At 42.3% G+C, this 144179-nt stretch overlaps 1 protein-coding gene across 1 annotated transcript; it reads left to right on the forward strand.

Annotated features, from left to right (window-relative positions):
* Positions 1–22676: 22676 nt before the first annotated feature.
* On the forward strand, positions 22677–95585 carry FER1L6 (fer-1 like family member 6; the record flags this gene model as incomplete). Its single annotated transcript, XM_084281695.1, has 41 exons — positions 22677–22711; positions 32008–32090; positions 35905–36031; positions 36749–36803; positions 36899–37030; positions 37695–37757; positions 41328–41406; positions 42543–42699; positions 43648–43834; positions 45425–45617; positions 46711–47060; positions 50172–50280; positions 52054–52234; positions 55735–55855; positions 56434–56534; positions 57212–57302; positions 58552–58668; positions 59772–59924; positions 61276–61462; positions 61971–62095; positions 63492–63626; positions 64095–64244; positions 68098–68208; positions 68723–68884; positions 70046–70229; positions 70449–70633; positions 72144–72266; positions 72408–72447; positions 74267–74382; positions 75754–75885; positions 77047–77172; positions 78599–78726; positions 80556–80726; positions 81751–81911; positions 84832–84974; positions 85545–85633; positions 87633–87731; positions 89449–89690; positions 90030–90193; positions 91344–91444; positions 95405–95585. The coding sequence occupies 41 exons, from the start codon at positions 22677–22679 to the stop codon at positions 95583–95585; spliced, it is 5589 nt and encodes a 1862-aa protein (XP_084137821.1).
* Between the last annotated feature and the right edge of the window lie 48594 nt (positions 95586–144179).

Genomic DNA, 144179 nt, shown 5'->3' on the forward strand with positions numbered 1-144179 from the left:
TTGGTTAGTAAGGGCTATAATTCATGCATCTTGTGTTTGGTGTGGAATGACAAGTTAATGGAAGTGAATTTCCTCCGATTTACAAATCAAACCCTCCGAATAAACAATGAGTCAAATCACAGGAGGCTTGAAATGCTTCCTCTCTCCTGTGCTCTCTCCTTTCCTAGATGATGGGTGCTTTGTGGCAGCAGCTACATCTCCCCATCTCTCTCTGATAATCCAGACAGCGCTCAGTAGGCTGCTGGCTTTGACATCTAGAAGAGTATTATAAAAGGAGCATAGAAATAGCTTTTATATAAAAAAGAATCACCTCCTTTTCCCCCTGCCCTACATGGTTACATGCATGGTTACTGCATTTTTCAGTGGGGACAAGATGCTGCTGCAGAGAGTGCAGGGACCTGTGTCAGGTCACAGCCACAGACCCAAGCCCAGGGACCCAGGGACTCTGTTTTTTTTTTTTTTTACAGTTCTTTCTATTAAGGGTGAGAGTATTGGGGTCAGACTCCTTTGGGTTTGGTAATCCTTTGGTTTAGGGTACTTTGGTTTGGTTTAGGGCAAAGCAGAGGGCACTCTGTCCCACACACCTGTGGTCCACGGAGCACAGCCCAGGCTGACTGTCCCCTTGTTGGCATCTCTGAGGGCTTTAGCTGTGACCAGGTGTGGGGACATACTGGTGGTTTTGGTGTTTCTGCTTCATATTGTTCTGTTTCATGATTCAGCATGCACTTATGGGCTGCCCTGTATAGACCACTTACTGAAATGTACCTTAAATTTGCTTAGGTTTTTAAGCTTTTTGGGACAGGAGCTCTCTCCTCTGCACAGGGCTGAACGAGTACTGAGATTGTGGGACCCACATTTTGTGTGTGCTCCTTAAATAGCAAGCATTTTTGCTAAAACAGTTGCTCACAAGCACCCAGCAGTTGATCAGGCTATTCAGGGAAATATATAATGTTTGTGTTTGGGCAACAGCACCATCACCTTTCTTAGGAAGAGCCTGGAGTGGCCAGGGAAAGGTGTGATGTGCAGACACGGTGCCAGGAGGTACACACCAGGGCAGAAGGCTGATGGCACCCACAGAGATGACCCAGCCAGGTGTGTGCACCAGCTCTGCCATCTCCTCCCTGCCCTGATGGGGGAAACGAACTCAGAGAGCCAGAGGAACCACAGCCCTGGCCTTGTGTGCTCTGCAGCTGCACCTGAAACCATGACCGTGCAAATAAACCTTTGCCAGAGGCACGAGGAACATTCTCATGGCTTTGGCACTGAAATAATGAGAGACTTCCTCAAATTTAGCTGCGTGTTTGTTGTTGACTTAAGCTGGTCTGAAGACACGATGAACAGGGGTGTTGACACACCAGCCTGCTTGGCAGAAGCTCTGTCTCATAGTTTGATTTTAGGCTTGTACCCGGCCTGCCATTTGACACTTGCTGTTAAATCTCCACCACATAGTGATCTCAGTGGGCTGCCAATCAAAAGGAAGTCAGGAACTGAAAAATAGGCATTGCAAGGGAAAAAACCTGCAGAATAAAGGTGGGAGCTCGCATTATATCTCCTTCCCCTTTTCCATACTATGCCTGAATCAAACTGATCTCTTAGGAATGATTTGGACAATATGTGGGAACATTAAAAACAGCAAAACACCCGGAGGTAGAGTGCAGATAAACCCCTGTGGTTATTTCCTGATTTCTCAGCCTGTAGGTGCTTTTATTCCACAAGTAGATCGGTTTCTCTTCAGCCAAAGCATGCCAGAGAGCATCTCATGGAGCAGAGAGGTGCTCACGGGGTGCCTTTGCCTCACAAGAAAGTCAAACGAGGGGCAGGGAAGAGGGACCTGGCAAGGCTTTATTACCTCCACAGGGAATTATTTTACAGGCTCTGAATTACAGTGTTTAGGGGACTAGGCATTTTAGGGAATGCAATACCTACATTTGAAGCTGAAGACAGACCGTCTGGATCTGGCCATCACTGTATTTTGGTTTCTGGAGCTGGTCTGTAGTGATATTAGGGCAGCAAGAAGAAAGATTGCTACCTATTACTCCTGAAGCCCCTTGCTTATGAGCTGCATGCAGCTTTGAAGCAGAGCCGTATGAAGACATCACCATTCTGGTCTCATTCTGGTTGGAGACATCAAAGAAGAAAATTAAATAAGGAGATGATACAAAAACCGCTTTGCAAATTATCCCACAGGTATTATGAAGGAGAAGCCCTGCAGATAAAACACACTGAGTAATTTCAAATCCATTAGCAGTGGATGTGCATAGAAGTCCCTTGTCTGTTATGGAAATTTGTGGGCATCTGTCCTTAGATTGATAAAATACTGAGAGAAATGCTAATGAAGCTGAGACTGGAACAGCAATGGGGAGGCTGTGCAAGGCTCTGATGCTAAACACTCTCTGCAACTACACAGAAGCAAAGATGAGTCTGGGAGAATCAGAATTAATGGCAATCCAACTTAAGAAGTGGTTGTTTCACAGGTGCTTGTGGAAGGAATTAATCTGTTAGATGCAGAACTCAGGAGAAAAAAGGAAAATCATGATGTATTACTGGGGCCTCGGCCTGACTCACACCAAAATCAGAAGCATTTAAAGGTGTAACTGTCTTTCCTCTATCAAGCCCATACTGTGGGATAGGGGCTGAACACATGAAGAAGCATGTCTTGTTACAGATGTAATAACCACTTGGTTGGGCAAAAGATGAGAAGGTAGAAAAATAATTCTATATGCAATGTTAACTTCCAAGTTAAATAACTTATTTCTGGAAAAGTGTGTCCAGGAGCATCAGAGGAGGGCAATAAGATGAATTTTGGAAAGGAGAATGAGAAAAATTACTGCGGGTAATGCTGTTTGAGGTTTGAAAGCACAAAGCACTCCCTCATTCATATGACCAGGCAGCTGAGCCTTGGAAGCTTGCCTAGAGATGGGATTGTATTATGGGCACTGCTGTGAAAATTCTGTATAAATGTTTCTGTTGAAGTTTTTTTTATAAAAAAAAAAAAAGGCAAAATAGGTGGCTGCTGACATATGAACATAAAAATGTCACCCACAGGATTTCAGGTTCAATTTTAATAAATAAAGTTGTTGTAGGTTAAATAAACCAACAGAGCATATCTATATGGGATTCCAAGTAGTGCAGTTGCTAAAAATTTTCTTTCCCTTTTCCTAATACAACACAACCAAGGAAGAAAGCAAACTGACTTCGTCATGCTTTTAGCTGTAGTTGTGTAGACATGAGAGTTTGAATGGTTGTACAGAATTTTATCACAGAAAGAAAACAAAACATCTATGGCTGAGCTGCAGGGGAAGCTATAAGGATGCAAATGAGAAGAAGAAATTTATTTGATTCAAACAGGAGGAATCTGGCTGCGTAAAATCCAGTCTCTTTGTACTGTGAGAAAGGGATGCATGTGAAGCAGGGACATCTCGTTGTATAATTTCAAGACATTGAAGTACTCAGTAGTGGCAGTGGGGTCTGGATAAAAGCTTTTGTAAGCTACATTTGATTTTGTTCAGTAAAAGTAGGTGAAGGCTATGGTTGCAGCTTTACAGGCAGATAAGGTGATCACATTGCGTGGCGATCGGTCTGGTGCATACTCACATGATGTCCCGCTCACCTGGTAGTAAAATCAAACATTGCAGAGCTCTTGGGTAGTACCAGATAACATGGTATGAGGAGACTGCATTTTTAGCCAGGCTACTGTGGTCTGTTTTAAGCTTGGCAATCAAATGTGACCAGGAAGCTTGATGGAATTATGTGAACAGGAGCTACCCCCTCATGGTGTTAGCTATTAGATACAGTTCTTACACCAGTAAATGTAATATGGGATCACAAGACCAGGAAATACCATTGAGTGTATCATTCCCCTCTCTCTTGTGGGCCATGGCCACAAATGTTACACCCAAACCTGCCTGGAGAGCTCAGGGTGTTCCTCTGGTAGGCATCTACCCCTGCATCTGCTCTCTAGAAGGGTGTCAAGCCAAACTCGTAAAATGCTTTGTTATCTCCTGTTGACGAAGAAGCTCCAGGTGACTAATTCACATATGGATATTTAGTCTGAAGCCATCTGGAGTTGGGGGAGATGATCAGTCCGCCACACTGGGTGGATCTGTTAGACACACTGGGTGGATCGTGACCTAGCAACTTATTTGAGTTACAAAGCAACTGTCCTCTCAGTAGAAAGAGGAGAGAAAACAGCCAAAGACAGGAATTTTCACTGCAAGCTCAAGTTCCTCCTCTTATGTGAGCATTGGGTGGCACGTGGCTGTCCTCATTTTGCACTTTTTTGTTAGGTTTGTGGGTAAGAGGGGAAATGGATTGTGTTAAGATGGTGGTAAGCTGGTGAGATAAGTGAAGGGAAGTGAAAGAGAACCTTTGTTTCTGCAAAAACGACGTTCTGGAGGCTAATACCGTGTGTACTTTCAGCAGAATTACTACTGTTCCTGTTGTAAAAGCAGTCACGTAATGGGTGGGTCTGGGTGAGAGAAAATGCCAGTGCTGTGGGAGTTAGGGTATGGCCTAAAGAGGTAACAGATCTTCATCTGGTTTGTTTCTTGGTGCTTAAGCACAGCAAGTGAGTGGGGAAAAAAAAAAAAAAAAAAAAAAAAACAAAACAAACAAAAAAAAAAAAAAAAAAAACAAGCCAGAGCATTGAAGGCAGTCGTGTCAGGAAGTCAGAAATGTGCCCTGAGCAGCACCATGACTTCATAGCACCCACACAGGTTCATTAGCGCCCAGGTCTGCAAGGTGCTGAGTGCACGTGGTCCCACTGTGTGCTATAGATGTTTCTGAGAAGGAGAATGTATTTTACCAACGTAGGAGACATAGGAAACATAGGGAGACATCTTCCCTTGTGGTAAGGCAGTGCTGGTGCTAATGAAAGGGGGTTCTTCTACTAAGGCCCTTTTGCTGCTGGAAAACTTCTCTGAGAAGTCTGAACTGCTGGAGAATCCAAAGATAATAATCTGATAATCATACGTTTAAAAAACTTTGCTTTCAAAGCCTCTGCTGGTTTGCTGCTGGAAGCACAAAAACCTTCCCCTCTCAGAAGCCAATAGTGAAGCAAGAAGAGTTCAGAGAGGGTGACTGATGACCTGAAGGGTGGGAAATAGCTATGATAAACAGAGCTTTGTCACTTTCTGAAGACAAGAAAGAGATAAGGGAGGACATGGTAGAGGTCTATAAAACCTGGAGTGTTCATGTTCACTGCATTTTCTGAAGCAGGGACTCCAGGCTGCTAAATTTCGCTGAAGAGCAGTATCAAAACAAAAAATATTTGGTTTGTTACACCCGGTTTAGGCAAGCTGTGGAGCGGGTGGCAATGGGGAGCTGTAGTTGCTAGAGGTGCTGGGGTGTAGTTCTTTGGTTTTCTTTCTCTCCCCTTCTAATTCAGCTCTATAGACCAAGAAAAAAAACAACTCCTGGGGTTCTTGCAGTCCTCCGCCTGCTGTCTTTTGCCATAGTTGCTGCTCTCTCTGCTTTTCTTCCTTCCAGGTAGCTTTCTCTGGAAGGCTGGGACCTCCAGGAGACCTCATGCCTGACTGACTTCTGGTCCAGACGTTTCCTGGACAGGGTGGCACTGACTGTGGTGGGGCAGAGACAGAGGCCACTGCCTCTCTGGTGTGCTCCAGACCCCACACCAGCTTTAATTAGGCAATGTAAGGTCCTATCTGTGTGCCTCAGGGGATTCCAGTTCAGAAAGCAGAGAGAAAAGGGCCATCAAACTTTTCTGGCAGGTTGTAGTTAATTTACATAAGAACTCTTCTTCCATCTCAGTGCATGGAAAATGTTTTTACAGTAGCTGTACATGAAATCTATTCCAATCCTTTTGCATCAATAACCCCATTTTCAGGCTTGAATTTATGCACGAAAACCCAGCGACTTTCTCCAAGAAGTGTGAACTGCTGGAGAAGCCAAAGATAATAATCTGTTAATCATAAATCTAAAGAGCTTTGCTTTAAAAACCTACTGCATTTAAGAATCTCATCCTCTGTGCTCTGAATTGGAGTAGTTTTAGCTTGAATTTGTTCTGGTATATCAACAGTATGCGATCCTTTGCTAAGCAGCAACAGCTGAACCAGTTCATCTGTTTAACACTGTAGTTATGCATCTTATGCAAAATGCTTCTGCAGAGAGAAACAGTGAACAGGTGTTTCCTCTTCATCTTTGCCATCCCACTAAAGATTTACAAGCTTTTAATGAGTCTCACCCACTTGTCTTTGCCAAGCATCAGTGTCCTAATTTTTGTAGCCATTGCTTGTCTGGAAACTGTTCCATGTCCTTGGTCACCTCAGTCACCCTCCTACGTACCCTGCCATTTTCTACCGCCTTCTTCTGGGAGGACTGTACAGAATATTAAACTGCACAGAATATTAAAAACAGGTCTGTAGAGGGGCATATTACTTCTTGTCACAAAACACACAAATGGTGGATGCTTGGTCCACAAAAGAGACTAGTAGGTGTGACCACAGCATAAATAAATTGCCCTCATGATAAAATCCCTGAGTGGATTTTCACTATAAGCCACTCCTTTTGTCATTCTTTCCCCTTCCGTTCTGGACTGTATGAAAACCTTTGCCAGCTTTGTGTCTGCCTGTGGGGGTCCCTCACTGTTTTCTCATTTCTGCCCACCAGCGTGCTTTTCCTAGGCCCTTGCAAGCGTGATGACACTGTTCAAACTAATTGTGATAACAATGTAATGAAATCTAGCCACACCTTTTGGCTACTCTCATCTATACTCTCTAATCACCTTGCAGTCAGGGGCTGAGAAAATATTAGTGGGTAAACACTGGTGAGTCACGGCTATTTTGAGAAGCCACCTGCCCAGGAACCAGGAAAGTGCTCGGCTCATGTAACCCTCAGCCAGGAGCTCTCCCAGATCAGCCTTGTATCACTGGGGATGGGTTGCCCCACACAGAGCTGCTTTTTCCTTTTTTCCTCCACTATAGAAACACAATCCCGTTTCCCATGTTTGGAGAGCTTATTCATGTGGTTTTGGTTTATTAGTCTTAGTTAATACCAAATCCCACTGCTGATTTCCAATAGACTCAATCATTATCACTTTGAAAAGTCTAATCAGCTCTGGTGAGGCTGCACCTCTAGTGCTGTGCTCAGCTTTGGGCCCCTCAGTCCCAGAAGGACATCGAGGCCCTGGAGTGTGCCCAGAGCAGGGCTACGAAGCTGGGGAAGGGCCTGGGGCACAAGTCCTGTGAGGAGCGGCTGAGGGAGCTGGGGGTGGTTGGTGTGGGGAAGAGGAGGCTCAGGGGAGGCCTCATTGCTCTCTGCAACTGCCTGAAAGGAAGCTGTGGGGAGCTCTGGGTCGGCCTCTGCTCACAGGTAACCAGTGATAGGACCAGAGGGAATGGCCTCAAGTTGTGCCAGGGGAGGTTCAGGCTGGAAATGAGGAGACATTTCTGCTCAGAAAGAGCAGTCAGGCACTGGGACGGGTTGCCCAGGGAGGTGGTGGAGTCCCCGTCCCTGGGGATGTTCAGGGAAAGTGTTAGACGTGGGAAGTGTTGGGGACATGGTTTAGTGGTGACATTGGTGGTAGGGGATGGTTGGACCAGATGATCTTGGAGGTCTTTTCCAACCTTAATGATTCTGTGATTCAATGATTTATGTATAAAAATATCTTGCAATTTCTGTGGATATTAACCCTAAGGTGCTGTCAGAGAGCCTGACATCTGCATGCTGCAGCCACCCCTTTTCAGCCCACCGTTAGCATAGTGCAGCCTCCTGTGGCCATGGGGCTTTCAGGTGGATCAGCCAGGCCTCACTGAGCTCCTGACCAACCTCCTCCAGGGCACTGCAATGTCCCTCATTGCATTTTCATTATTTTTAACTTCTGAACTTAAGCAAACTAAATCAAAGTGCTGTCACAGAAACTCTGAGCATGCATCAGAGATTAATGTGGCTGAATTTGCCTGCTTTAAAATTTAATTCAGATTAGCTCCCCTGGGCCACTCTGTTCAGTAATGCCTTCAGTGGCCTCCCACAGTGCTGGAGACTGGCCTCTTCCAGGGAATTAAAGAAATAAAACCACCTAAGGTGAACTTAATGTCACTTAATCTCATAAAGCCCCTTCCTTGTCCACGAAGAGCAGTGAAGCACAGCTCTGCTGGCCTCCTTTGGCATGGTACGTTAGGAAGTGCCCTGGTGTGGTGAACTGAGGGCAGCTGGACCCTGCTGGATGGCAGGCACCACGTGATGTGACTCTCCCTCCTGAAGATGGATCAGTGTCCTAAATGTGAAAGAAACTGCATCAGCTCTGCAAAGTAATGATCTGTGGTGGTTATAATACCCACTGAGCTAACTGAGCTACAGATAAAAAGCAGAGTGAGAGAGCTCAGGGCTGTGAGAAGCAAACTCCCTTGAATGTGGGAGCTGGACTGACTGAACTTCATCCGGAACAGCTTGGAATGACTTTCCACAAGATGGACTTTTTGTCCTCTGTTTTATTGGAATCAATTTTCAGAACTCTGCCCTGAAGCACTGCCTACTGAAAACTAGTGGGTCACTCCCAGTTCCCCTAATCTGCTGCATGATGTGCAAGATGGGGCTGCATATCCACTGGTACCCAGTGCCATTAGAGATGCCAGGGATCTCAGCCACCCACAGGGATCCAGCACAGGATCCATGGGGCAGGCACACATTTCTGGAGCAGTGGAGGGAGATCACTCGTGATGTCCTGAGGTACCACAGATGGCATTCATTGCCCCTGTTGAGGCAGTTGAATTGCTTCCTTCGCATCCTTATTTATGAAACAGGGTCCTTTTCTGTCTCCAGTTGCTGTCCTATTGAGCACCCACCTACACATACCTAGAGCCCTTTCTCAGCTACTTTGTCAGGATAAAACTGTCTTTGGGTGAAGGAACAAAGAAATGGCAATCCTGGTACCTTCATGATTAGAGCTAAAACAAATAATTAAGGCAGGTTTTTCACAAGCATCCAAGCCAACCTGATGGTTCCATCTTTCCTCTTGCTCCCCACTGTGTGATGGCTCTCCCTCCTTTCCTCCTGCCTCCAGACTCCCTCATTCATCCTACAAACCAGTTCCAAATTGTCCATTAGTTTCTGGTGGTTTAGAGAGTTAAAGTAGCTCAGAGCAGTGTTGCTGTAGTTGGCATAGCGTAAGCAGGAGAGACACGGCTTGGAGCAGAAGAGGGGATTAATAAAGGCACTGATGCCTCTGTCCTTTTTCAGCTGCAGTGAGCTGTTAAATTGGCTCAGATTGCACTGTGAAACCCTACCGGTGAAAAATGTCTAGACTAGATGGCATGAACGTGTCCCTTTGTGTTTTCCTTAGCATATACAAGTGGCCAAGTGCTAAAACAGTCATGCAACCTAAAACACAACAATAAAACGTTCTAACAAATGTTGATGCTCTTCATTGTGTCCTTCTGACACAACCTGTTTTTAGCCAAGCTGGAGAGCAGTTTCTGTTTGAAAAGATCCAAATTAACCTTCATGATGTAAGACACTCTTCTCACCAGGAGATCAGGCTTTTCTTTTCTTTCCCATTTGCTCCTCAACATGACTCTGCGGCAGCACTTGAACATGTGTTGCAAAGCTACCAAACTGAGTAGCAAAATGACTGCATAGGCAAAGTACTGCACAGTGAGCCAAGTCTCTTCTTTTTGTGCTAATTGTCTTAATTGTCTCTGTTTATACTCTTGTATAAGTGGCATTTTTATTACATGAAATAGGTTTACTTTTGCAGAACTTTGCAGCACAATGAAGCATGTATGCATGTCCGATGTGAAAGAGAAAAGGATCAGCTAGTTACCACTGTCTGCATTTGGTCAGCATGTTCAGTTGGCCTCATTAGGTTGACCAAGTTATTACTAGAAATATGGCTATGCTTTGTCCTCAAAGTTTGCATCTGTATTGCTCCAGGGACTAATGGAAATGCTGTATTTGCTGTGATAGAGCATCATTGCGTGACAGAGCATCATTTGCTGTATGAATCATCTGAAAGTTTTATATTATCCTTGCAAATGCCCTAGGGAAACAAGGAACTGTTCCCATACTGCAGATGAGTTAAGTTGTAGTTCAGAGAGAATGTATGACTTGTGTGGACACAATAACATCAGTGTCACTACAGGGAGCAGGTTTCATCCCCAACCCACGCTACAAATCCTGATACACCTGCCTACACCATTACCAGTATCAGAATATAGGATCATAAATAGGATCACAGGAGAACTGAGGTTGGGAGGGACCTCAGGTGGTCTGTAGCCCAACCTCCTGCTCAGAGCAGGGTCAGCCATGAACTCAGACCAGGTTTCTTGGGACTTTGTCCAACCAGATTTTGAAAACCTGCAGGAACAGAGACTGTGCAACCTCGTTGAGCAGATTGTGCTAACGTTTGACTGTCCTCGTCATGAAATTTGTTTTTCTTATATCCAGGACGTACAGGAGGCAGTATCTCTGAATCCTTGAAGGACTGACCTCCTGAACTCTAACATCTTGGCTAAACTTCCATTGATTTTGTTGGGATCTTTGTACCCTGGGGAGAGTGATCTGGGTTGGTGAGTCTGGTGAGGGTCTGTGACTGTGGATGAGGAGCAGAAATTGTATCAGTGCAGCAACTACCTGACCTGAATGAAACCCTGCAAATGGAAATTTATCCCCCATTTTGGCATAGTAGCACCTCAAAACATCAGGCTGTTGTGTTTCTGGAGCTGTTTTATGAGCCAAAATGCAGTCTGGGCCATGTGCTGGTCCTGCCTGACCATGGTGGCAAGGAGAACCCACTCACAGCAGGAGAAGGAAAAAAAAAACATCCTTGTAAAGAAGCTCAGTGAGCCAAAATCCCTGAGTTTTGAGAGGCTTCACTAAACAGTTAACTACATTGCATACTCCAGTGCTTTGGGAAACCTTATCTAGAATAAGAAAAGAGTCATGAATACAATTAAGTGTTTAAACAGCCTCACCCTGGTGTGGTGGATATCTTGGTGAGTTAATCATAAACACAGGCAGAATCCCTATGGCAGCCAACGGAAGAGAAGAGGTATGTCTTGCAGGTGCTGGATGAGTTGCTGAAGGCCAGCTTGACACTAAAGCATAAGAGATGGAGGAAAAAAAGGGAAGGTAATGTCTCTCCTACTTTTTCCATTATTTTTGACAGTGAAAATGCAAGACATCCTACAGGAAGAAAAAGAATGATGTTTAGAAATAATTAAAGACTCAGAATTTTAACATTCAGCTGCTTGTATGAGGGTTTTATTTATGTCAGCAAGTTTTGTATTGGTACAGGTTTATCCTTTAAAAGTCTTTAAAGAAAGAGCATTAGTTCCGCTGAACTGCAAATGGGAAGAGATGAATGTCTCTGGCAAGCATATTTTATTGTGCCTTTCTTTTTTAAAATTATTGTTTAGTTTAGTTTTGTTTCCTGTCCACTGTGTTTTTAGGACTGTGATATCTTTGGGCTCACAGGTGGTGTGCAGCAGCCCAGCAGTGCCAGTTAGGGAACAGGAATCACTTAGACTGCTCTGGTTTGGGACTTATGTAATAGGATATTTATATTTCTATTGAATAAAGGCAAAAATTCAACAGGTTATCTTCAAAAATTTTCAATAAGATAATATATTCTATTGAATAAGGGCAAAATTTGACACTTTAATCTTTTCGTGCTTAGGTCAGCTGCTGGAAATAGTCTTGGTTTTCTGAAATTAATCAAATTTATGAGCTGAGGATTTGCCCTAAATTGTGAAGTGCTTGTTTGTTGTAAGCAAAGGATACTGGCTTTTTGCTGAAAGAAAAGAGAGAAATGTCTGGGTGTCTGTGCCTATGAGTGTGTAAGTGTGCATATATCCAAGTTTATTTGCATGTTTCTGTATTTCTGTTCACAGTTAGCTGATTTACATAGGATGTCCTGTTTATGAAGTGTTTTCTTGTTTCTACCTTCTTTTGCAGTGTTTCTGAATATGTTGCTAGCAATCAAATTCTGCCCTGGCTGTAGCAGACCAAACCCAGAACTTTTTCATGGATTTTGTAGAGTCACTAGGGGCTCAGAGATGTGCAACTAAGATCAAAGCTTGGCCAATGTGCTCAGATGATTTGCTTGAGAACTCACCATAAATTAAATTATATAAATAGCAAATTAAAGTTAAAGATTAAATAAATTTACCCTAGTGACAAAATCTATTTTGTGCCTGCCCTAAACTTTAGGATAACTGTACAAGGTTTTGTGTGTGAAAAGTATGGTTTATTTCCCTATTTTGCTCCCTTCTTTGAAGCAGTCCCAAAAAATTACCAAAACAGCTCAAATAACATTTATATCGACTTTCCTATTCCTTCTGTTGAAACAGTTTATTTTATTTTATTTTATTTTATTTTATTTTATTTTATTTTATTTTATTTTATTTTATTTTATTTTATTTTATTTTATTTTATTTTATTTTATTTTATTTTATTTTATTCTATTTTCTGCTGAGAGAGTTACATGGTCCTGGAGCCTGAGTCATTTACTGCTCTGTGGGTCTGATCCTGCAGAGAACAAAGTTTTTTCAATTGCTTGGGGTATTGGATTAGGCTCTGCACCAGAGTTCCCAGGTTCAGGGATTTAATATTTGACTCTAAACAGTTTATTAACTTTTTTTTTTTTTTTTCTTTTCATGGATACAGTATATAAGTTCAGTGTTGTAGCTATTCTTTTATTTTTATTTTTATTTTTATTATTTTTAAAGAGACCACGGTTGCAACAGTGAAAAGTATTGTAAACAAGCAGTGCTAATGCACTTGGACATTTGAATTGTTCACAGGAAAATGCAAAATTGCACGGTGACGTGAATCCAATCCAAAAATATCAATACCAATTTCTTGCTTGCTGCAAGACAGTGAGGCACCGTGCTTAGATTGCTCTGTCTGACATCAAGAGATGTTTACTTTCTGGATGCTGAAGTATCTGGTATTTTACTCTGCTCATGGTCTTGTTTTCTTATGCACTGCTATTGTAACTGCTGAAGTGAAACCGGTTTCTGTGGGAAGTAGGTAAAGTGGATAATAGCTGGCTTTCTATGTAGTGATATTGCAGACACAGGACTGGTATCACTCTAGAAAAGTAAATAATTGTTCCAGGGTTTGCACCAGCACACTAGACAGCAGAATGTGATTCAGTAAGAATAAAAAAAAAACAACTTCAGCTACCTATGATGGTGTAAATGACTGATTTTTTTTTTTTTTTTTTAATTGAACAAGTATTATAAAGAAGACTCCAAATCCCTTTATAATGGAAAACAAAGCACAGCCATCCCCAGTTGGGTGTATCTCTTTGCCACCCCATAGTCAGAATGCTGCGAGGCTGCTGGCATGCAGCTGCATTGTGGAAATAAAATTAAGAGGGCAGTTTTGGATCGAGGCAGGCACGGGGAGTTTTTTTCAGAGAAACCACACCAAACACAGCAAGGAAGAAGCTGCACCTCCCTTGGCAAGTTCTGCATGGCTGCAAGAAGCATCTGACTATGCTGACACCCACCAGGTTGGGCTTCTCTGTAAGCACCCAGGGAATTGTCATCCCTCTGAGCTATGGATCATCATCTGCACTGCTGCTGAGGCAAAGGGAGGGGAGGGTCCCCTAGCAATGCACTCATGCTGTGCACTCCCAAGGGAAGTTTTGCTGAATCTGTTCTCATGCAGTTTTTCCTGTTGTTCCTTTCTGTTCTATTTTGTGCTATTTCTGTGGATGTGTACTCATGCCTGAAACTCTATTAAAAGCCCATCAAATTAATATGTTCAATAGATTGTAGACATCTCCATTCCTGCAAAAACTTTCCTATTTACAGGTCACAACACAACCCCTTTTACCCTCCAAGGCTGCCCATATTGACCCGTCAGGATTTCGAAGAAGGGCCACCAGGTGGCATTTGAGGACCAAAGTGGCACAGGCAGGCTTTGTAATGTCACTCTGTCAGGGCAGGGTGGTGGATACTCTCACGCTGGGTGGGGAGATTTGTCCTCTGTCTCCAACACAGTTTGATATATTTTGTTGTTGCCATTATACTCTATTACTTAGGCTGTGCTTGCCACACAGGGGTGGTATTCATAGGGACAAATGTAGATGTCTCAAGTGTCTAGACTCCCTTTCCAGCTGATGAGGAGAAAAGACTCTTCTGGTGTCTGATCCATTTGGAAACATTTCTGACATCTGCTTGATGCTGATTGGCGTGACTTCTTCTGGGTTGACTCACTGGGATGTAGCAGCCAACCTGTAGAAATCAGGTGAGATGAATCTGTCATTGGTGTCTAGATACATGGCAACAGATCACACTCAGATAAACCCCATACTGTGAATTCATGGAGTCTTTATGACTTTGTCTTCCCTGCTTTGTGGTAAAATTGCTGGCCAGGTGGCTGAGCTGCACCTACATGGTGTAAGTGGGCAGGCTGTCAGAGGGGCTGTGCTGGTTGACACCAGCTGAACATCTGGCCTGATTTCTTTCTCAGTAGTAATCCATATTTCCTAACTTATTTTCATATGAAAGTTACCTGGAAGTCTTGTTTCCTGGTGTGAATTGGATATTTGTTTGTTTGCTTGATTTTTTTGTTTTGTTTTGTTTTGTTTTCTAAGCTGCACCTTTGCAAATGTCAACATAAAAAAGCCAGGTGTAGTTTTCTTCTAAGGTCTTGACTCTTGCTGCTTTCAGAGAAGATGAGGTGGTATTTCTGGGCATTTTGCTAGAATTTCTGAAACATACGATACCCAGTTACAATGGGTACCTTTAACATTTGGTGTTTCTGGCTGTGCAGGCTGGAGCCATGCAAAAAGCCTGAAAATATAAGCTATTCTTTTATCCAATCTGCACTTGCAGCCTGAGGCTGATGCACACGCTCTGCCTGATCGGCTGTAACTCCGGGCTTGCACACTCTTAGAAAATAGGAGGTAATTTGATTGAATTTAGCCTGCAATGACAGACATTTATGTTAAGTGAAATTACTCGGTGTTTCCTGCAGTTAATGGTCTGTTCTCATACAAAGCAACTCAGTTGTGTCTGATCTCTGTCCTCATGGACTGTATCTTTTCCAAGCTGTAGCTCAAGGCTTTGGCTAGCATGAAAATGATGGCTTTCTAATTTTAGCCAGCACCATCAGAAACTCTGCCCTCATAAAAGTGAGTGGAAAAAGGCACAGCTTTTACAATGGACTATAAATATGAAAAACTATGAGGCTTTGGTGTATCCCTAATGAAAACAAAGGGGTCAAAAATTCTGCTGTGCATTATGGCTTCCTCAAGAACAGAGATGTTGGAGGATGGTCTCACCACCAAGATCAAATGGCTGTGTTGTCTCTCTGCATCTCACGCTGCTCCAGCTGACATTCATTCAAACTGGGGATTTGTTGGTGGAACAGAATTCAAGGAGATAAAAAAGAGACTTGCTATAATGAACTGATTGTGACGAAAATCATAGAATCATTAAGATTGGAAAAGCCCTCCAAGATCATCTGCTCAAACCATCCCCTACCATCAATGTCACCACCAAACCATGTCCCCAGGCACCACGTCCAACCTTTCCCTGAACACCCCCAGGGACGGGGACTCCACCACCTCCCTGGGCAACCTGTCCCAGTGCCTGACTGCTCTTTCTGAGCAGAAATGTCTCCTCATTTCCAGCCTGAATCTCTCCTGGCACAACTTGAGGCCATTCCCTCTGGTCCTATCACTGTGAGCAGAGGCCGACCCCCAGCTCCCCACAGCTTCCTTTCAGGCAGTTGCAGAGAGCAATGAGGCCTCCCCTGAGCCTCCTCTTCCCCAGACTAAACAACCCCAGCTCCCTCAGTCTCTCCTCATAAGACTTGTGTTCCAAACACAACCATGGGGCCATGAAAGGCAAGTCCTGCCTGACCATCCTCACCTCCTTCTATGACCGGGTGACCCACCTGGTGGATGAGGGAAAGCCTGTTGACGTAGTCTACCTAGACTTCAGCAAGGCCTTTGAGTAAAATCTGAAGCACAGGGGCTGCAGACCCGATCCTTTGCAAAGGGCTTCATTCCAAATCTTTTTAAGACAGGCACTTTGCCGGACTACATGGGCAGCTATTTGTGACCAGCCATTTCCACCTCAGATACTACCAATACTAGAGGCAACTGTTGGAGTTTGGCTGCTTCCAAACAGCTAGAGAAATACCCCAGGAACCAAAAGTGCTCCTTGGCGAAGGAGTGACTCATATCCCCGAGCAGCAAGCTCCTTTAAGTTGCACCTTGAGAAGGCATGGTGCTTTCAGGGATGTTGATGGGAAGCAAATACGGAGATATGAAGGTGTTTATTTGAGGCACTAGTCCTCTAGAGATTTTGTACAGCCTTTCTTTGAACAGCTTCCCTTCAACTCCAGTGAAATAAAAGAGCAATATTGATGAATGATGTTATGTTGTTGGCTATGGTAAAAGTGAAGAGAGGAGATATTTGTCTGGGAAACCTTCAGGTCCTCTTATCTGCAAGATACAGTTGGCTTTGGATGAAAGGGTATTTTTTTTTTTTTTTTTGAAAGTCCAGTTTCTTCCTGAACACTTTCTGTTTATAAGCTTGGATTTTCTGGCAGCAAATGGAAACTGAATTGCTGCAATACAAATGGAGACTGACTTTCTGGATTAAAGGGGTTTGAGAGCATCAGCATGAAGGACACAGACTTGTGGCTGACCATTGCTATCCCCCTGGTCAGCACATCCAGAAGGCTACCTGGGGCTGGGTGGCAGCTGTCCCATGTCTCTTTTGGAATTTCCCATGGATTTGGGTTTGGCAAAGCTCTACAAATAACTGCTCAAAGTGATGTTAGTTTTCTCTCTCCCTTAATTAATTCAGGACTAGACAAGTAAGGATTTTTTTCAGTCTGTCGTGGTACAAGCTATCCAGAATGTAACTCAAATCACCCTATGATGATTGTTGTCTGAACCGGGACAGAAATACTGTACCAGCCATTTCATAAAATGCTCAGTTTAAACTTGGTATCTGTAGCATGGCTGAAGGCAGCAGCTGCTCTCTGACTTTCAAAAGATATAAATCTATTAGGAAGATAACTCCCTAAAATCATAGTAAAGATTAAAGCAGTGCAAAACAAGAGGTTATTCTGGCATAACTGTTAAGCTCTAGCATTTCACAGCCCCACTGAACCAGAAATAAATGAATTCTTAGTGCTTTAGGAGAAGTGGGATATTTGTCCCACTTCAAGAAATGTCAGAAACACCTGCCACTAGCCTCTTATCTAGGAGCAGCTTTTCATCTGTTTTGCTATTATTCAGACTAGGGCTGAAGTAGGCACCATAAGGGGCATAGGAAATCAGGGAGTGTTGTGGGCATATTGGCAGTGCAAAAATTATAATCTCATACGTGTGCAGCTGCAATTGCAGAATTATTTGCTCCAGAACTGGCAGGTGCTTTTGGTAAAACTCTGGGAGGGCAACCTGCATCCCTCATCCTCCTTCTGTGTGCCCAGCACAGGGTCCTTCTGTGTGCCCAGCAAGTCTTTTGATGTTGGATCTTTATACTTGTGGACTTGGTAAGGTGAACTACAACTTCTCTGCAGCTGAGAAAAAATGGAAACAAGAACAAAAACCCAACCTAACACACACACACAAAAAAAGTGTCTGCCAGACAGGCTGACTTCTGAGCTGCTTTGTGCTCAGACACGTTTTCGTTTGAAACCAGCCTTCCCAGCCTCCTGAATGGTGTTTAAACTTCATGCCTACTTGGTACAGAATCTCTTCATGTATGAAGTGAGTTCAGATGCTGAGCACTTCCCGCAGCAAACATTCTGGTTTTGTCCCTGTGCCAGAAAGGATTTGTTTGGGATTAAGTCTTCTCTGCTGAACAGCCAAAGGTTGCGTTCCAGTGCTAACAACGTGCTGATGAAACAGAAGCATTTTTGCAAGTGTCATTGCTTAACTGGCATTCCCAGGGTATTTTGCAACATCACTGGAGAGGAATGAACCAGCTAGCAGTTTGTGGGTTGCAGTTTTGGGCAACGAGTCCCAACAGCTGGATGCAGGGCCCTGTGCTGAGCAGAAGGGGCAGAGCTCATGGCTCTACCTTTGGGACTGACAGCATTTGGTACAAAACAGGCCAGCCCTAAGGATGTTTTGTATCCATGTCCCAGGCAGCCTTCAACAACTGAGAACATGTGTGTGGGGAAGGGAGGGAGAGGAGTTAAATAGCCGTGGCTTAGTCCTCACCTTGTCAAGAGGTGATTTCTACCATGGGGCTGACTCGACAGCCATGCCCAAAGCTGACATCTTACTGTGCACTAAGTCCTCTCGGACTTATTATTCCTTTTCCCTGCTAGCTCCACAGTAATTTGCTGACAAATCTTGCCAGCAGCCTTTGGAAAGCTGAAGATTAAATACATTTGGAGTACTGTAAAATAACAAGTCCCTAGGGGAGAAGTAGGACGTGCAGCTGAGCTGTGGAGCACAAGCTTGAATGCCGAGACCCAGCACTGTCTGTGAGAAACAGCTTGATAAGGGATGCTTGTATTGCCTGGCCTCGTGTGAGCAAAGGCCCGATCAGTTCCTGCCCAGGACTGAGACCCAGGCTTGGTTTTACATCCACAGGGTGCTAAGTGAGGTACCAGCACTAATTACAGGCTGCTTATAGACCCCTCCAGGCTGACCTGGCATAAAACTGCTCTGTGCTTTGCCAGCTGAAGGAGTTTCTTTTGCAGAGCAGTCCCAAACCTGTCACCGATGCTTCCTTACTTTTATAAATACAGGAGATTTTTATGGCATGACAAAAGTGGAACAAAAAGCATTAGCAGGGGTCTGAGTTGGGCAGTTAGACCACAATGTAGGAGCAGCTTTTGTACAAATAGGTAGGTGGGAGGGGAAAAAGGGTTGCAGGGACATAGAATCACATGCCAGCAGCTGCTTACCTGCTCACAAGGCTTTTGTTTTATTCTTCAAACCTGAAATCTTTTCCTTTACATCAAAGCTTCCTTTGGTTCAATATTCAGTAAGAAATGCACTCACTGAGGGTAACCCAACAACATTGCCCCGCACTAGCCAAGACTTGCAGGGGTCAGCAGGCTCTGGCTTTCCAACCCTGGCCACCTGCACTGCAACACCAAAGCTGCCCCAAAGCTCCTGCTCTGGTCCCAAATAGATGCTTCCATGTCTGTGCTTCTCTTGGCCGGTGATCAGCTCTGCAGCATCACTTATAAAAGTGAAGTTATGCTTTTTATGCCAGGCTCCATCAAACCTCTTTACTTACTTTCAGCTGGACCATAAATTAGATGCTTCTGCCTAGATTTCAGCACACGGATTCCTCCATCAAAAATTGCAGTAATCTCAGCTTTGTGGCCACCCAGTCACTGAGATAACACGCCTGGTTAATACCTGCTGAGGAGATGGCCTATTTAAGTTTTTTTTTTTTTTTTTTTTTTTTTTTTTCTTTTCTGATGAAGTATCACTTTCTCTCAAATAATGTTGTTCCAGCACTTAGAGGACTCCCCAGAAGCAGATGATTTATGGTTCAGGTTGATATGCCACAATAGGAGTCAAATCCTGTTCTTAGCTCCTTGCATCTGGCAGCTATGTGCCCAGTTTGGGACTGCTTGGCTCAGTCCAGGTCCCACAGAGCAAAAGGCACTGAGTCCCTCAGAGTTTCAAAGACAATTGAGAACCATATTTTGTACCCATTAGAGCAACCCAAACCAAAACATATTAATGGTTAAGTGCCTCCAGCACTTTGTTCAGTGGGGTCTTTCTTTGGGTGCACCAACCCATTGCTATAAACCCTGTGGTTCAGATCACTTCTCAAGCAACACAGAAGCCTCTTGATGCTCTTCCCATGGGACAGGTAAATTTTTTACATCCATTAGCTGAACGGACCACCCAAAGCTGCATAACTTAATGGATGTAGCAGGAGTGAGGCTGGAAATAGACTGCACACCTCGACTTTCTTCTTAGCCCTTCCCTTCCACTGGAGGCCTGGCTTAGCCCAGGACTGCACTGCTTGTTTATGAGAAGAGAGGCTGAGATGCTTTAAAAAACATATTGACTACTGAAAACCTGCCCTTATGTAAGCTTTCTGTTCATTTACACTCCTAAATGTCCTGCAGCTTGGTGCTGGGCACAGCCCCCACGCTGATTTTTCAGGCAGCTCAGAGAAGCACCTCCTTTGTAAGTAAAAGTGAGGTTTCTGTTCAGCCTCAGATTCAGAAAATAGTAATAATAAAAAGCCAGCATTTTCTACAGCTTGCTGTGGTGGCAATATTGACATGGAACAGATCAGGGTTTTGTGGTAGGGGTGTTTCGGTGATGGCAGGGTGCCTTTGGGGCTGTTTGTTACCACTTCCCTGTGCGAGAACCAGGCCCCTTACCAGGGCGAGAACCAGGCCCCTTCATTTGGTACCAATGCCAGTGTGACGATGCCAACCTCTGCTGAAGAAAACTCCAGGTTTGGCTATCTGAAGGATGTCCCTTCACGGGACACAGTGCTCCTCAGGGAACGTTTACTCCGTGACACAGCAATAGCTAGATTTATTCTGGTGACATTTTTCACTGCTCTTGATAGGATGGCAGGTAGGGGCTAGGACCCTACTGAGTTGGAAGAAAGGCAAATGGTGAGGGGAGAGGAATTATCAGTACAATGGTCATGCAGGAAGGAAACATCACATAGAGTGATTTAAATAATTCAGGATTTAGCTTCTGGATAGCAGCTATCACTCTTTTTATCATCAATAATAAAAGAAAAGGATAGTTCCCAGGGTAGGACTCCCAGTTGCACTAGGTGCTCTGCAAATGTAGGTTGATTTCAACACATGTGCATGTATGGAGTCTGCTTTGGCCCTACTTGTAGCTCTGGAAGTGTAAAATTTGGGAAACATGAGCAGGAGTTGCAGCTGGAAGCATAGTGATATGGTCCTTTCTGGCAGGGAGAACAGGAGATAACACCCTCGCAGCCTTGGATGGGGCTCTGGGCAACCTGGTCTAGTGGAAGGTGACCCTGCCCAGAGCATGGGGTAGGAAGTAGATGATCTTTAAGGTTCCTTCCAACTCAAAAAAAAAAAAAAAAAAAAAAAAAAGGGTAAGTTAGTGAAACCATCCTACTGGTAATGGATCATTTCTAAATTCAGCCTTCAGGAAATTCAGTTGGAAGCCATGCAATTAAAAGTCTGTCTGGACTAGAGAAGCTACCAAACATTGTTGTACTCTTCCTTAGTGCAGATGATGGCTCTTTATTTATTTATTTATTTATTTATTTTCTGAAGAAGTTATTAAGTCTGTTTAGGCTTAGAATTAGGGACAGCTAAAGCCACTGTGGCCACCTGGGGCATAGACACATCATCGCCCAAACTTAAGACATGCTGCTGGTGATTTTTGTTATCGTGCTTCTTCTTGATGGTTGCTTGTTTGCGGTATAAACAGAAAGAATATGAGAAAGAGTGAGAAAATGTACAGATGAAAAATACCCTGATTAAACAAACAAACAAACAGAATGGGAACTTTAAGCTAAATTCAAACTTCAGAAGGAAGAACAAAAAAAAATCATTTTCTGCTCCACTGAAGAAAAAGGGATTTTGTGTGTGCTTTTTAGAGGTAGAGGATTGTATGAGATATCTGATTTAATTAGTATTTCTCCTCCTAGCAGAGCTTTGCCCATCTGCTCAAGTCAAATGAGAGTGACTGGGGCACTGTAGAGCAGGGCAGCCTCCTGGCTGCAACCTTGTGCCCCATTGAAGCCCCAAACAGAGCAAACAACAGGCCTGCAGGGGCAGCCATCTCCCAGAAGTCATCCAAGGGAAACAAAAGAATTCAGAAATCTGAATCTGGCCAATCACTTGAGTTAAACTGCATAAAGCTCTGTCATTTCTCTGCTGCCCTTCTCACTCCCATAAAACTGCTGATGCTTGACATGCTACGGGTACTTCATCATAGCAGGAAAACTAAGTATTTATCTTGGGAAGAACAGATTTGCCCCAAAATTCAAATACAAGATTCCAAAGGTGTCCTTGGAGAGAATTTCAGCCTCATGCCTGTAGTCCTTCACCTCTGTGGGCCAGCTCCCTCTTATTTGCATCAGGAAAGGTTAAGAACAGTGCAAAAAAGGTCTTACGGGAGGTGCAGAACAAAAGAGGTGCTGTGCATCTGTAACCCGCCCTCAGCGAGAACTGGAGTATGTCCAAGAGGAAATGTCAAGAAGTAGCTGTACATACAAGACAGGAGGCACGAGTTGTGAATAATTTGCAAGCTTAGTGGCTAAAAATGGCATGCGGTATTAACTGGGACGATGGGAGGAGAAGGGGGAGACACAACCCGGAGCCCTGGGCTGCAGTAGAGAGAAGAGTCAGGTAACCTATGGGTGGAAATAGAAAGAAAGTGCAGAAAATGAAACAAAATTCCAACTTAACAATAACTGAGCACAAATACACAAATACTTAAAATAGGTGAAATGTCCTAGAGAAGGGTTGCTCGCTCTGGAAGCCAACCCCCTCCAAGGTGTCTTGGTGGTGTGAAGATCTCGGTGTCCTTCTAGCTCGGGGCTGCTGGAGGAGGGCAGCGCGTGGCTCCTGCAGACCTCCCCAGAGCAAGAGGTGTTAATGTTGGCACAGGGAGAAGCCTTTGTTCCGGTTCAGTGTTTACCAAGTGGACTAACCAGGCACCAGGTTTGCTACCTCCTACCTGCATATGGAAATACGAGCCTGGAGAGCCCGCTCGCAATGTAAAAGGCAGCGACTAGAAGGAAAGCAGCAGGATGGAGCCCTCGGCAGTGGCACCTCAGGCCCACAGGTATGGCTGATGCCCTCGGGGAACTCTTCCAGGGGTTGATTTAAATTCAGCTGGTCATGTTTGAAGACTTCTTCCTGGAGGAAAATACACAAATCCTCTACTGTATGTTTACTTGCTCATGGCAGGAGTTATTATTACTGCTTCTGTTTATCTCTTCCGTGCTGCCTTGTGCTTTCTGCAGGCACTCCTACCTGCATGAAGTCAAGGTAGGATTTTCTTAGCCTGGATGGTGATGGCTCAAGCTCCGTGTGAGAGAGGAACGGACTCGAAGTGGTGCAGGAACAAGAGAAATAACCCCCCTGGGTGTATTACCTGCATTCTTTATTTTGTGGGTGTATGACTGCATTTAGTAGGTCTGTTAGCCAGCTTTTGTGCATTGACATAAGAACAGCTACAGAATATGACTCTTAATTTACATACGCTCAAGATGTGGTTTCATTGCCGTTGTGACTCACCGTGTACAGGAATGATCAACATGTCAGCAGCAAGTCATTGCTCTCCTGCAGAAGGGGAAGGGTTGGGAAGAACAAGGGCTTGGTGTGCCTGGTAAATGGCCGGCATTTGCAGAGGGCCTGTGCTGTGGTGCTGCCGTCTCTGAAGCCTCCTCAGAACTTTGGGGTTTAAATTGTGGTGACATGGTGTTCACAGTTCAGAAGTTTGAAGTCCAGAGTGTGCTTAAATATACCTGGTATTTCCCCTGCTGGAACATCTTTCAGTCATTCTGCATATAACAGCATCTAGGTAAATACTTTTTCATTAAAGCACCAAGAAAGTGGGAGCAACTGTAAGTCTTTGCTCCAGTTTCTGTCTCCCAAGAGGGGTCGAGGGTGGATACTTGGGAAATGAGTCTGGGAAACAGGTATGAGCCAGTGACCTGCCCTCAGCAGTTCATGCAATTTGAGCTGGATGGGCATCTGACCCCCCACCAGCAAACTCCATAAATGTGTGTGAAACCTCTTGAATTCTTTGGTCTCAACAGCATTCCTTTCAACAAGTTGTATAATTTATGTGTCTTACTGAGCAACACTTTTGATCATTTGTTTTCAAACTTGTCACCTGATTGAGTGGTTTGAGGGCTGAGAAACTCCTCTGCTCATTTCCTCCATGTCATTCCCTATTTCACAGCTCTCTTTGAAACACCCCTTCAGCCGCGGTTAGTACAGCAGATCCACGTACCTGATCAAGAGCACGGTAGTCACAGGAGGCAGCACTAACTGGGGATAAACTCACGTTGCTGTTCCAATGTGCTCCACGAATGGATTAGTTTCTCACTATCAGACTTTCTGCCTGATTAGGCATAATTCTGGCAAAAGCTCGTTCAGCGTGCTTTGATCATTTTGACAGAAGTGCTGTAATGAACCTATTCATGATTCAAATCCAGCGTGACGTCTGGTCTTTATGATTCCGTGTGGGTTCACCAGTGCTTTAGAGGCAAAATGACACCTGACGGCTTGTTCCTAATGCCTGTCCTGATGACACCCCGCATGGTGTTGGCTTTTCTGCCTGATGCTGCTTCCAGAGACTCCAGGACCACCTCTGTGAAGTCGACTGCCTGTTCTGTGTTCAGTGCTACATGGGATTATTTTTTACCCTGGTGTACTACCTTAAAAACACAGGCTATCATCTCTTTTCTCAGCTGAACAGACTCTTCCAGGAGCCATTGCCACCCTCTGATCACACTTAGCAATGTTTTCTGCCCACTGCTGAGTTTTGTATCCCTTTTGAGAGGAGACATTTGGAGCTGCAAGCAGTAGCCAAAATACAATCATTTAGTGGTATATGTTGTTTTATCATATTTTTTATCTAATTTCCTACAGTTCCTAATGACCAATTTCACTTTTTGACTGCTGCAGTGCACTAAACCAAAGTTTTTTATGGATTTATGGACATATAAAACAGCAGAATATGAACGACAAATAAAGACAGCAGATTTTCCTTCCTGAGTCGTAACGGCTACTGTAGAGCCTATTACTGCTTAGTTAAGAGTTAGTGTATAAATAACACAGTCCATGCTATTGTCGCATTGCTTTTTCTTGTTTCTGAACTGCTAATGATATATTATTAGTTCAGACAAGACATATAATGCCATAGTGTCACATTGATGTGAATCAAAAGTTTCAGAACTGATGTGTGCCACAGCTGATTCTTAAATAGCAGCTGGCCATGCAGGACTGTGTATCCACCTTTGTGAAGCTGAAGTTTTTCATTTGCAAATCCTTGGACCTGTCAAGTGGGAAATCAGGAAGAATGGAAACAAGTTAAGGCAGCTAGGGCGCTGGGCTGTGAAAGAGCAACAGCAGAAATAATGGATTTTGGGATAAAGGGAGTCTCATTACTGAATCAGGATAAAGTATCTGACAATATGTTGTATGAAGCAATCCTGCACTGGCAAAAGAGATAAGAGAAGATCTTTTCTGTTTGTTCATTTAATTTAACTTCTCTGTAATCCTGAGAAAAGAAGGCATGAAATGAATACACCATTAAGTGTTCATTAAGGTGTTTCTTTCTGTTTGACCAAGTATATAAACGTTATTTTATTCATTCCTGTGTGACAATTAAATGCAGTGCGATTAATTTCTTCCCAGAAACTTCATTTATTATCAGAAATTAGATACTAGCTTAATAAAAGTCGTTGTTGATTTAACCAATTATGCTTGCATTATAGTTTTAGATTGATTAGCATTCTTATTCTGAAGCCCCATCTTTGTGTTGTAATTATGTTTTATTCTTTGAAATGAATGGTTTAAATGATGAGATAATTTACTTTTCCTATCAATTTCCTTGACTAGTACAGATTGTGGAAGTGATAAAATGGGCCGAGAGTCTTTCATATATTTTGGCATTTATAAAGGGAAATGAAAATATATGACCCAGACAATTATTTGAGGAAAACAGAAACTACTTGTGTGGAGATGAATATTCCCCTAATGCAATACTGTTTGATCTACTGCAAAATTCTTTGGAAAACTAAGTTTTGTTGAAAGAGACAGAATTTTAAGGACCTGCAGGAAAAAAAAAAAAAAAAAAAGGAAATAAAAAAGGAAACTTCCTAACAATATGCAACATGCAAATAACAAAATGCAAAGATGCAGACCTGCCTAAGAAGCTTTATATTTGTATGTGAGAAGGCTAAAGGTGTTTTTTTCCCCTTTCTTCAGTTTCTAACACTTTCCCAGTCCAGGCAGTTACTCAGCTCTGCAGTCCTTAGGCACTGGAGCTGGCTCAGATCTGAGCTGCAAGAACCTTTGATCATTTCTGAACTAAATAATTTTGATGATGCCATAAAAATGTGCTGAGGCTGCTGCTTCCAGGGAGGAAGGGGCTCTGGGGAGGAAGCAAGGCAGCTGCCCCACTCAGGATTTTCTGCTGCCAATAGTGTGCTGGCAGCTCATTCACCCTGTCCCTGCGGGGACTTCTGGATGGTCTCTGGGGATGTAACAGGTAAAACTGGGTTTGTTTCTGTGCCTGCCCTCTGTGTCTCCAAGGATCCCCCATTTCCACCTCCCTGGTTCTGTTCCTCTGTGCCCACCAAGAGCACAGTTCACGTGTCAGCATGACAGAAAGCCATCCCAAGGCTCATGGCTGTGTATATTGGTCTTGACAAGCATCTCTGTCTGATGCAGTTTAAGTCCAGGACTGGGTTTTGCCTGGACAGCAGATAGAAAGCTAAACAGAGAGGGAGGCGTTTGGGAAGGGACAGAAGGTTCCTCCTCAAGCTATGCACCATTGCATTTAGACAGCTCAGGCTGGTTGTTCTCCTGGCTGTAAGTAATGGAGGAAACAAGTGATTTCTTCAATCCTATAGCAAGTATCTAGAGTGAGTTAGGTAACCTGCACCCTAGAAGTGCCCGTTTGTTTCTGCTGATGGTAAAAGCACCTAGGATGTCGGAGGCCAACACCAGATTTGGGTGAGATGAGTGCCTCTGCTGCTGCTAGGGACGAAGTCTGTTGCCCATGTCCTGAAGTGAAGATTGAATGCATGATGTGTGACCATTCGTGCAGAAAGAAGGTATTCTCCCCAGATGTTAACTCTCTAAGAGCATGGACTTCTGGAAGTCTTTTGACTGAGAAGAAACTAAGTTTAAACTTAATGTTGAAAAACTCCAAGGAGATTCAGTGTGTAGTAAGGTCACTTGTACTCTCATGCAGACAGGTCTGAAGTGCTTTCTTGTCAGCTTGCCCTTAAATTAGCCTGCAAATTGCAATTATTGGATATCTGAGAGAACATTATGCAGTGCAAGATGTCATCATGAAGCCTCTGTGATGACAGGACAGCTTAAATGAAAAAGAAAGGGCATCAAAGGCTATTTTGGAAAATTGACAAGCTGGAAATCTGGAAGCTGGGATAAATCTTGATGAGAGGAGAGTAGAGTTAGTAAGTCTTTTTCAGGAAGGATGATAATGAATTCAGAGACCTGTGGCACTGATAATGGGAAATGAAGCCTCGTGCTTGAAGCCTTGTGCTTATAGATTTCTGAGGCAATTCCAACACAGTCCAAGTATAACCAAATGTTTCTGGGTGGTTGGTATCCCGCTCTTATCCACTACTTACTTCTGGGGAACCTCAATGGATCGCAGTCAAACTAGGACTCACATCATCATTGTACACATGCAGAAGAAAAAAGGTTGTCCTTACTCCAGATTTTTTACAATTCTCATGCAGACAGAGCTGAGAGATTTGGTCCTGTTTGTGACAAGTAATGGTCATGATAAACTGAGATGGCTGGTTGCTAATTCTTTCTAATCAAAGCAATTGCAATGGGAGACCTCTAAGGTAAGCACATCCATAGTCTGTAGGGGCTTTTTTCTCTACCTCCTCTTTGGATGTGAATTTGTTTCAGTGTCTCTTAAATGAGCTTGTTGGCTCCAGGAAGGCACAAAATCCTTGTCTGTCTTAGTGAATCATCACAGAATCATTAAGGTTGGGAAAGACCTCGAAGATCATCTGGTCCAACCACCTGTCATGTGGTATTTGGGGACTGAATCTCCACTGATGTTCATGAATACTATCACCAGCCTCACCACAGGTCAAGGACAGATGAAAGACTTTTTCTGCACCTCAGGCTGCATTCCAAATACCTCTGGATCTGCCAGATTCTTGCAGTGCCATACCTGTTCAACACACCTGGCAACATAATGGTGAAACTGCATGGAAGCCTGGAACTTTCCCTTCTTGGCAATATTTTCCTGTGAACGTTTCCACAATCTTGGGGACAGGAGAAGGAGTAATTTTCCAGTTTTCAGCAGCAGATTAGATTTATGGCTTGAAGTTGAGTTAAACAGCATTACTTTTTGTGGAAATTTGAGGAGAGCTTACTTTATGTTTTCTTTCTGAAAGAGCAAATCATCATATGTTTAAGGAGCCTAAATGATTTTGTTAAACAGCATGGATGCAACCCATGTGCACAAGCTTTGGAGCTTGTACACTATCACTGGATGATGAACAATTTGCATATTAAAGTGATGGAGCCTCTTTATTGTGAGGGATTGATACCTTCAATTTGTTGAAAGTTTCATTTATTCAGCTTAGACCTTTACAGACGGGATTCTCTGGCAAATGCCATGTGTAATGAGTGCTACCCTGCCATCTTGGGAAATATCCCTGTGCTCTCCTCCTTCCCCATAGCTGAGCCCTGCAAATGCCTTGTGCTGGCTGCCTCTCAGATATTTTTGAAGGATGTTTCTCTGCATGGCCCCAGTTGCTTTTGGACAAGGTAACCAGTGGGGCCAGGCTGGGACTGAAATCTGGTTTGCTTCAAAGGCAAATCTTGCTGTGGAGCTATCTCAAGCTTGGCTCTTTCTGTTGCTCTTCGAGACTAAGGGATGTGGTGTAGCAGTGGGACTCAGTAGGTGAGGCTAGCAGTTGGATTTGATGATCTTGAAGGTCTTTTCCAACCTAAATGATTCTATGATTCCATAATCATACTGTCTTTAATCTGTCTTGGTGTTACATAAAAATAAAAACCATAGAAGATGTCCCAGTTTGCACATTGGGCTTTATTAATGGACATTGCCTGCAGTTGCCCTCTAACTCCTGGTTTGCTTGGGTCATTTAAAAAACAAACAAACAAAACCTTTCTAAATGTATTCCACCAATACTGAGCGGGTTTTGGCACTATTTGGGAGATGGAACTTGTGAATTTTCTGTGATTGTGCTCAGAATTGCTGATGTTCCTCTTGGGCCTGGCCAGTAAGCTTAACGTGCTTGCTTTGAATATGAATTAGAAATATCAGCTTCCCTTTCTGTTTTGCAGCAACTTTTCCTTCACAAGTAAATGCACCTTGACTTTGCAGGTGATTTCAGGTGTTTGAGCATTGATTGCTATCAGGTTTGCTCAATGGACGCATGCTTGATTGGCTGGCTGGACTGTGCACTTTGCCAGAAAACTTATTTTTATTGCTACACCAATTCAGGTGAACAACTTCTCTGATGACAAGAGGGAAAAACGTGCTGACTATTTACCACTGCATGCTTGTGGCCAACAGAAATCCTGAAAAAATATTGCCATTATCCTAAATGTTTTGTTTTCGCTTTTCCCACCTGTATTTTTTGTCATTGGAGTTACTAGCACAACAGTCGCAAGCACTACAGATTGTTTCCCTCTCTGAAATGTGAGGTACATTTGTTTCCTTGGAAAAACCGTAGTATGAAATCCTGCCCACAGAGATCTCCTCTTGAATGAATGCTACCAACAATTGGGAAAATGACAGAGAGCAGTACCCTAATACAAGGGAAGTTCTAGGTGGGTTGAAATCCACCACTGCTCACAAATTTGTGTGGGTTTCAGTGAATGTCTCAGCTTCAAAAATAAGTTGTAAAGAAGTCTATTTTCAAAATATAAAAGTATGTAATTTCAACATTTCAAAATGAAATGTTTCGGCTATGCTGATATAAGTTTTTGTGACATTTCAAATTGAAGAGGACCAAATTGCCTGCAAACAACCATTTATTTCACTGCAGTGCATACAGAATGTGAAATTTGAACTACACTGACAACAATCAGGCACTATCTGCAACAACGTGAATTTTTCACCATGAAGTAAAGCAAAATGAATCATTTGCAATTACTTTGGATTTCTGAGTATAAATCAGGGTGATCTGGTTAATTCAAAATAAGTCCATGAGGTTTTATGTAACGAAAATAATTTCCAAAGTAGTTTCTCTACTATTGTTCTCTACATTTTTTTTTTTTTAAATTTTTAATTTTTCTTTTTTTTTGGTCTTAGTTTAGGCATTCAAGGCCAAGAGACCATTAAGGCCCACCCCTGTTCCAAGTACTGCCCAGTTTATCATTAAGGAGGAACTTCTGTGTATGTCTCCTATGGTATTGTAATTGTTTTGCCAAGCCTAGTTTGGCAGCAAGAGATGACACATGCAGACTTTAAGGATCATTATTAACCGCTGGTTCAATCCTTCAGAAACCTGGAAAAATTAAACTACACACTCCAGTGCTCAGTGATTCGATTTCCACTCCCCAGTCTCCTCTCAAATGATGAATCATGCAGCTTAAAAACACACTTTGTTAAAGGAAGAAGAGATAAGAAAACTATGAAGATAAACAAAAACCAGCCAGTCCTTTCCCAAAGTACAGCTGTGCTAAATTTCCTCACTTTAATATCTCAGGGATGTAATTGCAGGACAGCAGCTGCTTCCCAACCCCTGTTCAAAATCTTGAGTTGAAAGGGGAAGTCTGGGTGCAGCTTTAATGCAAAAATGGTATTTTTCTTTCATGTTGCTGAGAAGGGATGCTATGCTGAGCCCTTCTCAGGGACAGCAGGGAGAAGTCACATCTTCTCCCCCCATGGCTTTTCCTTGCAGGGCATCAGCTCCTGCCTTGGTTCTGGGACACGGAGGAGCAGAATTTGGAGCAGCAGGTCATGTCTAACTGAAGACTAATAAATTTATTAGTCTTATACTCATACTTTGTTCTGCTCTTGTGAAATGTCAGAACAGCATTGATGTCCTGTTCCAGGACTGCTGCTGCTGGACCCCATCAGAGGGCAAAGAAAGAGGGTTTGGTGGGATGATGCTGGAGCCAAGGAGGAGGGACTCATGGCCCTTCTTTTGCCTTCTTTGGACTGGGCTATGGAAAGAAAAATAAGACTCTGTTGAAGGCAAAATACTGTATGACTTACAGAGATGTTTCCTTTTGCCCCCCTCTGTAAAACCAGCTCTACAAAATATGACTGCTCTTTCTCTCTACTCACAAAAGAGCTGAAGGACCAGTGGGAGAGTGAAATTGGAAAAGGCAAAACAGAGCTCTGAATTGCCAGTCTGGCTCTGTGCTGTCTCTGGGAGAGATGCTTTAGCTTAGCTCAGCATTGAACTGCCGGCTGCTGCAGGGAGTTTTGCCATTGGTTTCTCAGGAGGCAGGACTGTGTAGGTCCCTGATGAGTGTCTTGTCATGTTTTATATGTGATGGCAGCCAGCCCAGGGCCATGCAGGACCTCACCCTGTGAACACCTGCCACTACTGAATGACAATGGTAGGCTCCTGGCAAGGGACTGTGGCTAAAACAGAATGAATGCGAGAAATACGAAAGCCTTACTGGGGCCGTAGAGTGACTTTAACCAGGCATGATCTGAGAAATGATCTGCCTAAAACCCCACTGAGCTCTAGCAGGCTTAGTTTTAAACCAGATTAATTCCCTAGTTCAGAATAGGAAGGAGTGGGGGCAGAAAAGCCACATGCAGTGGTAGCTGGGCTTGATGCTGTTCTGAACCATCCCTGTAACACAGCTTGAGGAGAAACTCTTGTCCAGCTCTGCTTGTGGCTTTGCTGCTGGAAGGGAGTGAGAATTAAATAAATAAATGGCAAAAGCTGTTGGGATGAATGTGCCACCGGCACAGTGCACATCTTCACCAATAAAGTTTAAACAAATGCTTTTATGTTTATCTTAATTCACTGGGAAACTGCTTTTGACCTGGAACCTATAATCTGTAAGTAGTTTTTATCTCTGGTCTCATCACAGGCATAAGAATTATGTGTGGAGAAGTCAGTAGAACTGGAAACTTGAATTTCCTTTTTTGCCTCTTTGTGCTGCCTTGGTTTGAAAATAATCTCTGTCTCTTCTCTCGGCGTGTTTGTCTGTACACTGCCAAATTTAAAAAATAAACACAATTAGATGAAGCAATAATCCAGAGCATTCCCTTATTTTATTTCAATAGAAGGGAAATCATAATATAATGATCTCACATGGAAATCAGATCTCTCTCTCAACAGGTCCTTAAATCAGAGTCCAGCACAGAGAAGGGCTGGAAGCTATTACAATGGTTGCTTTTCCTTAATTTTTCAGAAAGGGGCTGTTTGCTGGCATGAAGCTGAAGAAGAAGAAAAAAGGCGAGAAAGGGTTGACTATTGCAAACAAAGACGCACTAGGTAAGGCCCCATAAATCAATACTGCAACTGACGAGAGCAAGTTGGGGATTATACTATACCTAATTTCATGTGAACTCATTTGAATTGTGTCTTAATATTGATAAAATGGGCAGGAAACTCTTTATAACTCTTAAGTAAACAGTGAGATTATTCTTTTTATACTACGTGTTTTGTTAAATCCACCTTCAGATCCTGCAAGTTCAGACTGCTGTATCTGATAGAGTAAACAAAAATGTTAGCCTGATTCTTTCCGTAGACAGATGGCATGGTTGGTCTTTTTATTATTAATATTTTTATTTTTATTCTCTAGAGGTAGATATATTATTGTGTAATTCTTCCGGATCTGCTTGTTCTAGAAACTGCAGAACATAACCTGAGTAGCCTATGATGGCTGGATAGACTGGCAAAAGAAAGCTGGGAGCTTTATCTAGTAGCAGTTCTCCTCTTAAATGTATAGCAGAGTGTTTTTTTTTTAAATTTTTAACAGATGTAGGTACATCTGTAAGACACGCAGAGTCTTTTATTTCTTACCCCCTAACATGCTGTTGGTTCTCAAGCTAAGGAGACATTTTCTAGCACAGCCTACCACTGCCATTTTCCTCCTATCCCCACAGACCTCCCATTCACCTTCACCAAAACTCGTATTTCAGCCACAACAAATTGTTTGCTTTTTTGTGCTTTTTTGCAGTCTCATGCTTGAAATTTAATTGGATCTTTAAAACATGGACTCCTAAGGGTTTAGTGCAGCCCGTGAATTACAGTGCTGCAATAAAGCAGCCATGTGTATCTTGACTCACTGTTGGGTAGAAACAGGAATACTTATTTTGTGTCACAAACACTATTTAGCTAAAGGTCACTACCTTAAACAAAAAGATTTTCCTCTGGTCCTTACAGCAAGGGATCTTGGCTTTTAGAGAAAGAGAAAACCAAACACTATTGAGCTTCGTAGTAATTACAGTTATGTTAGAGTTTATTTATCTTATTTATCTTTATTTATGCTTTATAAATATATCATGCTCTGCAAGAAATACCACGCTATAATTTGCTTCTGTTTCCCATGTAAGCATTCAGTTCTCTGTAACTGAGTTTTCAAATACTGTCTTTGAGTCTTTGCATGCATTGGGGTCCACGGTGCATCTTATGCTGCTCTGCACTGTGCGGCCTCGCCTCAAGTACTGTGTGCAGTTCTGGGCACCACAGTATAAGAAAGTCATAAAGCTGTTAGACAAAGTCCAAAGTGGGGATACAAGGATGGTGAAAGGCCTAGAGGGAAAGACTTAAAAGGAGCAGCTGACGTCTTGGTTTGCTCAGCCCGGAGCAGAGCAGGCTGAGGGGAGGCCTCATGGCGGCCTGCAGCTCCCTCACGAGGGGAGCGGAGGGGCAGGCACTGAGCTCTGCTCTCTGGGGACAGCGACAGGACCCAAGGGAACGGCATGGAGCTGGGACAGGGGAGGGTCAGGCTGGGGGTTAGGGAAAGGTTCTGCACCCAGAGGTCGTCGGGCACTGGGACAGGCTCCCCAGGGCAGTGGTCACAGCACCGAGCCTGCTGGAGTTCAAGAAGTGTTTGACAATGCTCTCAGACACAGGGTCTGCTTTATCTATCTATCTATCTATCTATCTATCTATCTATCTATCTATCTATCTATCTATCTATCTTTCTTTCTATCTATCTATCTTTCTATCTATCTTTCTATCTATCTTTCTATCTTTCTATCTTTCTATCTATCTATTTATTGGGTCATCCTTTGGGGACCCAGGAGTTGGACTCAATGATTCTTGTGGGTCCCTTCCAACTCAGATATTCTGTGATTCTGTGATCTTCACACATTTCATCAGTGCCTTCTTGCTGAGGGGTCTGAACTTGTAAAGATACAGAAATTACCTACTCTCTCTCAGTTGACTGGGGATTTGGGTTTAGGAGACTTATCAAGGAAGTGTGCGGTGAGGGAGCGTGGTCCGTCTTTGAACCATTTGATGGATCCACATTAGGGAATAACTCCTGCTGATCGGTTATGTGCAGCATACACATGGTTATCGAGTAAAAAAAGGATATTGATTCAGATATTAAAATGTCAGGAGAATGGATCCGTAAAACAAAGGAAGCATTGCGAAGAGTTTACATCATAACAGAAACAACATGTAAAAACCTTGTAAAGGGTGGTCCAGGCAGGACGTCACACTGGCACATGGCTGTTCCAAGTTGAGGAGAGGGAAGTTTTATCTGTTTTAGCTTACACAGCAAACAGTACAGAGTACTACAAGCCCATAATCAAACAACATGCTCTAGAGTAAATAGGATATGGGGGTTGTCATGGGAGCTTAGTGATACAGGTGCAAAACTTAACAGACGCCTTTCCCTCAAGGGATGCAAATCAAGCTGTGTCTACACAGAGACAATTCCCCCTCCCTGTGTTCTGGGGACATCAGGTGAGAACCAAAGGGGCAGACAGAGAGCATGTATGTTATACAAGATTTATAGTGGAGGAACCTTCATTAAGAGTTATGGCAGCTGCCTTAACAGGGCAGTAGGGCACCCAGGCTGGAGCTGGCTCACGCCTGGCTGCTTTGCAGCAATAGCAAAAGTCCCATCTGTCTTTACCTGGCTGGTGGCTTGCTTGGAGGAGGGGCTTGTGGAAGTCAGCTGCCAAATCTGCATTCAAACCTGATGAGTGCTAAAATTAGAAATCCAAGTAAGATTTACTGGATGGTGGATGGTCCTTTGCTACCATCAGCAGTTTCTAAGTACTCCTCAAGGAACCATACCATTGCAAAGAGTCAGGAAAGCACTATTAAAATCCTTTGTCCAGTTTTGTAGTTGGAACATAGTGCCATAGAGCACTTGGAGAAATTGCATTTGAATGCATTTCCTTTTGTTTGATGTAGAGCTGTCTCCATAAAGTCATGTAAGCCACTGGGTGTTGCTGAGCACCTCATCTATACTTTTATGGGTGCTGCTTGGCTGCTTCTAGACCAGAAATAGCTCAAGTCCAGAGTTAATGAACATTTTGTGCCTAGATGTATGTATCAGAATTAATTACAGGCAACCAATTTCTAAACTTTCACCCCAACCACACAAGTCCCCTCCTAAGGCAGGCATTGAACATAAATGTACTCAACAAGGGGCAGAGATGCTGGCAGGGCTTTCTTTGGACTAGGAGGACAAAGCAGAGAAGGAAGGGCTTCTCTGTCCAAACGTAGATGTGTACCTCTGAGCTACTGTCTGAGACTCTCTTTGGTGAGGAACTAAAATAGGCACTGCTGGAAGCAATTTGTCGCATCTGAGCATAGCTGTCTACAAGAGATCCCATGAATTGTGTTCTTCAACTCTTTTTTTTCTGTTCTTGATCTCCAGTTCATCATCCCTGCAATGGGGAAAAGTGAGAAATTATTTCAAATTTAGGCTCCACTTCAATCACTTGGAAGGAACTGGAGGGTGCCACACTATTATAACAAAACAGGAATGGCAGGCTCACTGCTGAAAATACATGCAAAAAACTAACAATCTGTCCTGCCATCTTTCTAGCAGATGAAAGATGAGGCAATCAGGTGCCACTGGTGCATATGTGCCTGTTGCGAACGAACATGGGGTGAAGAGAGGGGCATTTACATGCAGTATATGGTTTTGCACAGAAGGAGAGCTGCTGCTCATCTGTGCTGGTCCATACAAGTCCTAATTGTGATCTCTAATTGTGATACCCAAATAAACAAAATATTCAGCTCATGCTGATGAATTCATTGCTGCTAACTGCTCCAAGTCATCTTTTGCTCGCAAATATCAGAGGCATAAAGATTTCTTGTTTGTTTTGCTCACCAGGTGTTCATGATGGAAGTGAGATTCTTTACCATGATACTCTTGGAAGACAAGAAGAGGAAGAGGAAGACCTGATGAACAGCAATGCATTGTCCAGTGTTTTTGCATCCTTAAGCCCAAAGAGGAAAAGGTTGTCCTTGGCATATCTTATCTAACATCCCCCAGAATACTTTTTCCATCCTGCTCGGGAATGGCATTGCCATACAGCAGTACACCTGCTGACAGAAAATCCATTTGGTGACAGCAGTGATCCCTTCACTCCTTCCACATGACAGAGTGGGATGTACTTCTTGGCAAAATATTATCAGCTCAAGACAGATTGTCACCAGGTGCTATCCAGTGTAGGGAGAGATTGAAATTGATGCCGAGAGGGTCTGAACTCTGCTGCTAATGAAAATGAGCCGAAAGGGACAGCAACATCTATAACCAAGCGTTTGTGTAGTAGTTTTTCATATGGGGGAGGAACGGACTCAGGGTTGACAGGATCAATGGGTGAAATCATTCCCATGCATGGCAGGTAGCTGCTCTGCGTTGTGCGGATGCAAAGCATTTCCCTATTAGCAGACACATAACAGACAGAGACAGGCCATACATATCCAGGTATGAAAATCTATAGTACCCAAGGAATGATTACACTGAATTCTACCATGTGAACCTCTTCATGTTTCATGAGAAGCAATAGGAAAAGGTAAAAGACTAACTGGGCACTGTTCTGCATGGGAGGTGGAATTGCTCAGGTACAAACTGTGGTGCTTACCAAATTGCCTGTTACAAAGCTGAGTAACTGTCCTTGAGTGTGCTCTGAGCTCCTAGGGATGCCTAATGAACTGTTTTGTGATTGACACAGGGCAAAGCTGGTGCCCAGAATTCATGAAGATGAGATGAAATCCCAGAACTACCAGGTGAGCAGGGGGTGACAGCCCTTATGTGCCTGTGAAATCCTGGGCTGGGCTGGATGTGAGCCTGGGAGAGTACATGGTGTCCTTGCACCCCACAGATTGCCATCACCATCATCGAGGCCAGGCAGCTGGTGGGTGAGAACATTGACCCGGTGGTGATCATCGAGATTGGTGATGAAAAGAAGCAAACAACAGTGAAGGAAGGCACAAATGCCCCCTTCTACAATGAGGTCGGTGCTTTCTCCTGGGGAAGGCACTTTCTTCAGTGTCTCTGGGTGTCCACTGGTTTGGTAGCTTGAACAGGAATGTACAAAGTTGGTAGCATCTGCCTGTCTGAGCAGGGATGTATGTCCAGGAGCTGTCTGAGCTTCAAGCTCTCTTGAGTTTATCTCTCTGCCCTTTCTCTTCTCAAGGTCTGTCCACCCTGGTCCTCCCATCACATCCTGCCTCACCCCACTACTGCTGCCTCATCATTTTTCCAAATGATCCATCTGGGAGCTTTGTCTATACTACCACCAATCTCCATTGCCTACCATTTCCCTGCTTTAACCCTTCCTTGAAATGTGTTTTTCCCAGCTGGTAACAAATCACATGAAAACAACTCCCACAACAAACACTGCTTTGGGTTTCCTCATTCCTCTTGTCCCTTCTGACAATAACCTCTGATGCAGAGTGAGTGCCACGGGCAGTTCTATGCAGCCATGCAAGGAGCGAGGGCCAACAGTAGCAAATGGGTCTGATCTACAGAAGTCATGATCCAGGGAGCAGAAGGGCTTTGCTGTGCCCACCACCACCTCCCCACACCCTCAGTGTCCCACCAGGACACATTGCTGACAGTGCTGCTACCAGCACAAGGATGATTCTGATCTGCTGTCCTTTTTTTTTTCCCCACAGTACTTTGTGTTTGATTTCGTTGGACCACAGGTGTTTCTGTTCGACAAAATAATCAACATCTCTGTAAGTACCTAAGAAAGCCCAGTACAGTAAGTAAATGTCATTGTTTTTTATGTCATTTTGGCTCTAAATGTTTCTTGTTAGTGCAATTAAAAGGAGAAATAATTTTAGGTACCAAGAGTGCTATGAAGCCAGCATGAAGAGTAGGAAGGAGGAAGGAGAGGGAGAGGAAAAGGAAGAAAGGCAGTTTGCAGTGATTTGAAGGAATGTAAGGCTAGATGTAAGGGAAGATTAGGTGTGCATTTTCAGGGACACGTGTTGCTGTCTTGTCAGTCTGTGAGGTAGAAGGAGAAACTTCACCTTAGTTAATAGCTGTCAGCATTGTCTTTGTCTTTTTATTTTTTTAAGCTGCACCTTGTATCAAGTGACTAAGTTGAAACTTCTGGCTTATCTCAGTTCCTCAGCTATAGCTGTTTCTAACTAAAATATTCAGGTACCTTATCTTCAGCAGCAGCTCTTGGGCTGTCCACAGCTCAAATACATGAAACTTACAGCTATGCAGGGTATCTGCACACCTGACCTTCATGTATCCATGAGCACAGAGTTTACTACAGGCTGACACTGGCTCATTTTCTGCATGGGAATAGAAACTGTCTCACTGTTATGACTTAACATCACAATGTATGGCCCCCATACGATATGGTTAGTATCAGGATAGTACTGACAGGTCAACTTTTTGAACTATTGCTGCTTGGGGATGTATGGTTATTTTTCTCCAAGGTATGACCAGTCTTTTGGATCTATCATTCTTTAGATAATGCTTTCATATATCCCATGGAGGAGGGGACATTGCCAGCTTTCTGAGGGTGTTGGGGTGTGTGGGAGAATGTGTCAGCATTTACTGGTATCAATCTGCATAGTTTCATCAGCCTCTAAGAACATTTTGATTTACACCTGCTGAAGGTGCAAGACCAAGAAATTAAAGAATGCCTTTTAGATAAAAATGACATTTTAAAAGGAAATACTAACCTAGTGCAATGCTCATGTATGCTACTGAAAACAGAAAATCACTACCTTGCAATACAGTTTTGGAGAAGGCAGTGTATCAGAGGAATAGAAATAAGTAAGAGAGGAAACACATTTTGGGAGAGGAGGAAACCCTGGGGCACAGAAAACTTCACAGCACTTGCTTAGCGTGAAACTCACCTGAGGAAAAGCAAAGATTGGCAGCCTCCATTATTAGCAATCACTCAAGCACTGAATTCGTTTAATCTGTGAAAATGAACTCATCTGCATCTGGAAGCTCAAGGAAATCAAAAAAGATTAGTGCTATTGCTCATCAGTTCAGCAGTTATTCTAGCTGCATTAAAACTCTACATTTGAGGAAAAAATGAGATTAGCTGTTTCTTAGCACCTGCTAAGGAATAGATATTTTTCTTAGTTAATATCTCCCACTGCATTCCAGCAACCTTATAGTAATGTCATAATAAAACTTAGATGCCCCTTCCATGCTAAGCCTATATCTTCAGTAGTGAAATGCTTCCTACGTGAACGCTGTTCATTCTTGTTCACACTCAGAAAATCCAAAGAAAAACATTCAGTCATATATAGAGTCAATCAAGTTTGGGAAGCCACAAACCCTTTATGAGGTACAACGTAGATTAGGTACAATACTCCCTCTTAGAGAAGACAGAGGCATTCACTAGACACTTCATGCTCACCTTATTTGCTGCATTAGAAAAAATATGCTTGAAAAAGTACCAGGAAAGATGCAGAGCACTTAATAGAAGCAGTGAGGTATTTCCTCAGCAGTTAAAAGTGCCACGTGCACTACAAGGAGTGGACATCCTCGTTGTTTCAGTAGGAATAGGAGGCATTTACCCAAGGACATCATAGTTCACACAGCAAATCTCCTAAAGCATAGAGTACTGAGGGTTACACATCTAACACTGTCTGAACACCTTGTCATGCTCTGGAGAGAAAATAAAAGAGCACTGAGACAAGACCATATGAATTTACCACATATCCTCATTTCTGCATCATAAAAGAACTTTTTTTTTTTTTTTTTTTTTTTCTTTTTTGGCCACAGAAAGCCTACAGCCAACTTCCCCCTTCCACCCATCCTGTGATGGAAACAGTCAATTTGGACAAGCTCCTGTTTTCGTGTAGTTCCTACAAAAGTGTAATTTTGAAACCCTTCAGCTTTCATGTCTTCTTCCCGCATGCATGCCCTAGTCCAGCTTCATGAGAGTAAGGCTCCAGTGCTATGATGGGACCTGGTGTCAGCAGGGACTGAGAGAAAGCAGCGCCAGTGCACAAGGCCATGGCTGCACTCTGGCTCCTCTCCCACACAAAGGTTCCTTAATTTTTAAACTTTAAACACACGGTTGAATTAAAAGTGCTTATTTGTCCACTCTACTTCAACACCTTCCATGTTTGAAGTGAGTTTTTACCAAGGACAAGTGAGTACGATCCCTAAATCATAGAGGCACAGTGGAGAATAATCCACAAAATGAAGTCACATGAAATATCAAATGAAAAATTTCAAAAGACCTGTATCTCTCTCTGTCAAGGATTTACGGGTCCAAAGCCAGGGTATGAAGTCTTCTACATCCCTAAAAAGTCTTCTATGTCCCTAAAATGCTCTCAGATGTGTGGATATTTAGCCCCAGCCTTTAGATTTAGCTTCTGTGGACCCAGGGGTTTAGTTTCTCTTTGCAGTTTGGCCAAGGTTTCCCAGATAAATCAGGCTGCCTTCAGAAATGTTTCCCCAAGCAAGGAATGGGTTTCATTCAACCTCTTAAACTGTTCAGAGTCAAGGTGAGAGTCATATTGTTTCACAAATGCAGTTCCAGAGCCAATCTTCCTTTGGAATATGTTGCTAGCATCTGCCTTGTCTAAAAGACAGAGCACAGACACATATTTGAAAACCAGACACACAAGCACATAGATTCAGAAATCATCTGACAAAGGAATATTATTAATTAAATTTGAATTAAATTGAATTAAATTAAGTTCATTACTTGGCAGGAAGGATAAGGAGACAGACTCACTGGGGCCTGCCTGCCATCTCATTTACATCTATATCACTTCTCCGACTTCATTAATATTGTGGGGGGTGAAGCAGAATTGAGTCTCTTGGTTTTGTTCACATTGAAATGTTGCAAAGAAAGACTTTAATTCATTCTCCTGTGGGTGTACTCAGTTCATGCGGCAATTCAGCTCTTTCACAGAAAGTGATACAATTTCTGCAGCCTAATGCGGAACCAGCTGTGCCCCATGTGTTTATATTTATTATGATTTATTTTAAACTGACAGGATAAGTAATATAAATGCATCTGCTGTGAAGATGCATCCATCTGATTCCCGACCTATTTAATCCTGGGAGCTGGGATGAACCTCGGTGATTCCACCTGGATGTGACTGCATTGGTTTCTAAATTGGCACAAGGCACGGGGGGAGAAGAGATTTCAAATGCTCTCTGACTGTATCTGCAGCTATGTGCAGCATCTTCAGGTGGTGCTGAACCTCACCGCTTATTACCTCTGAACCAAATGTGATCTTTGGATTGCTCTTTCTTATGCTGAGAAGAGAGATAATGACATTCTTTAATCTGTCTTTTTTTTCTAACAGGTTATGCACCATAAACTAATTGGGAGCGTGCTGATAGGCTCCTTTAAACTAGATCTGGGGACAGTGTATAGTCAGCCAGGTAAGTGGTACATTTTCTGTCTTTTTTTGTCTGTTAAATAAGGTAAGAAGAGGGAAGAGGGAGGTGCATTGCTTTTCCACCTAGGTGTTTGAGTTATATGCCAAGGGATAAATTTAGCCCCCTTTTTTTTTTTCTTTTTTGGAAAACTTGTTTTCCTATTTGGGTACCAGTGAACCAGCTGAAGCTTCAGGAAAAAAAGTTCAACCTTGAAAACATCTTAACAATCTGCTCATTGGTGGATGCACTTATCAGAGCCACCTTTTCTTTTCAGTCAGAGTGGGCAGCTGAATGCTTACAAAACCTGAATCCAATGGATTGTTGCAGAGCAGCTGAAGGTCCACCATATGTTGCAGTAGAATGGGTGGAGGCAGGGAGAGAGAAGGGAGCATGGAAGAAATTGTGGGGAGAGCTGAAGGTGAGAACAGAGTCTGAGCAGAAAGGGGGAGAGAAGGAAGTGATGAAAGGGTGGCCATGGCTCCACCTGACCTTCCATCTTCAGAGATTTCCAGTGCTTTCTGAAGTTTGAAGCTAAGAGAAAATTACTTATCCTTCTCCTCCTCTCCCCCCCCCCCCCCCCCCTTTTTTTGGTCTGTTTTTACAACCATCCACAGAACACATATTTTCCTTTCCTCCACAGTTACTCAAGAATCAGATCTTGTCTCAGTCTTTAGGAGTGGCTGTATTTAGGCCACTTGCTATAGATGTCACCCAGATATGGCATCTAAAGACAAAACAGCAGAATCATTCAGGCCACCCTCACTTCAGGGCTCCTGAGTTAATGAATGAAGAAAAATAGCCTGGCTGAAGTGAGCAGTCTATGTCACTAGTCAGACTGCCTTACTGTCTGAATTTTGCCCTGTATTTCTTACTCATAGCTTTATGGGATAGCTGTGTCTGAGGGTTGATCATAGCCCTGGGATCCCAGAGCATCCTAGCACACTCTTTTCTCTCTCTCACACTCTTTTTTTTTGGACCCAACGTGATGGTCAACAACTTAATGTAAAGTTTTAGGACCTTGCATGAGGAGGGTTGATCAAGCAGGGCTGCAGCAAGGGCTGTTGTGGGTGAATTCACATGAACGTTTGCATGTTTTGCACCCACCTCTAGCTGTGTGTTTAAGTTTGTCCATTTTACAGGCCATCATTTTTGTGACAAGTGGGCGCTTCTCACAGACCCTGCTGACATTAGGACGGGAGCCAAGGGATACCTGAAGTGTGACATCAGTGTGACTGGCAAAGGCGACACGATACAAGCCACACAGAAAACAGCTGATACTGAGGAGCAGATTGAAAAGTATTGCTATAGATTTTTGTTTGTTTGTTTGTTTGTTTGTTTTTTACTGCATTCTTCTTTACTAACTACCTCAAAAGTCCTCTGCTCTATTTTCAGTCCTGGCCTTGCTAACACAGGGTTAATAGCAGAAGTCGCCATATACCTGGCTGTTCTGATGTGCTCAAAGAGAGTTTTTTATAATCCTCTCATCTAAATTGAAAGGCAGGTTAGGGTCACTTCCCTGTAGCTGATAGAGTTGACCATGCCCTGTGGCTAAGTGCCAGATTATCCATGACAGAAGGTTCATTGATCTGAAACCAGCTGAAATATTTCTGAGAAGCAGTGAGGTAAGAAGAAAAAGCATGAGGAGATGCTATTCTTTCTCATCCATCAGATGTGTGCACATAAATATTTTCTATATCCTTAGGTAAACTCAAGTGCATTCTCCATGTAAAATACAGAAATACAATGAGCTGCCAGCATACTTCACATTTTACAAGAGCAATGTTTCTGGTCAGTACTACCGTACAGAACCAAGTCCAAGGAGGGCCACCAAGATGACAGGGGGCTGGAACCCATGGCCTACAAGAGGGGGAGTGGGTTGGTTACTTGAGCCTTAAGAAAAACAGGTTAAGGAGCATCTTACTGGTGTCTTCAACTGTCAAATGAAGAGGGCAGAGCTGGACTGAACCTGCTTTGAGCAGGGGGTTGGGCCAGATGACATCCAGAGGTCACCTCCAAACTGCGTTTTCTGTGCTTTCGTAGTTAGTTGTCTATCACATAGACATGGCTCCTGAATAATGTGGTACCACTTTCTCATGGTAACCAGAAAACATTTTAGTTTAGAAGCAGAAACAAATTCATATCCCCTCAGAACACAAGCTAACTTGAGGTGACGATTTTGGAGAAAAAAATCACTTCGTTGTCTGAGCCTTCTGTTTTAAGGATTTGGCTTCTTTCTACTTTCAGGAACCTCTTGATCCCCAAAGGATTTCCATCTGAAAGACCATGGGCCAGATTTTATGTGAGAATTTACAAAGCAGAAGGGCTTCCGAAGATGAACTCTAGCATCATGGCCAATGTCACCAAAGCATTCATAGGAGACAGTAAGGACCTTGTGGATCCCTATGTGGTGGTCATGTTTGCAGGTCAAATGGTAATTGGGATCCTCTTGATCACAAATGTAGGCCTTCTTTCCTGCTAGCTATGTTATAGGCAGGCAATAGAGATGATGTTTTACATAACTTATTGTTATGTAAAACAGGGAAGACATATTTCTTTCATCAGAAGGAAAATTTTCAGTTCTTAAATTATGCAGGAACAAAGTGAAGGAAATACTTAATGCCAGTGGAAGAACTGGTATCAGCCTCACAGCTATAGGTTAGAGTCAGGCAGCAGGATGGGAAAGTGAATTCTGCAGAAGTTACTAAAACGTCCAGTTACAAGACAGTGAATCACCCAGTGTAGTATTACATCAGTCCTATATTCTGGTCTCGTTAAAGTGAATAAAACAGGACTGAAATCACTAAAATAGGTTCAATCTGGATTTTAGGGATGTGTATTCACTAGGGAACTATTCTGCTGTAATTCAGCAGAAAACCTTGCAGGTTTTCTGGGGGTAGCAAGAGAAGAAGCATTCAAGTAGACTCTCAGCGATGCCTGGATTCATTACTCCTGCAGCTCCTGCAAAATTTAACATGGTGCTACAGAGAGCTGCCTTCTGACTTGATGGTGGAAGAGGACCAGAGCCCAGGGATTTGGTTCCTCTGTTAAGTCCATGAAGCACCTTGTCAGGGAGCTTGTCTTCATTATTGACTTAACAAGGAAAGAAACTAACTGGAAAAGGTTTTAAACCAGCAATGCTTTCTGTGTGCATGGAAGCCCTGGGGTGAACTCTAGTTCATCTTTTACAGATGTTTTGGGCATGAGAATGATGCCTGTGGTGCTGATTTCATCATTTATTGTGAACCCAAATTGCAAAGTGTTACATCTGAAGCTAGTATGGGTTAAAATGATTCGTTAAATGTATGCAGCTTCTTCAGGCTTAATAGAGATATGAAGAAGACACAAGAATGGGTGACTGATGTGAGTTTGCAGACTGGCATGTAAAATATGGGTTTAGAGATATTGTTGGCAGGTTTTTTTACTCATTTCTCTTCACCAAATGTGAAAGCAGACGGCCCGTGGCTGCACTGATTGTTTTATGGTCCTGCCCTCTCTGCCAGGCTAGGAGGAGCTCCAGCCTACCTCCCTAGCACACAGGCGTGTGCCCAGAACACGAGCCACAGTAATCATATTTTATACTAGATAAATTGCCTCGATTAAGGTAATTCCATTGGTACCTACAGCCTGGCAGCTATAATGAATTTCATCTTACGAGACAAATTGCACTGCATTACTACTACCAAGGTATTTCAAAAGCCATTTAAAGATGTGCAGTTTGTAGCAGAAACACCAAAGTCTGGCTTCCTAGACATGTTTTGTGCATAAGGGCCCTGAAGAATTATATTTTATTCCGAGCTCCGCTATATGCAGGTGAGAATTCTTAAGCCATAATGTGGTCTTTTATTAGATACAGAGGGGAAAATAAACAATCTAACAGAGAAACAGATGTACTTTCAAGATAGGATATTTGTGCTTAAAAATTGACTGGAAAGATGTTACTGAGTGCAATTTTTGCTATACTCACTGCTGTTCTCCAGAGTCTGATCCCTCTAGGGTTAAATATCCTGGACTTTCATTTCAGGGTCGGACAACAGTGCAAAAGAACTGTGCAGATCCTGTATGGCACGAACAGATTATCTTCAAGGAAATGTTCCCTCCACTCTGCCGAAGAGTCAAAATCCAGGTCTGGGATGAAGGCAGCATGAATGACGTGGCCTTAGCCACCCACTTCATTGATTTGAAGAAAATATCAAATGAACAAGATGGTGACAAAGGTAAATGGAACAATGCCTGTTCCAAAACATGTCCCTACAGTAAAATCTACTTGTTTGAGACCTGGGCATTGACTAAGCCCATTTCAGGGATTCCCAGAGCTCAAGTAAATCCTTTTTTTTTTTTTTTTTTTTTTTTTTGGGGGGGGGGGTGGTTCTGAGAGCTATTGCTTAATTACTCTTGCTTAATCTGAAGTTATTCAGTTATTCTCCTTGTGCTTTGTGTATGGTGGTGTGCCACTGCTTTTCTTGTTACAGGGCTGCTACATAATTTGGTACCTTCTCTGTGACTGTGGCAATAACTTGCTCTAGCTCATTAGGAATGACTGATATAAGTTTGTAGTTTGTGCTAGTTTGTCTGCCAATGAAAGCACAAAGTGCAAATTACAGCCATAGCGGGCTTATGTTTCTGATCTATCCAGGAAGAGCAAAGTGTTTTGTTAGAGCTCAACTGGGTGACATCAGAGCTCAAGGAGGCAGCACAGAATAAAGCGTAAGCCCTCATGTATGCGAAGTTCACTACCTGGAGTCATTTCACTGATGTTTGAGCATACACCTATAGCCTTATTTATGCTGTATTATCCTAGTGTGGAATACGGTCAGCTATTACAGCTCAGCAAAGCCATGGTACCTCCTTAAACTTGGCAATTTAAATCTCTAGCTGAGGCATTAAACAACAACAAAAAAAAGATAAATCATATAAGGTGGGTAGTGGCATGGGACTGTGAACTGTCTTGACAAGGTAAGAAAGCCTTTCCCACTGTGCCCCAGTCTTCAGTCTGTGGTAGCAAGATCTTTTTTTTTTTTTTTTTTTTTTTTTCTCCAAGAGGTGCAACAGGTTCCATGCACCCAGCACATGTAGTATGAACAGCTTCTGAGAAAGAGCTTCAGGTTGGCAGAGTCCCTGGCTGTGTGTTGACAGAGGCTCCTTGGTGCCTAAGAATTACCCTGAAAAACAGTGAATTGGTCACCACCGGTATAGAAATGGGTCCAGGTTTGGCTTTTGGTGCACAAGAGGCAAGCTTTGTTTGAGCAGACTGTCGGGAGAGCGCACTAACGCCAAATGGAAATGCCATAAAATGTGCTTTATCTCCAGGGTTCTTGCCTACCTTTGGGCCTGCCTGGATCAATCTCTATGGCTCAGCCAGGAATAACAGCCTCATGGATGACCACCAGGAGCTTAATGAAGGTTTTGGAGAAGGGGCCTCCTTCAGGGGACGTCTCTTCATAGAGATTGCTGTGGAGATACTCTCAGGAGGAGCCCGTGAGTCAAAGTTTTCTAGGATTATCAAGGATATCAAATTGCCATCTAAAGATAAAGACTCCAAAGCATCCAAAGGAAAAGACAAAACTGACAAAGCAGGAGAGGATGGAAAGTCAGCTTCTCCTTCAGATAAGACAAACTCAACTGAAGTGGAAGTCGAGCCATTTGATGTGCCTTCAGAGGTCAGTATAATATTAAGAGATTGATTAACATGTGTCCCTGTACCTCTGAGGATGGCTCTGACTTGTGTATTTGGTTTCGGATCATGCATACTGCTTTTATGACTTGCTTCCATAGTCTTGGTATCTTCCCATAATAATGCAACACATTAATATTAGCATTAAAGAAGCATTAATATAAAATAAAGCATTAATATGTATCTGTAACTGACAGGAAGTATCGCTTAGGACTTGGTTTCCATAAAACTTAATTCTTCTGCCCTATTGCCCTTTCTGCGCTAGCTGCATCCATGTGTTTCTACTAGAACCTTACAGGATGTAATACCTGCTAAATGGTAGAGAGCCAAGGGAATAGATTGCAATAAGTCTGATTTCCTGCACTCATTTGAGAAAATTGGTAGTTGTCAATTGAAGTCAGTAGGGAAACACTGATGTAAAATTTCTGCAAGTGCAGAGAGATTCAAGTGCAGCCTAGATGGCTGCATCTAACTTTCTTCCTTTAGCCCTGCATTGTCAGTGCAGCTTTAGATTGGCTTAGCCTCAGCTGAAGTTAACCCATGTAAATTTACTGCCTTCACCTGCTGTACGGATTTGCAACCTTGGAGGATCTGTGCTATGGTGCTTTGAGAAGGTTGTGCAGTTGTGGCAAGACATGGGCTCAGATGCTGAACCGCTCTGTGATTCCTGCTCCATCACATCACAGTCTGGGAGCAACAGCACATGGGTACATACAAAAGCTCTATTTTTTACCCCATAATTGGGAAGAAAAAATATTTTTAACCAGTTTTCTTCCCCCTTCAGTACAGCATGCCACTGATCAACATTTTGGCTTTTGTAATGGGAGTCTCACCTTAGTGCCTAAGGTAATTGTGTCCTTTGGTAGATCTGATTCCTGGTCTTTTGACTCCATCTCTACAAGTAAATAAAACATGAGAAATGGTTCTCTGGTCTTGAGGTCTAGCCTTGCCACGTGCTTGTTCTTCGACTCTGCTCCATCATTGCCTGCATGAGTGCTAGCTGGAACAGGTCAAGGAGTGTGTTAGCAGAGAAATGGTATGGGTAATTGTACGCCAGTGTGCAAGCCTGTGCCCTGGTCTTGCTTTATGTACTTATATAGCTGCAAATTGCCTTCTTCCCTCAGGTCTTCTCTGAAGATTGTAATAGACGTGACATGAAAAGAAATTTATTTTCATATAGATTTTCCTTTATATAGAAGAGATCTATTTTTATGAGGGCTTCAGACAATATGGTTTTAGGTACTAGCTAAATACTCCAGGTAGGGAAACAAACCCTGCTGAAACACCAATAAATATTAATAATAGTAATAAGGATTTATTTCTGATAACTTTGCCTCAGTTTCAAATACAGAATGAGTAAAAGGCAACAACATAATGCAATGCTGCTTGGTATTCTTTTGTTTTTGACGTTCAGCAATATTTCACACTACAGTAGACACAGTAATTGTATTACGACTCTCTGAAAAGAAAAGCAGGAACGGGAGCCATTACAAATAAGGCAAAAAATGTCACATAGTGCCTCTGAGACAACAGAGGCAAATTACCTGGCCCCAAAGCTCAACTTTATTGACCGAGTCCAACAGCGAAAAGATATTAAACATTTGTAATTTGCTTTCTTTATAATGGGTGGTGGATGTGTTGGTCGTAAGCTCTGAGCCTCAGCTTTACTAGGCACACCACGCTCTGGGTTCATGCTGAAAATAATCAAGATGCAGAGAAGCCAACGCTACTCTGGAGCTGCAGTCTGCTTGTGGTGTTAACTTAGATTTGAGATGCTGCTAATCCTTTCGCTGAAGACCTATGCTCCTTTGCTGTGTATAGCAAAGGGCTTTGTTTTTTTATTCAAAATGAAGAGGTCATTGGCTATGTCAAAGGCAGTTTCTGCTTTGAAAAAGGCAGGGAAACAAATATTCATGTACAGCTGATGTTTTATTCATTGCCTCACTGTTGCAAAAGACACTACTTCTGATCTTGCCTAATGGGCTTCAGGAGACGGGTGTTCATGCTGTGAAATCAGTAGTATTTGCATCAGGTAGATTGTGGCAGTCAGGATGTGAGTTTGAGGAGAACTCAAAGGAAAAAATTCAGCTTGCTTGAGCTTAGTCTTGTCTTGGGACTAATAGCTTGTTTTGTTAATAACCTGAGAGCACTGGAGGTCTCAGCTAGCTTCCCTTGGATGTGTCTCCAATAGGTTTATAAAGAGCCAAACTGAGTCTCAAAACTCCACAAAAGGTCATTACCCTTTGCAGGGTGTGCTTCTGTGTTGAGACTCTGGTTCCTGTGCTTCCACATTCTGTGAAAAGCTGCAAACAGGGTTACCAGTCTCTGTGCTGTGATGCCAGGGAAGGTAAACAGCAGAGGACTACTCCCCACACACGGAGAGCCCACCTTTGTGCCTGTGGTTTAAAGCACAGAAGAATAAAAATAAATCAATGGCTGCTTGGTTTCACTAGGCTTTTGCACAGGGCTGGCATTTAATAAAATGTGGATGCCAGAGATCTTTGAGTCTTACTTACAAGGCCAATGTCGTGGCAGTACAAACACAAGGGCAGTAGGTAAAAGTCATCCCTGGAGAAGTAGAGCTGGACAAGCACTCCTCTGCCTGGACGCATTAGCGTGGTAGCATTTACTATCACAATGCAAATGAGTACTGCTACACTTACTGCAAAATAACTTATCTCAGGATGGTGACATGTCAAAGAGAGCCCTTGAACTGCCGTAGGTTGAATGATGCTTTAGGAATACGTGGATATACTGAAACCATTTAATAGGGACTTCTGGTGAGGAGGAATATGAAGTGAGAGGTAATGACTTCTATGTGACCATCTGATATAGCTGGACACTATTGATAAGACCAAAGTCATACAGATTGTTTCCCTTTTTCCCTTTCCCTTTCTCTTTTCCTTTTTCCAATCAGAGCAGATTGTTAGAGTGTTATTACTTCTCCCTACATATTGTCTCACTGAGCACTTCAGACTGATAGATATACAACAGTAACACAGCTGCTAGAGACTTGTAAAGGCTCTGTGCTATAAAAAAAGGGTAGAAGATAAAATAAATGCCATGTTTTTTTTTCTGCCTCCTTCTTTTCCAATAGATCTATGAAGAGAAAATTGAGGATTTCCTTCTCTTTGGGACGTTTTTTGAAGCCACAATGATTGATAGGAAGGTTGGGGACAAGCCAATAACCTTTGAGGTTTCTGTTGGTAAGTATATTAAGCTCTTCTCCAAAGCAGAGTGGAGGTCTTGACTGCAAGTGGACACTATGTGCTATTGACAGCTCTGTCTTAGGGTTCAGGCATCACCTTCAGAGCAGGGATTACAGGTTTGTATTAAACTCTGATCATCATTTCCCTGGGTAGCATCATGTTTATTCTAGTCACTTAGCTGTCTCTACTCCCAGGTGCTCTGTATTAATACAAATCCTCTCACTCAATACACAGCGACTCACCCAGTATTTACCCTCCAAATCTCCTGGGAGATCCAACTGAAAAAGTTTATCTCAGCATGGTGATCATTCTGCAGCGTTCATTGCAACTTGTCCCTGGCTGTGATGGAGCCTCTTTGCAGGGAGGATCTGTGTGGACCCTCTTGGCCAACCCCGCTGACCTACATGTGGGTTTGTGAGTGTGGCACAGGGGTTATTGTATAGCCAAGCCTCAAAATGAATGCACCAGCTCGCCCTGTGAAATCCTCCTGATAAGTCCTGTTCTCTTTCTGGGTAAAGCAGGGCAGTACTGCATGAGCAGCATCCTCATGTTGGAGCTGAGTTGTCCCCAGGAGCAGACTAAAGAAAAAAATAAGAAATTTTCATGAATGTTGACTGGATATTTTCAAACCAGAAGAAATTTCCCCTGAGAGAGAAGCCAGAAATGGTCTTATTTCCCTTGCAGGGGTATGCTTATCTCTGTGTTAGAGTCCCAGGGCAGAGTAACACCCTGACACTTGCCATCTTTATGCTTACATAAGTTGGTACACTCAATTGTAAGGGTATGTGTGCAGGGAGAGTTACTCTGACAAATAGAGAAATCAATGAGTGATATTGATTCATGCTGAAACTTCTCAGGAAGCAGAGCTAGGAATAACAAGAAACTATGTACATAGTTGGGTAAGAAATGATACTGAGTCTTGTTGGCAGTAATACTAAAGAAGAGTCCGACTCTGAACTCTGGACCTGAACATCTGTCAGTTATCTGTGCAGTTGAAATTCAGATCCAAATTTGGTAAATATCCATTATTTACATGATGAGCAGAACCTAAAATCCAGAATGTGATGTTGTATGAGTTGACTCAGCACACCCCTTTCCCGCAGTGAATGTTTTCTGTCTGTCTCTTATAAAACCTGTAATTACCACTCTGATGGATGCACCTTTTCCCCAGTGCTGATAACTGCCCTTTAAGGCAAAATCATATCAGAGAAGACAGCTGTATTGTTAGCAGAGTTGTGTGGATTCAGGCATGAAGTTGGGGCCTCAAATTATTGTTATTGCTGAAGGTCCCTCTGCAACCCTACTTTGCAAAATTTTCTTGGCTGAAATTGAGCTTTAGCACTTCTGAGATCAGACTTTGTGATGATCATCCACATGTTGTAAAGAAGACATAGAGTTGCTATTTAAATCAAACACACATAGAGACTCCTGGGTGTAAAATATCAACAACAGTATTGGTTTTGCTTCTGAATTTCTTTATCAAAAGCAGAAGTTCCTTTTGTTTTCCTAGGGGCCAGCAAACAGAAAATCACACCACTCTGTGATACCCTAGGTACCTATTGGGAAGGGCTGGCAAGAAAGCCCTGTCCTGGAGTCTGAAAAGACATGGTAATAGATTTAAATTATTAGGACCTTTATATGCAGAACAACTAATGAACATGGGGGGACAAAGATTTTTTTACTATGAATATTCTTCCTCTTTTTAAACCTCCATTCCAATTTGCCACCTCCAAGGTAGCCATCTCTTCACTTGTAATCCTGTGTCTCTAGGTAACTTTGGTAGAGTTACTGATGGAGTGTCAGTGGGAGCTGGAGGGAAAAAGAAGGCACGTGGTGGAGAAGTGGAAGAAAGTCTGCTACATGAGAGGGAGGATGAAATTTCTCATGACCTTGGAGTACCCTTGATATCCACCACGCACCCTGAGAAGCCACTTATCACAGGTGGGAACAGGTGAGGATCTATGTTTTAAAGCCTCATCATGCGCAACTCTGGTTACTGTTTTATAATCCTGTGGGACTCATTAATTAACCCTGGCAGCATTAAACCAATTGTGTGGATTTAAGGCTTTCAAAAGAGGATGTTGTGCATCTTCTATCACGTCTTTCACAACAGTAAATTTCCCAGGCTCCACTGAAGTGGATGGGCTACATGCCATTTTTCACTGCCTGCTGATTTTCACTGCCTGCTGATTTTGGCTTCATTGGCTTCATTGAACTTCTTGTTCTGATGTTTTTAAAAGGGCTGTGTTATGCATTTGGAAAGCTGTAAGAAAGAGTACAACTCCTTCAGTGCTGTCCCTGGCTGAGGGACCTATACCCTGATCACAAGTAGCATCCATCCAGTGATCAGCTCCAGAAGCAGAGTAACACATCAAAATATTGACATCTGGTCAAGGCAAGAGACAATTTCCCTGAACACTTTCCAGAGCTAATAATTATAGACGTAGACTTAAAAAGCAAGTAGTAACAAAAGTAAGAGGAAATAGTCCTCTTAAAATAAAGGATGGGGCAAAGAATGAATACATGCAGAAGACTTCTAAATGGCCTTGCTTATAAACAAAGCGTAAAGCTTTAATTCATTTCAAAGATACCAATATAAATATTTTCAAAGAAAATAAATATTTTCTTTGTTGCTTTGTTAGGTAGAACAATCCCTAGTATAGCCAACTGCCAAGACTAGATGGTATCTCTTTCTGTAGAAGGCCAGGCACTGCCAAGCAGTTTACAGATATAAGGGCCAGGTGGGAAATTGGAACCTGGATCTGTTTGGTTTCTGGGCCTCCCTAAAGTTAAGAAGTACTTTCATCCTTCCCTGTAATTGGTGATTCAGCCAGATTAAATAAGAGGCAGTGGAACAAAACAAAAATGAAAATACCATAGCAGATTACTTTTTTTACTATAGCTAATAAATAAATAAAAGAGGAAAAACAATCTTTATCAGAAAGATAGTTGCCTCTCCTCATTACCAGGATTGCATATTTGGGTACATGCTGGGTTATTATCCTTCATGAGAGACTTTGAGATTTTTAGTTTTTCCCTTAACAAAAATTCAGATTTAAAGAACTGTTGTAAAAGAATGAATCATTCTTCAAATCTACTACTTGCTTCTTGACTCTCTCCAATATTAGCCAAGTTTGCTCTCATTATGTGTCCTTGTTCCTCAAATTTATGTAACATGCTGCATCTTTTTTTTTTTTTTTTTTTTTTTTTTTTTTTTTTTTTTTTCCCTTCTGTGCTATCTAAAACAGTTTGGCCAGCCACAGATACCAAATAGTGACTTTAGGGCTGTCACCTCATATTGGAATCTTATCAGTATCACTGCTGGTTATTTTCAGTATTAATCAGTACGTAATGTGACACCAATATTTTAAATAAACTCTGTGTTTTTGAATCATAAACGAACAGCAGCAAAAAATAAGAGTCCATTTTGGAGATTAAACCACTGGCTAATTAAAAGAGCAGGCAGAGCAATGAGACCTCTCATGTAGGGACCATGAAATTGCCAGGAATTTTCCACATTTATATCAAAATATATGGCATGCATAAGCTAAAATGGAAAAAGTGGTTCCCGCAAATTCTCATAGAAGGAGTAATAAACTTCAGAGCTCAGTCTTCCATTTGAGTTATTTCATGGCCATATAATTTTCTTAGTAAATCCCATGAAAGAACTGATGTGCTCTGTGAATTTCAGGTCAAGAAGTTCTGGCATTGAGAGATAGTTGAGAGATTGTTCCTCCCTCTTATGAAAGCACCACATGTTTGACTGTCCAAGACCTGTGTAGCTCTGCTGCTCACCAAATTTGATGTGTAATGCTTAACTTGCTGTAGGTTATGGTGGGGCAAGTATATTGGAAATTCTGCTTGTCTTATGATATTCCATAGGACAGTCAAATGTACTTGTAGAGATGATTTTCATCTATTTTTGAACAGTAAAACTTTTCTAAAAAACTATTTGGGTGTTCTGGGTTTTTGTGGTGAGGACTTGGTAGTGGGGGGCTGCAGGGGTGGCCTCTGTGAGCATGGTCCAGCAGCTGCCCCATGTCAGATCAGAGCCAGCTTCAGCTGCTCCAAAAGGGACCTGCTGCTGGCCAGAGCTGAGCCAGTGAGTGATGCTGTTTGCACCTCTGTGAGAGCAGATTTAAAAAATGGAAGAAAACTGCTGCACAACAGCAGCTGGTAGAGTGAGGAGTGAGAACCAGCCCTACAGACCCCAAGGTCAGTGCAGAAGGAGGGCAGGAGGTGCTCCAGGCACCAGAGCTGAAGTACCACAGCCTCTCCCAGAGGAGAGGAAATGGAAAATGCAACGATTTTTCCTTCCAGTTGTGGGATACTGTGAAGAGTAGGAGGCTCCAGGACTTTTATTCTTTATTATCTAGAGAATCAGTTTCAGTGGAGAAATACTGAACAGTCACAAGATGAGTACACACCAGAAAAGAGTTCTTTGGTACAGCCTCTGCTCAGCTGCAGAGCATGAATTCGTGGCATTCAGTTGGAGCCATTCCCAGAAGAATGTAAAGCAGTTTATAGAGCTTTGTTTCCATTAAAAAGCCCTCCACTGTCCTGCTGTTGTTAGCTAAAATGATGCAGTTTCTACTGTTAAATCCAGTATGGCTAAATGTGGTGTATCATAGCATTGTAGTGTTATATAAAGGGAGGACATCAGGTGCTCATCAGGTACATGCTTTTGATGTCGTGGCTGCCACAACTCTAATGAAAACACCAGGCTCTGTGCCAAGTGTGCATTAAAGTTTGCAGAGCCTCTGGTTGTGCTGGTGTCTTGCTCATTTTTTCAGTACAAGACCCTCTTTTAAGTAAACACCAGAAGAAAGTAGCTCTGCAAAAAAAGTCAATATGACAGCTTGGCCCTGAGAGTTGAGCAGATGCATTTTATTGCAGAGTTGTTATGAGTTAGGTGTCACTTTTACTAAGCAGGGTCCTGCAGATCAGCTTCTACCAAGACATGTCAATATCCACTAGCCATCGTTTTTGAAAAAAGTGTCCCATGAAATGAAACTGGCAGTGAGACTCTGCCAAACTTGTCCTGCCATGCGGTGCACAGAGCCATTGCTCTTAAAGACATGATCAGATTTTAATCTTTGCTCATTTTTCTGCTCTATGTTGTACTCCTATTGCTTACCATCATTAGCAGAGTATTTCAGAGCTTCTCTGCATGCCTCTTCGCGTGGCTTTTCTCCTACCCTGAAAAACATTGGAATTAGATCCACTGACTTCAAGACTTTTACTTTCATGGTTCTCATAGAAAGCATGTGATCTTGTAAGTGATGCTTCTGTTTTTTCTTACCGTGTGTTTACTGGATAGCACATATGAACACATCCTGTGGTGTCTTTGGTTTTTATGCTATGAGAGAGCACCAAACAGCTTTTCTTCCTATTGCCTCCCCTGAATTCCTTTCTTACTTTTATGATCTGCTGTGCACGCTGTTTTCCTAGGAACTATCAGTACCTGCCGTACGATGAGAGGAAGCCCTGCATCTGTGTCAAGAGCTACTGGGGCAACCAGACCTTTCGCTTGTACTCCTCCAACACTCTTGAGAAAATGGCAGACCATCTGGTAAGTGGCAACCATGCTCCCAGGTTCAGGCATTCAGCAGATCACATCAGTGAGAGGTAAGGCTCCCCAGAACAGGCCCCACAGTTTCCCCCAGCTCTATTTCTTGCCATTTAGCCCTTTATCTTAGCTCGTGAGGACAGACTCCACTTCCCAATGGTGACTGTAGGTGTTGGGCTAGGCCTTATTTGCCTGCTGAGGTTTGAGAAGTTAACTCCAGCAGCTTGCTAAATGTGAGCAGCAGGCTGCACAAAGAACCAAGTTGAATTATATAGCTTTTCCTCTCAGCTAGTGGAGAATGTTTCCTGCTGACTGGTCTTCACCAAAGTGAGAAAACAAAGCAGCTCCAAGCAGTATAAACATGTTGGAGAGACTGCGGAAAGGTCAAAACAAATCATGCTGCTGGAGCCTTCTCTCTGTGCACATCAAGATTAGTGGTACATCAAAGGTCCTGTTTTGTCACGTTGCAAACCCACCTGCCTCATTCTTGCTAGTCATGTGGTGAATAATGGCATTACAGCATTGGCAGTGTGACAGAGCACCCTTCTTTGCATAATAGCTTTTTCATGTGTTTTTCTTAGGAGGAATCATTAGAGCAAGTAAAGGATTTGATCAAGGTTTCAGAAATTGAATCTGAGGAGAAAATGAGGACGACTCTAAGTGATTTTATCAATCAGAGCAGGTAACTACATTTACTAAAGGAATACAGCAAATCAACTTTATATGTTGGCCACAAATTCAAGACTAGACAAGGAAACTGGTGATAAAAATAATAATAAAAAGTACAGTAAACTTACTGGGATATATATATTTATTTTGCTATAAAAACAAAGGGCTTCCCAAATTGCAGTTTCTATTTACACAAAGAAAATATTTTATTGCTACTTTCAACGTTCAATATTGACAGGAGACTGCTGCCAATCATTTCCATATTGCTTTGGCTTTCTGGACTCTAAGAATAGAACATATGTGGAAATAAATAGGATTTAATACAGTGTGAGATAGGCATACTGTAGAAATATGCAAGGTTAACATAAAGCAAAGGATCCCACGTGCTAGGATAAATGCTCCAATGGGCTCCATGTCAGACAACATGATTTGGCTCAAAATAGATATAAACCCTAAATTATTAATCCTGTTTTTGTGAAGTGTGGTGCAGAGATTCTGGACTCTATTCTTTGACTCCTCTAGGTGCTCAGTATTTATTTTAGACAGAGAATTTCAGCCTCTCTGTCTTCTGGTTCATGTACTGCAGCAGACAGGGAGCATTTCATTTCAATGCATTTTAGCAACTGGCATAAAAAACAAACCATACCAAACAAACACATATTCAAAAAAAAAGTTATTGTTTTGTCCTAGGGCCTTCATTACTGTTGCTGAAAAGAAGCCGAAAGGGTTGAACTACACTACTTTGGACAAAAAAAGGCTTCTGCTGTTCAGGCAAGAGCTGGTATGTGTATTTTTTCTTTAAGCATTGATGCAATGATCTTAACTGAAAACACACGGGTTGTATACATATTAATTTATATTTGATTTCAACCACAGTGGCATGCTTTATAATTAATATGAATATAATATCCATGAACACTTTTTTTTTTCGATAAAGCCTGCTGTGCTTAATAAAGAGTTGTAAGATATCTTGAAATCATTCAGAACATACTGTTTTGAAATAAAAATAATACATTATAATAATGAACTGATTTTTCTTTTCCATGCATCCTAAAATGTGATGATGCTGAGAACTGTAGAATAATACCCAATTAACATTGCTGTTCAGTAGAATAATATACAATTGAAATTGCAATTTAATTACTGTGGTGGGGCTGAACTTCAACACTAGTAGAGTCTGGCACTTGATATTCTTGGACACTTAAACACCAGAATCAGTGTGGTCTCATGCATTCTAGTTTGTGTTTATTCTACATTTCTGCATTTTAAAGTTTTCTTTACATTTACCTTCCCTCAAGTGCTAGAGGGATGTTAGTATAAGAGAGCATCTGGATTAGGCTGAACAGAGCACAAGAATCATTTGCACTATTTTTTTTTTTTTTTTTTTTTTTAAGATTGTCTGTCTAGTATCTATGAGGAGGTGTTTATGACCATCTTTTGGCAAAGTAGATATATAAAATAGGCCAGATGAGTCACTCCTTAAAAACATTTTTTTTCTTCCTATTGTATATAAAACAAGCTTTGAAATCCTACATTGCTGGGGTTTAAAAGTAAACAGGAGACCTGTTCCCAGTGAGAAAAGCCAGGTATATAGGATGCACTGTAGGATTCAGTTGTGTTTAAGCACCTAACTCCTCAGTGGGCAGTGAGGCCTTATTCACCTCCTCATGGGAACCAGTGAGGAAAAATAAAAAAAAAAGGGTGCAGCTCATTGAAATGTTCATTAGCTTTATTTATAGTTTGTAGCACAGAATTAGGTGGTGCCTTCTTTCAGAACCAAAGCATTATATTTTTAGGTATACATACGCATATACATACAGTACATATCCAGATAGAGAGAAGGTGGGGTACATTCACAATTCTGTTTTTCAGCCCCAAAGAGTTAATCTATTTCTGTTGCTTCTTTTTTTTTTTTTTTTTTTTTTTTTTTTTTTTTTAACTTGCATCTAAGACCCTCTTTCTGTCTTCTGTGTCCAGTTCAAACTGCTTGATAATGCATACAAAATACATGTTGTCTTTCCTGATTGCAGGAAGCATTGTCCAATGATGCCAAGGGGATTGTTCAGCAGCAGAAAAAGATGTCACTGGATGAAATGATACGTGAGACTCAGATATTTATAGATAAAATTAGATTCTTGGTTGATGAGGTAATCCATACAGAAATTCAGATAAATTCATAACTTGATTTTTCATAATACAGTGTGATTAATAAGTTCTGACTTGGTTATCAAGAGTTCTCCTTTGTATATCTGGCCCCAGTTGTTTTGCAATTCATGGAGCTTTTAACACATTAGGGTAGGAAACAGCGGGCTTAGTGGTATGGAGAGGATGTGGTACAGAGTGTTGGTTGTTGTTTTTAAAAAAAAAAGTCCTGCCCTGGTGGTTTGGAGACAGCCTGCTTTCTGATCTGAATTCGTATTTCTGCTCGTATGGGCATAGTGATTTGGACTAGTTTGAGCTCAAGGGTCTCTTTATTATACTTGACTGTGCAGACACTGTTTAGACATACTATTAAGCCTGAGAATAACAGAAGAACAACAGTACTTGGTCAGGCCAAAATCCAATCAAGTGTTCTTTCTGCAAGCTGTCTGTGCTAGCAAACCAAACAGGGCTATGGATATTCCCGGGCTCAGGGAGTGAGTGGCACAGACTGGCATGGTTTGCATCTTACAGCCAAATTGTCTTCCTTCTCAGAACCTAGTACATCCTAGGCTCCTAATGCATTCTGAGAACAGTCTCTGAGCTGTTCTTTGCTTTGAACCACGCTTAGGCTTTGCTTGGGGAAATGCTCTTCCCTTCAAGGCAGGGCAAGGCTCCATGGGGCATCATCACAAGCAGAATAGATGATGGGATACCAGTGCTTGAGTTTGGCCCTGGTCCTTTTTGTTTTTCTTGTAAAGGTGAAGTTGATAACATTTCCACGGTGGGTACTTTCAGCTTACACAGTTTGTGGGTAAGTGGCTTCCTGAGGTGGTCTTACCTGGATTTTTAGTTGTAATTTCCCCTGAGATGATCTACAGAGTGGGCACTCCTTAATCACCACACAAAGCTCTTTACTTTCAGCTGTGCTTGGGAATGGAAGTTAGGATTGCAAAGCATGAAATGACAGCCTCTTTTATTCAGGGCATATATCTGCCACTTCACAAGAGAGGTGGGGAATCAACTCTTGGTGGGGTGTTTTAACAAAAAATTATGGTGGTGGCTCACAGAAAGAATCCAGTTTTAGTTCAGTATTCCTTGCTGTTTAAAGCCGCAGAATACAGTGCCTGATGTGTTCATCTGGATGCTCAGCAACAACAAGAGAGTTGCATATGCAAGAGTCCCGGCAAAACACATACTCTACTCCCCAGAGGAAGAGCAGAGAGGCAAGGACTGTGGGAAGATTAAAACCCATTTCCTGAAAGTAAGTTTGGGGCATTCTGTGAACACAGGTAATGACTGAGGAGCCCTTGTTATTGAAGTTTCACACAAGGATTGCATTTTACAAGTTTATCTTTGTAATCTACTAAAAATGTGTACATGTTTATATATGCCATCTGGTAATACTTACTTCTCCTATTTATGCTTGTCCTTCTTTAAGTACTGAATTATTGCCAGGCTTTTGGTGTCTGAGTGATTCATTCCTCTAGTACTTGTTAGAGCAAGTTTATAGCATTGTTTATCTATAGCTATGTAACTAAACAGATAGCAGAGGTGCAGCCTCTTTGCTGGCAAAGACGTCAGAATGCAGCACATGTTGGACTGGGAGGAGACTGGTAAGAGCTCAGCATGCATGCAACTCAGATAGGAAAGGAACCTAGATATTCAGAGCTAACATAGGAACTGATTATGTTTGCTATTTAAAATGTGCCTAGGTTTGTGTAATATTAATCTAAAATTTTGTTATGGTGTTATTCATCTTGAAGGAACATCTTTGTGAATATTACATGCCTACAAAGGCAGAGTGACCAGCAGTGGAATATTACACAGTGGAATCGTTACTATGGCCAGAAAGAAAAGTCTGAACACACCAGGCAATAGCAATGCTGTTTAATGACTTTTTAGTGGTTTTTCACCTGGAGCGGCTGGGAGCACTCCCATAAAGCATAGCTAAAGAGCGGGCAGAAATATCTGAGCTTCTGATAGTTGCTATAGGTCTTTGTTAAGCATGGTGCTATCTGCCTACATAAACCAACAAAACAAACATAATTCATCCTGCAGCCCCTACAATATCAAGAATTACTTTATGAACAGGTATTGCTAAACACTGAGCTAACTGGAACTAGATGTAGTGGGAGAGGAGAGTAAGGAAATATTAGTATTGTTTGTCAAGACCAGTAACATTTTATACTGGAATATGCTATCTGACCTACCTGATGAGATAATATTTTAGGAGTATATGGGACTAGCTAGTGGAGACCAGCAAAACTGCATGAAATGTGAAGTGGGCTGAAGTCTGGAAAAAGTAGGATATCAGCTAGCACTGGTATGCTTGCAGCTATCAGCCAGTCTGCAACAACACATGTATAATAATCACTATGCCATTTATGCAGAATTTCAACTAATTACTTGTCTCCCTCCTAAGAAATTCAAGTTTCTTTTGCTGAATGGGCCTCAGGGCCACTCTCTGTGGAGATATTGGTATATTGATATTAGTATATCAATTCAGTGAATGCTTCTCTATTTTTTTAGTCTTCTCTGCCTTCATAGGACTCAGCATCCAGCCACCCCTCTTTCTAGAGCTTGTTGGTAATGGGTGATTTTTTTTTCTTCAGCTACCAGGCAAGCGCCCATTGGGCTGGACCGTGCAGGCAAAGGTGGACGTCTACTTGTGGCTTGGACCTGCCAGCTATGCCCACAGCATCATGGAGAATTTGCCTGTAGGGTATGAAACTGAAGTGCCATCCAACACCGGCTCAGAGCACAGCATAGTGCCCTCACCTGCCTGCCTGCGGTATAAAAGTAAGGCACTCTTTCTTCTCCATAGTAGCAATGTAAGAGGGCTTTTAAGAGCCAGTTAGCCCCAAAAGCTCTAATTCAGAGGGTTGCAAGAACTCTGTTTAAAGTAGTTGCTATAAGAGAATCACAACTCAGCAAATTTTGAATAGAAAAAGTTCATTTTGTTGTCAAGTCCTCAGTCCTGCTGCTGCCACTTTGCAGGTGTCAGGGACAGGAGGCACCTGTTTTCTTACACTTTCTCTTCCCTGTGCCATGGGTCTGTCTCCTTGTGATGAGGAGAGAGAAAAACTCCCAGTTAACAACCTTGAAGTAAAGACATTGATTTTAAGTGAATCCAGAAATCTTACACAAACTTCTGAGTGTTTCAGGTGTTTCGGTAGTGAGACAGCACTAGGAACAGTTCCCTTTGTCAGATCTCAGTTGGACGGCAGGTGGTGGATCTTCCCCTCCTGCCTATGTGCTGCATCATTTCTGTGAGGCTGACATTACTGTTTTCTTTGCAATGATGTAGCCACGCACCTCTTCCAGCTGAGAGCCCACATGTATCAGGCAAGGGGGCTCATTGCAGCTGACAGCACTGGACTTTCCGATCCTTTTGCAAAAGTTACTTTCACATCATACTGCCAGACTACAAAGGTAAGTTGCAAAATCCCTTGCAGTAACTGGAAACACAGTTTGGTTGGTTGTTTTTTGGTGAATTAAGCCATGAAAAGGAAAAATATTGTTTTTGTAAGGAGCTGCCTAGCATAAAAAGTTGGCCACCTGCTGTTAAAAGGCAACTTTTGACAGTCCATTGCAAGAAAAGCAAAAGTATCGGTGTAGCCCACTACTCAACATGAGGTGCAGTACTTGTTTATTCTAGCTCTTTCAGACATCAGATTCTCTGGGGCTTCTGAGCCTTTGCAGCAAGTGAATTACCTTTCTCTACTTCTTTTTCTATATATTTTCAGTTTGGGCCATTTTCATTGCTTGGTGTGAGGATGAACCCTACAGTTCTCTTTTCTTATAGGCTGAGTGCAGTGACTGAGCAAAGACTGAAGACCACGTTTATGTGGCTTCTGTAGCCATGCGAGTCAGCACAGCTCTTTGCAGTGGAATTCAGGTCTCAAGGATCACTTTAGAATGGCAAAGCTGAAATAAGGAGAAAAGAGAGGCGTGAGACTTTCTGCACCCCTTTGCACACTGCAAAAATGTGCCCATAGGAAGTGGTCCCAAATTTCGTGGTGGTTTTACCCAGCTGGGCAGCTGAGCTCCACCACAACTGCTCTCTCACTCCCCCTCCTAAAAGGGAAAGGGGGTGAAAATATGATGAAAAGGGCTCGAGGGTTGATATAAGGACAGGGATATCACTCAACAACTATCGTCACAGGCAAAACAGACTCAGCACAGGGATAAATTTGTTACCTATTACTAACAGACTAGAACAGCGAGAATCCAAAAAAACTAAAAACACCTTCCACCTATCCACCCTCTTCCACCTCCTCCCCCTGAGTGGAGCAGGGGAATGGGGGGCTGCAGTGATGGTTCTCACTTCTCACTCTCTCACCTGCTGTTGTGCAGCAGTTTTTTTCCCCCGTTTCTTAAGTCTGCTCTCCCAGAGGCACAAACATTGCTTATTGGCTCAGCTCTGGCCAGCAGCCAGTCCCTTTGGAGCCAGCCAGAGCTGGCTCTTATCTAACATGGGGCAGCTGCTGGGCGCTGCTGACACAGACCACCACTGCAGCCCACCGCTACCAAAACCTTGCCATGTAAACCCAATACACATTTCCCTCAGATATTTTTGGAGGCAAGTGGTTGTCTGTGGGCATTGATGGAGCCTATAAAGAGAAAGGGGAACTTTTACCCATAACGTGAAAACTGATTTTCAGAGGATTTGAGCCTTCTACAACTATCTTAGTGGGGCTTAGGGTTCTGAAACGTTGGACACAAGCAAAACATCATTTGGGATGTCACCAGCACCTCCACACTTCCTGATGAAGCACTCCCAATCAAGCAATTTTTAAGTTATTAAACATTTTCTCTCTTTTGTTAGATCATTTCTCAGACGTTGTCCCCCACCTGGAACCAGATGCTGCTCTTCAATGGCATTGTGCTTCATGGGGATGGAAAGGAAATTGCACAGTTTCCCCCAGAGATTGTCATCGAGCTGTATGATGATGATGCAGTGGTAAACTTGAAATCCTTCTTAGTAAAGGCTGTTGTATCTTTCTGTCAGTTTAAAGGCAAAGCTGTGTCACTGAGTAGGCATCAAAAGGAAAATTGCCAAGCAACATGGATAGCCTTGATGAATGGAGCTCAATGCTACAACGATTTGGAGTTTAATGTCTGAAAACAGTCCTGAGACTCCACCTTTTGTCCTTGAAAAACTGTGGCCTTGTTTTTCTCAAGTGAATACTACTCCCAAAGACTGACTTAGAGCAATTAGAAGCATCTTCTCCCCCACCTTCATTGCACACAACTGTAAATATTGTATCTATGTCTGTAGAGGCATGGATTTATCTCTGGCTTTGCATTTTTCTTTGCTGTTTACTTCAGGAAATTTTGTTGTTGTTGTTGTTTTTCCCCCACAAATATTCTAGGCTTTGCATCGTCTTGGCTTCAAATGCATTTGACACTTGTGTTTTTCTTTATTTAGGGTAAAGCAGAATATATTGGGTCTACAGTGGCTGCCCCTGTGGTGAGGCTTGCTGACCAAAAATATGAACCACCTAAACTCTCTTACCACCCAGTGTATTGTGGAAATCTTTCTGGAGGAGATCTTCTTGCTGCATTTGAGCTTTTGGAGGTAAACTAGACCTTCTGGACCATTAGTCTTTACACCATGGGAATTAGTGTGAACTGCAACTGGAGCAGGATTGTTCTGCTGTTGTACCTTGTAGTCACCATGCAGTCTGCATCACTCCTAGTCTATATCCTGCCAGGGGAAGAGACACTGCTGATGTGCAAACAACAGCCGATCTCTCACATCCTCTGTGTGTCATTTCATTGTGTGTCACCATTCATTTGCCCTGCTCTAAATTCAGCTAAGAAATAATAAGAAACAGTGATGAAACTACCATTGCCATTGCAATGACCTACTCTTTGGACTTAAACAACTTCAAAACTCTCAATATTTCTCTGTCCCTCAGAAGAAGAGAGCTGTATCTAACAATAACTGGATAAGAAAAACCCAGTTTTTAGATACCTATAACATATTAGGAGAAATGTTACACTGGTTTCCCACTGTGAGACAAAAGGCAAATTTGGCATACCTCTGGGGCTAGCCCAGCAGATGCACGAGTAGAGCTTTCAGGCCCCAGCAGTATTTGCAGAGCCACTACTTACAGGAAACTTCTCTGTGCTAAAAAAAAACTATGACAATTTGTTCTGAAATCAGAATTGGTAAAAATGTGGAGCTCTGTGATACATTTTACATATATTCTGAGGATAAAATGGGTTTTTAAGCATGATACAATAATTATGTTCTTGATGAGACCCTGCAATATGACAGCCTGGGGACAGGGACACATAGGGGACCTCATTAGGGTGGATACCTAGGGGTAGAGTCTACTACCTTAACCATAATTTTCCCTCTTTTTTATTGAAATCTTTGTGAACAAAGGGAGTAGTGTATTTTGTTTTGCTGTCTTATGGGACTAGGGAAGCAGCACTACTATTGGGCTATATCCAAATATACCCCTAAGACTTCTCCAGAGAGTTGAAAAGAATTGTAAGTAAAGACCCTGTAGTCCTCCTGTTCATCCTGTATGTTATTCTTTACAGTGACAACACTCCAGAGCATCTCACATGGAAGATCTTAGCAATGTGAACGTGAAAGAAATTTTCAGGAAAAAATGCATATAAACATCTGTAGGGTTTCAAAGCGCTTCTGGAGCTGTTGTGCCAGTGCTTCCTTCCAAAAACAGGGAATTTGTGAGGGTGGAAATGAATACCTCTAATCACTAATTCATTCTCTTCTTCTAAGCCTATAACCCTTCCTGTGACAAACTGCGCTCAATAACTCTGATCTGCAGGTACCATTTGGTACAGTTGAAGAAGCTGTGTGTGAAAATTGAGCACTCCTTTCTCAAAATGAATGCTGATATGCTGGGTCAGTGCTAGAGGGCTAACCCATTCTTATAATGTAGAATCCTGGAATTTAGAAAAATATTAGACTACAGTCATACAGATTAGTAGATACTAGAAGTCCTGATTTTGCTCAAGGTGGGCTCAAGATTTACTTTCTTTTCTTTTTTCTTTTTTCTTTTTTCTATCAAAAGAGAAAAGTCCCTTTGAAAATATACCTTGTCGGTATTCTCCTGTGCTTCCGTATAATAACATTAGATCATTCTTCACCGTTTGTTCTGTGTAGTTTCACTGTGGCCATGAAGCAAAATCCTTGCTGAGTTACACCAATCTAATTCCACTGAAATTAGTGGAATTTCACTGTTTCATACAGAAACACTCAATTTTGTTAGAAGTTGTTAAATGTTGGAAACCAATACATTGCAAGATATTGGAGAATGATTCATTTAATTGCAATATCTAGAAAGAACAAAAGAAGATCCAGGAACTCTTGATCTGATATTGGTCTTCACCATATTTCATGGTCTGTTCAGGTTTTGCTGTCCTTGAGTGCAGGGGACTGTTTCATCAGTTTAATAAAACTCTTAGTGAGGCAGTTTTATCCTCAAATGTGTGATCTCTCCAGTCTTCTTCTCCTAAGTTGTGTCTTTGGAAAGTAAAGTTTTTCTCATAGCTAGTGGAGCAGTTTAGAAATTATTTTCAAAAGTCACTGTAGCATGCAGATAAACATACTTTGCTTGGTCATCTGTCATCAGTCCCCAAGTCAGATAGCACAATAACATTGGGTACCATGAGAGTCAAATTATACATGGGGATGTGATATCTTGTATGTGATCTGGTTCAGATGATCTGTGCCTCTCACTCATTACTAGTTAAAGTTCTTTCATAGTAGTTAATCTATTATGGTGTACATTTTTGGAGTGTTTAATGTCAATTAATACAGAGGGAGAAAATGTGAATGTGTATAAATAAATCCAAACAGCTGGATTTTTAGACAGGCTGGTATCGTTCACAAAGTTATGTGTTTCTGTTTGGCTTTTTAAACAGTATCACAGAGGTGGCTGATAGAAACCAGATACATTGGGGAATAACAAAACTAGACCTGAATTTCTGGCCTTAAGTTCCACGAAGTCTATTCACAGAATTGTTTCAGATTCTTACTGATAAGGGGCCATAAACATGTTCCTGTGATTTATTGCTGTTAATTATGTTATTACTAGCATATGCTGCAGGTGCTATGCTAGAAGACACGTTTTCCACCCATCTCCTCATTCACCTACAAAATCCTCAGAACAAATCCCTTCTCCCTAATGCTAATGAAACTCCCACACAACAGTACACAGCTGTAAAGGCAGATGGCCTAGTTAAGAGAAGTGGAAGAGTTCAAGTTTACAGGTCCACTGAGAGCTGTTTCTCAATGCTTCACCTTTCAGCAGTGACAAGTTAGCTCAGGAGCAATGAAGCTCTCCAGAAGGTGTGTTTCCTTTTCCCAGAACCGTATGTGCAGTGCACTTTAGGTGCTCTGTTTTGTGAGAAAGCCAAGGAGAGCTCTGCCTGCAGGCTGAAGCCAACCTTCCTATTGCTGTCTGCTAGCACGGCCTGAGCTTCTGGTAGGAATGGTCATCAGGCCCTGACTTTAACTGCTGTATATAGAAATGTATTAAATCAGGTCAGGCTTCAGATCTGCCCTACCTGGAATGAGAAGGTCATAAATGTACTGCAGAGAATTAGGAAGGGACTGGGAAATGAAAGCAGGGAACTGTCCAATAGAAGGTGAACCAAACTGCAGCAGAGCCTGAAGCATGGCAAGTGGCAAAGAGCAGTGAGATGGTGAAACCTCAGAGCTGTGGTGGAGCATGTTCTGCTCCCACCCACCTGCACGAGGAGCTTGTGTACACCCGAGTAAGCTCCTGAAGGTGGGGCAGGCTTATATGCAGTCACACATGAAGAGCATAAGTGCAGCCTGAAGCAAGATTTTAGTAGCTGGACAGAGAAGATACATCCCTGATGCTGGAGATGTGATTCACAAGTTCTCAACTGCTGACAGCATCCAGTGGTGCAGGACTGCTATTCCCAAATATAATGCAACTGAAGAGCTCTGGCATGTCTGGCTGGCAAATGTACTATTTAACTCATGTGTACTATCTGTTCACCAGCCTTATTTAACTAGAATCAGATCTAGAATTTGTTTGTGAAAGTCTTCCAAGCCGTTTTGTTCAGGATTTTTATTAAATAGAATTACCATGCTTTCTGTTCTTTGTAAATTAAATTACCATGCTTCAATACGTGCATGTCTGTAGGGCAGACTATGTCCTGCTGGGGCAACAGGGACTATTTTTTCAGTAAGGTACATAACCCCAATCTATTGAACACAAGAACACACACTTCCTGCCAAGTGTATTAGCATCACAGCAGGACAGACCACGGTCCAAGTCACATTACACCTGTCTGCTCCATAACGTGTCTTGCAAAACTGCATTAAATTGATGTTCAATACGCCATTCACAGATACTTCTGATACAGTTTTTATTCTTCCAAAAACTGTCCTGATCCTTGACTGTTAAATTTTTCAGATTCCTGATTCTGATCCAGACAGACTTCCCCCAGTGGATCCACCAGATGTTTCCCAGATTTACACAGTCCCAGCCAACATCCGACCTGTTTTAAGCAAGTATAGAGTGGAGGTGAGCTACCTAGAGTATTTCCATTTCCAAATCTCTGCTTATTTTATTCTGTTACTGGACTATAAAGTTTTAATTATGTGTGATGATAATCTTAAAATTCTAATCCATAGGAATGATGTAAATATAACATTTGGATCCTAAAATATATGTGATAAGCTCAGATCAAAGTGATTCTCTAAGGCTGGGCAAGTGAGGCAGTGCTTCCACCTGAGACCAGCAGAGGCTACGTGTCAGTCCTGGCCTTCAGGGAAGGATCTGCCCCCATTGCGGAGTGAGGTTGAGAGACCTGCCTCCGTTCATGTGTTCTCAGTGCAGCCCAGGGAGATGGCTGCAGGAGATGGATATCTTCCCCTTGTAGCTGACCTCACTGGAGGCGATGTTCAGCATTGTTTGTCTCCCAGACGTTTTTTTGGAGGGTCCCAAATTTCAGCCAACCAATGTCTTCTGTCTGCTTGCAAACGACTGCACTTTCTCTGCCCACTTTGTGCAACTGATGTTTCTCTGCCCACCACAGGTCCTGTTCTGGGGTGTTCGAGAGCTGAAGAAAGTCCAGCTTCTTTCTGTAGATCGCCCCCAAGTTTTCATTGAATGTGCAGGGAAAGGAGTGAAATCCTCTGTCATCCAGAGCTACAAGAAAAATCCCAATTTCAACGTCCTTGCAGATTGGTTTGAAGTGGTGTGTACAGTATGCTACTTCTTGCCTACCCATTCTCTGTTTAGGCTAGGCAAGGTGTTAATTACTAATTTCCTTCTTCCTGTCAAAAATTTTCTCCTGTGTCTTGAGTAAATACTATGGGACATCAATTCTTATTTGAAAAGCTAATGGTCTGAAGATGTTTTAAAAGACTTCTGTTACAGATGTATGATAAAAGAAGGTGACGTTCCTCGTGCCATGTCCCAAGTAGGCAAAGAAATATGTTGCAACCAGGTTTTTACCAATAGGCTGGAACTGGTTGCCAAATAACAGGGCTGTTTTTAGATTATTTTTTTTCCTCATGTCTCATTTTGTAAGGTAAGGTTTGGTTTCCTTTATTTTCTTTCAATTCTCTGAATTTCCCCTAGAGTGTTACTGGGCTATTAAGAAGATCGATCATTTCTGGCTCATGAGCTCTGGACCTTTTCACATTGTAACCCTTGCTGTTATGGACTGGTAATTTAATTATTACCTGTTTCCTGGGTTATGAGAGCTATTAGTTTCACTGGACAAAGGCCAACATCAGAAAAAAGAATCCATCTGATTTGCTCTACTTGGCAACATTAACAGAGGTGAAATTTCATTTTTAGGTCAAAAGAATATTGAAACCTTAACCCGGATACTGAATCACAATAACTAGAGCATTTTAAAGTTCCATTGTATGCTACATGTCCAAAGGGAAGTTTTACTCTTTAAACTCATTCTATAAACATGAAACCACCCAGTATTCATGTCCCATGGTTGGACAAGCTGAGGCAGGTAGGATTAATAGCCTTGGGTAAAGCAGTGGTGGCACTAATGCTCACAGCCTCCAGCACTGTGTTCATTCCATCTGAATGTTCCTGATTCTCCCAGTTTGCCCTAATAAGATGGGCTTGCCTATGTCAGCGTGGGACTGAACTCAGCTACACTGTCCCTATGGTCCATTCTGTATTCTTAAGGAAAAGGCTTTTTCCAGACTTTTTTGAAACTTGTGGCCAGAACTGCGTTGCCTGTGTATTCATTTTGCATTTGAGTCTGTAAATATCCGGGGAGGGGAAGGGAGGGAAAGTTATCGGTCTCATTGCTGTGCATGACAAAAATTCAAAATGTGATCTAAATTCTCTAGCAATTCTCATGCTGCTGTCTGTCCTCCTGCACTAGGAACTGCCTGAAAATGAACTCCTGCATCCACCACTAAGCATCTGTGTAGTTGACTGGAGAGCATTTGGGAGGAGCACTCTTGTTGGAACACACACCATCAATTGCCTTAAGCAATTCCTATGTAAGGAACAGCTGGGTCCTCAAGCTACACCAAGAAGAGTAGACATTGTAGAAACAGAGAAAGGTAATTGGGGAATCCTGACCCCAAATAGAAAGATAAAGCACTGTTTTGTGAAAACAGTGAAGCAACTGCTCAGAGGCTTCACACTAGGTACATGATTAGAAGATCTGTTTTATAGTGTTGAGCATAGGGTCAAACCCTTAGTGATATGATTGTCACCAAATGTGATGGATGACAGCATTTCTGGTAAAATCTACCTAAGTTGCAAAGTTTTAATTTCAGCTTCGCCTGAGCCATCCCAGCCTGCAGACTTATCCCAGGAAGAACCTATTTTAGCTGATCACATCTACGCTGAGGTGGAGCAGGGTAGATGTACCGTGATAGAGCCAGAACCAGTTCCCACAACACTTCCTGCTGCTGAACCAGAGCACTCCACCCCTGAACCAGTGAAAGATGGAAAACAGAAGGTGGGCATAGCTGAAACTGCCAGCTAACTGTCTGTTGCAGTCTTGTAGACTCTAGCCCTTCCTTATAAATGGTAATCTCTTCTTTGCATGTTAGATGTTGTAGCAGTAAGAGTGCTATTTTCCAGATAACAGCTTGCTGAAGGTTCTGGGTACTGGTGGTAATACCCACACCCTCGCTGGCCCTTTAGAGGGCTTGTTAGCAATACTGCTTTGACCCCACATAATGTCATTAATTCCATTAATAGACACTGCTGTTTTTTTCCTTCTGTGCTTGATGTTCATCCCATGGACAAGCACTACTGATGTAGTAGAATTTTTGCTCCTCTTGGCTTTGAATGATCTACTTAATTACAAAATAATTACTATGTATGACTGTTTCAAAGTTCGTGGCATTTAGGCATGGATGAAAGTCACATTGTGTTAGATGCTCTATAAACATTGAGCAAAAAGTCTGTTTTCAAAATATCTTACAGTTGAAGTATTAAACTGGTGTCTATGTGTGAGTATAAAGAGACAGAAAAGCACAAAACAAGGCAAAACTGGTCAGCATGGCACTTACTGTATAGTACATACTCTAGAATATGCACATTATTTTTTTTTGGGTGCACACATTCTTCCTTTCTCTGTGGTTTCTGCCATCATGATCACTGTTTTATTAACAACAGTAAACATAAAGGAGGACACAGCACTGAAATTCATTTCAGAAGTTCTTTCTGCAGTCGCATAAAGCAGGTTTCTTTAACCCTTGATGTTTCAACAGTTAGATGATTCCAGCATCCTTCTTAATTGGGGGGTCAAGGAAAATGCAGGGATGTCTTACGCCTAGATGTACACACCCATTTGGATCTTTGATCTGTTATGGAACAATTTAAATATATGACTGCAAAGGATAGTAAGAAAAGATTCCTAGAGAGAACCTTGTAATTTAACTGTGTGTTTCATATTAATTATCATCCCCACTCCCTATTTCTGTCTGTGTTCCTATCTCCCCAGCCAAACAGTGTGAGGGTGTAGGATAAAACATACTATTTAACAAGGGCCCAGTCTTCTTAAACAAGAATAAAGCTACATTTGCTGCATGAGCAGGTCATTTTTGGGTTCAGATTTTAGTTTATGTTTTTGTTTTCTTTTGCTTGTTTGTTTAATGAAGAAAACTGCTGAATTGCAGCAACTCTTCCTTCTTCCAAAAGGCAATAAATAATAACGGGAGTTCTAAAAAAATACGTATGAACTTGAATGGGAGAAATCCATTTGTACCTGGATGCTTATATCCCTTAAATCTACACAGAGAAATAGGTAATAATGTTTTACCTATTGCTTCGTGGTTGCTTCATGGTTGATGAAGTGTCTTGGAATAAAAGACAGAGACAGTAATTTGTCTTGCAATTTATTTATCTTTTGGAGGTTGAGATTTTGTCCATATACATCTGGTCATGCTTGATGTCATGAGTAAGGTGATTAATTTGAATCAGTGCTAGAGCTCAAAAGTGTTTTCTTTATGCTTTGGTAGGATAGGAAAAAATCCGTCCAACGGTCAACAAAGAGGAGAAAAAGAACGATTGCAGATGAATCAGCTGAGAATGTTATTGACTGGTGGTCAAAATATTATGCTTCTGTGCTCAAAATGCAAAAAGTAAGTCACCCAGTAGCCCCAAACTCACATTAATAAGAAATGTAAAGCTGTATGTACTTCTGAATGATTATTTTTTGGTATTACATTCATACCATACTGAAGAGTTTGTCAATTACTCCCCCCCCTTTTTTTTTTTGAAAGGTGAAAGATATTTTTCCCAGTGATGGAAAAACTGAAGACCGTAAGTAAATTATTTGCATTTTTTATTATTTTGTGTTACTAATACTTTTCTTCTCTACTATTTTACTTTTAAACATTAATATCTGAACATAATTCTGCTGGCACAGGGAGTTCTTACCTCTACAGCTGTTCAGATGTTGGGTAGGTTAAAATTTCACAGGCACTTTTGGGTTAGTGTGATTTTTTTTTGTCATTCCAGTCTCATGCACAAGGATTTTTAATGTCAAAATAATAATGATAGAAAGTAAAGATTATCCTCATCTCATGTTACATTTGTAACAGGTTCAGAAGAAGGAGCTTCTCTCAATTTTGAACCCAGTTCAGGATCAATGACATAGGAACAGATTCTGCTGGAAGAGTCCATAATCCTGTGTTTCTTACACAGCTGTTAAGCTTTGGTCCTTGATTAGGTTCAAGGGGAAAATATTTTCTAAAAAAAAAAAATCCTAAAAGAACTAGCCATAAGCAGGCAGTGTGTACTTATATATATATATATATATTTATATTTATATATATATATACAGCACAAAGAAAACAGTCCACGGCTTAATAAGTTCCCCCTTAGTCAAACAGCTCTAGAAATTATTTTTGACAAATGTGGCTGCTTGAGCAGACTGACAAAGAAAACAAATGCTCACTGTTTGCACAGAGCTGTTATTCAAAATTAAACTACAGCATCTTGCCATGCCAGGCCTGACTGCAATTCACCAGTGATTGAAGTGATTTCTGTTTTTAAGAGGGTATTTTTTTTACAGCAATCCAGATTGCTCAAGATTGATGACATGGCCTAAATGTCAGATGCTATCATTCTTGAAATAGCAGCTGACAGTGTTTCAATGATCATCAGTGCAGCTGAGAGATGAGGCAGAGATCAGTTTCGAAGTGGAATTCACTTTTCCAGATGGAAGAAATATTTGGATAGAAAACATTCCACAAAGATGTGATGTTCACTTACAATTAGATTTTTACTTGATATGTTGACGTGCATCTATCTGCTGTTCAGGCAGTTGTGGGGCATATTGTTTTTTGACTGATGGCTCAAGACCATATAGATTCTCTTTTGATAGTTCTTGTTACATATTTTAACCTATGATGAAAAGCATTATACATATAGGAAAGCACTCAAATAATATGTACATATATATGCAGTTCTCACTATTGAGTAGCAGTGGTATCAGGCACATATGAATGACTCAAAAACTGAAAGTAAAGTGAACTCAAAATCCAGACTTCAGCCCAAGAACTGAACTATATCAGTGCCAGTTTTGAGGGCTCATCCTCATTTTGTTCAGATATTCCCTCTTGTTATTTGGAGTCCAGCTCAATGTTGGGCAGATGCCTTCTGCCATTTTTCATACTTCTGGGCCTTCCCAAGGTGAGATATGCTATTTTGTGATGCCTTTAAGCAGAGAAAGGCTTGGATCACTTGTTATCTGAAGTACCAGTCAGCCTAAATAGCAACTTCAGTTTTAAATGTTACGTGAAAGGTGTTAAGACCTGTTGGTTCACATCTGGGAGGAGTGAGAGAGAAAGCAAAAGGACATTTGGGGAGGTGACAAGCAGGGAAAGAGTGATAGAGGATGCCATCACACCTGGTCCACCAAGATCGTCATGAAGACTATCAGACACTGACAGGATGAAATGCCACCTCACTGTCTGGGAGGAATGGTGGGAAAAGAGGGGACCCTATGCTTGGTAGCAGAAGCATGAATGGAGAAAGAGCAAGGGGTAATCTTTACAACGTATTTTGCATCCTTATCTGAAACATTTGATATGCATTGCTGACCAAAAACCTACATGATGTTGTGAAATCTCTGCAGATAAGCAGACTTCTGGCCACATTGCATTGATCATAGAAGAGGAGCCAGACAAAAGGAAGGATAAGACATTTAAAAGGAAACCGCAAGAAACGACTCCAAACCTAGCAACACTGCAGGTAAGAAAGAAGTAAGTCTAAGAGGTAATTCAGTTGTTCAGTCTACTCAAAGCTTAACCTCAGGGGCTGAGTTTAGCAATACCCTCCTTCTATTTATTTTAAACACTTTGAAATTGATAACACACACACAATAATAGTGATTCTGAACATAAGCATGGAGGGCCCAGAGAACACCCAGGGTCTTGTAGGATGGATGTGGTCCACTTGCCCTTAGACCTTCAGATACCAATATAAATGCACATAGAGAGCCTTAAGTGAAAATTCAGTTTTGGTGCTCACCTGTAAGTCATTGAATTGCTACCCTGAAGTAATTCATTGTGAATATCAAACTCCTTTCTTTCCCTCTCTTCTCTGTTTTACTGGTTTTATTTTGTTGGAGTTTAGTTAATCAAATGTATCTCTACAACATGAGGACACTTTAACTAGCCAATTCAGTTAATTCTTTTAATAGTTTGGCTTAAGAATATCTTTTGTGAAATGATACCAGCACAAAAAAGTGAATGATAAGGGGCGGGGGGGGGGGGGGGGGGGGGGCGGAATTAATATCATATTGGTAATGTTAAATCCTATTAAAAATTAGTTCAAAAAGAGCATGGAAAATATTACTGTAATTGTCAGTGCATCCTACCAGCTAGGGAGGTAATATTCAGCTTGCGTTAGATTTGGCTGGCTAAGGATAGAAGGAATTCAGAGAAAACATAATGGGTCATGCCAAAAAGACAGGAGAGATGAGGAAGTGTGAAAAGATTAGGACTATTTGGATAAGGTTGTAGCTGGATAAAGGGGAATTTGAAACTGCTATTTCCAATTTTTAAGAGATGGCATTAAACTAGACCCTTTTCTTTCACGCTGAATAGCACTTCATAAATTACAGGTGAAGAGTTCATGGGGAAAAAATGTCCTTTTAAAAATGCTTTGGTCTTTTTACCTATCCTAAAGCTCTGTCCCCAAAGCAGTTCACTGTTGTCTGCTTTGCTGTCATGCTTTGATACATTAACATAGCTGTTAAAATGCATCAATACATCAAAGGCATGTTGCAGGGAGGAAGCAGTTGTAAAGAGCAGCACATCCACACAGTTTTTCTCCCACACTAGTGCTTATAAATGTTCATTCTGGATCTTCAAGAGCCTCTTTTACCCATTGCATTAACGAACTGTTCCAGTCCTTGGGAAGGACTTTTGTTAAGAACAAAGCTGTTCCTGTTTTGAGTTGGGAATTAACTTTTTTCCCCCTCAAGGAGTTTTGCAAAACCTTAGTTTTATTAAAATCTGTATTTTGAGTCAGTGGATTTCAAGTCATCCTGTAATAAAAAAGTTGCTATAAATATATTCACTGCACTACAAAAAAATAAGCATTCTCCTATTTTCAAAGATTTATGAAGGAGACTTGGAGAGTGAATTTAATAACTTTGAGGACTGGGTGAAAACTTTCCATCTCTTAAGAGGAAAATCTAATGATGAAGTTCATGGTGACTCTGAAGACAGAATAATAGGAAAATTTAAGGTGAGCTCTAATATTAACATACAGTCTCTAAATTATTACCCACTTTTCATGCATATTTCAGGTATACTAAAGATGAAAGAAAAAGACACTAACAGTTTGTTGTAAATAGAATTATCTCTTATCGGATCCAGTCATATTTTTCTTTTCCCCTTACCCAATAGATGAAAGCAGCATCCAGCACCAGCTGTTCACTGTTGATTTGAAACAAGGAATTTCAAAAAAAAAAAAAAATTAAATCACAGAAGGGGAATAAGAGCTATATTATGTTGGTCAGATTCCACTAATGCAACTTCTATTGCTACACTATCAGTTACACCAACTTATATGTAATTCTGAGTAGTTTAACTGGAGGCCTTTCCTTTTGGAAAAAAATGTACCGTTAGGCAATCTGAAAATGAAGTTCAAAGCCTGAATAATATTAGTAGGATTTCAAGCACTTTGTACTTCAGAAAAACTGATTAAACTCATTGATACTTCTGTTAGTTTGCAATGCAAATTTCTGTTCAAATGACTTGCCGATTGCTTTCAGGCAGCATGAGCTACTCAGCAGCATGAATCAATATTGGTTTATATGAGTAGTGCAGTGGCTTCAAAAACATACAGCAAGATGGGTCCCAGCCACACTGCTGTGAAACTAGCTCCCTGAAATTATCATTTTACAAATATGTAGTTAAGAGCAAAATACTGTTTTTAGAATATTAATACCAATAAAACTAGAATTAGAGTACCTGCAAGTCTTTGTCTTTAAATAATAAAATGGATAGCCAACAGCATGTGAATATTTCTTGCAACCATCTAGATGCTGTCCGTGGAGGTATTTAAGAGACAAGTGGATGTGGCACTAAGGGACATGGCCTACTCATGGGACTCAGTAGGTCAGGTTGATGGTTGGACGTGATGATCTTCAAGGTCTTTCCAACCTAGAAGGTTCTGTGATTCTGTGGTTCTATAGTACCATGTTACAGACCAAAACCGTTTTAACAGGTGATGTTTAACATGCTGACTCCTGTGTTCCCTTTGAGTGGTACCACAAAATGTGTTGTATATATGTATGTGCTGCAGTGCAGGCTGTATGAGTGATGTTTTGCTTGCATTCAGAGGTTTGTTTCTATACTGTACTTGATCTATTTTCGAGGGAAATAAAAGTCAGTATTTTACCAGGGGTCCTTCTGCATATACCCATGTCCTGAGGGTGGCGGCTTGCTGGATGGAGGGCAGCCCCGCATCCTGCAAGGGATACCACCGAACCACTCCGTCAATGTCCTCATCAGGGTTTATATTGTGGCAGTAAGTAGAAAGCTGACTTTTTAACCTTGAAATAAATGGGACATTGCTTTTCAACTTGGTTTACTTCCAGTATCTTTTCAGCGAAGCTTCTGGAAATCCTCATCCACACAGTAAATTTTTTTTTTTGTATTTCAGTTAGCGTTTCATGTTGTAGAAAAGTGTGCTCTGAATAGAAAACATTACACATTCCTCATGATAAGCCACAAGATAGGATAATCACTTTACTTCTTAGGACTGAAGGGGCTAGAAATATAACTAATACACCACAGACAACCTCTTCCAGTCATATGCAAATGCAGTAAGTTTTAATCAGTAGAGTTCTTTCAAAATTACACACCAACACAGACTTCACACTGAGGGAGAACTGGGAGAATATTTTGTGAGGGCTGTGAATTGGATGTGATCAAAGCCGTAGATGTTGTGGATAAGGTATGGGGTTGACAAAGAGATAGAAATACAGAGGACAAAATAATGAGGGAATGCAATGTGAGAAGTGAAAGAGATACATGAAGCAGGTATTTCAGAGTTGCAGGAGATCTAAGAAGGAAAGAATGTCATACAAAGAGATAATGACAAACAAAACTGAAGACAAGAGTAGGAGGAGGTTACTTTATTTCCTGACTATAAAAGCTTCCATTTCTTCTAAATGTAATCTGAGGATCTGGTTTGCGTTGTCCAAGGACCTGGTCCACATTTTTTAAGGAAACGTTTCCTGAATCCAGCATGTACTAGTGCAGACAGCTTCTTCCTCTGCATTGAACAGGCTGAGAGAGTTGAGGTTGTTCAGCCTGGAGAAGAGAAGGATCTGGAGAAACCTTTTGGCAGCCTTCCATTACTTAAAAGGGCCAACAGGAAAGCTGGGGAGGGACTCTTTGTCATGGAGTGAAGTGACAGGGCAAGGGGTAATGGCTTTAAGCTAAAATACGGTAGATTTAGATTAGATATAAGGAAGAAATTCTTGACTTTGAGGGTGGTGAGGCATTAGCACATGTTGCCCAGAGAAGCTGTGGGTGCCCCATCCCTGGAGGTATTTAAGGCCGGGTTGGATGGGGCTTTGGGCAGCCTGGGCTGGTGGGAGGTGTCCCTGCCCATGGCATGGGGGTTGGAACTGGGTGATCTTTAAGGTCCCTTCCAACCCAAACCAGTACGATTCTGTGATTGCCTCTTCTGCTTATCTCTTTTCCCATCTTAGCAGTGGTGGGATGGTGCTTCCATCTGCTTCACCTTTGGAAATCCTTCTCTCCTCCAGACAGTCTTTTCCCAACAGCCTGTGAAGCCAAATGTCACGTTTTGTATTACTCATGGCAAACAAAGCCCCTCACTTCCAGAACACCCAGGACCAGGCAGGGAACCCACAGACCTGTGCTGTGACCATACTACATTTAAGCAGGCTTCCTGAGGACACAGAAATCTTTCTTCCTAACAGGCATTTAACCTCAGCCCAGCTGATCCAGATGGCAAGTCAGATCCCTACATTGTACTGAGACTGGGCAACACAGAAATTAAAGACAGGGAAAACTACATCCCCAAGCAGCTAAACCCAGTATTTGGAAGGTCAGTAATGTCTTCTTTTTGTTTTCAGTGTTGTTTTTTTTCCTGCTTTGTCCCTTGCCACCACTTTTGCTGTTACTATTGCAAAGTGTTTGTTATACAGGCTGATGTCTGCCTGCCCGGATGTTGTATGATTCTGTTGATTAAAATGTTAAAAATTGTTATCACCCTGTATGACTACAAATTATTTAATTTTCATACCAGTCAAAACACATCCTGAAATGCAATCTGTGAGAGGCTTTATGGAATGATGCATGAGAGGAAATGAAGCAATAAATGATCTTGTCTGCACAAATTAGTACAACTGTCAAGTTTAAAGTGAAATAAACATTAGCACAGTAAAGTGTTATTTCAAAATCTGTTTCCATTTCAGGTTGAACAGAATGCCAAATAAATCTCATGGTTATAGGATTAAGCCAAAAAAATTTTAATGCCCCCCCCAGTCTTTTGAATGTGGGAGACAGATGCAAGCTCTCAGAAAACATCACATTTGTGTTATTAAGGTGTTAAACTTGTTTAATGTTGTTAATTCTAATAACTATGATTTTCTTACAGTATTTTCCTCTGTTTTAAGACGTATGAAAGTATTTTGAATTGGGATGGAGTAGATCTAGCAGAACAGAAAGACAGAGAAAGTATACTATATTGGACTGAAAACCCATTAGGCAAGAATCCTGTCTGCAACAGCAGAGACTTAAAACAGTGTGGGGAGAAAAGACAAGAGTAGAGTGGTCCCTCCATAGCACACCATCTCAGTGTGATTGAAGCTCTTTAGTAGAGGTTGCAACTGAGCTATCATTGTGATAAACCCTGAAGATTACAGATGCATATAGATAGAATGGGAAATTGCTACTATCTTTGATTTAGATAAGGTAGGAACTGGCTGTTCATTTGGATAGTCCTTGCAGTTGCTGCCAATGGCAACAGTGGGGTGACTGACCCAGCAACTCTTTTCCAGTTTAGCATCAGTCATGGCAACCACCTTTCCCCATCCTTGCAGCCCTGGTCAGCACAGTACCACCAACACCACAGCAGTCCCAGCTTTCCCAAATTGCTCTCTTGTCTGAAACCTGCTTTGCTCTTGCTACAAAATTAGACTTTGGCCATTTTGAGAAGAAGGACAAAACTCATCCTTCAGAAGATGAAGATCAGTTTTGCCTGTGCTTTGGAAAAATCTGGAGCCAGTTATGTGCTGATGAGGATGTTCTCTCTTTCATCAATTTATCAAAGCTCTTTTAAGGTCACTCTCAGATTGTCAGCTTCCCTAAACATCTCATGACAATGATTTTTATCCCTGAAAATATGTACTGAGTGAAAAAGTAGTTCTACTCTGTATGTGTGTGTGGTGTTTTTTTTTTTTTTTTTTTTTTTTTTTTTTAACATTTTTTAAAGCTTTTACCTGATGATTTTACTGGGTGCCTCCAAATTCCTATATTCAATATTTAATCTGGAGCCTTTAGAAGAAAACAGAAAAGTCTGTTTTGGAGGTTCTGAAAAGTGCACAAAAACTCTCATACATACAGTTTCCTTAGCTTCATAATTTCCATATGTTCACCTCTGTTGGGTTCAGGATAAATCATTGCAGCTGATCCACTCCTTCCCATTGCTTTGTCTGCTATAGGTTGGAATAGCTTTAGAACTGTAGGGGAGGTGATACAGAAGCAGGAGGAAGAAATTATTTTTGCACGATGTGTTTCTAATATGTTCATTTTATTTAAATAAAAAACACAAGCAAAAAAAGTTCCACACATTGTCTGCATGGTATTCATTAACTTAATCTTTTAGGCTTCAAAACTGATTTGACTGCACATACTTCCCAATTTTTGCTGTAGGTCATTTGAAATCCAGGCTACATTTCCCAAGGATTCCTTGCTCACGGTCCTGATCTATGACCATGACTTCGTGGGAACCGATGATCTGATCGGGGAAACTAAAATTGATTTGGAAAACCGTTTCTACAGCAGGCATCGAGCTACCTGTGGGTTACAAAGTCAATACGAAATGTAAGTACCTCTTCAGACAGCCACAGAGAGCAGCACACTGTGAATTAAGGTTTTGGAGGAGAAATTCCAGATGTGGCCAAATATTAAGCCAGCACAGAAGTCACAGGAGGTATTTTAATTAAATTTACCATAGAGCTTAGCAGTAGCTTTGGGTAGCTGCCAAATAGGAAGTGGATATTTTAAAATTAACAACATTGTTTGTTCACCAAGTGTTCCAAATAGTAAAGAGCTTATATGTATAGCATATCTGCTTGATAAACTGTCTTTGGACAGACATAAAGGGCAAATGGAAAATGGTCTGTCAGACCACTTACAATGGGGCTCAGCCCTGCTCCCTATTATTGAACTGGAGAAAGTATGGAGAAAGCCAAACTAAAATAACTCTGCTCTGGGGTGGAGAATTTGATTGGGATGTGAGGATTTGGGATTCTTGTCCTACAATTGTTTTGATATTTTACCTACAAACAAAGGATGGATAAAGTAAAAAAGTGATCCAGTAGCATGGACCAAGACCCAAGACCAGCTCCAAGTATGAAGTATTGAAGTATGAAGTCCAAGACCCTTACCAGCTCCAGTATGAAGTATTTCTTTATGCCCTTGTTCCAGGTCCTGGACAATCTCAGCTTCTCCTCTGCATGTGGGAGCAGCAGAGTACTTCTTCCTTAAACATCCTTCTGGAATTAGAATGGGTAGACTTGAATCCTTAAGTTAGAACAGGGAATGAGCTGTGGTCCTTCTCCTCTTGGGAAGTATGCCAATGCCTGGACAATGTTATCTAAGCTGTGGGTTAGGCTGCATCAGCTTCTCTTGTGTTTTAAGAGAAAAGAGTGATTGGCCCCAGGGTCTGAGCACCTGAGAGGAGGTGTCTCCTCAGTGCTGGAAAGTTCAAAGGAACAATTGGGCTTAGCAGACACTGCGGCCACTGGCCATGAAGTGAATCTCTGCATGGGAAATCCTGTTTGACAGCACACTTTGCTGGAGGAAAACTTCATCCATTTCTCTCCACTCTGTTCCCTCCTTGCAGAGAAGGGTACAACGCATGGCGAGATGCAACGAAGCCAAGTGAGATCCTCACTAAGCTGTGTAAGGACTACAGGATAAATGGGCCCTTCATGCGGCCAGGGGAGATACAAGTAGGAACAAAAGTCTTTAAGGGACAGACGGTCTTCACTGAAGATGAGAATGGTAATGCAGTAGTTCATCATTCTTTGACTGTTTTATAGCAATACCAAGAGGCTGCCCCACCTGCAGCTGGGGTCCTGTTGTGCAGTGTTCTCTAGGATCAGATTATGGAACCTGTCTCTGCTATGAAATATTCGTGTAACTGTGGTGATGAGGGCTGTGTCTCTATTACCTAGTACTGTATCTTAATTGGAGAGAATCTGTAGGGCAAAACAGCTGTTGATGAGGACCTAACATCCCCATGGTAGGTGTTAAGGTGTACTTTGGGCTGGCTCCTTCCTGAACCCAAGGATGGGGTGCCCAGGAGCAGTTAGAGTGCAGGTGATGCTTTTTGAACATGTCTTCTGGCTTAGTTTCATCTGAAATTAGAGCAGCGTGCATGATCTGAGGCCCCTCCACACAGCAAACCAAGACATGAGAAAGTCAGGATAACCATCAGTCTTTAAAAAATGTATTCCCCATCTAAAGGAAGACACATAGTGTAGACAGAACCAAGCAGGGAGAAAATGAAAAAGAAGTACATATGTACATATGTACATATGTGAAGTGAGTTCAAGGTCAGGCAAGTCCTTGTTCAATCCCAGTTAGGTTCCAGGCCACTTACCTGCCAGTCCTACCTGACCTGCTTGGCTTTCCTCCTCTCCATTGTTTTTTTCTCCCCACCTCTTGATTATTCCTACTCTGACTGCTCTTCTGAAGCGCTAACACAATGCTGTGTAAATCCACGTATCTGGGAAGTTCATAAATCCAGAGGACAGGACAGAACTTGTTTTCAGGGGTCCCAAATTAAAAAGAGGGCAAAACTACCAGGAAGTTGAGTGTCCATATCATATAAGGGTGGAGTGGGACAGAGCTATCAGTGATTCACTACTATCATTTGAGTAAGGAAAAGAGAAGTGAGGATGGAGACAAGGAGGAATAAAAGGAGCTGGTTTTGGAGACAATGGACACTGTGGAGTAGGGAAACCTCTATCCACCTCTTTGTATTTCAGAACATTCATCTTTGAGCAAATTCCCTTTGGCAGTTACAAAATATAGGTCACCCCTCCACTGGAAGGCTACTGAGATAGCATTGTTGGAGGGAGAAGAATTGATCCATTTTGGCTTGTTGGCCTGAGAGAGATTTATGTTTTCAGTGTTGCTGCTTGTTTTCTTCACCAGCACACAAGCAAAGACGTTTAGATGTAGAGCTTAGGGATATGGTTTAGTGGAGGGCTGTTAGCGTTAGGTTGGAGGTTGGACTCGATGACCTTGAGGTCTCTTCCAACCTAGAAATTCTGTGATTCTGTGATTCTGTGAAATGTGGCTGACAGATGTAGATCAAAATTCTGGTCCAGTAAAATGAGCTTCAGACAACCAATGTCAGACAAGATGATGAAAACTAAAAGGAAGGAAATACAGAACCAGATGGCAAAGTCCATCTCCTGAAAAGCTTACTCACACAACTTTTTTTGGCACGTTGCAGAAAAAGTTTACAGCATGCAGTCTTTTGCATGCTCCTTTTCCAGACTGCTGTTCTGACAAGGCAATCTGGTCCTTATTTCCTGGTGAGTTCCTGTGCTGTTCATCGTTTGAGTCTGTAAAACTAACAAAGGCCACAGATTTGAGTTCTAGAGGAGTACTGAAAATGGGCAGCAGTAATATTTCTACTTTACAGGTGGTGAAACTTGTACTTGAAGGCCATACATACAGCTTTAAATAACAAGGGAAAGAATAGTTTAACTTTGCTCCAAGAGTATAGAAGTTATATATCTACTCCAAGGTACTGTAAGACTATTTGCAGCCAGTAGGAACAAACAGGCATCTTCAGAAGGTGTGCAACTTGTCTTTAGAAAGGTGCCTGAGACAGAGGGGATGGGTTATCAAGGGACAATCTGTCCTGCTTACCATTGAGGCTACTTGACTGAGTAGTTCAGACTAAAAACCTTGCCTTTAGCTGGATAAAATTAGATGAAATGTATTGCATCTTAAAAACATGGCAGCACACAAAAGAGAGCCAGGACTCAGGACCACAGCGTCATTCTTCCTTCCTATCTGTGCCATTAGGAAGTGTTCAACACCTACTGATTAAACCCAGATGAAACCTTTTATAATTTACCAGCAACTCTGAGATAGCAGCACTCTAGGAAAAGTTATAACTGCTGACAAAAAAAGTTTTACCTTTCTTTTCACTTGGATACTTCTCTCCTAATCTAGGAGATAACCCTCTTCAAATCTCTGGGTTCCTTTTGTGTGAACTGACACAAAAAGGGAAGAAAGAGAAACTCAAGTGCTCAAAAGGCTTCCTCTGCTTTTCAGTATCCACATCACCTGCACTATTAGCACTGTTCCTTCCTTAAAATATTCCTCCCTCCTCCAGGGTCTCCCTTACTTTTTCCTCTATTGGCAAACTGGGCTGCTCAGAAGACATGTTCTTGCCCATAGACTTCAGCCCTCACATTACTGTTCTTCCCCTGAGGTGTGATTTTCTTCTCCAGGGTAATTTTTGCTGTTGCCATCACAAGGCAAAACAAGGTTGTAGATGTAATTTCTAGTGCCTATTTGCTGTTAGCTCCATCAAAATCTTGTCTCCTTGTGTTTCATTGGCCACAAAAACCTTACGTTTGCAATTTTCTGTAACAAGTGTAGTTCGCACATTGCTTCCATCTTCCTGTTAGAAACAGCTACTCTAATAATAAAATGATTCACTGTAAATATAGATGAACTGCTGTGTAAGTTCTACTTTTCTATTTATCCCTGTGGGTACCCTTATTTGCAACGCACTTTAAGACCCTTCTCTTCTTAGCTGGGGTACATAAAATCATTCCTTTTAACTCAAGCAGGTTTTTAATGACCATCTTATATATTTTATGGAGCATGTTACCAAGGGGGTTAGCATTCTAATTTTGCTCTGTTTGTTCTTTTGTTTTACTCTTTCCTATAGAGGAGCCAGTTGAGTCATACGAACATCTCTCCTTAAAGGTTTTACGTGCTTGGGAAGAAATCCCTGGGGTTGGATTCAAGCTGGTCCCAGAGCACATTGAGACTCGGCCTCTCTACCATAAGGATAAGCCAGGCATGGAACAGGTAAGGCAGCTCAGTGATGGTGTAGTGATGGTAGACCCAAGAGAAGTTTTCCTTTCCTCTAGTTACAGTGCTTTCTAATTGTATCTGCAAACTTACAGAGACAGTGCCCAGGTGGTGTACCATACACAAGACTTTGTACAGTACCAACCTGCAAATTGTCATGGGTGTGTGTATACAGGGAGTTACCTAAACACACAGTAGCCACTATAAGCTATAACTGCATATTTTCATTCTATTAAATGCTCTCATTTATTAAGCTAAAACAAACCCTATCTGCATGTGGACTTTGGCTCTTTTCAGTTTTCATCATGTACTATTTTTATATGGATTTTCACTTGGAAGTTTCCAGTGTTTGAGCTCAATTCCAACTTCACCAAACTACTGAGAGATTGATAGAATATGTGTATGAAAAAAATATATTGTGTAGTTTGCTTATAGATTCATTTGTTACAGACTAATGAACTGCTTGGTGCTCAGAGGGGAAGCTGTGTTTTTAGAAGACAGAACTACATTTAAAACCTTTTTAAATCTAAATTAGGGTTACACTGATGTTTATTTCTTTTTTTCAAGGGTCGTGTACAGATGTGGGTTGACATATTTCCTAAAGATATGCCTCTACCAGGACCCCCGGTGGACATTTCACCAAGAAAACCCAAAGGGTAATAATACTGTATGCTTCCTCCCAGTACAGTGGTGTAAATCTTCCAGACTGAGTCTGGAAAGAACTATTAAAACAAGTATCATAGCAAACTTCTGTTTTTCTGATACACATAAATCTAAGTCAAAGCAAAGCATCTAGTTTCTTTCATTAAAAAAGTACAAGAACCGTTAGTGATTTTTGCATCAAGAGCTTCCACGTCTTCTAGAAAGATACTGCTTTTTCAGAAAGAGATTGCAGTTGGCTAGATGTAAGAGTCCCATAACAGTTCTGATATTATCATCCATTTGTTGAGCTGAAAGAAATAATTCTGTTTTCAAACCCTTCTTCAGCTACGTAATGTGCTTAATCCCTGGGTGAGATCTTTAATCGGATGCAATGGTGTACCTATGGATTTCCCATACTTGGCTCAAAGACAAGATCAGAAACACATGAAGTAGCAGCACAAAGAGATATGTTTGGAATAGAAGTCTCTCAAATTTCAGATGGATCCTTCTGCTTTCTATGCAATGCTAGACATAGCTATTCAAGTTTATGTAATGTTTGTTAATAAAAAAGTCAAACGAGACAAACAGAGTTCTCAGGTCATCCTTAATCAGCTTTATTCCAATATTTTAGCAAGGCCCTTCTTTGGAATTTTACATCTGAAGCAGCATTAGATACCATTCCTGCTTTATTTACGTTTGAACAAGGAGCGATGTAATGCAGACTTGTTTATTTTCATTTCTTTTTATAAAAGCCAAGATTTGACAAAAACAAGAGTCCATGTAACTAATACTTTTCTCAGACCATGAATTTCTGTAATTTTCCTTAATGACAAGTATTTCCCCAGCAAAAATATTTAAAACTAATAATATACACAAAAGCAAAATGTAGATGCCATTTTGTAGTCTACAAAACCAGGGAAAAATATTTACAAATCATTAATTATGAGAAAGAAAGTCAACATAAAAATGGAGTCAAACATTTTGCCTGGAAACGCCTATTTAATGCAGCAAAAGAGACTCCAGACTCCATAAAACCACAAGCGCGTTGTGAAAACTTTTATTTTTGGTGATCTTTGAGTGAACCAGGGTTTGATGGAGATTTGTAGAGGAAAATTTCTTTGTCTAGTGCAGAGGTGTGGTTTTCAGGGTCCACATGTCCTGAAGAGCTCCATGACCTAGGGTACCTGGTAACTTCAGGGTCAAAGGATTTCACACCCGAGATTGATATTATTTCCAAGACAGCATGTCATGATAGAAAAATCATTTGTTGGATTTCCCAAATATACTTTTAAAAAATTTTTGCAGTTAATACAATGACTCAATTTTTTTAATACCAAGTATTTATGTCACCTACAATATCTGTATTTCAGTTCAAACTTCTAGTAAATATTTGTATATAGATAGTGGAAAGGATGGGAAAGATTTATTTCTCTTTATTGTTGTTTCTGAAGACGGTGATTGTACTTGCTTCAATGAAAATATCTCTAAACAGTTTTTTTTTTTTCCTTTTAAACCATTGGATTGCACCAAAGAAAATGGTTTTAGGCATTTCTTCAGAAAAGCGCCTCCCAGGGAGCTCTGATTTTTATTAGCAAGCTGCTTTCTTTCAGTTTTGGAGGCTGCTCTGATGATGCTGCTTATATCGACGTCGCCTTGTTACACTGCAGCATTTTTGTGAAGTGAACTGAAAAGGAACAAGCACATAAAAAGCAAGGAATTTTCCATCTCTCTGAAGCTGGCCATGACCCTGCTGTCATTCGGCATGCTCCAAGAGCGCAGAGGAACCACCATCCCCGTTGTATTGCTACATCCTCTTGTAAACAGAAGGGGCCTGAGGCTGGTGCTATTTTAAGAGTTTTGCACAAATACAACATTTCTTACTTTATAAAAGCATGATTTGGAAGAGGTTTACATTAGTGTCTGACCTGAGCCTGAGTATACACACACCTACTAAAAAAAAGACCATTTGTTAGCATGATCTTAACTACACAAAATGTTTCTTTTCTTTTTCAGCTATGAACTGAGGGTAATTATCTGGAACACAGAGGATGTAATTCTAGAAGATGAAAATATCTTTACAGGGCAAAAATCAAGTGATATCTATGTCAAAGGGTAAGTTCTTCAGTACTTGTCTTCAAAAGGAAAATTATATTCAGTCACAAAAATGATTTTGTGGGAATATCTGAGGAGGTATTTCTGTGACCTTGGTACTTGACTGTAAATGCCTGTCCTAATTAGTCATGTGTATTGAATACTGCTTCACCATTTTTCTCACTTAAAATCAAGTAACTAAAAAATGGCTGAAGCAGAGATGGCATAAGAAGAGAACCAAACTCACAAACAGAGACAAAACACAAAATTTGAACTGTAAGGGCTCGCATGGAAGTAGAGAGGTATGAAATAACTACGGAAAAAGGAATTATGAGCACAACATAGACAAAAAGCTGGCGTATGCCAGACTATTTCAATGGGAAATATTTTCTAACCTCATGTGGGAGTACGCATGTGTGAATGAAGTCCTGGAAAAATCTGAGAATCTAGGGCACTAAGGATATTGAAAAATTAATTTAGGTTTAGATTAGATATAAAGAAGAAATTCTTGACTATGAGGGTGGTGAGGCACTGGAACAGGTTGCCCTGAGAAAATGTGGATGCCCCATCCCTGGAAGTGTTCCAGGCCAGGTTGGATGCAGCTTTGAGCAACCTGGTCTGTTGGAAGGTGTCCCTGCCCATAGTGGAGAAGGAGGAGGTGGAACTAGATGATCCTTAAGGTCCCTTCCAACCCAAACCATTCTGTGATTCTCTGATTTTACCAGAGAAACTTGAGTTAGTTCTGACCATTGTGTAGTATCAGTCCCTTGGAGAATGTGACATTAGCCTAGATAATTGTACACCAACACAGCCAAATGGTCCCCAGTGAGCAGTAGCAGTTATTGCACACGCTGGCTGAATAAACCTTCCCTTGCGGTTCCCTGAGAGGTGCTACTCTGAAATCCCTGGTGTTCACACATAGCACCTTAGCAACAAACTTAATGTGTTCAGAGGAGTAGCAGAGTAACTCTGAGAACATAAGATTCAGTACAAGCTAGAAACCAAGGAAGTAAGTAGGGAGCCAGCCTCTGTGCTGAGCTGTGTGATAATGTGAGGACATCGCTATCACTGCCAGAACTGCCTGACAGAGAAAGGCCGGAGTGGATATCTGTTTGTTTCTGTGCTTTAATGACAAAGGCACATATCTTGTTATGTTCAGATAGTGCACTCAGCACTGAATGTGTCACCAGGATTTGCACTGGAATTGTTGCTAATTTTCCCCATTTCTTGTTGAATTAATGGGGCTTGCAGGAAAAACACCACTCTTTGGGTGCAGTGCAAAAACGGTAACCTTTACTCAACCTGTGATGATCTTCAGAACTAAAATGCATAATGCTGGATCATTACCTTGGTGGAGCTCTTCAGAAGAGAAAATTTTGTTTAGGAAAGCATAGTCCTACTGTAACATAGCATTGAACTTCAGATGACATGCACACTATAGCAGAAACCAAGAGAAAAAGACAAGGAAAGGTGGGAAGACTTCTCCAGCCATATTTATGCCATGTTTGTACTCACAGACTGCAAGTGCAAACACTACAGACTCTAGGACTAACCACTTGAGCCAGTTTTGGGACATTGATGTGGAATCTGTTAGCATGGCACAACATGACTACAGGGTGATTAGTAAATGTTAAAGGAATGATGCTCTGTTTGCTTATCTTATCGTTACTGAATGACAACACCTTCAGTTCAAACTCCCCTGGTGATGGCAGTGTGTCCCACTATGTGCTTGCCATAGGTGGATAAAGGGCCTGGAAGAGGACAAACAGGAGACAGACGTACATTACAACTCCTTGACAGGAGAGGGCAACTTCAACTGGCGCTTTGTGTTCCCATTCCACTACCTCCCAGCAGAGAAACAAATGGTGGTTAGTAAAAGAGAAAACATATTTTCCTTGGAAAAGACAGAGCGCAAAATACCTGCTGAGCTGGTGCTTCAGGTGTGGGACTTTGAAAGACTCTCTTCAGATGATTTCTTGGGTAAGTATGCAGTGAAACTGTCTGAGCTTCATGTGAGGTCTCTCTATACCTGTATTTTAGCAAGGTGTGTACATGGAAGAGTCTGAGACCATAGTTTTTCATATCTTTGAGGCACCAGATTGCCACCTTATCCATTTCTTGCAGAGTGAATAATTAGGGACTTGAATGCAGCAATGCCAAGGCAATATAAATGAATTGCTGAAGGTACAGGAAGATGCTTAGCTATGAAGCTTGGGCCAAAATGCTGCATTGCTCCATGTGTCTTACCTAGAAACTGCTGTTTGAATGCCTTTGTGTCTTTCTGGTCTCTGAGTGCTGTCACATCACTTCTCTCTCCAGGCACTCTCGAACTGAACCTGAACGGCTTCCATCGAGCAGCAAAGACAGCCAAGAGCTGTGACCTAGGCATGGCTGTGGCGATGAGTGAAGAAAACAAGATCTCCATATTTCAGCAGAAGCGTGTCAGAGGCTGGTGGCCTTTCATCAAGGCTGGGGAGCTCACGGTAGGCGGCTTACTAGAGATGAACAGATTTTTGCAGAGGCTAATACGCTCTGCTATGATCCTGACAGAGACAGATGCTAATTTTGAATATGTTACCTGAAGATGGGCCACCACTGGCAATCCACATGACTTCTGCATGTGCTTCAGTGGTACCCCCATTAATTTCATTCAGATAATCCCAGACAGACAGAGTTTTACCTTTTTTTCCAGTTCTCTGCCCCACCCCCAGAGGCAGGCCGCGAGCAAAGGGCTGTGTGGGACTTAGCTGCATGCTGGATTAAACCACTACAACTTTGTATTTATTCTTTGCCTTCTTCCACTGCTCATCTTCCATCACACTGGATGGGCAGAGTGGAAAATCAAGTGCTTCCATGAGTGCAAGGGGAAAAGATTTAACTCATATTTAGGAAGCTCTAACTTCTGTAGCTGAAGTTATGGCTGATACTAAGGATACAAGTTAACTCAACTTATGTATTTCTTCTGCATGGTGTAGCAAACATGATCTTTTACTGGTGCTAATATTTTGTGGATTACTTAAAAAATTTTAATGGCTTGTTCCAATGGAAACAAGCACTGGAACAGAAGAATTCTGGAAATTATTGGTAAATAATTGGTAATAAAATATTACAAAAATTATTAGCAAAAAAAAACGGAGCTCTAGGACTTCATGACACTTTCTGCACACAGATCTCATTTCTAGGCATCTGCTTTTGTGAGGTATGACCCCAGTGCACAATCACTTGTGATGGGCTGAATTTCACCCTGTTGCTGGACTGCACTTTGTCCAGCCCAGCCACCCATCCCCCAGCTTAGCCATTCAGCTCTGCAGGGACATGTGATAGTTGGAGTGAACAGGAAAAAAAAAATGCAACAGGCCTTATCAGATGAATTACACTATGATTTAGGAAGCAGAAAATATATTTCTGGAGGAAAACCTCTCTTTCTTTATGGTCTCTGGGTGTAGGTCAGGGATTTGGTGCCTAGGTTTTCCTTTGTGCTTTTTCTGTAACTGCAAATACTTTCTCTTGTTTTCTCTAATCAATTTCATTTGCCCTCAGCTGGTTCCATAATTTCTCCACAAGCCAATTCCTGCTGTGATTTAATTATAATAACCAAGTAATGGATGCTTACGTATGATCTCTCTGATCCAGGGCAAAGTGGAAGCTGAATTTCACTTAGTCACAGCAGAAGAAGCTGAGAAGAATCCAGTAGGCAAAGCTCGAAAGGAGCCCGAGCCCTTGGAAAAACCCAAGTGAGTAGGAGCATATTCATTAAAAAGCTGGGGCAGGGGTGTTCAGCAGCAGTCAGGGTTGAGCAGCTCTCCTTGCTCTTCTCATTCCTGCTATAAGCTTGAGCGAGCTGTTTGGCCATCTTGGCAATGCCAGGCTTCCTTGTGACAGAGCTGGTTGATGGCACTCAGCTGGCAGCACCTTGCATGTACGCTGAAACATCTTCCAGTGGAAGGCAAAACAAAGCACTTTGCTGCCCATTTGTCCTCAGTAAGGCTTCACACACAGGCTCATTCCATAGCTGACCTGGTCCATGATAACCTCTTTAACCACCGTGATTTATGCACATACCTGACACTTTATTTTGGCCACAAGTAAATATCAGAGAGATGATATTTACTATATTAGGAGGATATATGTAAGCCATTAATATTTAAGTGCTTTAAAATTATTGTATGCCATGTTTATGTCTTTTATTTTTTTTAATTGGGTTGTTATTAATCTGACCGTTAGGAGGCAGAGTCTTAGTTATAGGAAATAAGGATTATCCACAGAAATTTGGAGGTATTTTAATTGCTACTTATCACTGAAAAGCTGACCTCTGCATGCATCTGGTTCTTCTTGGATAAATTAATCACATGCGGATAAAGGCACATAAAACATGAAAATCATGCCATACAGGAACCATATGACTTTAACATATGTCTCTAATTTCTTTGTATTTCATAATCAAAGAATGAAAACCCTTGTTTTTCATCATAATGCTCTTTAAATAGGACATTTTAAGTGGTTTAACAAAGGCAGACGATCTAAAAGGAGCATTTTATCTTTCAGTATTTACCACATTAAAAAAATATATTATCAATTGAGACTTTTGCATTCAGAAAAAAATGTACTTCTAATCTATTTTGGTTCAAGTAATTTGTTCTACTAAAGTAAAGAGTTAGACTGAAAAAAAAAAAAAAAGAAATTGGTATTATATTTCCTGCTACCAAAGCTTCTAAAAATAAATCACAAATCCTAAAGGTAACCATTGCACATTGTTTATTCTTCATTTGTTTCATATACAAACAAATGTCGCAGAATAAATATGAAAGAAGAGAAAACAGCATGAAGGTAGAATTGCCAATAGCCATATAAAGGATATGAATTTTGTCTGAAAATTAGAGTTAACAGAGACTTATTGAGAATTAGCCTTAGAAAAACTTTAATCAATTGTATCATTGAACATCTTTCTTTACCCAAGGGCAGGATGAGCTATACCTGACAGATGTCTAAAAAATGCCCAGTAATGGGAACTGCAGCATTTTTATTACATAGGAGGGAGGACTGAGACAGATCTGAAATACATGTACGTGTGAGAAGCAACCAACCTAGGCAGTTTTAAGAGGGATCATAGGGTGTAATAACAGAACGATTACTTGCCCAAAGGATGTCAAAAGGATGCACAAAGCCATGCTCATTTTCAAGCTCAAGTCATCAATCCCAGCCCACCCAGCCAGGCAGCCTGGGGCTCCAGGGCACCTTGAATTTTCACCTCAAGGACATTTTTGCTGGTAATGTGCTGTTGTGCCAAAATGTGGTCACTAGCCTGGTGGCCCCTTCACTGGTGCACAACCAGCCTGGAGGTGTTTTGACCTAGATGCAGCAAAACCAGGGTCTTCAGATCTTATGCTGAATAACCAGGGGGGCTTCACATCCAGATTTTTATGTTGAAGTACACAGGAAACACATGGCTTGACCCAGATCTGTGCTTAATTGGGATGTAAGCTTCAATTAAATTCAGGGTGGGACTAGTCCTACCTGACATTATCCATCTCAGAAGCAAGTAATTTGGGCTCCTGTTGTAGTTACCCACATACAGATGGAGGAGTCATCCTATTTACTCAGCACATATCTTAGGATGGGAGCAGTGATCATCAGGAAACTGGGGAGAGAGGTCTTCTGCAAGGTCCTTCCTCTCCACGCTGACTGCACCAGACTGGACACCTGACTTTGAATGTTAGGCAGAACAAATCCTAAGGTTAAAAAGGTGCTATCAGCATGCAGATAGTAAGTACATCAAGACCAAATACTGGAAAGAAAATAAAATAATAGCTGAAGACATTGTATGCCTTGGTTCCATAAAGCTGGCATTAAAGTTTACCAACTCAGTGCCACCATGTGTAGTATGGACTAAGTGGTTCACACATACACAACAGTCAAAATCAATTGAGAGATGGCAGACAACTGTTTCTGCACTTCAAATAAGCTCTCTTGAGGAAGAAGAGAGTCTCTATATCTCTGTGCCAGTACTCTAGGTTTGCACATTTGTTGACAATACATTTCCAGATTGTTCATTTTAAAACTGAATCATGCAAAACAAAATATTTTGAAAAACTAAATTATATTCCAGGAGCTACTAGGAAATGGCACTCTTTAATGTACCAAAGAAAAGGTTGACAAAGATTAAATGTCTGAGGACTAAAACAAATGAGAAATAAGGTGCATGGTTGTTAGCAGTGAGTGTAATTTCATACTGGTAAAGCCACCGTGAGGTTATCCATCTCTTCATCTCAGCCAGTCAAGACAGGATGCTTTTCTGGTAGATGCTCTCTGTTGTAACAAATACACTGTTATAGCTGGTACTGAATTCTGTTGCCTATATTGCACAGAAAACAAATTAAATGAGCCGGAGTCTGGCTTTTCTTCCCCCCTGTCCTTAAAGTTATGAAAAGCCCTTTAGGTGGAACACATGGAATGATGTTTTTGTTACTCAAGTCTGTGATTCAGTCAGCTTCGCTCTTTATCACATCCCCTTTTTTACAATTCCTTTTAACCTGGAGGGCTTATATTTTTTTATTTATTTCCAAGCCATTTCTATCCTTACTATAATATGGTCTTTAATTAAAAAAAATATTTGTTTGACCTTTAGATTTCCCGTGTCTGTCAGATTGGCATTCCCCATCATGTGCTGAATACTGAATTCTCCAGCTAACTAAGACATCATTTAAATTACTTAACCAGCTTGCTGGAGTAAAACATTACTTTTTGTGACCCTCGGTCTTAATTCTCCTTACCACTGTACCATCTGCACAATTACAGTGATATTTGATAACAAAGAAAGCCTGTACCCAATTTTGCTGATATTGTTGCTTGACATCACTGCACTCTGCAGGTCATCCCTTCACACACTGCTGACAGCTGTTGGCTCAGCTCATCGCAGAGGTAGGGCTGTTGAAGTCAGAGGCACAATGCCGGAGGAGAGATTACCACAACATTTTTCCTAAGGGGAATGTAGCTTTCCTCTCCATGTGCAGCTTTGCTGTACAGTGTGAAGAAACTGATTACGGAAAAGATTATGACATGGGACAACATTTGGAAGAAATACAGGGTTGTGGAGTGCAGATATGCCCCACCAGAAGGTGGCCCTTCTTCCTTTCATGTACCCAGGCAATCTACCTAGATTTTGAGGTTCCTCTCATCTCCAGTTTTCAGGAGGCCTGTTTTAAAACCCCTTCTGACAATATCTCATTTTGGGCTGTATGCTGGGCCTGAGCTGACTGCCTGTTATGGCACAGTGACTATCACCAAGCAATCACATTTTGTAGTGACTCAATTACTCCTTTTGCAATGCTAAATTCTTTGCAATGAATAGAAAGCTTTTGTACTCAAATTTAAGATGCTTGCATTTCTTCTTTAGGATTTTTCACCATCTTTTCTATATTTTTGAACCCCTCATCTTGCCCTAAATTGGAGTAATTATGAAATATGAACTGGAATTTCATTCTTAGCTGTGTGTGGAGCTAGGGCCTGGAGACAAGATGGATGACCCAAGAGTAGGTAAAACTCACAGAAGTTCTCTCCAAATCTTTTAGTGGGCTCCCACGAGTTAAAGGTCATTTTTAGACTCAAATATATATTTTGCAGTGGGGTAGCTTTGGAAATAGATGGATCTGCCTTTACAAAAGTTTTTATTTCTTTTCTTCTTTCTTCCTCCTTAGCCGACCAGACACATCCTTCTCCTGGTTTGTAAATCCTTTCAAGTGTTTGTATCATCTGATCTGGAGAAATTACAAGAAGTACATCATCATTGGCATAATTCTGCTTATTCTTGTTGTCTTCTTGGTGCTCTTCATCTACACAATGCCAGGTGCAATCAGTAATAAGATAATTGTAGGATGAGCATAAGATCATGGCTCTCATTGTAACCAATCATACACAAACACTTCAGTTAAAAATAAAAGTCAGGCACACAGAATTAATGAACCTGAAACACATCTCATTTGTTGTAAATAAAAAGCATTACTATTCCTATGAGAAATAGGAGCTGTCTTAGAATATTTTAATGTCTTACTTCTTTGGCTGTTCATTCAGACCCTGCCTTACTGCGTATTCTCAGCACCATCCTGATGTAGCTTTAGTGGCAATGACAGCTTGATTCTACACCTAAAGCTGCATGTAAAAGTAAATTCCTTAATGCTGTGCAGAAAGTGATTTTTCAATCAAGTATTTATTATTATAAACAAGTAATTAAATGTTGAGAGCAAAATCTATACACAATCAAATGTACAGTTCAGCTGTTGCATAGTTTTGCAATTAATTATTTGATTTGTTTTCAGTGATTTTACAATGGTATTATTATTTTGAGATAAAAGGTTTATTAAAAAAATCAGAAGTTCAATTGCCTTGTTTGATGCTGTAAGCAGAATTCATCCTGTGCCTCCCAGTAGGTGCTCTGTAAACACTTGTGAGGTAAGGGGTGGTGACGGGGGGAGGTAGAAGCACAGACAGAAAGAACTTTTTTCAGCTGCAGTTTGAAAGTGCTGGAGGTTGCTGGAGGGGAGGGATCAGGAAGATGAAGACTCAGCTGCAGGTACCGCGGTAGCAAATGATCCTTGTAAAGGAGAGGGAACAGGGAGGATCCTGCTGCCTGAACAGAGGGAACAAGGAATGGAAAAGACAAACAGTGCAGAGTGGAACATGTTGTGAGGGATTAAAGAAAACAAGGGATAAAACCTTACACAACAGTCATTATGAAGATCCTCATCCTACTTAGAAATACAGAAAATGCTGCAGCCTGTCATGCACAAGGAAAGGCCTGAAAACTTGAGGTCTGCGTGGCCTTAAATAAGCAAATATGATTTTGAAGTAGGTGCAAAAATCTCCTGTCCCATCCATGGTCAGACCTTGTACAGATGGCCTTTGAGAAATGCCTTCCATCATGCTGGACTCATACAAAGCGTGAGCTCTTTGGAAGGACTTCACCGTTAGCAAATTTTAAAGCATCAAAAGAGAAGAGAAAGAAATCCCAGAAATGCTGATCATTCTACCAAACTGAAGGTGTAGAAATGAAAATGAGACGTTCAGCATCGTTCTCAAAAGCCACTTCTGTGGGAAGTTTGTGTGGCACTGTTTGCACCGAGGCTGGATTAAGGCTGTGCAAAGAGCCTCTGTGTTCCCTGGCCAACAACAGGTAACTGCATTATTCAGAGAAACAAATGCCTAAGAAACTTCCACAGAGAAAATATTTTACAAAGTGCAGTTTAGTGGCTTATTTTGGATGGATTGAATTGCTCTAAAAGTGCCTCTTCCTCTTTCCAGTGATGACAGAGGCAGATGGCTCAGTGCAGGCTGAAAGCATCCCACCCCACTCCATCCAGCAGATTGTGGCCCTCAGTGTTCCTTCTAAATCTCATGCTTATGTATACAGTAAATATAACTGAATTATTTAGGTGAGCAATTACACTGCAATTAGACATGTGGGAAAGGACACATGTCTAATTGCAGTGTAAGGACACTGGATGGGTTTTACCATTGGGCTATTTTGCTTTAGGTGTGTATTTAATGTGACCAACAAATTAAAATGCAGTTAGTTGAGGCTGCACTAGCTAAACGTAACGATTCAAGATGGTGATGGTGAGATGTGCTGGGCACCCTTGAGTCTCTCTTCACCTCATATACCTCTGCACAGGACCCTTTTCTGGTACAGCCTCCAGTTCCCCTGCGTATGTGGCACATTCCTCTGAAACCACTCGTTTTTCCCTTTTGTGCTATTTTGCACTTGACTGTGTACGAATCAGAAAGGGAAATCTTATTTCTCCCAGTGCGTCTCATCATGCTATGAATTTTGCAATTGCAATTTGAAAGCTCCAATAAGAGCAAATAAAATTACTTTGATGCAAAATGTGGAAGATGAATCACAGCAACCGGAATATATCGTGACAGCCATGCAGGCAGTGCTGCTCATCTTTTTCCCGTGTAAAAGCAGGCCTGATCCTGCACGGCAGCTGCTGGGTCCCTCTCTCCTTACTCTGCTTGTTTGCCCTGACTGCCACGGACTGGGCGAAGCTCTGGGCTGTGGCTGGAATGCCCTGTCCTTGGCAGAGGGTCCTGCTGCGTGGCTCCAGGACCAACCCTCAGCTCTGGGCCCCAGCAGCAAGCACACTGGCAGTGCTGTTATAAGATCGCTGAAGTGACATCTCCCTCCAAGTCCTGGTGTGATTCTGGACGAGCAGTGACTGTGCACGTACCCTCTGCCCCTCTTCCCTCACATCCCGTGCCTAAAAGCCAGCTGCTTCACCCCTGCTGCCCCTTGGGTCTTCCTCTCCCTGCAGCGTGGCCACTCCTGACCCCTTGTACTGCTGAACATTAACATCCCCCTACCCCTGCAGAGCCCTGCAGTCTGGGCTAAAAGCAGCATCACTCACCCAAAATGCAAGCAAGCTGACTCCTCCACAACTCTTAATACTGCTCAGGCCTATCATTACACTCAACGCATGTAGGCTGAGCCAGAAAATGCTGTCCCAGGGGACAAAGCAAAATCAACTACCTTTTCATGATCTTCCAGATGGCTGCGAAGAAGCTGCAGAAGCAGGGCTGTCAGTAAGTATTAAAGAAACAAAATCCAGCAGTGCTCAACGCTGGACTGCTCATACAGAAGCCAGATGTTAGCAGTTTTGCATCTTAAATGACTTTATGGTGACATGGCTTTGTGGTTAACAGGCAGTGAGGTTTGTACCGAGGATGCTGTTATTGTCAAGGGCTCCTATCCTCCTGGAAAGAAGAGATCCTTGTCCCAAGCAGTTACTTCAACACTGGTGTGCAGTTATGCTGGCTTAATTTTGAGGCCAACTGGTACAGCTTGGAGCTTTATCAACTGGTTTCTGACCAGAAATAGCTCATTAAATAGCTGAGTGCTACCGTTGGCAAATACAAGATCGTGCTCCTAGATTGAATCCTAAAATTATTTGGAAATAATAGCCTCATGCTGCTGGTCTAAACATGCACATCTTGCTTGGAGACATCTGGCTTGCAGCAATAAACCCTGCTTTTTGCCTCCAGACATTTTCTCAGGTAGGAGCAGATGTTGCCTTTCTGGCAGGCAAACCTGAAAGATGGAGAGAGCTGTGCCTGTACTGCTGAAGACAGGTTCGAGTTTGGGTGTAATCATTTTTGAGTGCCCAATTTCAGGTACTTGAGTCTGATTTTTAGACACAAGCTCACTTCCTGCTGGCATTTGAGAAGCAGAGTAGGAGCAGAGTCCCACGATTAAGTATTTGGGGAGCAAGCTGGCTACTGGTTCAAGTCTTTTGGCTCTAGGCTCCAGTCTAAAAGCAATCAAATCTTTACATCAAAAGAAACCGTACAGGTTTATAAAACGGTACCATCGGGTGTTCAACAGCACAGCGACAGAAACAGAACAAGAGGGGAAGACAGACCTCTGGATGGATCATTTGTGCTGGCAATACAGCTGGAAGCATCCAAGGAAAGGAAATAGAAAGTCTAATTTTAAGAGGGAAAAACAAAGCGGAACCTAATCAGGATATAATGCAAAGCACTAAAAGATGAATGGTTCTCTGTGGAAAAAAAAAAAAAAAAAAGAAAAAGTAAAAAAGCAGCTCAGCTTGAGGTGTGTTCATCACAGGCATACACTAAAATGAAATCTTTATGAAACATCATTATTACCTGAGGCAGAAGGAAGACGCATTGCTGCCATCGCAGAGCAGAGACGTGGAACCACTCACTTTAGCAGAGCAGGAGGAAAGTGATAGAAAATCGCTATCAGATCTTTGCCATCAGGGCCTCGCGTAAGAGGGAGCAATACTGAAGAAGAAACCTCAACTGCCTGCTGAACTGTGAGGCCTCAAGGGAAATATTAATTCCTTTACACCTCTGTCACTCCTGTTGCCTCAGTTTGGGAACAGACGGTGGCATGGTGATGCTACAGGTAAGCAAACGCCTGAAGCACATAAGAAGCGGAAGTTTTGAGCTTGGCCACTAAAAGCAGGGAGTTACCAGCAGTACTGCATGGCGTGCCACAATCTTGCCTGATTTTTAACTGTAAGAGCAAAGAAAAGCAGCTAGCAAGGATGTGCAGGCTGGGACACGTGTTGTCCACACGGGCTAAACTCACCCCTGCAGCTTAGCGCTCTCTCAAGTGCTCTGCTCTGGAGATCTTTTTTCCTTTCTTTGTCCTGCTGGCCCCTTGGCAGCACGTATGTCCCTGTGCCATCTCTGTGTGACCTTGGCCAAGGGCTGATTTGCTTCTGCTTGTGAATGGGGCAGATCATATGCCCCTCCCTTCCCAAATAAATGGAGTGTGGGGGGACTCTTCTGACAGCCTAGCTGCTGGACAGGCATCTCCAGGTCCTGAGCAAGGTGTGTGCTCATCTCTTCCCCCACACCAACACCAGGCATCTCAAAAGAATATCTGCAGCTACAGAAATGCATGCGTTTGCTGGCTGCCCCGTCCTAATAATTAGCACCTAGCATCTAATTTGCTGCTGGTGCTGCAGTTGCTCGTGTCGAACCACAGCTCTCTCCAGTGCACCTCTCAGCAGCTGTGGTTGCACAGCCGTGGCTGAGAGTAGCACCTCCAAAATGCCAGAAATGTGGCAAAGCAGACAGTTCGGCAGGACATGATATAGCCATGTCTCAGGCCAGTCACTGGAGTTTGAATTCCATTTGTGCTGCTTTTATGCACAGAGATCTGCCACCAGTTCCTGCCTCCCTCTCTGCCTTTTGAGAGGGCAGAGTCAGGTTTTTATGCCAGCCATGAAAAGCATCAAGAACTGATTAAATCTGCAAAATCCCCATGTTAGAGACACCTAACTATCGATGAAATTATGAGAAAGGTAAAAAGAGAACTTCTGAAAATGCCTCCTCCAATTTTCCTACATATTTCAGTCTGTAAGGCAGAGTCTTTTCTGAAAGCCTGGTCCTTTTATTTTCTTCTTGCAATCATTTTAGAAAAACCAGACCACAGTGCAACTGGCAAAAATATGAATAGCTTACTTGATTAACTTTGGTAGGATTACCATTCTGAGAGTGGCCATTCATAGCTAGGCTTCATTAATGTAATGAATATTGAATTCATGGTTTGGCAGAACAATTTATCCTACAAAGTAATGCAGAGGGTAAAAACTAAGCTCCCAAACAGACCGTATACATCTTTATCCTGCAGTTGTCATTCTTCTGAGACAAATTCAAAAGCTCTCGTTCCTCTTGGCAGGGCTGATGTTTCACAGTTTTTAAGTCCAACATGAAATAGCCTGAGAACTCAAGACCTCCTGAATTTGGGGGCAGGTGTTTTTTCTTTACTTTTTGGATTTATTTTTTCTTGCCTGAACTGCCCTGGAAGTTGAAATTCTGAACAAACTGAAGAGATTTTTCTCCTGTAAAGAAATTTCTTTCCTAGTCAAAAGAGGTTTAAAGGCACTGTGCTTGGTGCTCATGTGGCCGTAGCTCCAGAGGGCAGTTTATCTGCAGGCTCAACATGTGGGCATTGCCCTAGCATTGCACCAGCTCCCTGGAGGTCTCACACCATTTTACACTCCCTGTAAAATTGCACCAGCTCCCTGGAGGTCTCACACCATTTTACACTCCCTGTATTGCTCAGGCCAGCCCTGGCAGCTTGCAGCATGTTCAAAACGTCTTCCACTCATCTTTCACTAAAGATGGTCGCCACCTCCCAGGATGTTAAGGACATATGGAAAATGGGACAATGTTACCCAGCCCTTCAAATCTCATTCCACACCGAAAGGTACCCTACAGGCCCTTCATGTCTAACTATCATCACTCTTCCTTCCCTATAGATAAGAGACAGCTGGATCCCTCCTGCAAGGACTATTTTAAATCCAATCTCAATCCCATGGTTTGTAGCCACAATTTTTTTCCATAAAGCCCAGAGATATCTTTGCCATATTGCAGTTGCTGCTGTTTCTGCGGAGTGCCAGCGAGAGGCTGTTGGAAGGGTGGTACATCTGGGGTCATGAAACCAATGGGATCAGAGGGAGCTCGCAGAGGGTTTGTCCTGCTCTGCATTCTGCAGAATACTCTGAGTGTTTCCACCAGTACACCACACCAGGCACATTAGTCTCTGTAGTGACTAATGACTACATTAAAATGACTTTTACATTTGGAAGAAACAAATCCCTTGATGAGATGGCATAAAAATTTGTTTCCTCCACACGTTAGTCACAGAAGCAACTCTCAATTGGCAGGAGAAGCTGCTCATTGTGCCGTGTGCTAGCTCCGAGCTCCAAAAGGGATATTTATGACTTTGGCTGAGCAGCCTATTTTGCCTTCAGCTCCAAAGAGCGGGGTGCTGTCTCCTTCCAGACAAATTTATACATTTTCTATCAGTTATTTTTGACTGGGGAAAAGCTCAACCCAAGATCTGGTTCTAGACTCCCAGACATTTGGTGTACGACAACCACCTCTCCCTCCCACTTTCTAATTAAGTACCCACCTCAAAAGCAAGCAAACAGCAACTTTTCACATCTTTCTGCTGGAGAAAACACGGTCTATAATAGTCTTCCAGGCTGTGTCTTTTTCAAGGACTTGTGCAAGCAGGTATGGAGGCCTGTCGGAGCTACAGTAATTAGTGGGACTGTGCATGTGCTTCCCGCGTGCCTCTCTGCTGTGGCCCTGAGACTCTGCAGCTGCAACAGCGGCCACCTTCATTAAGAGCAACGTGGAAAGGTCTCAGGCTATTCCCCTTCCTCCTGCTGTTCAGCTAGCCCTGGCTGAGCTCTCTGTGACGGCCCTGACAGCCAATTAACCAGCTAATTCCAGCACCTGCTCCTTTGGAGTCACCTGCTCACCGCAGCACAGACCTTTTCCATATTGCAGCTCCTTGACAGGGCTGTGCTTGGCCTGTTGGTGCAGGATAATGCTGCTACCACCTGTTTCCATGTTTGCCCCCAGCCTGCATTTTCTCTTGACTACTGGGCACTGCAAGCATGGCAGGTTTGCAGGGCTATCCGCAGTGTTAGGACACCTTCCCCAAAAGGCTTTTGAGAAAGGCACGTACAAAAATTTCACATCCACGTATAGGCAAAACTGAGAGTCACTGGGGATTGGAAGCCATTGTAATAAAGAAAATATTAAAAATAAAGACCAAGAACACTTCAGATATCCACATTACTGTGTGGGATGGTTGAACAGAACTGTTAAACTGTTGCCACCTTCACCAGTGCTTTTCTTTTTGCCCCAGTTCTTTGCCATTTAGAGTCACAGAATCATTAAGGTTGGAAAAGCCCTCCAAGATCACCTGCTCCAACCATCCCCTGCCACCAATGTCACCACTAAACCATGTCCCCAAGCACCACGTCCAACCTCTCCTTGAACACCCCCAGGGACAGGGACGCCACCACCTCCCTGGTCAACCCGTCCCAGTGCCTGACTGCTCTTGCTGAGCAGAAATGTCTCCTCATTTCCACCCTGAACCTCCCCTGGCACAACTTGAGGCCATTCCCTCTGGTCCTATCACTGGTTACCTGTGAGCAGAGGCCGACCCCCAGCTCCCCACACCCCTCCTTCAGGCAGTTGCAGAGAGCAATGAGGTCTCCCCTGAGCCTCCTCTTCCCCACACCAACCACCCCCAGCTCCCTCAGCTGCTCCTCACAGGACTTGTGCCCCAGGCCCTTCTCCAGCTTTGTAGCTCTGGGCACGCTCCAGGGCCTCGATGTCCTTCTGGGACTGAGGGGCCCAGAGCTGAGCACAGCACTCGAGGCGCGGCCTCACCACTTGCTGCCATTTGCATTAAGTCCTCATCCTGCAGGCTCTCTGTGTGCCCTCACTCCCTGAACCTAGGCGCTCACCCCTGTGGGGTATCACACCTCAGGCAGGATTTCTTCACTCACTTTCACTACCCACAGCTGAAATGTCTTTGGCTGGTCCAGCTGCCTCCACGGGAGGCCCTGCCTCTCCAACCTTCCTCCCTGGCCAAAGCACCCACACAGCAGCAGTTCCCTGCTGGATAGGGGACAGATGTGCTCTCTGTCCTAAGGAAGCCCAGGGATGTTTGCTGTGCCCACAGCACGCTGGTTGAAGGTGCTGCAGCTCTGCACTTACGTGCCAGATTTCAGGAAAAAGTAATTTCAGATTTCAGCTGAAGTGCCAGATGTAAGTGGAACTCTAAAGACTGTTGGCACATTGTGAGAGACAGGGATTTTGTTTGGCTGTTTACCTATTTGTTAGTGATGTTTCTTTTTCCTGACAGATAAGCAATAGTTAATGTACTCCAGAAGCAAGCACGCAGCTCTAATACACTGACAAAGCATTTGCCTGTCAATATTACTGTACAACAAAGAAATGCTGGCTGTGTTTGGTGCACATGATAAACTTTTAATTAGCCATTGCAATAAAAACCTCCCAAAACACTTTTTCAAAATCTTGAAGCTTGTTGACACCATCACTATGCTCCTGGCTCGTGGTGTGTCCATAGGTCCACCCAGGAGAGCAGCACCTGATGGCTCTCCATCAGGTTATCTGATCTTTAGCTGATGGCTCTCCAGAGCTGACCCCCTCACTGCAGCCAGATGCACACAGCTCCTGCACAAGATCTGTGCCACAGCAGCCTCGGAGGCTGTTTTGGAGCCTCAGAGGTTGTTGTGGAGCTGTGGAGCAGAACTGCAGCACCTCTCACAGGTGGTGCTCACTGCCCACCTGGAGCGACCTTTGCAGGGTGAGGCCAACTCAAGAAATAGGAATTTGTTGGTCCCTCCTCTTGCTTGAGCTTTGGACGTGCCTGTAAAGTTTCCACCCTGAAAAGTGGGATGCTTTGTCGGCACTGTATTTTCATTTCTGCAATGTCTGCAATGGAGAGAGAAAAGGTGGAAAGACTGAAACCCTACTCCACAGGTTTTGATCATGGCCTTTGGGGCTCGTAAGAGCAAAGATTGTGCAGACAGCTAAAAGAGATATGTCCCATGAAGTTTGGGAATAACTCTGTGGTCCAAATCCCATTACAGCCCCTAAAATTTCAGTGACTGCAGAGCCCAGGTCCTCAGGCATATCCCAAAACTTCTTTATTTCCAAGTACATCACTTTCCCCAGAATTACCTCTGATTTGGGGGCTGAAATTTTACCACACAAGGCAAATAATTTCCCAGCAAGTGTTTGGTTATCCAAGGGTCTCTTTCTATTGAGCCAAAGGGGTGGGTGGCACTTATAAACCACCTGCACCTCTAATCACTGGGTGCAGACTGAATTTGCTGGGACTTCTGGGCATATGCCAGACCCCAGACACTCAATCGCTTCTGCCAGGGACAAAACCTTTTTTTGGGTTATGGAGAATAGAAAAGGTTGTTTCACTTGGTTAGCATTCAACTATGCTAATTTATTCAATGCAGGAAAGTGATCTTGCTGCACAAAAAGCCCTGATGCTGCCCTCTCTTGCATTGCAGCAGCTTTGCGCAGAGAGAGAGTTTTGATTCTGAATTTATTCCTGTTCATACTGGGGGACCAATATGTGGGTAGAGAAATACTGGTGTGCTGATTGAGTCTGGTCTTGGAAAAGCCTTAGTATTTAACAAGCCAGGCTGATTATTTCTGGTTTTGTGAATTGACCCCTAACAGCAAAGCTGAAGGATGAATGGATCGTGCAATATGAATCTCACCCACTGATTGCTTTTGGGTCACTCCCTGCTCTCTGCCCTCCCCTCTGAGATGGCACAAGGGCTTCCTGTGAGTCCCTTGCCACCAGACAACAAGGTTTCTAAATCAGCTTCCACTCGCTGCTAAAATTAAACATTCACTGCTGCCAAGCGATCTATTAAAAACCCCGTCTCCTTTCCCCTGTGCAACCCTTTCCCTATGCTGCAAAAATAGACAGAGAATTTCCTCCCCTTTGGAAGAGAGCAGCCTTGCATGTTACTTCATTTTAAATACCGATGCAGCAAGCTCATCGAACACCAGCAACAAAAAGCAGAAGCACACCTGGTGTAACTTGGCTCATCGTTGCTTTGTGTGGTGTAAAGAGCCAGCAGCACACCTTATCGAGCCTGTATTACTGGCTTTGGCTCAATTATTGGCTATAAATTAGAGAATAAAAGCAGGTGGATCACATCTTTGCAGTCATTGGGACTGGGAAACGTGCAGCCTGCTCGGAAATAAATGACAACGAGCTACATAAAAGTGCTTTTTATGAGATGGTTTGGAAGCACAGATGGGAACCAGGATGTGAACCCAATTCCTGCACATCCCAACCCACAGCAGGAGCTTGCAGCAGGATCCACCTCCAGATCACACAGAGGTCCTGCTGCCTCTGGGCTTCAGAGTGGCCTGGGCAAGACAGGGGTGGATGTAGCAGCTGGACTGAGGTGCCCTGTGGGATGTGTGGTGGAGGATGGGACCCAATGCTGCTGAGACCCCTCAGCACTGATCAACATCAGCATTTGACAGCACAAGCCCACCCCCATGCGCTCTGGTCTCATCTGAGCTCTGTGGGTGCAATGACATTTCAGCACTGTTTGCAGCTCTTTTGTACAAGTTTCTCACAGGTGATGGTTGAGTCAAATCCAAGGGAAGCCATGTTTCCCTTGGAGCTGAGTTAAATAAATCATAAAAACAGGCAGTATCGTTTTGTCAATGCTTTTGAGGAGGCAAGGCAAATTTGTCAGTAAAAAATGCTATTTTAACCTGGGGCAGTTTGCGAGTGCTTTATACATGAGAGCTCTTTGATTGCATTGCTCATAATTACATTAACTTGGAGCCTTAACCAGGCTCTTGACTTATCAGTATGCACGCCTGTGATCTCTTTCTTACTCCACCAACACGCCTTTCATTGCAGGGTCTTAGGAGCCCTCGCGGGGTGGTTTTCCTTGCTGCCCCACCCATACCTTCTGGATGGAGGCATACTGAGCTTGTCCCAATACCCTGTGCATAGCTGCTGGGCACCTGCTGGGCTGCCAGCAGCCAGCACACATCCTGCTCACACCTTGCAGTGCTCTCCCAGTGAGACCTGCCATCGGAGCAGAGCTCTTGAAGCATTGGTATGCCAGAGCATCCACGCTGCACTAATTACCGATCAGGTGATCCAGTTTGCGTGGTCGTCATCCCTGGCACAGCTTAAATATTAATTGGAAATGCAAACCCTCTGCCCGTGCTCAGCCCCTGGTGTAGCAGAGCACTACATGGGGAAGCAATTCTGCTCTCACTCAATGCGCTGGGAGGTTTGTTTCTCCTGTGTGCCAGGCCTGAGATTGATTGACTTCAAACTGCAGGTTGAGAGTAAGTAACTTTGCTGCTGGAGGCTTTGGAAAAATCCCCCTGTTGCCTCTCGTAGAAAAATATGGGCTTCTGATAGTTGTGTGTGTTGAAGGACGCTTAACACACTGTGAAAAGGAGCCACTGTGATCGAATGTTCCATTATAAGAAAGCTGCTAGGAGCTCCAGGGTTTCAATTTTGTTACTTAGGGCTCAAGATGAGGGCTGGGAAAAAAAAATAAAAAATAAATAAATAAAAAAAATAAATAAAAAACCACAACACTTTCCAAAAATATTAGCCTCTCTCGACTCTAAACTGCTAGACTGCAGCCCCAGAGACTGATTCCCCTCACCCAGGATCATTGGATGCAGAATTGGCCCCTCCTAGCAAAGAACAACTCAACACTGGAAAATAAAATAAAATAAAATAAAATAAAATAAAATAAAATAAAATAAAATAAAGGGGTTTCCTGCATTCAGATTGCTTTGCAGCAGGGACCCAGAAAAAAGTTGTTTAACCAAACCCAGCCATCAGCCCCTCATGGTTATGAGACAGTGCTGGGTTAACAATTGGAGTGTTCAGCGGAGTAAGGCTGGGCTGATAGGGAGATCTCCCGGCTTCCTACTTTGCTGATTTCAATCCTTTTATTGCAAAAGCTTGAAAGGAGCCCGTGGAAGTTCTAATTAAATCATATCTCAGCAATGGCCAAAGAATGAGTAACATTTCAATATGAAAAAGAGCAATAATGGAAAATACGACCAAATGAATAATGTGGTGAAGATTCTAGCACACCATTTGATGCTTTCCAACACATTTACCTTTTTTCATTATATTTTTATGGGAACGATGGATTTTAACCATAATGTATGCTCTGCTTTCACCTCCTGTTGTTGACTGCAATGGAGCAGCAATGCCAGAAGTCTCTTATCTCATCACCACTCTGAAAGTTTATATATGGCTTGCCATGACCCAAAGGGGAAAACACAAAGAGACTGCTTCATTAAATAGCAAAGTTTGACTCATCTACCCATACTATTACCATCTGTTCCTTTTTCTTCATTTCCTGTTTGTAAAACAAGTAATTCGTAGTTATCTGCAGTTATATTTTTTGGGTAAGTCCTTTAGAATCAGAGCTGTTATGCCAGTGTACTTACCAGGCTGCAGGGGCCTCTAAATCCACCCAGCCTAATGAGGGTGTTGGTAATGCAAATGCATCACTCCATACGCTGTAGACAAACTGCTGCAGTGAGCTCAGTCATTCCGGCATCCTAAAATGCCTATGCAAACGTTTCTTTCAAAAATAAATACTATTAAAATTACTAATTCAAGACAAGGTATATAAGTAAAGGCATCATCTTTTTTTTCTTAGGACAGTCATCACAAAAAGGTGAAATGAAGCAAGTTTATGGGCACAGAGCTTCTTCAGCTCTGCGATAGAAGCAGGAATCTTCAAAGGCAGATAACGGGAGAGAAAAGCTGCCGGTTTGATGTCTGTGCATCAGACCATCTCTGAATGAAGGGAGGCTGGTACCTATCAAGTGGAAAGATGTTAATAGGATGGAGAGAAAGGTGCAGAGGTTATCTCCTGAGGAGAGAGAAGGCGATATAGCGTAGAAAAAGGGGGACACGGAGAGTTTATCAGGGAGAAGGGAAATGATATGCCATAAAAGCAGTACTACAGAGCCACTGTACTTTGGTATGCAATAACTTCATGAAGTTTATTTCCCATGCTCTAACTAATTTTTCAGGAAAAGGAAAAAAAATAGTGGTGGGACAGAGGTTTTCCAAGGATGAGTGTTCTCTAACTGCTGGGTTGCTCCTGAGCACAGGAGGAAAGGCTGCATGCAGAAGGAGTTCGATGTCCTGTGTTTTGTGAGCACTTGCACGAAGACAACCACGACTGCAGTTCAGCAGCAAGTTGCACTGAGAACAAGAAAAAGCTGGGAAAAGTCAGTGCAACTTACTCTTAGAGCCTACGGGGGGGGGGGGGGGGGGGGGGGGGGAGGGGGAATAAAGCATTTACTAGTGGAGGGAGACTTGGGAAGCCTGGAGGACACTCAGCCACCCCTAGCACAGCTGAAGGGCTGTAACTTGCCCTTATGCTAATGCTGACACTTCCTTTTCTTATAGAGTACAAAATAAATAAATAAAGTAAAATAAAATTGAATGGTGGCTGTCAGGGAGCCTCGTGGACACTGGTGTGAGCAGAGTTCAGCATCTGAAACCTCCACCTGAGCTTTCCAACGGCTCAGAAGCTGCTCTCTGCACCTCTCCTCTCAGCTTCTCCATTTATTCTGCGTACTCGCAGTAATCAGTGTTAGACGGGGTGGAAATCAGGCTTTAGAACAGGTCTTCATTCAATATGACATCTCTGCTGCTGCCTTCTCTATTAAACACAGACAAGTTGGAAGCTTTCTGGGAGAATTAATCTGAACTCTTGTGGACTGCCATCACGGCGTGCTGCCTCCGATCACTGAAGGCCTCTCCTGACTGCCTGCATGGCAATGGGCTCATTCGGGGGCATGCTGCCTCCCATCTAGGTTTCTAATGAAAGTAAGCTTGAGATAAATCTACTTTTACAGTATTTAAAGGAGCCTGAGATGGCAAAGAGGACTAAGGGGAGGTCTGAGAGACACTGAGCCTCACTCCTGACAGCAGAAGGAGAGGGGAGGCACAGACAGACACATCTGACCCCTCAGGGCAGTGAAGGTGTGCTGAGTCCCATCCAGAGCAAGCTTGTCTCCTAAACACCAGCAAGGACAAATCCTCTGATAGCCCACAAATGTTTATCTTTCCTTTCCTTTCCTTTCCTTTCCTTTCCTTTCCTTTCCTTTCCTTTCCTTTCCTTTCCTTTCCTTTCCTTTCCTTTCCTTTCCTTTCCTTTCCTTTCCTTTCCTTTCCTTTCCTTTCCTTTCCTTTCCTTTCCTTTCCTTTCCTTTCCTTTCCTTTCCTTTCCTTTCCTTTCCTTTCCTTTCCTTTCCTTTCCTTTCCTTTCCAGAACCATGCTGCTAAATAGGGTTTAACGTCCTCTTCACAGCCTCTTTCTTACAGAAAAACATTTGTGTAGCCTTGCAGCATCCTGAGGAGAGGCTGAGTGCTGTGAAATTGGGCACTCAGATAGGACTCGCAGCCGAGCACAAAGGCAGCTCTGAGAGAGCTGTAGTAGGTGTGGTAGGGGGTACCCAGTCCCTTCTGTCGCTGGCTGGCAGAAGGTTGCCTCTTGAGAAAGAATAAATCGCAACCTGCATAAACAAATTTACCGTCTTTAGCAGCCCTGATCCTTTGGTTTGATTTGCATCCATTTTTATCCGTACCAGGGAAATGTGCTGGAGGTGGAAGCTCAGCAAACGGACTGTCAGAAGGAAAATGAGTTGTGAAATCTGATGCACTTTTAAATGGTTTGTAAAAGCTGATTATTTTTTTTTTTTTTTCTGAAGGTTTTCTGATAACTCTTCTGACCCTTCCAAGCTGCAAGTTTGTTTCTCAGGTCCCTGCTACAGAGGAGCTGCCAGACCTCACTCAGTAAGGAGAGGAGCAGGGGCTGTGTAAAAGCCAGCCCTCTCCTTTTTGCAGGGGCTGGGACGTGGCAGTGCAGAGCAGTGGGGCTGCAGACTGAGCATCCTTAGTGCAAATGTGGCAATCAACCAAAAGTCAGTGTGTGTCTGGCCATCCCTGGGTGGTGTGCCTGAAAATGGGCATGTACTGAGTTGTCCCCATTAAAGACAAGTGAGTTCTGTGGCTTTGACACTACCCTGCTGCTTAAATGCTCTTGATATGCTCTGAATATCATCCTCAGGACCCCTCAAGCTCTTTTTCCCTGCACTGATCACCCTGCAAAGTGATGCAGCTTGATTTTCCTCCCTCATTTGTGTCAGAGATTTCTGCAGGGCCACCAAGCCCCGTAGTCTTTCCCAGCTCAGAAACCCCACATCTGATCCATCAGCAGCAATAATAAGGCGTCTGGTCTACTCAAAGCCCAGTGAAGCAATAGGAGGTCTGAAGCAGCCCACTATATTGTGCTGGTCTTGGGAATCACTTTGCTATTTTCAAAATATATAATTAGAGCTAAAATTTCCTTGTACTTCCCCCTGATGTGTCTGCAAATGAGCACTTTTAAATAAAAAATCTTCACAGCCAAAGTGCAGCTGCGAATCTCTCCAAAAAAAATACAGTATTTCTGAAAAATGTAAAGATTTCTTTTGTATTGTGGAAAAAAAATACAGTGTTTTCAGTATGTTCCTCTCCTGAACAGATGCTCAGCATGGCTGGATCCACAGCACTATCTGAGGGTTGTTCTTTGGCCTTGACCCCCATGGGCTTTTCCAAACTCCCACGGCACCCCCCTTCACACAGATGTCAGGTAATTAGTGCAGGAGACCTGACTGACGTGCTCTATTAAGACAAAATAATGCAGATGTTCCCTTTTGCAATGGCAAAAGGTCTTATAAAATGAGAAATCTTATAAAATGAAGAAACTGTTCCTGTATTTTGAATTGTGCCCTTTGCCTCTTTTCCTGTTACTGAGTGCCAATTGAGAACAGCCTGGCTCCATTTTATTATTCCCTCCCCACCAGGTGTTTATACATTTGGATAAGATCCCCTCAGACCTTGTCTTCTCCAGGCTGAACCCTCCCAGCTCCAGAGAGTTGCTCCAGTCCCATAATTGTCTTTGTGGCCCTTTGCTGGACTCACTCCAGTCTGCCCATATCTTTCTTGCACTGGGACCTGGCACTGGATATAGCACTCAGGTGGGGCTGACAGCAGAGGGGAAGGACCAGCTCCCTCCAACATCTGGCAAAGCTTCTTCCAGCAGAGCTCAGGATGCTGTTGGCCTTCCTAACCCTTGTGCTGAGTACTTCTGTTGCCATCCTGTAAAATCTGTTGGCGCATCAGGGAGGTAAAGAAACTTTAAAAAGTTTGAAGCACTCAGAAAGTGCAACAATAAAGTCATTCATTAGTATTTACATCAAGGAAAAAGTTCTGTTCCCAGGTAGTGACCAAAGCAGTGAAAACCCATTCGGCTGCTTCCCCACTGGACAATAAATAACCCACCAGCAAGCCCCCTGTGAGACGAGTGTGGGCAGGTGTGGGAGTGCACAGCGTGGACAGCTCCATCTTCTGCGTTAGTCATGTAGCTCTTTGTCTCTGCGGAGGGATAAAGCTTGTAGGACTGTGGGTAATGCAGCCTATGTGCAATAAATGAACCTTACTAGGCGTGATTTAGTAAAGCTGAAGGAATTTTTTGGCCCAGACAAAACATGGGAGGACCAGGGAGCTCCTGTTAGATTTGTATGTTTTACTTCCAAGCCTACCTCCAAAAGACACACAGTGGAAGATGTTAGAGCAGATGGCCCTGTATAATAACAGTCTGAGTCACTGAAGTTCCCTTCTTATTCACAGGGAAGGACCAGCAAGTGGAATTCAAATACAGCTGGGAAAGAAGGTCCATCCTGATAAAAAAAGAGTTTAGGCCCAGCTGCCTTGGGAGACGTGGGAACAAGGCTGGCCAAGGCATTTGAGAAACCACGAGGGAGGAATATTTCTGGGCAGGTAGGGTCTGAGGTTGGGTTCTTTTATTCTGCCTTTCTCTTCTGCAATCATTCCCCCTACTTGAGGTACAGCAACCTGCCCCTTGGCTTGGTTTAAATAAACCTGTCCCATTGCCATCCCTACTGTTAAAACCCCAGGGAAGCTGAGAAGCCTCTTCAACAGCAACAAAGCGAATTAGTGATGTGCATAGGCAGCACTGCTGGGACCTGTCACCCAGCATGAGCATGGAGACTGAAGTGTTGGCAGGCCTCCTGCAGAGCTTCAGAGGTGATTCGTGAGGTGGCTTCCCCTGGTGCCAACAGAAGTGCCTCTCCAGCAGCGGAGGCATGATGTTGTCTGAGATAACCATGAAGAAAGAGGGAATTACCTCACCTCCACAACTGACCAAGTGAAAATACTGCTATCTTTCTATCATCACAACATCTATTCATCAATATTTTTTTGTTAAATATAAGATATCTGTTCATTGTTCTTCAAATGATGACATCATTGCTACCCCAAAACTCCTGCCTGGAGTTCAGGGCATTGCTGTTCTTCAAGTAATCAGCAGGAAAGTCACAGCAGAGACTTCAGAAATCAAGTATGCTCTTCCAATCTGCTAATTACTATTATTAAAGCTAACTAGCTGAGGAATTAAATTGTGCTGCAAATAGGTTTCTGACTGAAATGAAGCCCATTTCATCATGAAACCAGCCCAGAAGCTGGATGCTGGTCCCAGGAACAGCAGCAGGGAGCAGATCCTGTTCAGAAATCCTAATAGTGTCCGAATGGCCCTATGCCCTGGTAGTATCATCAAGGTACAGAAGGAGGTGCAGGAGCTTTGTATTGCACTATGGCAACAGAAACAGCTGATCTAGTGACACTGCCAAAGGCTTGTGCTTCATCTTGGTCTCCAAATTCAAGGAGAGTTTTTAAAGTTAGCAGAGATAAGGGGCTGAGATAGATACCATACCAGTTCTTGGAGAGGGAATAACACTTTCATCACTTTTTCGCTTATTTGGGGGAAGGGGTGGAGGGTGGTGGTGATGGTGAGCCGCATGCAAACCCTTAGTAGCATCTTGTGAGACTTTCACATCCGCCAAACAGTAGCAAAAAAAGGAACATTTTCAGTGGTTGATCAATCATCACTTTTTTTTTTTTTTTTTTTCAAGAGCCATTAGGGACTAAGGTCCATTCCCTGAATGCAGAGTTTGACACACACAAAATGCAACTGTCTCCACTGGGTTTGTACAGAGCTGTTTTTTTTTTTTTTTTTTTTTTTTTTTTTTATTTTATTTTATTTTATTTTTATTTGTTTTTGTTTTTAATTTAAGTAGCTTCTGCAGTTTGGGTCAGAGGATCAAGAGCAGCAAAGTTTTCCCAAACTCAATCCTTCCAGTCCAAGTCAGCAATGGAGCAAAGAGAAGTGGTAGAGAATTAAACTTCGTCACTGTTTGGGCTGGAAGTTTTGCTGTACCTCAGGTCCAGGGAGATTCTCCAGGCTGGGAAATTTCAGCTCAAACAGTTACAGCTGAGCAAAATTACAAGTGAGAGGAGCCATGCTTTTAAGGGGTGGAAGGGCTCTTGCCTTCAGAGCAGGCAGGTGGGTCATTCCTCATGTGTTTAACTGTTCAAAGTCTTTCCAGCTCTTCAGTTTGTACCTTCTTCAAAATTTCCTTGACTGCTTCTTATCTTGTTCATCATGGTATGGAAATGAGGACTATTCCCTTCTCTCTCACAAGAACCTGCCACTTATTTGAAGACCTTTTTCATGCTTCTCATTTACTGCCTCTGAACAGACTCAAGTGCTCCAGCCAAGACCTCATCCATACTGAACAGAGCAGCAGGGAAACATCAAGGATTTTGCAGACTAATAACAAAAGTCACCTTAGTAATTAGCCTGGTGTGATCAGACAAGCTGTACTGTTTGGGTAAGGGTGGGGGAGTCAGGCAGATCCAGCCACTTCTGTTTTCTATGTTTCTGAGGCATATTCTGCAGCCAGCCTTGGAGAAAGAAGTAAATGGTCAAAGAAAACATTCCCTGTCATTAATCTCAGTGGATTTATAAAGCTCTTTTTAAAACCTGTCCACTGAAAGGTGCTTGGGAGTATAAAAGCATAAAACAGATGTGCATAACACATAGAATCAGGGCACTTCTAAATATTTTAACTCCACTACACCATTATATAGAATAATATATAGAAAGGTTTGGGTTGGAAGGGACCTTAAAGTCCACCCAGTTCCAACCCCCTGCCATGGGCAGGGACACCTCCCACAAGCCCAGGTTGCCCAAAGCCCCATCCAGCCTGGCCTTGAGCACCTCCAGGGATGGGGCATCCACAGCTTCTCTGGGCAGCCTGTGCCAGTGCCCCACCACCCTAATACTCAGTACTTTTTTTCTTATATCTAATCAAAATCTACTTTTTTTTTTTGCTTTAAAGCCTTTATTCCTTGTCCTATTGCTACACACGCTGACAGAGAGCTTTTCTGTAGGACCTTTTAGGTACTGGAAGGCCGCTGTAAGGTCTCCCCAGAGCCTTCTCTTCTCCAGGCTGAACAACCCCAACTCCCTCAGCCTGTCTTCAAAGTGGGGTCCAGCCATCTGATCATCTTCATGGCTCTCCTCTGGACCCGCTCCAACAGGTGAATGTCCTTGTGCTGGTGGCCCCAGAGCTGAACACAACACTACATTATACCCAGAGTAGACTTAGGGACTACTACATGCTGAATCCAAGCAGAAGAGGTGGCAAGAGAAAAGCTCCTGCAAGGATTCAGAGACATGAACACTTCAAAAACTAAGTGAAGGGCAGGTGTGTGACTTATCTGCATGTCATCTAAATTCTGTGTCTTATACTGACCTCAGATCAGACTGCAATAATCAAGTAAATAAGATTGTAGATAAGACACAAAATGTCCCATGTAACAGTATGCCCCAAAGTTCCCGAAGCAAACTCAGCCTCCCACTTCTGTCAATAGAGGATTAGCTGCCACAGAATAGGCAGCAGACTGATTATTCCTATCCACTATTTTATGATCCCTCTTCTGGTGCAATGAAAGGCGGTGATTCAGCTATCCAAAGAGCAGCGAATGAGAAGAAATGAAGGACTTAGTTAAGAGCAGTTCTAGCTCAAAAATTGCTGGATAGAAGATCGCTGAATACATTTAAAATTCCACTCAGTTATTTTTATTTTTGTAATACAACAATCCAAGGTAAATCAGCTATAGAGACAGGAGAACCATACTGGTATTCCACTGTGGGGTTGTACCTTGACATAATGAAGCTTTTTGAACTTTCATTTTAATGTATTCTTTTGTTTAATAAGATTAGTCCTTTGCCATGTTTTCTACAGAGTACTGCAGTTTCTTTGTTTGTGTCAATGCAGCACAAAACATTCCAGGGGCTAGAAGAGAGGAAATGTGCAACAGGAGCTGTTTTCTGCTAGCTGGAAGACAGGAACTTTCTGCATGTAAAATGGATAGAAGGTATTCTAGAAGGAAATTTAAAGTGGATATTAAAAGGATATAGCTGCATAGCAAATGATTAGAAACAGGATTTTTAAGGAAACCATGGGATATTGCATCAAGCAGATCTTCAAAGTGACCCAGCATAGAAGTGTCTTGAAGATGAGTGAGTGAGGTCCATGAAGAGGACAAGCAGCATGCAGCATCCCAGCACCATGCATCAAGATGCCTACCCCATCACCAAATCCCTAGTCCTGAGCTCAACACCCCAATTCTTAGTGCGATGCATGAATCATATTACAGAAATGCCAGAGTGGTAAATTAGAGTGGTGCAGTCCCTTAACCCACTGCAGGGCATGGGACAGGGAGGAGAAGACAAGTTAAAGGCACCTTATTCTTTCCTGGAATTAATGCTTCATTCTGGACTGTCGTTTTTCGTTGTCTTCTCTGGTGTCCCATTACTCACTAAATGGAGCAATAATCCTGCTATGGCACCACTTCAGCTGGGGAAAGCTGAGGTATAAATCTTGTTTCTTTCCTTTCTGCAGCCAGACGTCAAATCTGAGTTTTTGCTTTTGCTCAACTTCTCAATTATAAAGCAATCTCTCATTTGGCTCATAAGAATAAGCTGCTTCTGTAGGCTTGAGTGCAGCTTTAAAATGCCATTTTGCATATGCAGACTCCATTATGTTTAAATGAGCAGGCAATGTATTATGTTGTCTCACTGTCTTTCTAGCCCTCCCCATGACAATAGAAATTGATGGAAATTCAGTCAGCCCCTGATTGCTGTTTCTGGAACATTGTAAGCAAATATGTGTGAGGTAAGGCAAAATAAAAGATGTGTTACTGCAACTAACAAGAGACAATGCATCACAGATGTAAAATTTGGGATCTAAAGACTGAAGGACTGTCGGCTATGTTACAGCATTTCCATGAAATTTTCTTTAGACAGCAGAGAAGTGCATCTCCATACATTTGTATTTCAGGTACTGGGTACCAGACCTCAGCTATCGTTAGCTGCCATAAATCAGCTTCCAAGACCATTGCCTCTGGGTCTGTCTGCCAGGGACTGTGGTGGTGTCAATCTCTTTAAGCTGCTTTTGTCAAACTGGCCAAGAATAGGCTAATGCTGTCTCTAGGAGAGGAATCATAATTAATTGGATTTAGGGCATTATATCAGTCGGAGGATGGCTCAAAATTGCAGTGTGGACTTGAATGTAATTACTATAGCTTCAGTGTTGAGAACAATTTTAATAACCAGACAAGCCAGATGGTCCTGAAGGCTGGGTAGGTTTGCACTTGTGCACTTACTCCAAAAGGTGAGGTAAGGAGATGCAACTGTGGCTTTTTCCAGGTCCTTCATTCAGAACAGCATGAAAACGTGGTGTCCAGGAAAGGGAGCAGCCTGCCAGCCTTGGAAGCTGCTCTCCTTCACTAATCAATCACAGGTCGTTACATAGCTAATGATGCAGCATCACTTGACTGCAACTGCACCTGACTTGGAAGGCTCATTCCTAGGGTGAAGAGACCATCACTTCGCTCAGACTGGGCTGTTGGCTTCACAGATCAGTGTAGCAAACCCTTGTCAATTAGCACAAGGACTAGAGCTGCTATTTGGTGTTCACTGCTGGAGAAGGATCAGATCCCTCTGTTGGAGTTGTCTCATGTGCTCAGGGAACACTGCATGGGAAATATTAATAGATGTAAAGGACTTCCCTGTTTTTATGTATGAAACAGAGATTGTATGCAAAGAAACAGTAGCCAAGGGTCTCTCAGACACCATCATTTTCTCACACGTGACTTCAGCCTTTGTGAATGTCCTGCAAAGTTGCGGAGGCAGCCTGAGAAAATAGTTTCAACAGCAATGACACGTCAAGGAAAGCCACAAAATCTCTGCGACCTTCCCAAATCATCCCAGCACAGAACTTTTTCAGGCCTTATTTAGATTCCAATTCTGAGCATATAAAGATGATTTCTCTCTCAGCAGCACCTTGCTGAATACCAGCAACTGCTCATACCTGGTTTTCGTCCCTGATTGCAGTGCCTCGTTGTAACAAGCCCAGTGCCCAATGCACGCTTCCTCTAAATCATAGGCTATCAAGCACATCATGATTCACATTGAGTTACGTTCACATCAGTACAAGAAAAGAAGAGAGTCCCCAGTATAAATCTTCCTCACTGACTTGCAAATGCTTCTGGCACATTGGGGGGTCGCAGTCTGACAAGCCTGACACCACTTTTGTTTCCCTGGGGACTTGTCACCAGCAAACCTTTCACTTCACTTTAAAATCTTTTTATCTTTTTTATTAGCTTGAAGTACTTAATTAATGTATGAAGTTCAATTAAAACATCTAATGTAGAATGTTGGGACAAAAATCAGGAGAAGAAAAGGAAGCTGTAAAATGAAAAACAAAACAAAACAAAACAAAACAAAACCTTTTTCTCTACCATAGTAGTAGGACAACATATGAGAAGAAAAGATGACTGATTTTTTTTCGGTTAGTATTATGGACTTAGATACCATAGCAATTAAATAGTTTGCAAGAAGACTGTAGGTTTGTAGCTGTAGGGTTGTTTTGTTGTTGGTGGTGGTTGTTTGGTTTTGGTTTTGGTTTTTCCTTTCTTCTCTCTGTTTCTTCTCAGACCACCAAGTAGGTTTCTTCTGTTCTTCCTGGAATCTCCAAAATCTCAGCAGCTTCACCTAGTCTTCTGCTCTGGCTACTTTTAGGTTGGAAGGGACCTCTGGAGATCATTCAGGCCAGCCTCCTACTCAGAGAATGATTAGCTTCAGAATTAGATTGGGAGGCTCAGGGCATTGTGCAGCTGAATTTTGGAAATCTCCAAGAATGGAGATTCTTCTATCTCTGCAGGCTCTTGCTCCAACATTGAATCAACCAACATGCTCCCACACACTGCTTTGTTTCAGTGCTCTCCCCTCTCCACGGAGGCACAGCGACTGGGTGTACTAGCACAGACCAGCCCTGTCTTTTTTAATATTCTCAATTTTTGAATGATAACAGACCTGAATGAAGAAGTCACATATGTAAGTAAACAAGCATCATAAAGAAATCTTGTCTTGTCTTTTTTTTGCTCTCAGCACTGGCTGTTTCTAGGTGTTTTGGAAGCAGATATGGCTTAATGCCTCATATCTAATGAAGTTCAAAGAATATTTCAAAGGCACTGTCAAACACTGCTTGAGGAAAACACAACTTCCCCTCAAAAATTACACTAGTAAATTGTTTAGTGCACTGGAGGACTATACCTAAGTATATTTTACATTACAGTTTGAATCCTCCATCAGAATTCTGTGGGGAAATGAGGCACAATCCAGCTACTACTGAAGACGACATGTCTCCACAAGGACTTCTCAGTGGGATTGGAGAGACTCTAAGTCCATCTTTTCAGGAACCTGTTTCTGAAAATAGCCAATACAGATATTTCAGCTGCTTCCAGACACAACGTGGCCCATCTTTCCTTCCAGTTGTGGTCAGCAGTCAAGATCTAGAGAAGTTCTCTTCTTCTGGATAACAAAGGAATCAATTAAATCAACAAGTTAGATGACATTTGGACAAGTATAGTTTGAAATCTGAAATTTCTTGTTCTGTTCATGCCTGTATGTAGAGCTAGCATGATTCAGTACTAAGACAGCTATGTCAGTTAATGAGCTCTGTGAGATGAGAGAGCTAGTAGTGTGTCAGTTTTGAGCTACTCCTACTAAACAAGGTCTACGTGACTTGTTGGGATATGTCAGTCCACCGCGACACTTGACAGAAAGATTTCAACAAGGACTTTCAGACTCGGTGGCACAGAAAACTTAAGATTTTTTTCAGGGCTTCTTACTTTCACTTTTGTGAGGAAATAGGGTTTGTCCAGAAAATAGGGTTTTTAAGTTCAAATATGTTCAAATATGAATTCAATCAGCTTAACTTAAGAGAAGAATAAGAGATTGAATAACAAGAAAATATGCTCATATAAAAAGTCCCTTGGAAATGGATATGATTTCATGCCCATCATGGCTCAGGTAGAGCTGATTCTGCCCTGCACAAGAGGAGAGGGGATGGAGCACACAACCTCTTGAGCTCTGCTCTAAGCCTACGTGAATTGGTTCTGTATTGGATACTCTTCTGTGGATGTTTTTCTCATTTTGTAGACAATAAAACAACCACATTTGTTCTGATCCCTGTAGTGTGCTCATGTTGTAGAAGAGGGCGATATGTTTGAAATGTGGGATGTTTCTTTTGCTGGCAGGAAGCACAGGGATCTTTGAGACCCTCTAAAGTGATACCGTGTTAGAGGCCTGGCTGTAGTGTTGTATGAGATTCACGGCAGGAAACAGCCACATGATGGAGAACAGCCCTGAGGCAGTTTTCTAACTTTGGAGAAGCAGCACAGTAGCTTTCCGTACTGTTTTCCCACTGCAAGACCAAAAGACTAAGGCCTCATCCAAGTTAATCAAATCCAGTGAGTGTCTTGTCGCAGATTGAAGAGGTTTTGGATTTTGGCTTATTGAAAAAATATAAGAAACATATATTGCCCTTGTGTAAAAGGCACCAAAGGATGAAAATCTAATGAAATCACTGGTAAACCCCCACAGATCTCATTGGAGCCAATAACTCACCTACTTTTCCATAAGGAGAAGCCAGTAAGGAAAGAATACTTCCTAAATGATAGACAAAAGGCAATGATTTTAAAAAGAATTATATGACAGTCGTAAGAATGCTGTAAACAGCAAATATATTCCTACTTTACATTTCAGTTTGCTGCTTTAGTTTTGCTGTGCTGGCCTTTAAAGCTGACATTTATGCAAGACAACCCAGAAGAAATTGAGTCCTTATAATTTGAAAGATATAGAAGAAAACTGAAACAATGATCAAAAAGCTGTCTGCCCTTTGTCTTTCTCTCATGGCTTGTACACAATTTAATGTCTTGGTTTCTGAATACAGTATTTGCCCTTTGATATGATTTCATCTTTCCTGGCTGATTATATAAGGTCTTTTTATCTCAATAATTAATTCAGACAAATGGATATTTTCTTCAATAATACTCATTCTCCATTAAATACCCACTCCATTAAAAATTATGTCTGAGGGGTCTTTTTTTCCCCCTTTAATCAGGAAGAAATCATAATATTTTATCTCCCTGTTCCCTCTAGTTAAATCAAAATGGCCCTTTGAGGCAGGACTAAATGATGTTTTCAGTGGCACTAGGACTATCAGGAAGGGCTCAAATGGGATTTGAGGTTAACTGCCATAAGAAGATGTGTATCCCAGTGTCAGCATGGACAAGGATGGAATCGCTGTAATTCATCCTAGCCCAAGACAGCTGGCTCTGCTGAAATGAGGTGTCTCATGGAGTCACAAGCCACTTTCTGCACTGCTTACTCAGGAGACATAGCTTGGGTCTTATTTGCTGAAAAATATAATAAGCAAAAAGTACTCAATTTTATCACACTAAAATATAAAATACATAGAGAAAGAATACATCAAGGTCATACTATGAGAGAACTTGGCTCTGCACAGTGCTATTCCTACAAATGCCATTTTCCAAAACAGGCAGCAGGACTGAAGGCAGGTTCTGGTGATGCAGGTAACACTGAATAAATGTCATAGTCTGTATCAGTGCAGAACAGGACATTTCTTATTTGAGATTGGTGATGGCCCAAGTTTGGAAAAGCCTGTGTCTCTTCAGAGATGCACACCATAATGTGGTAGGTGGGAAGATGTGGCTTTCAGTAGTCACAGCAGTCTACAAGGCAATTTATTGTCCAGTTGTTCATTTTTCCTATTATTTTTCCTTCTTAGCCAAGGCTAATAGGTTCTAATACAATAAAGGTGAAGGATGTCAGGACCACAAAAATGATCCTTTCATCTTGCTTTCTCATCCTCTTACACAAGTTCTGGCTGACAAATGGACTGTGTAGTCAACATCTTTGTGGAACTTTTTAGTTACGAAGTTAGCTGAACACATGAGATAAGAACTATAAGTTACACCCAAGACCAAGCAATATCAGACAGTCTCATTTGTACCTTGGAGCTAAGTCAGAACATGATGTACATCACAGGGCAGCAAGCAGACTCGGTGGTATACCAAAACCAATCTCAGGGAACAGTGACATTCATCACAATGGATGAAATTCAACTCAATGAACATCAGCTTCTAAAATATAGACATCAATTGCCAAGCCAGTTGTCACTAAATTATCTTTACGATCTCAGGAGAAGAGTAGGTGCAGTTTATCACATCCTACAGTAGCCATGATGAATTGTGTCCTACATCTCTCTGCTGACTCAATAGAAACACAGGGTTATTAGTTCAAATGGAAATGTGTGAATTTGGCTGAAATGATTCCTATCCCAGTCTTTGATAAGAATTGCTCTCTCTGGCTACAGAGGAGGAACATGCAACCAGTTAAGGCTAAATGTAAACTTCTAGGTGTCGAAAGCCTGGAACAGATACTGCCCTACAGTCCTTATTTTCCCCTTCTTCCACAAAGACCTCTGCTTCAGATAAATGAGATGCCTACTTATAAACATTGTTGAAGTGTTTTGAGGAACTTGAAAGACATGAGCTATAAGGTCTTATAATTCATTTCACTTATGGACATCATAACGACTTTCTCCCCTGAGGACTGAAGGTACAGAGAGCAGACTAGGAAAGAAAGGAAGGGAGGAGAAGGAGAGATTGGAGGTGTTTTGTCAGTGAGGTCCCTCAATAGGGTGCTGAAGAGGATGCCAGTCGAGCCTTGGCATGGGCAGAGTTTGCTCTGACATGCAGCTGTTGCTCACTCAGGAAACATTAGAAGGCCAGGACAGAGGTGAAGCGAGGTGATGGTTGTACCGTCCCCATGGGGCTGGCTCACTCAGAGCCCCAAGCAGCACTCAGCTCATGGTAGCTAGGAGTCAGAAAATGCTGGAGTTCATGCTCAATTGCCCACAATAAAAAATCCCCTCCCTCTCGTTTCCTGAGCATACAGAAATGTGCACTCATATTACTTTCTTAGCATATGCACAGAACTAAATCCCTTTCTGCTCCACTGTGCTGCTTCATCTCCATATTTTCTATTAGCTGTTGAAAAGCTCTTCAACTTTATCCCTTATTTACATAAATTTGTTTACACCAGAGATGCATCTTGCATTCCTTACCTTTGCCACAGAAAGGGCAGTAACAAGAACAAAAACACTTAATTAGAATAAGAAGAAACACAGGGAAAATACTCATCACCTGAATATGCACATAAGGTCATTACTGGCATTACAACATGACTTTTTAAGACTTACAATTACTTTTTAATTGCACAAAAACAGAAGGCAATTCCATCTTTTACTGCATAGCTTATGACCAGGAACCATTTGCCAAACAGACATCATAACAGAAAATAAACTTGAACTTGCTTTGAAATTGAAAGGATAGTCACAGTGTATATGCTACTGTTTATACCAGCTACCCATGGGCGATCTGGGGGAGAGCTATTTGGGTAAAATTAGCAAATGTTACAGAACAGGTTGCTGTCAAAACAATATTTCTTAACCCAGTATCCCCTCAAGTAAGTTCAGTGAAGAAAGTCAGAACTGAACGAGATAGACAATTTTAATTAAGTTTTGGCTGAAAATATCCAGACTAGGAGCTTTCCTTTGAAAAATATTTGTTTTGCAGAATTCAGATGCTCCCTCCTAATTTGTTGACATACAGCTACAAATGAAAACACCTGTACTGGCAGAAAATTTCAGATTTACAATTTTTCTTTCCAGTTTGGAATAAAAAGTCAAAAATGCTAGATTTTCCCAGCAACGGAGACTGCATGAGGAGCTCAATGGACAGAAATGAATGGGAACATCTTATTGGGTTTATGTGGCAAGGGTTTGGTAGTGGGGGGCTGCAGAGGTGGCTTCTGTGAGCAGAGCCCAGCAGCTGTCCCCTGTCAGATCAGAGCCAGCTCCAAAAAGGACCCACTGCTGGCCAGAGTTTAGGTGTTTTTAGTCTGCTTTTCGTTCTCAGTGCTCTAGTCTGTTACTAATAGGCAATAAACTATATGAAACTCCCTACATTGTCTCTATTTTCCCCATGACAATAACTGGTGAGCAATCTCCCTGTCTTTATCTCACCTCTTGAGCCCTTTCCCTCTTATTTTCTCCCCTTCTTCCTTTGAGGAGCGGAAGTGAGAGAGGGATTGTGGTGGAGCTCAGCTGGCCAGCTGGGTAAAACCACGACAGTCCCTTCTGGTGCCCAACATGGGGCTCAAGGAATTTGAGATAAAAATGATAAGAGAGAGAAGTAACTGGAAAAAAACATGGACTGGACATTGCCTAACAATGTAACAGTTGTGAAGAATTTACTATATAATTGAGAAAAATATGTGTTGTCTTAATGTGGTAAAGGGACAAAGGGTGGATTGTGTGTAAATTGGCCACTTTGTTGGTGTAGTGATGATGTTATGCTGATTTTGGTTTAGGGAATTATTATTATTACTTTTTAATGCAATTTTTTTTTTTTTTTTTTTTTTTTTGCGTACTAGGAGTCTCCACAGACCAAGCTCTCTTAGGATGAATGACTCCTTTGGTGGGATTCATGTGGTCAAAGGTAGAAAAGAGTACATCAGAGACATTCAGCTGGCTGAGCTTAATAGTGGTGAGAACGAGGCATATCAGGGTGTCCATATCTCACTCTAAGGGCTGTATCTAAAATACACTACATAAATCACATTTTAAATTGTTTATTTTTTGTTCCCATTGTCAGAGACAGGAGCTTAGGATGAGAAGATGGGGTGGAGATACGTGCACTACAGCCTCCTTTTGCTAAATCTTTTCCTGTCTTTCCCTATCAAACCACAGCAGAGGTACTTTTGACACAAAAGTCTATGCCCATTTTGTTTAAAATTAATTATCTGCAAAAGCATGTACTGTGATGACTTGCTTATTGGTTTGCGCGTAGCATATAATCAATGAAGATGTTTTGTTCCTCTTGCAATGCCCTGAGCTTTATTTGGTAACACTGACAGTAAATCTCAGCAATGAGAGTGCATCAAGGCTGTTTGCTAAGGACCCCTTGAGAATGACTGATCTTTCTGGCTGTGGTTTGGCTGCTTCTGCCTCTTCCCATCTCCGACATAACCTGGTTACTTTAGGAATATATCCCTTTCTTCCCTGCCAGGGGCATCTGGCTGCAAGCAATACTAGGGATGCAGGTGGAGTATTTCATAACTCTGGAGAAACTAAAGAGAAAAGGTTTGCTTTGACATAGACAGTGTATGGTATTTATATATGCATCTGTCCTTTAAGTAACCTCTTGAACTGTGGGATTAAGGAGAGCATCAACGCACTACTCAGAGAAGAGGCAGTAGCTCATATTGCACATCAGCTAGTTTTCCATGGAAGGGGATGCTCTGTGGGAAGATGAGGTTTCCATATGCTTTCCTGGCTTCTTCTGAGTCTTGAGAAACAGAAAGGCTGGAAGGAGATGGTAATTCCCCTCCACCTTAGCATTTCAAACAAAAATCTGCTGCAGCCACCTGCTTGTCTCCAGGATTTTCTGTTTTTCCTGACAACTTCTATTTTTAAACTGGCTGAGTTGCTGTGTCAAGAACTACCACAGCTACCATCACCCCTCCGGTCCCACCCTGCTCTGGGTTACGTTTCCTCCTATGCTGTGCTCTTGGTGCTATTTTATGACTTTTGGTGGGGTGTTCCTCCAGTTCCTTGGCTGTGTGGAAGTGACTGGCATGAGGAAGTGAAAGGAGAAACGTGTCCTCATCTTCCTGAGTGTCTCTAGGCTACAGAGCATGCTGCATTTTGCTGCTTGCTATTTTTTTCCCCCTCACTTCTTACCTCTGTTCTTATTTTAAATATTATCTTCATATTTGATCACCATGGAAAGTACAATCCAAAGCATTTGTAATTGCCCCCGACTTAACAGGGGAAAAAGCACAGCTGTTTGGTGTGTAGCTTGCAAATTCTGGTAGCTTTTGAAGTGATTTATACCTTTAGCAATGCTTCCCTAACACACTGGGAAAAGGTTACGTGAGTGTTATCACTCATCCACTTACAGGACACTAGATGTGACCCAGCGTCTCATGGTGCTGCATGTTAATCATGAAAGCACACAAATGTTTCTAGCACATGTCAACAGCTGATTTACTTCTCAGAACATTTTTAGTCATTTTATTTTCCTCTAATTGCTCTCCGTGAGCATACAGTTTTCCTCTCAATGCCTGAGGGAACAAGCAGCCAGGACTGGCCCCAGGACACAGGACCATGCTCTGCTGTGGATCTCCTCTGTCATGCTCTCCATCACACAGCACTCAAACCAGCTCAAGGAGCTTCGTGAGCTTTGGACGCATTGTGTACAGTGTCCCGTTACGAGTGTATATATCTCCCATGAAAAACTACTTCCTTTGTTTTTCTGAGGCATTTAAAACCTGGCTTTGTAGTACTTCTACGTTTTCTAATGCATCCTCCACAGCTGAACATTTGTGGCCCAGTTTACAGAATCAAGCCACAAAACGGGGTGAGAGAAAATCCTTTTTGAAATCCAAACCAAAACCTGAATGTAGATAGGTCAGGAACAAAATCTCAGTTCTGAACACAGACATGAGGGTGCCTGCTTGTGACCTGCGCTCTGTCTTACTTATCTCCAGATGGTAAACTCATACAGGGAGTGATTTTGTTTATTTCCTTCTCCCAGTGCTTCACACAGTCTAATCTTGGTGTTCCAAGACAAGCAATAAATGTTGAAAATGAGTTTTTCAGGTGGGTTCAGGTCAAACCAAGCCCTAATCATTCGTTCCCCCAAACTCTGAGGTTTCTTTATCCTTATGCCTGATTACATGCATACCTATAGTCTGTAATAAAGAATAGAAGAAAGAAATTAATGCTCAGTATTCAAGTCTTTTTAAGTCCCTCATTACTGCTCAGTCCCTGTTAAAAGCAAAATGTCTCCCACCATATGAATAGTCTTTTAAGCAGGCATTAATTGGGAAATAAAGAATCCCTTATTATAAAACCTGTCCAGCACAATTCCATATTTTAGATACAGAAGCCCTGCAAGCCATTAAAAGGAATATATATGCCTACAGATAGGAAATTAATTGGTAGTGGTACTTGCTGTCATAATCCAACACTGACATCCTCAAGGACTGGTCCTGCAGCGTTTGAATGCTGGGTTAGGCCCACAGCCACTCCATGGCACCAGCAGTTTCGGCACCAAACCACCCAGAATTTGCAACAGTAAAATGAGGCCCCAAGTCCCCTTTGTACAGCAGGTGGGCAGTGCTGGTGTCCTGAAGCATGGTCCAGAAAGCCAGCAAATGTAGCAAAATCAGGTAGTAGATGAACAGGGGCTCATAAAAAGCTTTTTAATCTCATAACAGCTTTTTTGGCTCCAGCCATGAGCTTTTGTTGGCCTTTACTCAAAGGCATTTATGCCATTTAAATGCTATTCCTTAAATAGTCCTTGAGAATGAGCTTCCTTACAGGCTGTTTAACCCATCATATCATTTGTGACGTGGCATACGTTTTGCATATTAGAAAACAAAGACTTACTACATCTTGAAAAAAAAAAAGATATAATGCTATCAATTTGCATACAGAGGTCTTGGTTTCACAAAGGCATTGGGCATCTTTGTCCCCATGGCAGGCCAAGCCCAGCCACAGAGACTCTATCAGACCCATTCCAACTGGGGCAGTCCAGAGCAGAAAACATACATTTACTGTATAATCCTTTGATTTAGACTTTCATAGCCCAGCGTGGTCTTACTTGGCTTGAGAGAAGTCCATGGGCTACAAGGGGGATTGCCCAGCCTCTGCAACTGAACTGCCTCCTCTTCAGGGGCTTCCCTGGAGGCTGCCACATGCCAGCTAATTCCCTCAAGACTGAACCCAGTGGGGTGCAGAAGGCTTGAAAAGCAGCACAGTCCCCCCCTTGGCACTCCACTTCACTGCACTGCTCCCTTGTGAAGGCTGGAAGTGCTCTTGGACTGCGCATCGGCAGCGCTACCCGTGCCAGTGAGGGTGTGCGGGCAGTATCAAATGTTTCCCCAAGACGTGCAGAGGTCACGTACCTCCTGGCTCGCAGCAACGTGATGGCTGTGCAATGTGTTGGGAGACAGTTCAAGGACAACCAGACATATAGTGCTTTCTGCTAACACAGCACGGGGAGAAATGGCAGATCCTGCGGCAGTGACAGGAGGGGCACACATCCAATTAGTTGGTTAGGATCCATGGCACTTCATCCTGCATTGACGTGGGGTGCTCAGGTCCTTTCCTCCCATGGCAGGTGCAACCTTCTTAAGTCTACCAACACCAGGAGCCCTTCTGAAATGAGGAAAATGAGGATGGGGCAATCCTCCCTACTGAGTTATTTGATTATAATAGTTTCCGCACATCTCTAAATGGTTAGCTATTCTGTACAGAGATCGTAAGTGGAAGGTAACGATTTTTTACAAAGTTTTTTTTCAGCCTGCTTGAATTCTCCTGACGTATCTTCAAAACCTGAAACCCAACTTGTAGTCTGTTTGCTTGCTGCTTTACTTTCTTTAATGAATGGTGAGGTCATGTGGAGCAGCCATTTAAAATAACACAATAGAAACATCTCTAACTCTTAGAGTAAGCAGAGGACATAATGAGCTGCAGCAAGAGACAGGACAACAATGGTATTTGATCTATTTGTTGAAAAAGGCTTTTTTTAACATATTAACTTTCATGCTTCAGAAAGTTCTGGAGTTTCAAACACAAACTGAAGGGAAGACGACAGTCTTGGGCTGAATTAGGGAGCAGTTGTTAATTCAGGAGCTGGAAGGGTGGCGCAGCTCAATATTGATCATGTTTCGTGGTGGGTGATATCAAACACCTTGGGGTCAGCAATATGCAAGGGGACAGACCCTAAGGACATATCGACCAAAAGGTGAGACTTGACTGATTCATTTAAGCTCCTAGTATGGGAAAAAATGGTGTAGCCATATTCTGCAAGGTGACAGTGACAGGGGGAAAATCAGAAATGACACAACCCACATTCTTAAACACCTTTGAATGTGATCTTGAACCTCTGGAGGTAATAGCTCCTTTTATTCACATTCAGTGGTTGCAAGATCAGGCATCAGGAGCACAAAAAACATGTCCTGCGTGTGTGCATTGGCTGTGCAGTTGAATCAGGGCTAAGTAGAACATGTTTTGTGCGTGCAGTGTTTGTGAATTTCTGAAAATAAAAGTAAAGTGCATAATCTGGAAGAAGAATCCAGCTTAAAGGAAAGCTCATAAAGTCCTTGAGTAATTGAATTCTGTTTCAGAGCATGATTACTACTAAATGACTTTTATCCTCTAGGTACCTTTCAACCTAATAAAGAGTATAAAGAATACTGCTGAAAATCAGCATGAATTTGTGTGAATAGTTTTATAGGTTTTAACTCTAGCATTTGGAGTGTGTGTGAGTTATAGTGTGTATCTGCATTCAGCTCTCCAGTCTGTGCACAGGTCTTGGAAAAATACCCTTTTTTTTTGTTTTGTTTGTTTGTTTTGTTTTGCAGATGAGTTGATCTGAAATGAAGCAGATACTCCAAAGCAACTGAGGATTCAGGTATTTATGGAGTTAAGGAGCTTTAACAAGGTAGCCTGGCCAGAATTCATCTGAGTAAATAGAGGCACCTGCATTATCCATGTCTTCACTTGAACTGCTCATCTAGAGCACTGACCCCTTGGAGTCAGCAGAAAGGACTGGGCAGGTTTAATATGCCTGACTTTCGTGTCATATGATGACAAAATGAGAATTCATTTCCCAGTGAGAATATGCCTTCAGCCTGTTCTTCCATGCTATAGATCAGCAGAAGGTGGTTAGGGAGAAATTTTGTGGCATTGGAAAATCATTTTACAATGGTGTTTAAAATAGGCAGGATAAATCACTCCCTACAAGCCCCTGTCTTCACTGACTACCAAGAGAGACTGAGATGTGAGGATGCTCTGTGGGCACACAAAGTTAAACGATTTTAACAACCATGCATAATACTTGGCTATTAATAACCGACTATGGGCAAGCTATTAGCTCTTCCCTGTTGGAAGGTTATGTGACTTAAGCTGTTACATCTCATGATTAAAGTTGGTCTGTACAGCTTTTCACTGAATTTTGACCTCCTACCACCTCTCTGGGGCATTGCCTCTTACTGTACTGACTCAGGCAGGTAGTGAACAGAGCTCAGCTGAACAGAGGTGCCTTGTTATGTCTCAGCTGTTTGGTTATTGTTGGAGCTGAAGGTGCTTCTGACAACTCCAGCCTTTTTCTGCAACAGCCATTTGATCATAAGGTCATTTTTTTCTGTATCTATGGACGGGAATGATTTACTCCACATTCAGAAAATGTGGCAGTCTGTAATGAAGATAGATTTCTAAACAGGCTTACATTCATTTTTCCTTTCCCCCCCCTCAGCATTGCAAACCTGTTATTAATTATGCAACTTTACATAAAAGACCCATTTAAAATTCTGCTTCTAGCATGGGTTTTGATTGATTGCACTACTACGTGGAGCCCTAAGGGGTGGCTTGGCCAGAGACAAATATGCATATTTAAAAAAACATGCCATTCCTGACCTTGCAAGATGTGGAAGACTGATCGAAAATCTACTTGAATAACAAGAGAATTTATTTCCCAATGAGAACATGCCTTCAGCCTGTTCCTCCATGCCATAGATCAGCAGAAGGTGGTTAGGGAGAGAGTCTGTGGGATTGGTAAACCAAAGATCAATCAGCAGCAGCAGCAGCCACGTGACACACTGCACTTTGTAACGTGTGTGTGGTCCAAGCCAGGCCACTAAATACCAAGGTAACAACTAAATGTGGTTTCAGTACTGGCTGAAATGAGTTCCTCACACGGACCTGATTGCACTCTGCACCACTGACAGTATCTACAATGCATTAGATGCACACTGCCGTCTTTTCAGTCTCTTTGCATGGAACCTGTCTGCCACACAGCATATCGGTCCATGGCCAAGACTGAACACTGCAGTCATGCCAGTCCAGAGGGGAAAAGTGTGTAGATACATCTCATTCTCCACTCTCAAGTGTTAGGGGAGAGCCAACCATACAGTAGCTTGAGATGTCCTGTTCACAAAGCCAAGTTCAGCCAGCTGGATTAAACAGTGAAGTTGGTAAGTCGAAAAATATACAGCTACACTGATCTGTTAGTACAGAACACTAATTTCTGTTAGAATATAGCAGTAATTTTTGTTCCCAAGGCCTATTTTAATCACCTCTTCACAGAATCACAGAATCATCTGGGTTGGAAGAGACCTCCAAGATCACCTAGACCAACCTCTGACCTGACACTAGCAAGTCCTCCACTAAACCATATCACTAAGCTTTACATCTAAACATCTTTTAAAGGCCTCTAGGGATAGTGACTCAATCATTTCCCCAGGCAGCCTATTCCAATGCTTAACAAACCTTTCGGTAAAGAAGTTTTTCCTAATATCCAACCCAAACCTCTTTTATCCACACCCCACTTTTATCCACACCACACGTTGAGGATAGAAGTTTTTGAGTTGAAGAAGAGAAAAGATATAAACAATGTTTGTAAACAGAACTAGAGAGTGCTGAGGGTTGAGTTCGTGGTATTGCTCCAAGCGTGCTGTCCCAGAGGCCTGTCTCTGAGTTGAGCACTCCCAGTCAGCAAGAGCACACGTGTGAAAAGTTAAGGAGCAAAACTGAAGAGCTTGAATAAAACTAGAGACGCAGACATCTGCTTAACAAGTCACAAGCAACCTAGAAGTGACCAGCAGTCATTTAAAATTCATGTAGCCGCCAGCTCTCATGGCTTTATAATGTATTTTTGAAAGCCCTTGAATTAGGTCATATTTGGCAATGAAGGCATCTCATTTTTTTTCTCCAAAGTGTTTCTATTCTAACCCTTAGTGTGGATCTGAGACTCTTCTGTCTCTCTTGAAATCTTAACATAACCAGATGCACTTCTGGAAGCCTTGTTTTACTCAAAAACGTGCTGTTAGGCTTAGTCCAAGTACCCCAAGGTGAAAGTCTAAGCTTCCACCACTCAGAATGTCACAACAAATTGTTTAACAGCCTTTAACCACCAGCTTTGCTGGCTTTAATATTTATGCTATTAAATTACAAAAAACAGATGGCAAATGAAAATAATTCCACTGGCTTTTGTTGCTTATTTTATCGTCTTGGGGATTTTTATCACTTCCCTGGTTATGGAATGCTTGGCAACATTAAGCTGACTTCACTCCTCAACCTGAAATGTTTTTTCATTTCTTTTATATCTAAACCCTAGAACTACTACAGTGGAAAGAGATCAGATAAAGCAGTAACTGGAATAGATCCAGTGATGAGGATAAGAGTAGCATCCTCAAAGACCAGAGCTCAAAACCATATCTTTGCTGAGAGGCAAGCCTTAGAAACTCACTTATCCTCACATGATCTGAAGTTAGGCTCGGTGTTACTATTTTGGGTTTACAGATAAGAAAAAAAAAAAAAAAAAAAAAGATACTATCAGGTTACACATCATCACTATGGTCATTCTGTCTTTTCTAGAGTTGGAATTTGATGTTGTTTTAAAAATAAAGGTCTTTGCAGTCATTGCAGCCCATGTTGGCAATGTCTGTGCTAGCAAGCAATTTGGTGCATCACAGCATTTGGTGCTGAGGGCTTTTCCTCTGCATTGTACATGTATGTGTCTGGCAGGGGGGCAAATTTATGGGTTTCCATCTGGTCCAAAGTCCTATTGGATGGGGCCTTGAGTAACCTGATCTATTGGAAAGTGTCCCTGCACGTGGCAGGAGGGTTAGGGCTAGATGATCTTTAGAGATCTCATCCAACACAAACCATTCCATGACTCTACGGTCCCCTGGACCTCATGACTCCATTGCCTGTATTTCTCCAAGCTGCCAAAGGAGAGCAATCCTACAAACTTTTGCCCTGCTGTGAGCGTGTGTCGTGCCGATGTTGGGAGCAAGTCACTTCCTTGCTGCCTCCACCTGTGTAGGGCTTTGCATGTGGAAACAAACTGTTATTGCCAGTGCTCCTGCCTTGCTTCATTAAGATGTTACCCTTTACACAAAAATATCCCATACAGCCTTTGCATAAACAGCTTGTGTCTTTGCTTTGGAGGGGGTTCGGTTTCACTGTGGAAAGAAGCCAGGCTGTAAACCGAGACAAAGCTTTTCCTTTGCCAGAAGCTGATTACAAAAGTAGCACAAGTGTCTTCCCAGGCCCTGATGCCTTGCTGTCATCTCCCCGTTTACGCGTCCTCCTCCAGCAGGATGCAGCAGAACACAGGATCACGGACAGGACTGTGCAGTGCATCACAGCACTGATAACTCAGTCCTATCCTTGGGGCTGCCTGCAGGAACACCCCAGAGCTGCCAGAAGACTGGAAATGAAAGCATGAAACCAATCCTGCATGGACAGGATCAGGCCTTACCATTAGAACTGTGCAGCTGTGCTCTGCAGTTCTGCGATTTTCTAGGCAGTGTGAGGAATTCTCCATGGAATGAAATTTTCTTGGAATTGATAAGTACAAGATATGCCAGTCTCTGGGTGAAGGGCTGCCAGCTGAACTGTTTCCATATTAACTCTTCTGAAGCATCTTTCTGAACTGCTAAACCTAGAAGTTCAAAAAACAAAAATCAGTGATTTTTCAATTTCAGCATCTTTAAAGCTACTAGATCAATTGATTGATCAATTGATCAATCTATCTATCTAAAAATAATAATAAAAAACTTTTAATTTGCCTTCTGTTTGCTTTTTGAGTTCATTTATTTTTCAGTTTTTCTGCAAGGACTAGGAGCTATGAGCTCTGACTGTGTCAAATAAGAGCATCCAAGTCAGATAGTAGAAGTATGTGAAAATAGCCAGCAGAAGATGAGTTAGAAATAAATAGTCTTTTTTTTTTTTTTTTTTTTTTTTTTCAGACTTCTTTCCAAATAAGAACAGAAACTAAATGAACTAAATGGACTATTCTGCAGTGCAGCAGATACACTCCTCCTTTGACTTTATCTTCTGTCTTCAACCTCTTTGTTGAATGAGCTGAAGGAAAAAAAAAACAACCCTTTCTGAAGTTAAAGCACTGGAGTAGGTACTCTGCCTACAGGCTTTCTGGGTAGAGCTGGAGATTCCTTTGGGAACATATTCTGTGAGTGATACGGATATTGCTGTTTTGCAGTTGTGGCCAGCCCAACAACCAGCACCTCGCACTCTTCTCCTGGTGTTACCTTAAAACAGGTGGGATTAGTTAGACCTCATTGCAAGGAGGTTCTGGGTGAGTATCACTATGGTCTAAAGTACTTGTTAACACAACCACTTGCAGTCATGTAAAGATAACTCCAATATCTTTAACAATCTACTACGATACATTCATTGTGCATCTGTAAATGGGGCAACAATATTCCTTTTATCCGTTTTATTTGTTAGGTCTTAAGTTTCTGCAGAGATTTGCTAAATATCTGTTCAGGACTCAGCACAACAGGGTGAGAACATTGCTTTGGGCTTCTAGACACCATTTGTTATAGATAAAAATGATTGAAAACAGATGGTGGGTGAATTAAAATACGTTAATATTAGGTTACCTTATTCCTGCATTTTAACCATATTGCCTAAATCTTGTTAACAACCAATGGTAGACTGCCAGAAAATGAAAAGTTTAATAGCACACAACCTAAAAAGGGCAAGAATTTGAATTTTATCATACTGGGAAGTGATGATTTGCATTTCCCAAGAAATGTGAAAGTCTAACAAGTCCTAAATTATCAGATCTGTAAACTTTAGCTCCGTGTTTTATAACTGCTATGAAATGGCATATGGAGTGGTGGTTTTAGTGATGTTACCACTTCATTCAAACACAATTTATTGGGTTCAGTTCAGGAGTAACTTATGAAAATTAATGTCCTCTTGTAGGCATGCTGAGTTTCAAGCTGTCCTGTGCTAGTAAGAGTGAGAGACTTATAGGCATTAAGGTGTGCAGGAATCTTTGCTGAGAGAGACTAAACTGTCCCAGGAACCTCCAAAGTCAGTCCCTGGAGTGTTTCTAGAAACTACATTTCAGAATCAGATTCATAAAAAAATTTATGAGAACTCAAAAATATGTCTGTGCTTCAGATCAGAGGTGCAGGGCTGGAGAGGAAGGTTTTGTTGATCTCTGACACTTAGCAAGTCTTTACATTGCACTCAGTCCAGATTTTGAAGATTGGTGTTTTTTATAATTTTTGCTGGTTTTTACAGTCACTTTTTTTGCATTAAAAATGTTAATTCCTTCTCATGTAATTTTACTATGGATCTTCAAACCCCTTTGCTTGAGCTGCTCAGCTAATAAGGCTTCCTTTACAATCTGACTAGCAAGCTAAAACACTTTTTCAGTAACCATGGGAATGGATGCTAGATAACATTTCAGAATCCTTTGACCTTGGTAAAAATGATTTTCCTTGGTTCCTTCTTAGAAACACTGAACATCCAGCAGAGGCTGTATTTATGCAGACAATGGATTACAATAGCATGCCAATAGGCTGGAAAAGGGCCTTTTCTTTTACATGAAGTCAAAATGGTAGAAAGACAGGATCTTCCTCCTTCCTCCTCCTATATGAATGAGCTTTGCGTATTTGTAGGGCTTCACGTACTCACACAATTGAAAAAAAAAAAAAAAAGCAATATTGTCAAAGCCAGAGAGATTTCACTGATCTGACATGAAATCAAGTGACTGAAATTTCTGACTAGTCTTAAAATAAAAGCCATTCACATCTTTCTTTCAAACACATCTGCCATCTGAGGATGTACTGCTCCTCTTACTATTTTCTTTTAGCTGTCTGTCTTGTAAAGGCTTCAGTTATCAACTTGGTTGATTCTTTAGAAATTAATAGTTTGAAGTTCTTGATATGTCTCAGCAGACATCGTGACTCAGAAAACAACCCACTTTGAATAGACTGTTGAGACAAAGCAGTTCCATCAAACATTCAATGAGCCTTTGAAATATTTCCTGCTTTTCATAACCATTTTTCTCATTTGAACTTCAGGGCGTGATTGCATGATGAGAAGGGAGGATGGATGAGCAGCTGAGGGGCAGAACAGAGGCCAGAAGGGGCAGCTGAGATCCATCCATTCACCTCTTCAAAGGTGAAGTCACTCTGCGTGGCTCAGACAGAAGGCTTGGTATGACAAGTCTCAGCCTCTGGATCTCCTTTCTCTCTCCTTTGGGCATAGAAGGAGCTATATGATTGCCTTAGAGAAGCAACTGAAGTTGTGGAGACTGAAGCTAGATGAATCCTTCCCTTAACTTTTGAAAATAATGCATAAATGAACTTACAGAAAGCAGCGAAGGATTCTTTTATATTCAGTTTTGCCCTGTGCATCACATGAACTCTGGTTCACAACCCAACAAGGCATGACAATACGTGTAAGGCAAATGAAAGAAAAGACAGAGAAAAGGCAGGATTCAATTAGATGTACTTTTTTTTTTTTTTTATTTAACTCTCACTGCTGGAAAAAGTCAGGACCCCTATTTTCAAGGGTCTGAGGCATGTAACTCTCACTGATGTCTAGAAGGCCCCCAGGGCCAATTCAGTTTGCAGAGAAACTCTTGTAAGGCTGAGCTGTCACCCCTGGCCTGTCATACTGGGAGTGGTCCTCAGCCACCAGTAACTCAGTGCACTGGAAGTAACGTTTCCCCCTTCAGATACTTTCCAGTTGTTTTGGCTAAGGCAATTCTGAATTTAACGGGAAAAAAATAGCATTATTTGCTGAACTATTTTGTCTTTGTTTCTTTATGTGTAATAATGTAACTTTGCACGATACTTATTCCAGTGAAGCATCTCAGGATCAAAGGAAAAACTGCATCGCGTTTACTACAGGTGCCAAGTATGAAAAAGGAGCATGGCTCTGCTAAAACAGTAGCCACTTGTGTGGTTAAGTCCTTCATCTGCCTATGTCACAGACACCCCCCTGCAAAATGGCAATGATAATAGTTTTTTCCCTGGTAGGGGCTTGTAAAAACAAGTTCATAAGAACCTCAAAACATACGTGATGCTTTGAAGGAGTTATTACAGAATTCAGTCAGGGTGTGTGCTGAGCTTGGTATCAGTCTCCCTCTGGTAAAGAGCTGTAAAATTCTGACATTGCTGACTTCTAGAAGTTAACATGAACTTGGAATGACCCGTGGATCTGAACATCTCTACCCCAGTGAAATTAATGCTGATGCTTTCCTTCCTTGAATACCACAATAAGATTTGTGGCTAGTTTTGACATAAGACTGAAATATGTTTTTGGAACAGAGCTTCTTCTTTTTTTTTTTTTTTTTTCTTTTTTCTTTTTTTTTTTTTTTTTTCCCTGAATACTGCATCTCATAAACAATCTCACATTTTCTTTTTTGACTGGTGGTTTTACCCTGCTGGGTGGCTAAACACCACCACAACTGCTCTGTTCTCCCCTTCCTCAAAAGAAGAGGGGATAGGGGAGTGAAGAAAGTATGCTGGAAAGGAAAAAAACAGGCTCACTTGTTGAGATAAGGGCAGAGATATCGCTCAACTATTATCATCATAGGCAAAACAGACTCAGCATAGGGAGATTAATATAATTTATTGCCTATCACTAGTGGACTAAAACAGTGAGAAACTAAAAGCAAACTAAAAACACTTTGGCCAGCAGCAGGTCCCTTTTGGAGCAGCTGGAGCTGGCTCTGATCTGACATGGGGCAGCTGCTGGGCTCTGCTCGAGCCACCCCTTGAGCTCCCTGCTACCAAACCCTTCCCACATAAACCCAGTGCCGACTGATTACCTGCTGAAAAGCAGCTATGAGTCTAACAGGTCTGCCTTGTGGTCTGTTTTTCCTTTGCTTTTCTTTACCTTTCTATTACTCCAAAGTAGCTTCTTAAGTTATAATTCTGATTGCTTTGTTGTTGTTGCTTTCTAATATGTTGCTCGTACATTGTACCTGTGTCCTAATATTTCTCTAGGAAAATCATCAGCATAACACAAAATTATGTGTAGTACTCAACTGAATAATACTATCATGCTTTTAGTATATGATTTCCATGTTAAGTGATCAGTTAATTAACAGCTAATTCAATAAGATGTCAATGAGAATTCATGTTTTGTACAAATGCATGATGCCACAAAGCATTCCCAGGTGAGGTGGAAATGAGCAACTGCAGTTAAAATCCTTGCTCATGCCAAAAAATTCAGTCACTGATGTAATCCTGTTAAGGCTTTAATAAATATTTTAACATATTTTTCTTTCAGCTTTCTGCTGCTTGAGCCTGTACAGCTTGTTCTGATGTGTTTTCAATTTGTCATGCAATAAGGGAAGAGAGAGACTTCTAAAAACAGAAAGGATGAAATTATTATAAATATCGTCTGGAAATAAAATTCCCTAAACAACACCACCTGGGAACCAGGATGACCACCATAAGAATCAGCAAATTCTCTGCATCTTAAACCATGAGCTTTACCTTTTCCAGAAAAAAAAAAGAGAAGCTGAAGAGAAATAAAAGTTCATCATCATCATTTTTTTTTTTTATGCTCCTAGGACATGAAGGGTAGGATAGTTGTGAAAACAGCGGTATACTTTTGCATCAAAAAGGATCAAACCTCATAATTTCCACATTCCTCTGTTTTATTTCCCTTTTTCTGGTATATCAAAGCAAGGCAGCTTTCATGCGCTGCATTGCTTGAAAGCAAGGAAATGCAGACCTCGAGTCTAATCCTCAGTCACTGTGAACTGGTGAACACTCATATACAACCCTTAGGATTTCTGCTGTTTGATCAGGAGGAAAGGGCATATAATGTGAAAACAGGTCCCTGCAGCAACAAAATTTCAAACCATTGTGTTAGCCATGAGAAGAAAATCCATTTTCTACTCTTGAGAGCCAAACTTACTTTCCACCCCAAACTTATTTCCTACGTGGTCACCTTTAGCTCACCTCTACGGATGCTTCATGGTGTCACTGTATTTTTTGACCGTTTCCTATATTTATATCACCAAATGGATTTCGTGCCTCTATCCCATCTGCATAGTAATAAGAACAGGATAATCTAGCTCCCATCTTCCCCCTCGAAAGAAAATTAATCCACTGAAGTCAAGGAACTCTTCACGTGCGTTGCAGCTCAGATCAGGAGTGCACTTTTGAAACAAATCCCTCAATCCTCTTGGCTTTCTGTGCTTCAGTCTGTGTCTCAGAGCATTGCTGGACAGGACCTGGGCTTCCTTCAGCTGAAACAAAATGCGAGTTGTGCTCCAGGAGCATCTCCTGGTGCTGATGGGTGTTCAGTCCTCAGAGCCAGACTGGCCAGTCCATAGTAACCCCCTGAAATAATTGTAATCTGTTTTAATTAGTATTTTCATCATCTCTTTGACAAAAACTTCATCCAGATAACAGTGATTAATGGCTACGGATAGCCCACTACTACCTGAATTTATCTGTTCCCTTTCAGAGCCTGTTTTTAACATTTGACCTCCTCTAAGAAGCCCAACTGTGAAGTTGTACTTGCTGTTGACCAGTATATCCCTTCCTTTGTTTTAAACACATTACCTACTAAATTATCTGGATTCTCCCTATGTATAATGAAAAATAATGAATTGCTTATACTATGAGAAATAACGAATGCTTTTTCCTTTCCACCTTCTCCTATATATATATGTTTTTACAGACCTCTGTCACATCCCCTTTCTCTTGTTTTAATTCCAGACCGAGGTCCCTGTTAAAGCCTTTCCTCATACCAGAGCTGTGAAATCATGCTTGTTGCCTTCCTCAGTTCTGTTTCAAGTTGTACTGTATCCTTTTGGAGACTGGGTGACCTGACCTGCATACACTATCCCACATATTGGTGTATTGCAGGTGAGTATATTTAACCCATCAGTCCTTTTGGAGAACACCTCACTCAGTGTTTATTTGCTGCCCTGATAACTCTGGCAGCACCATGACACTTTGAAGTTGGATTTCAAGATAATTCTGAGGGAAAAGGACTCAAAATTTGAAGTGGGAAAGAGGTAGAGGCAGAAAAGGACCGTCTGTATCATCTGATGATAGATTAAATGAGTTAGGCTGAAAGCCACAAAAGGGTTGGAAGGCAAAGTGTTGAATTTGCAGTCTTTGAGGAATCATCCCAATTTGAGTGACAACTGAAGGCCAAAGTTGCAAGCAACCAAATTTGTTTATTGATTAGAAAAAAAAAAGGGGGGGGGGGAGAGAACAAGCTTTCAATTCACATAAAATAACATGTAGGGCAAGTCTCTGTTCTGAAATGCTCAACTCTCTGTTGGAGAAGGAAAGAAGAAGTAAACTGACATGATTTACAGCAGCATGCTGCCTCAGCAAGAATATTATACTGGTGGACAGACCAGAGAAATGATTTTTTCCAAACTGGTGTATTTTCGTAAAGTGCACAATTCTACCCCTTTATAGGGAACTTTATCATTGCATTCAAGAAATGAGAGAAAGAAGTAGTTTCCTGAGCATGCTTTCCAATTCCAGTTTTTTATGGAATAGGAGTTAATAATTCAGCCATAAGAAATGGCCAAAATGGATTTCCATGCTTTCTCCTGCTCTGTCCCAAGTAACTCACCCTTCTTGCTTTACAATGGAGAAACGTGTTTTTAAGCATTATCAAGAGCTCCCTGAAGCTGCTTCAGAAGTTTCTACATGAGGCTGACTATAAAGAAAAGTCTATGTGTACCTTTTAATTAAGATTAAAATTACAGCCATTGCAGCTCTAATGCTGAAGTGCCGTTTCACAGCTAAAAATAATTATCATTCATCAAAACTTCCTGAGGGACTACATATTGCTTGCTGAATACTCTCCAAACTCCTGCGAATGAATCTCTATCTTTCCAAATTCTCACCTGCATTTGCAACTCTTGCCAGTGCTGCGTGGTCTGTGTATGAAGCACACTGGGTATGGCTGATAAGGTCAGAGGGGGATAACAATAAAAGCAAGGACAGTAAAGATGAACCTGTGCTTGGAGATGATCAGCCAGTGCATGCTCTAGAGCACAGCTGGGATGTGGTATGTCCCCAGCTATGTTTAATTTGGTCATTTAACCATAAGAGACTGCAGAGCTCCAAAATTGGGCCGCTTGAGGCCACCCTCAGTAGTTACAAACGCCCACTGCTTCCACTATAGGCTCCGTGGGAGGAAAGTAGGAGTGGAGGGTCGCAGCACTAATATGCATTTTCTCTTTAAGGCTGGCTGCAATTTTTCTGTTAATTGTTTTTCCAAGTGGAAACTGAGTTTTTGAGACAGCTCATTAAGCCTGCTTTCCCCAGCTGTGTGCCAGGACATGGGCTCAGCACTCACTCAGCACGGAAAGCATCTCTTCTTTTATTTCCATGCCGCAGCCCCAGGAGAAGCCCGTTTCCCGTGCCACATCCAGCTGAGACTAACGTCAGGATGCTGTGCCTGTGCGTAAGTGACCGAAATCTGTCATGTCACAGCTCAGCCCCAAAAGCCCTTGGGCTTATCTCTCTTCTCCTGCCTCTTTCTCATGTAAGTGGCTGGATAGCCAAACACTAGCTGAAAATCAATGATTTTTGTGATGCTTCAAACATTGAAATAATACAGCTGGTGGAGGGGATCACAGGCTAGCAAGGGCCATAGTGGGAAGCAAGCCTACAGAGACACTGAAATCTCATCAACAACTTCAAGAGGAGGCTCAGGGGTGACCTCATTGTGGCTTTTTAAAGGAAAAAGATGGAGAGCAACATTTTACTTGCGCAGACAATGAAAGGACAAGGGGGAATGGTTTTAAACTAAGAGGGGAGATTCAGATTAGAGATTAGGAGGAAATTCTTCACTCTGAGAGTGGTGAGGCACTGGCACAGGCTGCCCAGAGAAGCTCTGGATGCCCCATCCCCGGAGGTGTTGAAGGCCAGGCTGGATGGGGCTTTGGGCAACCTAGTTTGGTGGGAGGTGTCCCTGCCCATGGCACGGGGTTGGAACCAGATCGTCTTTAGGGCCCCTTCCAACCCAAGCCATTTTATGGTTCTATGATTCTATATATTACCCTGATGCTGAATCATTAGGTGATTTAAATGAGGGAAGTCAACCTCTTACAATTAATTAAGGCTTCAAATTGCAACTTCTGGCATTAGTTTAATATCTTTTGTTGGAAGAGAATGGAAAATAGGGAGTGTTATCAGCTCATTTTCTTTTTTTCCCCCCTGCAGCACAATCTCAGACCAGCAGCTCTCTCAGGGGGCTGCACAGAATGAGGGAAAATAAGAGAATTTCTCTCAGCAAGAACTGTAGCCACAGTGCAAAGGCAGCCTCATCCCCAGCTGAGAAGCCCTGGGTTTGATGGTGGTGCTGATGCCTTGAGGGATCTCTCATTGTTTCACCTGTGCTTTGTTTCATCTTCTGCCATCCAAGTGCAAGAGGTCAGGAGCTGTATGTATTTCCCCTTTTTATTCTTAATCAAAGCAAGTCCAGACCAGATCCTACATGGCTATAGAGAACGACAACAGAAAAGGGGGACAGATTTATTTTCAAAGTAAACACCCTCCCCCACAGTAATTCATTGATGATGGTTTCCTACATAACATCTTGAGCATACTCATTTTTATAAAATCTGGGGCCTAGGGCATTGTGTGAAAAAAAAAAAAAAATTCTTTATGCCTTTTTATGCCTGCAATCCCAAGACGCTCCCTCCCCTGCTAGCAGTGATATATTCCCAATATCCTCATTAGCAAGCTCTGGGAGAGAGAAAGTAAAAAGCCTCAGGAGTCACAAGGGGGAGAAGACAGGAGAGTGCAGAAGAGGCTCCAGTCGAGCAGCTAAGAATAGCAGCAGTGCAGCTCAGGCTAAAAATATCTCTGTTCCTGATGACGGAATCCAGACGAGGAATAAAATCACGTTCACGCTGCCCAGCTCTGACCCAAGCACATGCAGTGAGGATATAAGCAAAGAAATGATGATTAAACAGAGTTATAAAACAGTGAGTCATGGCATCAGAAAGCAACAGCATTCCAGTTCCCACAACGAAGAAGCCCAGCTCACTGGGCTCACCCGCAGAATAACCAAACAACCCAGTGCTTTTTATATCTGACAGATTTAATAGCACTGGAATGTCAAACACGCCTGTGCCAGGGATTAATCTCTGCTTTCCAAGCTCCTTTCAGCTCTGTGTGTCAGCTGTGAGCTCCTGAGCTCAGGGCAGGTTTCCTGCTATGCCTGGGGTGGGGAGCAAAGCTACAGAGCTGGCAGCGGTGCTGGCTGCCTGCCTGGGTGCCCTGCGGTCCCAAGCGGGACCCGAGTCTGAGGGCAGAAAGGCAAGGGGAAATTTCTGCTCCCTGAAATGTTTCTGCTGACTTCAGCTTTCCTGCGCTGGCGTTATTATTTCCAGCTCTGCTCCACGCATGATGAATAGGGCCAGGAGCGATTGTGGTGGGTCCTAATTGCAGGGTGCACATCACAACACACAATGCTAGAAGAGGAGGGCAGGGAGTGAATTTAGCCTTGTTACAATCACCCTTGGAAAGATGTATAAGTGAATCACAAACGCCTCAGCTGTGCAAGGCACCTGAATCCACTCAAGGGGACCCCTTGCCTGGGCACGATGCCCCGGCAAGGAAAAACACCATCAGTGTAGCAGAGCATTGCTTTAGAGAGGACCTTCTTGTGACTCCCCTGCCTCCTTGGAGAAAAACTTCTGGGGCTGGAGGAGGACCAAAGGGACAAGGGAATGCAGAGCTCCTTCCCTGCAATGAGCCCTGCTGGGAGGTGACTCCTGGTACCCTCAGCAGGTTGCCAAAACTGGACTCAGTTGAATGGCACGGTGACAGCTGTGGCTGTGGGACCCAAACTCCTTTGCACAGACGTATCCTGGAGACCTTGCAATGCTGCAGACAACTCAGCCTGCAAACGTTATGGACCAAGAGATAGACAAAAGAGATACTTGGTTCTTCTTGGTACCAGCTTGGAGATACTTAAGTACCGCATCATGGTCTTTTTGGTGTGCTTTGTGTTGATAGCAAGCTCCTGGGGCTTACGGCACCCTGGGGCAAAGGGAGGCCCTTGTACTTCTTGAAGTAGGACCTGGGAAGGTGAGGAGGGAGCTGATGGGGTGCTCGGTGTAGTCCAGTGTCACCCAGATGATGAACCCAAAGGAGGCAGCACTGCTGCAGATGTGGCCATGAGTCTGGCTCAATCGTGTTGCTGTTTGAGTCATGTTAAATCATCGTTCTGTGGGCAGAATGATGTCAATAAAAGCTTGGGAGCAGTCAGCATTGCAGCTCAAAACGAATTAACCTTACGCACCATTTCTTGCTTGTGGAACAAGAAGTCACCTCTCTGGGTGCAGTAAAAGCCTGAAATATCCTT

This window comes from Netta rufina, assembly GCF_964035555.1.
Source record: "Netta rufina genome assembly, chromosome: 2".
NCBI classification, from domain to species: Eukaryota; Metazoa; Chordata; class Aves; order Anseriformes; family Anatidae; genus Netta; species Netta rufina.